General features: G+C 36.2%; 4 protein-coding genes across 7 annotated transcripts; all 4 read right to left on the bottom strand.

Moving 5' to 3' along the window:
- Window positions 1-38,174: 38,174 nt before the first annotated feature.
- On the bottom strand, window positions 38,175-40,492 carry ttc32 (tetratricopeptide repeat domain 32). Its single transcript, XM_041249828.1, has 3 exons — window positions 40,313-40,492; window positions 39,636-39,802; window positions 38,175-38,946 (listed from the first exon to the last, which is right to left on the bottom strand). The coding sequence occupies exons 1-3, from the start codon at window positions 40,426-40,428 to the stop codon at window positions 38,819-38,821; spliced, it is 411 nt and encodes a 136-aa protein (XP_041105762.1). The 5' UTR covers window positions 40,429-40,492; the 3' UTR covers window positions 38,175-38,818.
- Window positions 40,493-42,814: 2,322 nt separating this feature from the next.
- wdr35 (WD repeat domain 35) lies at window positions 42,815-79,754 on the bottom strand. Of its 2 annotated transcripts, XM_041249829.1 has the most exons (28): window positions 79,466-79,754; window positions 77,409-77,526; window positions 76,757-76,828; window positions 76,443-76,535; window positions 75,848-75,976; window positions 75,078-75,211; window positions 74,545-74,710; window positions 70,784-70,929; window positions 66,944-67,069; window positions 65,436-65,621; window positions 65,093-65,125; window positions 63,510-63,570; window positions 62,126-62,270; window positions 61,599-61,668; window positions 61,134-61,187; window positions 60,658-60,767; window positions 60,232-60,442; window positions 60,032-60,112; window positions 59,727-59,863; window positions 56,155-56,358; window positions 53,187-53,333; window positions 52,633-52,765; window positions 52,141-52,251; window positions 48,729-48,893; window positions 47,894-48,034; window positions 46,204-46,360; window positions 44,677-44,917; window positions 42,815-43,998 (listed from the first exon to the last, which is right to left on the bottom strand). In XM_041249829.1, the coding sequence occupies exons 1-28, from the start codon at window positions 79,487-79,489 to the stop codon at window positions 43,848-43,850; spliced, it is 3,546 nt and encodes a 1,181-aa protein (XP_041105763.1). In that variant the 5' UTR covers window positions 79,490-79,754; the 3' UTR covers window positions 42,815-43,847. The 2 variants fall into 2 exon arrangements, with proteins under 2 accessions (XP_041105763.1, XP_041105764.1); XM_041249830.1 differs by lacking the exon at window positions 65,093-65,125.
- Window positions 79,755-82,315: 2,561 nt separating this feature from the next.
- LOC121315602 (matrilin-3-like) lies at window positions 82,316-92,479 on the bottom strand. 2 transcript variants are annotated; one of them, XM_041249832.1, is made up of 6 exons: window positions 92,194-92,478; window positions 90,939-91,079; window positions 88,403-88,972; window positions 87,012-87,134; window positions 83,111-83,212; window positions 82,316-82,730 (listed from the first exon to the last, which is right to left on the bottom strand). In XM_041249832.1, exons 1-6 carry the CDS (start codon window positions 92,399-92,401, stop codon window positions 82,675-82,677), a joined length of 1,200 nt encoding a protein of 399 aa, XP_041105766.1. In that variant the 5' UTR covers window positions 92,402-92,478; the 3' UTR covers window positions 82,316-82,674. The 2 variants fall into 2 exon arrangements, with proteins under 2 accessions (XP_041105766.1, XP_041105767.1); XM_041249833.1 differs by lacking the exon at window positions 90,939-91,079 and having other exon boundaries at window positions 92,194-92,479.
- Window positions 92,480-96,134: 3,655 nt separating this feature from the next.
- On the bottom strand, window positions 96,135-110,164 carry LOC121315603 (lysosomal-associated transmembrane protein 4A-like). 2 transcript variants are annotated; one of them, XM_041249835.1, is made up of 8 exons: window positions 110,092-110,164; window positions 109,892-109,998; window positions 106,458-106,578; window positions 101,683-101,756; window positions 99,039-99,161; window positions 98,489-98,584; window positions 97,990-98,088; window positions 96,135-97,631 (listed from the first exon to the last, which is right to left on the bottom strand). In XM_041249835.1, exons 2-8 carry the CDS (start codon window positions 109,988-109,990, stop codon window positions 97,551-97,553), a joined length of 693 nt encoding a protein of 230 aa, XP_041105769.1. In that variant the 5' UTR covers window positions 109,991-109,998; window positions 110,092-110,164; the 3' UTR covers window positions 96,135-97,550. The 2 variants fall into 2 exon arrangements, with proteins under 2 accessions (XP_041105769.1, XP_041105768.1); XM_041249834.1 differs by having other exon boundaries at window positions 109,892-110,129.
- Between the last annotated feature and the right edge of the window lie 3,580 nt (window positions 110,165-113,744).

Genomic DNA, 113,744 nt, shown 5'->3' on the forward strand with positions numbered 1-113,744 from the left:
GCCATAGGGCAGGTTACTTCATCTCTTTATACGTCATAAAATGAGAAGTTCCATCTTGGCTCAAGTGTAAAAAAAAAAGCAAAACAGAAAAGTCTGTAACTGAGTTTCAGAATACAGTGGCTGGAAAGTGTATTCCACTGATGTATAGTAGAAGTTTAAAAAACAAAAACATAAACACACACAAAAAAAAAGTGCACATCTAAACCTGGCAAGTTTGCACATGATGATTTTTCACATACATCTTCATTATTAAACCAAGCATTGTACTGTATTTACTAAAGAAAAGGGGGAGACACTTTAGGCCAGTCTATTGTGTCTTAACTAATGCACACATGTCTTGTATATTGTAAAGTACTAGTTTTAACCAGTACCATATGCTGTACTTTACCACCAGCAGCAATTATGCAATGTTTTCAGTAGAAATTTATCGATGAAAGGGCATGATTTCAGCTTATCTACCTACTGAAATGACACTGAGAGGATGGTAACTGTTGTTTTTTCTATTGTATTAATATAGCCAACCACGATTTACCATGTTTATCCATTGCAACTGCTTAGCCAAACAATGTTAGGTTTCTATGTCAGATACTGGTTGACACTTGTTCTCGTTATGTGGATTAAGAATCCCTTGAGTTAAAGTGCCATGTTGTTTTATTTTACCACAGAGCAGTCTTTATTGTTATGAACTTCATCTGCCCCTTTGACGAATCATACATTTGCATTTTTGGCTCATAAATGTTTGGGAATGACATTTAGGCCTTGTAAAGTGTCACAACTAAACCCTTTAAATATCATACAGCGAGCATGAGTATACTGTGTGGAATACACAAAGAACTGAACTTACAACCTCTGTTCATTCTTTGCCCAGTTTTACTTGGACAGAACTAATCAAATCCATTTGTGTTTGGCTGAACTCTATCACCTAGCTCCCTAAACGCGTATTACTATTTAAAAAAAAAATCACAAGGAAATCGTGTCAGCATTACTACCAACTTTCAATAATTAATCCCAAGCGGGACAGGGATTCATTGCATTTTGATTCCTTTTATGTTGTTTGAGAAATAGCAAACCTACTGAGGTCAGCCTTACAGCTTGAGAACAAACCCAAATGTTTGAAAGGACCAACTGCATCAGATGTTTGAAGTAAAGTAGTCAATGAGTTATTTGTAATGGAATGAAAAATAAAAAATAAAATAAAAATACATAAACAAGGAAAGTGCCGCAAGGAGGATAAGCTTAACTTACAGTAGCTTCCACAGCTACCCAGAACAAGTCTGCAACAGAAAACACCAGTAAACATTATAGAAAAACCATATATTGTGGACTGTTCTTGCCAGCTAGAAGTGTGAGGTGTATAAAAAATTCGGATTCAAAGAAATCACAGTGAAATTTGAAATCTTATCAATATCAAAGTTGCTTTTTGACCTTTTAGGGTGTGTACGTCTAAAGCTGTCAACCTTATCTTCAAGTTAGCTCTTACCAGTTGTAGCGGTGCTACTGCTTAATTACTATCCTAGACCAAAAGACAAATATAAAAGTTGTACTATGAACCTCTTTAGAAGCACATGAACAGGAATATGTATATGTTGTTATATATATATATATATATATATATATATATATATATATATATATATATATATATATATATATATATATATATATAAAATGCATAATACATGATAGTAGCATAATACATGAAATAGTACATTAAATACAGTGGAAAGTGCATAATACATGACAGTAACATAATATGAGGAATAGTAGCAGCAACACAGGCACCAATAGCAGATAACTCGCTTAAAGAGCATGGAAAGCAAGAGAGAACAGGTCGATCTTGAGAGTTGATTTAAAGCGAGCGACGGTGGGAGCATTGTGCACCAAAGCTGCGAGAGAGTTCCAAAGAGTCGGAGCCATGAAGCTAAACAAGCGTTCTCCAAGTGTGGTGCACTTTTGCTTTGGGATAACAAGCAGGCCAGAGTCGGAGGACCTCAGCTACAGGGACATAGCGAGTCAGCAGGTTGAGGAGGTACTCAGGACCTATGTGATGAAGGGCATTGTAGGTGAGCAATGACCTCGAAGACACTGCTGAGGTGAAGTCACTTAGGAAAATAAGTCACTACCCAAAAGAAAGGCATGCAAATTGACAAGCATGCAACTACATATGCTTTTTAAATTGAAAATACAATGTGATCATTTCAAAACTGTGCATTTGAGATTTGCACTGCCAATGGCAACAAATGTACAATCACGGAATTATTTAATTGGCAATAACCCCTAATTATCTCACTTCACACCTACATTTATATATGTATATATCTGTTGAACCGCTAAGCCAATTGTCATGAAACTGAGTATTAAGATATGCGAGTAGTCCAGATAAGGATACAAAAAAAATAATAATTTAAACACGTCTACTGGTGCCAGAATGTAATGTTGCTGACACTATATGAGGTACCCTGGCACTAAAATATAGCACATAGTGGCACATTTGCATCCCAGTAAGGTAACAAGTGTGTCAGTAACATGCATTTGCATAGCTGTAAATTCCAAATTTCAACTTACACCTCCATACAGTATATCCCAAGAATCTGCTATTCTCAATAATGTATGCTAAATTATCTTAATACTCAGTTTTAAGGTGATTTTAATTAATTAATTTTTCTGATCAGGAAAAAATTGTTTCTACTGTTTTAGGGGGTTAGAAACTTATTATAAGAGAATGTTTAAGAGAATATTTATAAACTCTCTTCAAAAAACATCCCTTATAAACCATCCCTTATAAAACATTCCTTATAAAACATCCCTTATAAAACATTCCTTATTACAGGTTTTGTGCACAGGGATTAAATCCTTGGACATGTTTTTTTTTGTGTTTTTTTTTTTTTTTTTTTTTTTAGGAAAGCTGGATTTTAGAGATAAGGAAGTCCAGTATGCCCTTGGAAGATGTAAAGGTTCACAAGTAGTCATTGTTTTTCTCTGTGCTCTACAAAAACATGTTATCCCACAATTGATCAAACCCCTAACCTGCAATGAATTTGAAATCATTAACAGTACAGTGCATAATTAACATTAATATCCTTGGTCAAATACAAGTATACACATGAAAGAAAATACACCAAAGAGATAAACATACTTTATGAGTAGAGCCTAATTTGTTTTAACTGATTTGAAAGCATGAATGAAGGATCAAGTTCTTAACTCTACTTACGACTTAATTTAAACCTAATACAAAAAGCGCAGTATGTTTGATCATAGCAAAAATAGAAGCCCTTGAGATATGAAAACTATATGCTAAAGTAATTCTAATTACCTTCACATGGTGGTGTATAGAGCAGTTTTATAAAAAAAAAAACATTTTTCTTATTAGGATTTTACTGTTTGGCAGAAGCCTCAAGCAACTGCAGGAATCTAACACTCATTCTCAGCTCTGCTATTAATACCAGCGTGGCAGCTGTGATCTACATAAACTTTAATGCCATGTTCTTTTAATCTCTGCCATAGTTTTTTATGCCTTTGTTTTGATGATATTTTCCAAAACTATAATGGTCTAAAAAAAAATCAAATGCAGACCCCTTCTGAAACTGTGAAATCAATGCCAATTGTTGTGATGCGACACAATAGGTATGGTTTAAGCATATCAGTTCTAAGCATCTTCATTTTAAATTATAAATATTATAAACATTTTAAGTCTCTTGCTGACTAAAATGAAGAATCAGTGGCCAACTGTAACCTGGGAGAAACTGTTTTGCCAAAAATATACATACTGTGGAACAAAATGTAGCCTACATTGATGTAAACGTGACAGGCCTGGTTTAGATATTGAATCTGATAGCTATTCAGGATCCAAGTCAAAATCTCTTATTTACATTGTCATACATGATTTGACAGAAGCATATTAACACATGGTTAGTGAGTATAACACTATTGATTTAAGTACAGAAGCTATAAAAAAAAAAAACAGTTCTGCATAGACTATATAGATATTTACTATAGAATAGCTAATTTAGTAGTGAGCGCTAAGGGGTTACTGTGAGCTAGTAAAGTATAGACACATACTGATACTATCTTTCTCTGAGAACAAGTCATTTCAGGTCATTTGTAGTTCCCTGAGAAACTTGCAAGCTGTGAGGGATCAGCAAAGAATTGATTTAGAAAGAAAACTGTAATTGATATTAAATTAAATTAAATTCTTAAATTAATTATTTCCATTGAAGCTATTTACATTTACAGTTGATTTCATCTTTGACTAAATTACTGTGAATGTTTTTGCTGTATCTCAGTGTTACTGGTCTTGGCTAGATACTTGAACTTGGCTTGTCCTTGTATATTTGGATGTACACTGAGCCTAGACCAAGCTGAGGCTTGGCTTCATTTCTGCGCTTTTAAAGTTTACAGTCTCTTTGAAGTAGAATGTGTACAGTATATATGTATAGAAATGTGGTTGCTAAAGGAGAAATCTCTCCAAAAGACATACATTGCATGTTCCAAAAGTTCACGGTGAGCTTTTTCCAATACCAAATGTGAAAACGCCTTTATTTCATGTTAATAGCTTAAAATACATAATTTTACCATTTTAGATATTACTTGACAAAATAATTTTCAGTGACACAGAAATTATGATACTGACTTCTTTAATGAAGTAGCTATTGAGAGGTCATATTTGGCCAGTGACATTCATTTTTTAGTTATTACACATTTTAAATGGAAGGGAAACATTTAGCCAAAAGCACTCAGCCCTCTGCCAGAGTGCATACACTTTAGAATTAGGAGTTAGAGATGTTAAGAATCTGGCAAGTTTACAGACCTAAACTTCCTTGACTTGGTGGCCATTGTCCTCTTGAATTGGGAGAATAAACTGGGCAAACCAGTACACACTGCACACTGATCCAGGCAGCTGACAGGAGCACAGAACTCAGGTAATTCAAGGTTAAATCACTGATTTTGGAAGAGTTTGATGGCCTGTCTCTGAAGCCTTTTGGATAAAAGCTTATTTATGCCACCACATTTTTTTTTTTTTTCTTTTGCTCTATTTACATTAGAGGTGACACATCCAATTGCAGTGTATATGGTTTGACCAATTCACACTTTGTTCTACCTACCAGTTTCTATAAGAAACTAAAGAATTAATTGTCTCAAGGTTTTTAAGATACCTGTATATGAAAAATCTGTATTCCCTACATCCTTCAACTAAATGTATTTTACACTTTTACACAGTCTACAATGTGTTATATTAAAAATGATGAAACTTTTATAGAAGCTAAAATATTTACATGCCTTCCTGACATAGTACCGCTACAGTAACCAGACATGTCACTTTTGTCAGAGTTGTATGATATTTTACTTTTGGTTGAGAAAAAGGAAGCTGTTAGCACATGTTTCATTCACACAGCGCAGAGGTGGGTAAAATACTTTAATAGGCAATGGACAGTCAACATGTTCTAGTTATTATTCTTAGTATATATATTTGAAACTTGTGCATATTGCATTAATTTCTGATGAAATGTGTTTAATGAGTGTATATCATGGACAATAACTTGAATCGCAGTTGATATACAGTACCACTTACCATACTGTGTTTCCCCCAGTATGCAAATACATGCACAATTAATTCAATCAGCAATAATAATAATAATAATAATAATAATAATAATAATAATAATAATAATAATAATATGCAGCATACAAATCTGTTTCTGTCAAATTTACACATATGTTAGTCAAAGTGACACCTATTATAATGCTATAGCCTTAGGGAAAGAAAGCATGCACTCAGCGATTACATCAAGCATAGCAACATATCAATAAAACAGGCTTAATAAAAACAATAGCCCACAAATTAATACAAATGTTACTTCTTTACAATTACTAAGTAAGAAAGTATGCATGCATGTTGGCAGTTGTTCTGGTAATTTGATCAAATCATTTGAGGCTAAGCAAAAAAATAATATTATCACCCATAATCCTTCTCACCATTGGTACCCTAAGATGTACTGTAGGTTCAGGTGTCAACCCATTGGGTTAATTTACTCTACAGCTAAGCTACTGTTATAGGTGTGTAGGAAAACTGGTTGACTAAAAGCATCTTCAAAAACAAAAGTACTTATGCCTTATTTAGGATATATCAACTATTACCTGATCCATATGAACTGAGTTGCAAACTCACCACAGCCATCGCTAGCAGAAGAGGGAAGCTACATTTGGTTTCTTAAGCGTATAATGTATAAAAAAAGGTATCAGTTGTTTTGAAAAATGAAGGACCTAATTTAGAACTTTTCCCTCCTGAACACATTTTGAATGTATGCCTTTGGAAGATAATTAATGTTTCCCAAGTTACTGACCACATTAACATCAGAAAATGTTTCACAAATCCTGTGTGAAGTGTGGATGAAAGATACTGTGACTTGATACTAATAAATGTGTTACCTTTTTAAGTTGTTGGAGTGGCAACGTGTGAACAGCAGCTGGGCTGAAATGAAAAGCTATGATTTTCTTTTTTTGGCTGTAATAAGTTTGAACATTGTGAAGGGAAAGTTAATGACCATGGTTCCCCTGCTGAGTTAATAGTGAAAATGAAATATTAATGGAGATTGAAAAGCATTCAGTCTGTGACCTTTTGTAACCTCATTGGCTTTCAGTAGTTAAAAAGCACACATCTGCTCCCAATAGCAACATGTTAAAAAAGAATCTCTCAACATGTTCCTATTATTAGAATGATGAATAATTTTACTTATATGGAAAAGGGAGCAGTGTTCTGAGTTCTTTAATACAAACCAATGCTGAATTCTAAATGCAATAATGTGTTTCACAAAAATTTGCAGGCTGACCAAAACCACAAAGCATGTTACGTACATAAGTTGTGTGGTCTACACCAGCGGTTCACAAAACTTTTTTTTTTTTTTTTTTTTTTTGTAGTGTGACCCTAAAAAAAACCTAATTTGCGATCTGTGTCTGCTTACCCTCTATAAGATTTCTCAGCAGTGCCAGCACACAAATACAAGCCATTCGGCACAGGGCTCTCTCAGTGCTGCAAGCCTCTCGGCATTGCCGGTGTCATGTCACCACTGTCTGTTGTGTGTATGTAAAAAGATACAAATGAATCACAATCTGTTCAACTTAGGTTCAGGGTTTGTATTTGTATTTACTGTAGAGGTAATGTATTTAAATCACACACAGATCAGTGTAATGCACTGCCAGCACATACAGTATTCAGTGGCTCTGTACTCTCAGAACATCCTGAAGCACAGTGTCAGCACTCTCAGCACTTCCTGAAGCAGAGTGCCAGCACTCTCATCACTCTCAGCACTTCCTGAAACAGAGTGCCAACACTCTCAGCACTCTCAGCACTTCCTGAAGCAGAGTGCCAACACTCTCAGCACTCTCAGCACTTCCTGAAGCACAGTGCCAACACTCTCAGCACTTCCTGAAGCAGAGTGCTAACACTCTCAGCACTCTCAGCACTTCCTGAAGCACAGTGCCAACACTTTCAGCACTCTCAGCACTTCCTGAAGCAGCGTGCCAGCACTCTCAGCACTCTCAGCACTTCCTGAAGCAGAGTGCCAACATTCTCATCACTCTTAGCACTTCCTGAAGCAGAGTGCCAGCACTCTCAGCACTTCATGTGCTGGCACTCAGCACTCAAAATGTTCTAACTCCTACTGCATTTGTATGCATATACAATGTTCTTATAATACTATAAGAGTTTGGTGATTACTTCTAACCATATTGAGTTAATTTATCGAGAGGCAAGCAAAGAATACCAGAGAAAATTCATGAATTGTGGAATTCACTGAACAATTCTTTATAAACAAATTGTGTATTGGGTTAGGGAGTTCTATCCTAATTTCAAAAGTGTCATAAATATATAATGAAATGTTACATACATGGTGTACATGTATAATATAACTAACAACTAAAACACAAATGGCACTTCTAACCTCTTTATTTATAGCCTACAATCGTACATGTTAAAATCCATACAAAAGTATATGTCAACATAAGAAAATAAATTCCAAGCAGATGTTTTTTTTTTAAACCTACACACCGGATAATCGTAAATCAGCATTAATATGTGAAGTGTTCGAAATAAATGTACATTCTGCATGACAAAATGACCAATTTTAAATGAAGTTTATAAATTATACACAAAATAGATATTCCCATTATTTTTTATTTCCATTTGGGTGCTTGTGGGAGAGCCGTCTTCCTGTATGCTAGTAGTTGCGACAACAGAGAATTACATGTAGCATGTGAGACCTTTTGCTAACTATTTTAATGAAGTAATAATTGAATTAACGCTGCGCTGTTCTCAACAATGTGCCCACTTGTATGGAAAGAAGCTGCAGTGTCGCTTGGTAAATCGCTGTCGTTACTTCGTTTGGGTCTCCCTGCTACGATTTGACGGTAAGATTAAAAAAAAAAATAGAAAATAGATTTGTTGGTTGTGTGCTGATCTCCCCTCCTTTTAAATTGTTTTATTCTTTTTTTTTTTTTTTTTTTTGGTACTTGGTAGGGTGTCCAGTAAAACGAGAGACGATTGATTTGTCCGGTTCACCTGAGGTAATGTATGGTTTGTTTCCTTTATTTTTTTTGTTTTTTGTTTTTTTATTATTTTAGACAGTTTAGCTGGTTTTAATAAATAATAAAATGAACGTAGTTGGTGTTTTGTTTTAAGTAAACTGTCTGAATTGTGTTTTCTTTGGGGTCACAGATTTGTTTGTTTTCTTTTTATAGGAAAGGTGGTGGCCACTGTTTTTTGTTTCTTTTGAACTTTGTTGTTTTAGTATTACATTTTTTTTTTTTTTTTTTTTTTTTGGTTTGTTTTTGCTAATGTGTTTGCTTGTTGTCTTGTTTTCTGTTTGGTTCTAAAAACCAGAAGACAGAATATACCTGACAGTTCTTTAGGTTTAATGAAAGACTGTAAGCTAACAAATCTGAGTGCAACTCTCGGGGTTAAAAAGAAAATTGTAACGACAAATATTTATTGTGTTTGTGGAAATTTGTGGAGTTCTGTTTTCATACTCCCCCAGATCACACTGCCTTCTGGTGTTTGTGAGTTGTGTTTTGAAGTTATTCACTGTTTGGTTTTGAGCACATTGAAGATTTGTTAGCACTTATTTTTGTTAATCACTATTTGGTTGTATTTTGTGCATTTTTATTAAAACACTCATTTTGTCCCTTTTTTTTCTTGCTTTGAACACTTTCTTCTCCAGGTGCCGGTGGCATATGGGAGAGGTTGCCCTGAATTGATTGTGCTTTATCAGCCCACTCTTGCTTTCTTTTAGGTTTGAACCCATCATAGAATGTAATAACTGCTGTTAGTAAAGAAGACACCTGTACTAAAAAGCAAACATTTCTCTTATTCTTTTGTCTGAATTAATTTGTATTTAAATAACACCTTGCCCATGTTGGGTAAGGTTTAAATCATATGCATGCTTTCCTCATTATTCTTTCATTTGGTTGAAAGGGACTCAAGCGAAGGTCACTATATATGGGAGATATGAATTCAGAGCTCCCCTTACTCCTAATTAAGGGGTGGCATAGTTAAAACAGTCCTATAGAGGGGGCAACACATCTGCTTACATTCATTTTTCTTGATCTCGTTAACATGCATTTTGATTAACGAGTTCCCCTTATCTAGTCGTTGAGACAAAGTGAAGTATGTGACCTACGATAATTAAGTGTTTTAATGAGAAATGTGTTCATTATCGACCTTATCAATTCAATTTCAAAGCATTAACGAATTGATTTTATTAACTATTTTAGTTTGAAAGTCACTTGCTACTAAAGCTGTTACTATACCACAAGTCTGATACAATAACACTGTTTTCTTGAAAATCCCCCCCGTCAACAAAATACTCTGCTAAATCAGACTTTTTATCGTTCAAAAATGAATGCACCTCTAAACGGAGCTCATAAAGACAATGCAGCCCTTTACCCCTTGACAGCCAACAAACTGCATTGAGCCATAAAAGGTGCATGTGTTCACTTCCCTCTTCCCTGCGCAGCACTTCAAAACAACAAGCATTGAGGGGGTGTGTTTTTATAAAGTTAATCCATTTTAATTTCATATAATTTCAAATTATGTTTGGCAGTCCTCATTATTTTGCGAGCATGGCCATAACTAGCTATGAAGACACCAAGGTTGTGTCCTGGGTTGTTTTTTTTTTTCCATCATAAATGTTGATGCTCATGTCAATATTCTGGCAAAGTATGAGAGACTTGTAAAGGGTTCTTTCTAAGGGTTGTGGGTATTCACTGGACAAGGACACAGAGACAGTTATTTGACATTACCAGATTTATTTATTAATTACACAATGTAGTACAGTGATACGTGGCCGCCACTAGGGTACCAACAATGGTATCCCTAGTGTGTGAGAAACCACTCAGTGTTGGCACACTGTAAACATGTCCCAAAACAAAACACATTAAAATGCAGCTAATAAAGAAAAGTTGGCCAAGCTTGGGCTGTGTGCTATCTCCACTGTAAGGAGGGTCCCACAGTTAAAAGGCTAAACTGAACCCTTGCTGTACAATGACCTGTTGCTATTTTCCACAGTCTTGGTTAATTTTGCTCTCATGTTTCAGGCTAGGCGACACCGTCACTGATAACACTTCAGCGGAACGTTGATCCTTTCCGCCACACCTGGATACGCTCAGCAGACGTGCTGTAGAGGTGGCAGCACAAAGGAGTATCCACTAGTGTCCTGAGGGCATCAGATGATTTTTAATGGTTAGGTTTATCTCCCTTAAACGCCCCTCCAGCCAATTAGGGGCTCCCGATCAACCAAACCCTGACCGAGCCCCCATAATTAATTGTCTGTGCGTGCATCCCCAATGGGCACCCCATTTACATGGTAGGAAGGGACAATTATTGATACAAAATATAAACAAACCAAAACTTGAATTCCCTGTGCAAAGCTACCGCCCTGCCACAAGACTCCTTAATTTTCTTTCTTGGTTTCCATGCAACATAGATTTGGACGTTGAATAGTAAATACCTAGCAATCTTATAAATACTGCCAGCTATAGCTTGAAACCTAGGTTTGGTAAAATGTCAGCTCTGTTTATGGCCCTATTTGCAAACACGCTATTTTGGTTTACCAGTCATGGGTGTACCAAACATTACAGGGGGCCTGTGAGGCTTTGGTAATATTAGAGTAATTTAGCTTGAATTTTCACAAAAAATAGTTCCCAGTGTACAAAACTTCCAATGTCAGCTGTTTTTTAAAGTTTAATGTTCAAAGCGCCCTGCAAACTAACCTTCACCTAAAAAGAGACCCCTTCATACATTGACAGCTATTTCAAATTTTGATTTATGGAAGGGCTTACTGACAAAACACGGCCCCAGTGTGTAATCTGCGGTGAAATGCTTGCTAACAACAGCATGAAGCCAAGCAAATTAAAAAAAGACACCAGGAAACGAAACACCCTGAAACTAAAACTAAAGACAGCGAGTACTTTTTAAGGAAGAAAAAAATACAATTGAAAATAAACCAATTGGTATACTGGAAGCTTTTTTTCACTGTTCATTTTTTAATAAAAAAAAGCAAACTACTGGTGAGGAGCTGACCAAACCAACTTGTATTGAAATGGTTTAGACACTGTGTGGACCCCAAATTGCTATCCAGCTGGATGAGACAACCACAGTGGCAGATGATGCAGTGCTACTTGTCTGTGTGTATTACATTGATGAAACTGAACTAAAGTGAGATATGTCATTGTCTGCAAACCTTCCCACCGCAACTAGAGCCGACGATATTTTTTTGAGATTTGGACTTTACTTACTTTACAGCACACAGCCTGCCATATGAAAACCTTGTTGCATATTGTTCTGACGGGGCACCTTCTATAATGGGTAAAAATAAAGGCTTCAATAATTGCTTGAAAGAGAAAGGTCCGAAATGCGTAATATTTCATTGGATGATTCAATCGACAAGCCCTGACAGGTAAAAAAAGTGTCTGAAGACCTCAAGAATTTCTCAAGAACCAGGAACCTAAAACATATCTCCAAATAGGTCTGCAAGCATGATGGTCCCAATATTGGAGCAAAAAAACTGAACCAATCAGAATTTTTGCAAAAATCATCAAAAAATATATTATATTAAAATTGATCTATATGTCCTTTAATTATGTGGTGTAGACTACTGTCTAGTGGGTTGAGATTAGACAACAGCCACTTCACTATAGACCAAAGCTCAACTGGAAAAAGCCACTACATAACTCTACTGTGGCACTTTGCCATCCTTAATCAAATGGAGTTAACATTTATTGTTGTCTTTTAGATGTTTTTCCCTGTACAGTGATAAGATGGGGAAAATTGAATGGAAATGAAATGTCAGCATTTTTGCTGGAGCGTCTTGGTAACTGAAAGTTTTTTTTTTGTTTTTTTTTTCCTTTCCTCCTGATTTTTTCTCAAATGGTGATGGGAAATATCCCATAAGAAAAAAAAAAACAGCTTCCGAAATGTAAATGTTTTCAGCTGTTGTTGGATCTGCAGTGACAAGATGGGATGATGGATATATGTCACGGGGGCTACACATGCTAGAGCAATTTCTGATTTAATTATCATTATTTTATTCCCTTTGAAAGAAAGGGGGCACGAACTCCAGTCATGGCTTCCAGCAGTGAATCGAAAGAAATCAGTGAGCAACAGAAGATAAAAGAGCGCTGTTTCCCAGAACCACTGGAACTGTCAGTTCACAGAAATCAGTCTTGCGATTAAAATCTCAAACTGAAGATTATTTGTACAGGTGTCATTTTTAATATAATGTGAGGTGCCTTGATATTACATCAGACGCACCACACAAACAGCTGTAGCTTTGCATGTGTGATGCATATGGGCAACAGTTGTGTAATACTTATATCATGTAGGACAGTGATAAATAATTGGCCTTATCATAACATGATTTGCAAGATATCAAAATCACCAGGCATACTTGTACTCTGGCCAAATGTATGGAGTCTTTGTCTTTTTTTTTTTTTTGCACTGGTAGCAATTCCATTTTTGAAATAAAACTGGCTGTGAGACATTAGAGATGAAACAAGAAGATATATATGGCCAAAAGTTTTTCATCCCCCTGTAAGAATTAAAATATTTTCCTTCATAAAGTCCAATTAAACCTGCTTAACAAAGTTACATTAACATTTTGGATTACAAACCACTTTGTAGTTTCCATATACTTAACAAACAACTGACAAAAATGTGTGATTTTGAAATCTAACATGAAATACTGTAAGATTAGTATGTCATAGTTTTTTTTTTGTTTGTTTGTTTGTTTTTTAATTATTGTCTCAATCTTAAAACTCTAGGTGATGCAAAACTTTTGGCCATAGCTGTAGCTACAAGTTGTACTAGCAGCAGTACTGCCATATCAGGTACTACTCGGGCTAATGGGTTTAAGAATGAACATGCTCCAGGAACTTCCATGCTTCCAGCTAGGAACATTTACACAGAAACCTAATCCAAATCTTAACTCACAATTTAATCCCATACTTTTTACTCAGTCTTTACCCTAAATTCAATACCCTATTGCAGAATTGTTATTAAGTCAAAAATACATTCTCCTATACAGCAGACACTATTCAAAGTATGGGTGTTACCAGACCAATAAATTGATAGCCAGCCCACGATCACCTTCATTGAGGCCAGACAATGCTGTACTGCCCTCTTGTGGCAATTACAGAATATAATTTTTTGTTAATAACTGATTGTTATCTTCACCTCTAGTTGTGGTGTAACATATTGAATACAGGAATATGGTGGGTTTACATGGGCAGCCAAGACAGCACTGATATCATTTCTTAGTATACATTCATTCTTTTCTGGAAGGAAGGAGGCAGAAATCTGCAAGAAGTTCTACAGAATACCTCCTCATTAAAACATTTTGAATTTGTGCAGTCTTGGGTATGGCAGAACCCGTCAACCAAGTGCCCACAATCACTCATCTATCGGATCTTGTCCGTCGTGTCTGGAAAGAAGCTTTTATATATTACATACTGTAATAAATATCAGAAATTCTGTTTACATAATAATTCATCTGTCATCTTGCATATTACAGATGCTTTATTTGGTCATGCTCTGTACATAATACATACATACACACACTTAGTGCCCATTTGATTTTGCTGCCCTACTGTAAGAAAATATTTTACAATAGTCTGCATTCCATTTAATTCAAATAAAAGCAGTTGTTTAATGAAATGTGCAGTGTAGCAGGATAGCATCAGGAATGAGACGCAGAGGCTTGAAAAGCTGCAGCTCAAACACACATGTACACTTTTATTAACAAAAACAACAAAACACTGTAACAAATAAATAAGGCACAGGAACCAAAATAACAGGTTTAAACAAAACAACAATGAATAGTAACACTGAGATCAGGCTGGGCCTTCACAAACAAACACTTCTTTCACCAGACAAGGGCATTCTCCTTCTATATAGATGTGTCCACTCACCAATTAGCATTTAATTACCTAACTGGGGAATAGCCACACCTGTGGCTGTTGGCAGGGGCAGATTTAACCCCATCCCTGCCAACCTTACATTCCCACACACACACACACTATTTACAGCAGCAGGGATTCTGCCCTGCCACATACAGCTTTTTAGACTCAAACAATATTTTTCAAACAGTTAATACCCTGTCCATTTTAATTTACCAAAAATTAAAAGTGGTAACCATTAACAATATCGTGATGTGTCTTGGGTATAAGACTTGTCCTTCATGCTTTTTGGGTGGGGTTCAGCTCCAGCTATCCATCATTGAAATACAAACCTGAACTAATTAGAAAATTAGAAAGTTATAACTGTACAATAGTTATACATTATAATTACTAATTATTAATAATTATTTAGCAGACGCTTTTATACCAAATGACTTACAGAGACTAGGGGTGATGCATCAACAACTGCAGCAGAGTCTCTGACAATAGGACCTTGGTTTTATGTCTCATACGAAGGTAAGATAATGGCTATGGCAGCGCCAAAACTGATTAAATCCTGGTATAAAGATTTTTCACTTTTTCTGTTGTCTTTATGAGTCAGGTCACTTCCTATGGATGAGTCTGTTAGAAATTAAGCAATTAACCAATATCAAGCATATTGTAGACGCTTACAATACCAGTTCAAATCGTCAATCAAATATCTAGTATCTTATTCGTCCTTGAATAAACAATATGTCCAATGATGGGCAAGGAAATTATTTATATCTTACCTCAATCTATTACATCCCCACAGTGCGCCAAATTGCCTCCTCCTCTCCAGCATCCAGCTGCTTTTTGGCTTTGTCTAACAGGAGGGGGGTCAGCTATCCTGCATCCAAAAAGGTTGAAAAGTCCAAAGAGTGTAGTGCAAAATATGTATATGGTAGTAGTGCTGTGTTTTCTGCTTTAATAAATATCTATCACATGAGTTTCTAAACAGTGAACTTTGGTGGTAAGCATAATATCTCTGTAATTAGGTGAAAGGCCCTGAACTCAATTTTACTCATGCATGTTGAACTGAATGAAATCAGTTAATAATAATAATAATAATAATAATAATAATAATAATAATAATAATAATAATAATAATAATAATAATATAATCTTTGTTTAGTGATGGTCAATATTATCTTATGATGTAGTGTTTTTAAATGTTACAAGTTAGGGAAGCCCTGTTGTATATGATTTTGTTACTACAACAAGAGGTTTGATTGGGTGGTCTGCACAAAAGGTTTTTGGACGACTAAAACAATGAAGCAATTGGTTTAAGTGAACAACAAGTGCCAGGGTCAATTTGGCATCACCTTCAGTCCTTCATTGGTAAAGCTACTAAGTTCTTTTAGTTTTCTATTGTTTGCTTTGTAATTGGAATACATAAGTGCTTTTTTTTTTTTTTTAATTCAAAGTGTCATGGGTTGAGCAAATAAAAAAGCATGTAGTTAGAATGAGCTCAGCTCTCAGATGATATCATTTTGTTTAAAAGTTAAAATTGGGTGTGCAGTTGGAGAAAATTGATATTTGCTGCTGTTGCCAAGCAAGATGTAAACAAAAGATGGCATTTTATGTGTCGGACCATGGGGTTCCCTGCGAAAACAGATGTTTTTTTTTTTTTTTTTTTTTAAACTTTATTAGGAGCATTATTCTTCACATTAATTTGAAGTTTGCACCTGTTCGTTAATAGGGATTTATTTAACAAAAATAACTCCTTGGGTTTTAGCACCTTCTGTTAATCTGGAATGTGCCAGGTGCTTTGTTCTTTTTGTTCCCGCCCTGATGAGGTGATGGCTTTTGGCTCCAGATACAACATCTGTAGAACTTACACCAGTGATGAGAGTACATTAGATGCCAGAAGAGTAAGATAAATATTTGTAATTGCCATATTATTTTATGAGTGGTTTTGTTCTAATGCTATTGTTATAAGCCGTGATCTTTATCTTTAAGTAAACTATGCAATATGATGTGGTCAACTTGCAATCAATTATGATCAAGTCCTAATAATAGCCTGTTATTGTGTAAAATGTACTCTCTGTGGTAGTATTTAATGAGCAGCATTTCAATCTTGCAAAGTAAACAGTACATGTTCCATTCCTTTCTACTGGAGTGACTCATTGCTCTACCAGTTCCTCACTCTTAATATCTTAATTATTTAAGCATGTATTGAGCCATCTGCAAAATGTGAAAAAAGAATGTAATTAAGTCCACCATTTTTCAGACAATTCCTAATTGTCTCTAAACGAGCTGCAGCTCTCATAATCTATTTTCCTGGTTAATTTGAGATGAAATTATTAGATACAAACTTAGATAAATCTGGTCAGAGGTAGTTAGCATATCATCATTATCTTTATAAACCATCAGCAAAAAACATTGTAAATTCTTATGTTATAGATACTGCTTAAAATTGAGACCAAAATTCTCCCAACACTTTCTGAAGTGAGATGGGAAAGCATACATGTCTTGCTCTGTGCACTGAAGACTGCACCACAATAATATATTTCCTCACCTCTCTTTTCATTTCAGAATACTTTTGCTGCAATAGTTAGAAAGCATGGCAATAATGATATGAGTGGATCCACAAATCAAGAAGACACTTAAAAATATATTAAACAGGTAAGAAATGTAATATTACAATGGCCCCTGATGATTACTAGATATAATGACAGTGGCATGATTGACTCAGCTCATGTATGGGATTCTGATTCAGTAATCTGGATGCATTGGGTCTCCAAAACTATAGACTGGTGTTTGATCCTGCAGTCACACTATATATATATATATATATATATATATATATATATATATATATATATATATATATATATATATATATATATATATATTTTTTTTTTTTTTTTTTTTTTTTTTTTTTAAATATCTTCAGGAAATGTATATGTCAGGTCACACATCCATACCCAAGGCTAACAAGATGCTCGGATACATTGTGAAAAGTGTTGAATTTAAATCAAGGGAAGTAAAGTTAAAACTGTACAATGCACTAGTAAGACCTTATCTTGAATATTGTGTGCAGTTCTGGTCACCTCGCTATAAAAAAGATATTGCTGCTCTAGAAAGAGTGCAAAGAAGAGCGACCAGAAGTATTCCGGGCTTAAAAGGCATGTCATATGCAGACAGGCTAAAAGAATTGAATCTGTTCAGTCTTGAACAAAGAAGACTACATGGCGACCTAATTCAAACATTCAAAATTCTAAAAGGTATTGACAGTGTCGACCCAAGGGACTTTTTCAGCCTGAAAAAAGAAACAAGGACCAGGGGTCACAAATGGAGATTAGACAAAGGGGCATTCAGAACAGAAAATAGGAGGCACTTTTTTACACAGAGAATTGTGAGGGTCTGGAATCAACTCCCCAGTAATGTTGTTGAAGCTGACACTCTAGGATCCTTCAAGAAGCTGCTTGATGAGATTTTGGGATCAATAAGCTACTAACAACCAAACGAGCAAGATGGGCCGAATGGCCTCCTCTCGTTTGTAAACTTTCTTATGTTCTTATGTTCTTATGTTGACTTTGGTCCTACCCATATACATAAACCATAGCAGAAACCCAAAGCATCTCCTAGCATGCTAATGTTTAATGAATACCAACATGATTGTCTATGCTTGATTAAGTTATTTCATGAAATTGTTAGATTTAAAAGACTTGGACGGTTTACAAATGGTCTCCCCCAACAACAATTATATTGATAGTGCTGTAATACATCCAAGTCTTGCAGTTTTCTTTTTAAGTTATGCTTAAAAATCTATGTGACATGCAAATAGCTTTCCATGGAAATATGAAAAGGCATTCCCATGACAACTGAATGCATCACATTATTAGCACACAAAACAACACACCCAATTTAGGTTTTGCCTCATTGCTTTAAATTAGACCATGAAAAGCACTGGCAGTGCAGAAACCCTGTTTTTGTTGGAAATGTGTGTACAACAGTTATATTGGCAATGAGTACAACACATCGGTCTCTCTTCATTTAATTCCCACAAATAAAGTATGCTCCAATGGCTATAAGTACTGTACTTGGAAGTGTAGCAATAATATTAGTAAATGCAACCTGCCTTATTAATGTGCCATGTATTTTAAATGTCAAGCATTGGTCAATTCAAGGAATATATATATATATATATATATATATATATATATATATACCTTGAATTGACCAATGCCCGCCGCTATCTACAAATGCCCTGTAGATAGAGGTGACTTTCTCAACCGTTCGTGTCTGCAACTAGCATTTGTAATGAAGGACAGTTGACCAGGGCTGCCAACTACTTTTAGAGTAAACCTTAATAAAAGGAAGCATGACCCCAGGACTGAATTTATCTCTGCTGTGCAGCTGGATGTCTTTGAGATCAGTGCAGTTTGTGTCATTCACAATGTCTCAGACAAGCAATCCTCAGTGGAAACGGCAGTGTGATGTGCCACTAGAAATGGTAGTTTCAATTGTTGTATTAACTCTTAACAAGTAACTTTCTAATATGTTAAATATTTCCTTTTTAAGGGTTAGTAAATATTACTTGAATATTATTATTATATTTAGGCTTGCTATTTTTCTGTATTTTTGACCAGTGTTTTCTTCCTCTTTAAGAATTCAATTGATCTCTGCTAGCAATTTAGTAGTAAAATTGGTTTAAGTACATGTTTTGGTGCATGCAGAATGAAGACGCTGCATGCAAACGAGGGTGCAACATTTTAATAAGCGATTAAAATCACGATCGCACCGCTAACCTTGGATTATGCGGTTCTGATGCATCCCTCATGTGCTGCCATTCCTTCTCCCTCGCGCCAGCTCTGGTATACATTTCCCATAAGTAATGTTTTGTTGGTCGTCTTTGAATTGAAGAGGAATGTTAGGTTATTTAACATAATCTGAAAGAGAAGACAACCACCAACTGAAAGGTTGCATCGGTCACCCTCATGGGTTCGATGCAAAAAGAGAAATGGTTTCCATGGAATGACTGTTTCAACCCCTCAATAGGCGGGACCAAAGATGTCATCTAGGAAGGGGCCTATCGGCAGCTCTGGTATAGAGAGATCAATGAATACCTACCAATAGGCAGGCATATCCCATGTATAATGTTTTGGTGGTCGTCTTTCTTTCAGGGAACCAGGGTTATGGTAAGTAACCTAATGTTTTCCAACTTTCATACACTGACGAGCTACCCATTGCTTCAAGGGATGTAGCAGAGGAATCAAGGCGGGATCCAATCCTCTCAAAAGTCTAGGATTCCACCCTCAATGGTTTGGCCCTACCTCATGAGAGACCCAAGAGTTAGACCCGTCTTAGACAAGGAAGACCAGTTGTCCACAGGTCAAGGTTATTTTTTGTGGGACGCCTGCATGGTGATACCTCCAAAATTCTGGTGGCTGGGACTTGATTAAGAATCTTGTCAACCAATGTACGTAGAGTGTTCAACCAACCTGCAACTGCACCTCTGCATCCTTGGTCCTGAGCTACCACACCTTGGGAGCGCATCCATGTTGACCATGCTGAAAACAGCATTTCTTACTAGTGATCGATGTCCACTCCCAATTGATCGAAGTCCTTCCCACAAAAGTAACAACTACAGAAAGGACTGCGAATGTTCTAAGACATCTGTTTTCATCTTATGGACAGCCACGGGAGATCCACAATTTTCTTCACCAGAGTTCAAACTGTTCTTAAGGCGGAATGGGATCTGACGTATCTTGCTTCTGCCATACCATCCAGCATCAAATGGTGCGCAGAGTTGGCTGTGCAGACTCTCAAGAAAGCCTAGATGAAACAAAGTTCTCAGTGAATACCTGTAACCCAAAGGTTGGCTCATTTCTAGCTTGCTTATAGAAACACTCCTCAGACTGTAACAGAGCGAACACCTGCTGAACTGTTCCAAACCGTCGACCCCTTAACTGTTTACCATTGCTCAAGTCGGACTTGTCCAATACTGTAACAAAACATCAACTGCAACAACATGATCTGGCATGACAAGTTGATCAAGCAAGTTTGGAGCTTCCATTCAGGGGAGAGCATGATGGTTCTTGACTTCAGACATCCCAAGCACCATTGGAGTCCTGGGGTGGTGATGAAAAAAAGGGGACCTTAGACTTATGAAATACATGTGGGACATCGACTTGTTCATGTTCACATGGATCACCTGTTACCTTTTATGGTTCCAGTGCATTCAACAGATGACATCTCTCCAGAAGAGAGTAGTAACATGGAGGATTTCGCTTCTGCTCATGAATATTCAGCGGAAACTGTGCCAAATAATCCAGAACTTTATGCCTCACTGGCAGCAGTTTCTACAGCTCGGAGATACCTCACAGAAACTTGACCTTTAAGTCTTGACTTGAATCTGTGTCTCTGTGTGACTGGATTGTTACCTGTTGTGTTGTTTATTTAGTAGAAAGTTCCACCTGTGGGGCAGAATAATCCCTGGGTATCCCCGATAATAATCCCTGGGTATCCCCGATAATAATCTCTGGGTATCCCCGATAATAATTCCTGGGTATCCCCGATAATAATCCCTGGGTATCCCCGATAATAATTCCTGGGTATCAAACAGTCTACTTCGGTCTAGAAGTATATATATGTTTGTATATGAGTATACAATGTGTACATATATATATGTATACAATGTGCATACCCATTCAGCTGCTTTTACAGATCCCAATTTGCACTAATATCAGATTACCTCACCTAAGGTAACATTGGATAGACCAGATTAGTGCTAATCAGGGTCTGTGAAGTCATCTGAATAGGTTTTTATATTAAGGTTCTTTATAGTTTTTAACTACTGTTTTTTTTTTAATTAGTGGGACTGTTCAATTGACGTGAACGGTATTATTAATGCACACCAGATACATAATGAATGGTATCATTAACCCTAACTGACACGGAGCTGTCTACAGTGCACACATTTCCATAAACAGGAGAATGAGAGGGAAAAAAACGTATCATATTTTAAATCTGGATGGGCTACTTCTTGATCACAGGACCCATTTTAAGACAGTCACCATGAACACCTGGTAGGGGTTGCAACTGATTGGGTAATGGAAAAATAGGTATTGAGAAATGGGGACAATTACTCTCTTGGTGAACTGACTGAAAGTAATGTAAACAGCTTTAATTGACAGAGTATGGAACAACACATTTGCTCCAATGTGTCTTTTTTTTCAAAACTACAGAAGTGAGACCTATGAAAGTGCTCAACTATGGAAATATTTAATTACCTTTATAGTCTCTTTCACAAATCTAAAGATTATAAAATATATACTTGTCATAATCTGCAAATCCAGCAGAACAAAAAAAAAAAATGCTAAAGTCTTATACGCACCACAGTCACTGAAAGAATGAATCCAAAATTACATCATTTTAAAAAGCACAGTGTAATTGTCATAATTAGAATTTCACAGGAGCATGCAGAAGGTGCTGGCAAGCATCTTATCTTTAGAGATAGCTGAGATTGCAACTTAATCACTTCTGTTATTTTGCAGTGAGCCAGTCCGAGATTTGTCGTGAAAAATGTTCCTACTACCAAACCTGATTATCTTAGATGATAAGGATTTGAAAATTGCTAGCATTAGCAGTAGCTTGGAATCATTTGCTGGTTAGTTTAGGGAAACAATAACAGTTGATAGCCTTTAGAAATGTCTGGAGCACTCCAGGCATGTTTACTTAACTAGTGCGATTCTGGCACTTACTCAAGAACTTGGCTTTCAATGTTTCTGTTTTTGGAATAAATAAACAGGGACTTGTTCACCCTTCTTTATCAGGCCCTGTGTTTCTGGAGAGCTACCAAAAGCTACAGTGTGAGTATATGGGTTTTGAATTTTACTGGGTAATGCATAAACTGTACACTCTGCATGGAATACGTCAATCTGATTAAATATGTGTCAACTCCTGATGTGAATCAAACTATGCAATTTCATTAATTTAGAATTTAAATTTCTGACTTCCTACTTTAAGTGTGGTACGGTAATTGCATTGTTACACAGCATATCATTCATAAAAATAGCACAGCACATTCATGGTAAAATTATTCAACTAGAACAAGTAGTATAGCCTGGTGTTTCTCAATGTTTTCAGTATTTTCCATTTCAACCTTTTATTTGAATTTGATTTGTCTTAAAGACGGTTCCTTTCTGTCTTTGTTAATGGAGCTTTGTGCAATCTGGCTGTAATCATGCTGTATCTTGGCTGCAGTTGTTTCACAGATCTGAATATTGGCAAAAACCAATTGAAAACTTCACCTCGCAATGGCTGTATTATTATTATTATTATTATTATTATTATTATTATTATTATTATTATTATTATTATTTTTTTTGCATGGCCAAAATAAGCGTAGCTGTTTCAGAGTCTTTTGCATTCCTGAAGACATCACAGATACACTTTACTAGCATACAAATTAAAAAGGTACCAAAAATTAGGAGAAAGGAAAAGAACAGCTTGTAAAACAATGAGATATGTTCAGTCTGCACCAAGGGACTGTAAAGATACTGTATAAAATTGCTTTCAAATAGGAGCTTGTTCTGTAGAGATTTGGCTGACCTTGAGATGTTTCTTATACTCTGGTCCCTGAAAGGCATTATATGCATGTAATTTCCAATGTGGGAACAATTTTACTTGTAATTATGCAAATCTCTGTAGATTCTGTCACTGATTTCATCGTGCTTTTTTTATTATTATTTAACTGCATACATCAACACGTTACATTAGGTTCAAATAAGGGACAATTAAGAATGCCTTAATCCTGTTGCAGAGGGTAAGTAAACACTTGGACTCTTTTTTAAGTATATTATATTTACCACACATGTTGAGAGACATACTATACCGCAAGTAGTATGGGCTAACTGCTGATCTTCAAAGGTTGTTAGCCATTATCAACATCATGATGTTTTATGGCTGAACAGTTGTAATTTGGATAGAAGAGGCCAGTCAAGTCAGGAACCAGTGGATGATTTGCTGAGGTGAAGCAACGTTTCCAGGAAGGCTGTTATTTATGTGGGCTTTCCATAAGGACACTGCTTTTTTTTTTATTGTAGTTAAGTTATATGACATGCTTCATATATTTATAATATCTATTCATCATTTGTGTTATGAAGCTACATACTATCATATTAGGGTCATTGTACAAGATGCATGTTTTGGGCCAAGGACACAGCAATGCTGATGTAATAGTGAAGGGCGGGGGATCAAGTTTGTGATGATGGTTGATGGGGGGGGGGGGGGGGGGGGGAAATTGGTCAAAACTTAAAGATGTAGTACTTCAATACGTGCAAGTCCCCAAATGGTTTTGTTTATTTTATATATAGTAAGCATGCAACAGTTGTACTATTTGGTTGGTTATGTAGTTATAGAGCAAAACATCACAGTATAATATGAGTTAAAGCCCATTGCTGAAGAAATCATTCTGTGCAAATTTCCTAACTATCAGAATGGCCGAGGAGGGTAAATGCTGATTGTGTGTGAGATTTATTTTTGTTATTACGAAACATTGTGACCTGTCTTTACAGAATATTATAAGCTTAAATATCCACATTGCAGAAATATCTTGACCTCAACACTGTGGTTTGTGCAATATCAGCAGGAGTTGCATACCTGCCAAAATATAAAACAACATTAATCAATCTATTGTTACTATCAAATCAAACAAAATGAAAGCTCTGTGGAACTTTTCTTTTGGTGGAAATCAAACCTCGAAGACAAAATCAACAAGCAGAAGAATGAAGCGCAAAGGTAGGTTTTTTAATTAAATTATATATACCCAGATTAAACCCAGTGCTCTTTAGCAATATACTATTTATTTCACTTTAAATGTAATCAGTGTCCTCCGTGGATATGTGATTATCAGATTGCTGGGATTTATTTTGAGGAGCAGAAAAGCCAGCATAGATAATCGTGGGCAAATCAACAGAAATTCTTCACTTCTGGGACAGGCCCCAAAGAAGTTGGAAATCAGAAATCTGTTTTTCACTGTTGACATGGTTAATTAATACTTTCAACGTTGTGAGTCCTATCAATAGCATGTGAACTGGTGAAAAAACATTGAAACAAACTGGTTTTCAAAAAAGGCTCTTTGAAACATCAATAGCATTTTTTTTATGGGAGAACACATTCACCATCACACCAGCAATCATCAGAGATTTGACATCTTGTTTTAATACTAGAAATAATAATTATTGGCACAAATGTAATAATATATTGATCCTTACAGATATAGGCATTTAACCAGACCATTAACTTTCTGACACAGTCAATTAGTTTCTTAAAACATAACTGACGGAAGTTGTTTCTGTTCAGGGGTCTCCATCAGGTGGCAGCACATAACTCTATTACTGTGAATTTGCTGTGGTTCTGCTGTGGAGTCACTGTATGTAAATAATGTGTTCCCTGTATCGAATATCCTCCATTATCATTGGGATTTTATTCTAATAAAGACAGCCATTGGTCAATCAACCTGACCACGGTTTGGAGAATGAGCTTCATTTCATGTCCTGTCTTGTAGGGTGCTACCCCACTTGCACACTCCAGTATTGCCAGCTATCAAGCAACTGCTTCCTGGGATAATGCAACTTAAAAGCTGTCTCTTGTCCTTTCAATATGTATCTGTTGTATTAAAGAGGCTCATGTAATCTTTGTTGTAAAAACACAGTTCCCAGTTACTGGCAATCTAATAAAATGAAGTCTAGTCACGGAAACCTTATAATCTCTTGTCTATTCATATTAGAATAACATTGTTTTTTGCCATTGACACGCTAGTTCACCACAGCTGAATTTGTACACTCAATATCAAAATAATTACTTTTAGGGCATCAGGTCTACTCTCTAGCCTTTAGTAAAACAACAACCAACACTAGAACAATAGAGCCTAGTGTACAGTTTTGGAACAACTCCATCTATCTGTTTTTCAAGACTTCTGCTATGTTAACTACATATCAGGTTTAACCTCAAAGTTTAGTCCAAGAGAAGAAGAATAATAATAATAATAATAATAATAATAATAATAATAATAATAATAATAATAATAATAATCTTTATTTTTATGTAGCGCCTTTCATAGCGGACCACCATCACCAAGCGCTTTACAGAGGTAAGCTATGAACTGTGCACTATATGCAGATTTACTTACAATAGGACATTGATTTAACATCTCATCCTCAGGATGGAGAACAAGGAGGCTAATTGACTTGCTCACGGTCACACATTGAGTCAGTGAGTGGGATTTGAACCGGTGACCTCCTGGTTACAAGCCCCGAACCACACTGCCTCCATGAAGGCTCACAATAATTTATTATCTTAAATATAGACAATTTTTGACATTTTGAAAGATGTATTTCTTGCCAATTTTCTAATATTTATATGTATTTTTTAAACGCATGTTCAGTCAAGCCTGCTTAATATCAAACCTGTTAATGGTACACCACATTGGAATAACTCACATCCGTTATTTTCACACTCCAGTTAATATCACTCACATTTACTTGTCATACACACATGATTTCCAGCCAAACTAATTTCACTTTTGGAAATAAAAGCATCAGATTAAAAACTTAACATGTGCAAATCAGACATATTTTTGTATTCATCTTTCTTTTGTGTTTTCATGCTTGTCATGTCAACTCCTGATAAAGTTTTTGCTCAGTCCCTTTAAAGTGAAAATGTTTGATTATATTTTAAAACAAATGTCACATCATAAAGTTATGTTGCCCATTTACACTTTAATATAAGCTTCTTGAAAAATTCACAGTGGCCTCACAGGGAGGATGCCTCGACTAAAAGAGTACTTTGTTGTATGTGATCGCTAGCTGTTACATTGAAATTGCAATTCAAAGCCCATTAAATTGGATGGAATTGCAAGGGTGGGACACATCTCTAACCTCATGGTTCAAAGACGAACATCTTGCTATTCAAAGGTCAAGTTATGTAGTCGAGAGGCAAGTGCACGCTGATGCCAGTATACTGTGTTATTAACTCATCAGTCTCCCAGAGGAGATGCAATACAAAAGATGTGGGAAAAGATGATCATGACTTGTCCAGACACTGAGGAAAGCAACATGAGCAATAGTGAAACAATGGAAAATGCCCCAGGATTTGACCAGTTCACAGTTACTGTACAGGTTATGTATTTTGTTTTTCAACTCCTTAGCTGCCATCTAAAACATGAGAAATGCAATTGTGTCAAATTGTGAGATGAAGTATTACAGTTAAAAATATGCAGCAGGACTCAAGTTCATACATATGCCTTACATGTACTTGCATAAGGAAGCTCACAATCAGAGCCATTCTGTTTGAGCCAGCCAAAGGTACATTCACACCCCACACTCTAATTCAGTACTTTAGGTCATTTGCATGTAAGAGATCAGGAAGTATCATTGGGTTTTAAAGAAATCTTACACAAGGTAATGTTGTATTCATCAACGATATTTCAGTGTCACATCAGAAATGTCAGGTGTATTGTCAGGTAAATTAGTTCTGTCAAAATCATATCCAAGATTGGTATACAACAGTATCAAACACATGCCGGTTTTGCGTGCTATTGCTGCATTATAGTATGGCTGGAGATCACATTACTTTTAAAACTTTGTAAATATAGGAAAATGATGCTAAGAGGTTTATTAAAGCCCTGTGGTAAAAAAAAAAAAAAAAAAAAAAGATTTATCCCAGCCTCTGTCGAGAACACTGTTGCCCTCCAATAGCTTTCATATGAGAGAATGAACCTGAGCTTTGCTGTCTTCCAGGTCAACGGTAGATGGATAGATTAAAATGCTTGTGAACACCATGAAGTAAAGAAAGAGAACTGAAACTGTGGAGAGGAAAATGTTTAGTTAGGATAAAATCATTTAAACTGTAACAGTAACACTTCCTGCAACAGAATGTTTGCCTGCTAGTTTGATGTCAATACAATTGCTGTATTGCCTTTACGCTTGCTTCAAAATGTACATTACAAGTGTTTATTTGAGGAGGCTAGAGGCCACAGTCACAAATACATATATGTAACTTACAACTGAGGCAGGACCTCACTATTGTGGGGAATAATGGACACCCATTCGATTCTACAGATCAGCTATTTGGGCACCTAAATTACTGTATGCTACTGAATAAAACTGATACATAAGATATTGCAAAAGACAGATGATGTTTGGACCAACCATTGGTGATTAATGTGTGATAGGCACTGCATTTTCAAAAATAATTTTAAGTTCAGCAAGGGCATTGCTGTGTTTTATTTTTGGGCAAGCATTAATTAAAGCAAATATGATGTTTGTTACCAATGGCATTAGCAATTGATAGTGAAAACACTGGCTTGTCAGCTGACGAGGATGGCAACATTACCCAGTCCAGCAAAAGCTAATACAATAGTATGGTTAGAGTTATAGGTTTTATTATGTTACTTCCCCTGCCAGTAATTATTGTTTCATTATTAAACTGAAATTAAATTCCAAAAGACATTGTAAGCAGTCCAATTAATAACAGTAACAACAATGCTATCTTGCAATAGCATCTCAAATCACCTTGTGCAGACATCAGATGTCACTACGAAAACATACCAGAAGAGACTTTTAGGTTAGCTTGAGGCATTCTTAAGTGTAACGTGTGGGTAACGCTCTTCTGCCATCTGAGTATTTAGCACAATTTTAATATAATATAGTTTGTTTCTTATCATTACTGTCTTAATATTTCAGCAATCAAAACATACTCCAATAATCATCCCAAAGCTGGAGAAATTGAGTGAGGGAGAAGACTGAGTTTGATGCTTGCAGTCACGTCACTGCAAACTTGAGGTGGTAAGAAGACAGCCACTGCTCTGTTCATATAATGGTACTAAGAGATGCTGAAGAATCAAAGTTAATACAGACTCACAGGTAGATCTATAAAAATGAAGATTCCGACACGTGAGAATTTACATCTTTTGGAGTTTAATGATTCAAAACAGAATATGCTCTGCTCTATAACACTGTACTGTGTTTGTTCTTCAAACAGTATTATTAATCGAAGATAACTTTCAGGGGTTCAATCAACTAATCTAAATATTGGCAGATGTAAATATCACTGTTCTTTGAGGCTGACAAACTGAAATGCAACTGAAAGATTCACATTTAATATTTTACTAAACTCAGTGATGTTATTTAATCTCCACCATCGTTTGTATCAATTGAATAGACCCCATAATGTTAACAGTAGCCTGACTTTGATGCAAAGTTAGCGTATTGTCTCAGATTTTGTTTTAGTTTCAAAATATTTTCAACCTTTTTGGATGCAGTGGAAAAATGATAAGTTGAGAGAAAATTGAGGTTAGCGTGTTTTTTTTTTTTTTTAGCTCCATGGATCTTTTGATTAACAAGTTTTACATCACTGAACATCATTTATATATGAAGGGAATACATGGAAACATTTATCAAGCTTACATATGGAAACTTGTGCATTTTTGGAAAATGGCCAAGGTTGAAAAAAAAGAAAAAGTGCATATAAGCACATGTTGATTTTTCTGGCTCTATCACAGAAGAATAGTATTAAAAAAATTATTTCTGCAGTTGGATAAGTCGCTGCATTCTGTTTTTTTTTTTCACCAAGCTTAATGTTTTGTGTGTACATTTAGTTAAAGTGGACACCCCATGAATTACAATTAGCCATTTAAAAATGTATTATGAATATTTCTGCAATCACTTTAATGAAAATGGATTGTTATAGCTCAAGTTGCAGGCAGCTCTAACGGAACGTTAAGGGTGAGGTCATAAAGCCCTCTTGTGCGATACTGCCTTTGGTTGGTTTTAACTAACCTACAGTTCCAAGAGCTATGTAGGCACCTCTTTAGCACATAAATATTTCCCCAGGCAGGGCAGGAGATTCCTAATCTTATTGTTGCTTGTGTAAATGTGTGGAGGCTGGCTGTCAACGGCGACCCTGAGCAACGCAAGCGAGCATCTAAACCACAATGCAAAAGAGCCACATTTGCATTTGTGGTTTTAGAGCTTTTAACCTCATATCTAACCGACAGGGGCCTGGGCAGAATCTGTAATGGCAGTGTTTTACACAACACTGCCCATTACACTCATGTGATGGGAAACTATGAAGCTATGTTGGTGTGAAAACTTTGCTTCGAGGGACATGATAGACTTATACAGACAAAGTAATTATATCCTACATACATTTCCTCTTGTGGTTATCGGAGCATGATGTATAATGATGTACAACAATGTATGAGAAATTAGTATTGCCCCATAACATGCCAAGGTAAGAGATTAATTCTGACCTACAACAAGACGGGGATGGGGAAAGGAGACATCCTATTTACATTATAATTAGGGCTTGAAATAAATTACCCACATTTTAGTGTAACATATAATATTTGTTCTGACTCTGATTGGGCACTAACTTCTGTGGTGTGTATTCCCTGGCGATCCTACAGTCATAACATGATCTGGTTCAGTGGACAGCAACATGTGCTAAAGCAATGTAAAAGCATACTGAAATCTGGGTTAAGCAGACGTAAGCATAGTAAATGACAAATAGATGTGTAAACACCCCGGAATTATAAAGCACTAAATGGCATGGTATGGTAAGAGCATTTAAAATATGAAATACAAATCTGACATCCAAACAAGATGAGTGATTATGTTGTAAATAATTTCTAATATTTTGTACATTGCATCCTCCTTATGGCGGATTCCTTTAAACAAATTGAGTTCCTTTAGTAAGTGTAAAAGTTTACGTCAGAATATAGAAATAACATTTCCACGGATCTTGCTAAATTTATGGTTGGTGCATATTGAATTGGATACTATTTTTTTTTTAACACTTAAAATGTGTGTGGGAAGAACCCTTATACAGTAAATCTGAATTAACCGTGATTATTGAATTTTCAAACCGTGAAAGAATGAGGGAGCTGTGTATTTACTTAATGCAGAATGAAATAACAGAGAAGAAACATTTATTGGGGGGAAAAAAAAACATCTGACAACACTTCATAAACTAGGACACCACGGTGCAAAACAAAAAAGTCACATCAGTAATTCACCTAATTTTTAAATAGATACATAAACAGCCCTGTGGCAAAGTGGCTGTAGTGCGCAGGTGTAGACGTGATGCGGTGCACAAGTAATGGTAAACAAGTGATTTCAATGTCCAAACAATGTTTTATTTGGGGTAGAATTTGTAATCCAGGTTGTTTGTGGTCGTAAACAATAATGCCCGGCAATACAAAGCAATGCGTATTGCACTGTTTAAACTACGGGTTACAGTCGCAAAATAATAAACACAGTATTAAACACCCAAAGGACACATACACGATCACAAGTCCACAGTGAGTGCTAACGTGCAAGTGATGTGGTTACAATTTACCCATGAACAATGGTGAAGTGTCGTCCGGGTTTGTGCTGGTCTTAAGCGACAGCTCCGGATTATGTTAGCTGTCTAATAAATAACAAACAGTACAATTAGACTTTCGTCCTTCAGCATTTCTCTTAACCATAAACTAAGGAACAGATCACCTAGCCACGCCCCCTTGGTTAGCGAGTATAACCGTTTCTACTCCAATCCGCACTTTCCCTCTGGAGCGATGGCTTAATATATTGCAACTATGCCCCTTTCTAGATGGCCGACTTTAACCTAACCCTGGTCAGGCCATCCAGTCCAGGGCACTCTGTTCCCTTTATACAGCGTCCTTACAGGTCGGGAGGGAGATTTATCATCAAGAATCATTCTTTCTCTGTCACAAGACCTATTATATTTTCAAGTTGATTTTCTTTGATTTTGATGCAGACAATTTAATAAGCAAGTCATAACATTTTTTTTTTTCCTTTAGGGGGACAGGTTGCTCTTTTTTTTAATTACTTGGAAACCACAAAAAAAGGAAAAAAAACTTAACACATGCAACCCAGCTGTATAGGTTAACTGTCAATTACTTCACTGTTCCAACATTGCTGTCTTTATTGAGCAGTGGAGCTAAACGACTAGGTTAATAGGTGTAAAAATGATTTAGCGTGAAGCATATATAACTTTCCACAAAAGGAGGCATTGTTGTTTTAGCCTAGGATTGTTATAGTAAACAAATGTTGGTTCCCCCAGATATTTGTACCCCCCAGGGGAATTAACATTTGTTCCTACCAGCAAACATTTGCTCCCCTCTACATGCATGTTTGTTATTTGTCCTATTTTTAAGTAAATTATAATGTTAGTAAATGTTTGCAGGCTATTATAATGTATTATTGTAGGTAAGACTGGACCTGTCAGAGGGGACTGAATGGTACAAGTTTAGGGTTAGGGGTAGAGAAAGTGTTCTTAAAATGATGGGTTTAGTTGAAATGCATAGATATAGATTCAAATATCCACAATATTAGTTCCTATGGGGAACAAATATTTGTTACCAGGTGAACAATTATTCTGAAGAAACATATATTCTATGACACTGGCATCTTTATAGGAGTTTTAAAAAGTACCAAAAAACAATGTAAAAAATGTACAAGTAGTTAATTCTAACATTGCATAATATGACAAATAAACTGTTATATTAGCAGTTATTTAGAAATTTAAAATGTAATTGTAGTGTTAACTTCTTCTACACAAGGTGCTCTTCAGATAGTCAACAAGCCAAAAAATGTGCAGGTATTGCAAATATCCACCACTATCCCAGTTATTTAGTATTCATTTTTATAGTAATCACTGTCCATTTTGTGTACATCTTCTTAACCCTTTACCTGTGCTCTGGAACTCACTTAAAAGTTGTCTTAGAGTGAAGTAATTGTGACGTGCAGTTTCAGATGGTCAGAAATGCTGTTGAGAACATGAATTCATTTTTTTTTTTTTTTTTTAAATCCAATAAGTTTTAAAATACAGAGCACAAACAAAGAAGTTTTACATAACAGTATGTTCACAAATAAAGCACAAGACATTATCAACTATCAAATGACTTATTAATATAAAAATGTGTCATCCTATTCAACTTTTTTTTTTTACTGTAATTAGACTGTCAATTTAGTGGTCATTCTAACCCTGTTGTTAGAATAGTCATTGTTTGATAGCTTCCCTAGATACATACAGTATACAGCTTCAGCTCATTTGAGCTTGCAATTTAATGTCAAACTCAAAACCAACACAAACCAGGATTAGCAATTCTGTGTGGAAGAGGATCTGATATAACATGTATTTAAATTGTTCTTTAAAGCATAGCTACTAGCTGGTTTTAACATTTAGAATGGTAACCCAAACCATCTGCAAAGAAAAGCTTCAAACCACCAAGATTGACCCTCCACGCTTTCTTGCTATGCCATCTGAAACCTTGGTACTTGCATCATATTTCCAATAACATAAAACTGCAACTGTTACTGGGCTGGCACCAAATTTTGTTTTTGTAACCTTTGGGTGTTTATGAATCACCTTAAAGCAATAAAATATGTGCTCCATTTACTCCAGCTTTAGCTATTTCACCTGGATCACTGCCTTTAAGAAATATTAATAGCAGTTTTAATCACAAGCACAGCGTTGGCTTTCCTAACTGCATTTGCTTAGATCAAGCCAGCATATGGCATAAAAAGGTAATTGCATATATATATATATATATATATATATATATATATATATATATATATATATTATATACTGAATATATAATAACCCGTAAATATATAGATATTCTAAATAAAACCGATATTCAGACAGATGTTTTTAATTTTCAGCAAACCACAAGTTCTATTGTTAAATAAAAATAATCTCAAATTGGCCACAGATAAAGTTCAGTTAGTTGATTGAGTGATTTCTGTTAAATATGAATCTGTACAGTTCTCTTTATTATGACAAGATCTCGAAACTATTTTCATTGTTTTACACCTGTCTTGGCATTAATAAACAGATTCCACTGCAGAGGTAGTACAGCTGTATCTGTTTCAGAATCTGAAATTGGATTTCAGAATGCTTTTGGATTTAGGAGGCAGGATGAAGTATCAAAATAAAACAGCCACCACAATGTGACCTGAACTCCTCAATCATCAAAACTAGAGGCAGACCAGTAAAACACAGTTTGCTGAATGTTGCAAATGTTACAGAAGGAGACCCTCTCATTGTCATGCATAAAAAAAAATTAAGCACCCTGTGGATGTTTATTGAGTAAGTACAGTGTGGCATGAAGCCAATAGAAACATGAGCCTTGTTCAGGACAAGGCCTTCCTTCTGAAGAACAACAATTGTCTCACAGCAAGATGTCGGGCCTCACAAACAGCATAAGAATCTGATTTTTTGCCTTGCATTGTAAATAGTTTAGGTCTGTACAGGGATATAAGAAGATCTAGCAATAGGAATTATCATGGCAGTTTTATCATGGCAGGTCCTGTGCAGTATATATGCAGACAGTCGGTTCTCTAGTTTGGCTCAAGCATTAAGATACAGGGGGAATGACAGTAAGATGTATTTAATCTTGGTGCAACTTTACTAACTAGTATGCAAAATGTTTTGCGCTTGTGAATTACTGGATTTCCAAGTCCACATTAATCAAAATGATGTATTTCTATACTAACTGTTAAAAGATAAGCTTCTGTACAATGGAACAGGGATAACAGAAAGGGCAATTATTTCTCAGTAATTAGCTCCAAGAAAAATTATGTAAGAAAATGATGGTTGTCACAGAAAACACATAACATATGATTTAACAGTTTTAAACAGTCACCTTTCACCCTTTATTTCCTCAGAAACATAGTTACGGAGGTGTCATGTAAAACCTTTGATATATAACTATAGAACAATTCATACTAGAGAGATGCACAGGGTCTGGCACTAAATATTATTTTTTAACATATATTTGAACCACTTAGCTATGTGGGTCTTGACAGCTACAACTTTATTAACAGTAAAAAAGAATAACCATGGGTGACCATAAGTACAGCAGATATTTTGCTTTTTTATATTTGTTCAGCATGTCTGTATTTCTTATCTGATAGTGCCACCTTAAGGAAGTCAGTGTACTTACAGCACCTGTAACATGTTTTATTTATTATTTGGTAGTAGTTACTGATATATACTGTACTTTCTAAAATGTACTGAACTCACAATACAATTCATTTACAGTACATATTTTAGTATTGCCTCTTCCACTAGACAATTAGCTGGTAAGTGGACATCTGGAAAGTGGTCTTTCACTCCCCTGTCAAGAAGGACACGACTGTTCAGGAAGCTTTCCAGCTCGGCTATGGGCTTTAATACAACTGAATCTCACTTGTTGCTTAGAGCACCCTTTGAAACTGATGAATCTGAGACATCTGTGGTAACTTTTTATATTTACATTCCTCGGCATAGTGTTTGTCCTGCATACTCCCTGATAGTGGTGAGGTTGTTGAATCCTACAAGCAAATTGACCAGTTCTCTTACTGTAAAACACTTCCTGTTTCTGCAACTTGTGGTATAGCCATTTTTTTGGCTTATGGCTGGCATTTACAGTTTTATGCACTCTTAATCTTTTAAAAGGTTGCAGGAATCTCAGCAACTTCTGTCAGATCAAGTACTTTCTACAGACAAAGTTGGATACTCCTTATGGTAGATACTACTGTCCTACTGGTAGGATTTTTGTCTAATTCCCTCAGTGATGTCAATCTTCTGCATCCCCCCTTGGCTTCAATGCACTTAAAAACAATAGCTTAACCTAAGGGTTATGATGGCTTGTTGAGTAAGCACAATGTTTCTTAGAAGGACAAGATAAGCCAACATTTTTCCTTCTTGCAGCATTTCACACGTTAATCTATTTGGTTTACATGCCTTCACCAAGATCACAAGCTAGTTATGTGACCTGTTTAGTTGGTGTTGCATGGTGAAATGTGTTCAGTTTTAGTACAAAAATGTTGTGAACTTTTTCTCTCTGGATCACAGCCATTGCAGTTGCAGGATATAGGGTGCAACTGCTATGTAGGCGTAAATACAATTGGATCTTGCTAAAACTGTCGCTAATTTAAATTCCATTTGGTTTCAGATCAATCCCTTTTTTGAAGTGTTCCGTTGCAGTATCCTGCTCTAGATGCCTATCCGGATTCATTTAAAACTGTATCTGTTAGCATGGAAGTGAATGGAGTGTTGCTGGACCCAGAGACGGTGTCAAGGTGTCCATGCAAATTGATCATTAATGAAACTCCTATTGCAATTGAAGTTCCTGTTGGAGCAGAAGGGGGCTACATGGAGGTTGTTTTTTATAATAAGGGAGAGGAGGGAGGGTCTTTAAGTTTAAGACAAAGAAGGGGTATAAATTAAACCTTGTGGTTGATGGGCTTCACAGACTCTAAATACGAATCTTGTTACATTTAGTAGGCCAAGATTCTGGGCCTGTGAATCCCGCTATGATCATTTAAGTGAATAAACTAGGTGGATTTTTGGCGTTGTATTCAATTTAAGATGAGGAATTTGGAGGGTTCAACCTGAGAACTGAGTTGGTGCATTGGCAATGGAGGATTGGGGTCCTATTTAAGGTGTCCGTTCATCTTTTTAATTTGCTTTTCAGCGGGTCAGTCCCTGATTGTCCCATATTGGATTAAATCGCCACAGGATTACCGTATCTGAGTTTAGAATGTATTGGGTGGTTCTGATGTCCTGTGAAAAGTTTGTCATTTCTCAAAGTGAAACAGAAATGCTTTATTTGTATGGATTACATTTGTCTGGGACAAGGAGGTGACTGTTTATGTGGCGAGTTTTATTCCTGTCCGAGTTGGCTATTGTTGTATTTGGGTCCAACCTACTGACCGTATCTAAATAAGCCTCACATTTTATTAAATTCAAGTACTAAGTATTAAAGACTGATCTCCACTAATCTTTTTCAATTTGAAATATTATGCTTTTAACGTGAAGTTGAAGACAGAGAGTATGGCATGGTTTACACCATTGATCTTATGTTGGAACATTTATGGAAAGATGATGCCTGGGACTTATCCAAGCACACAGTAATCCATCCTGTCTCTACACTGTTATTTCCCTTACCACCTATTGTAAAAAACAGTAAGTGAGGGCACTGTTGCTTTGGGAGTGGGGTTGTTTTATGTGGGGGTTTTTTCACATTATTTTGGGTTTTAGAAACCGACGTGTGACCTTTCAACTTTTTTTTTCCCAATGAATATTTGGTGTTTGTCAGCATTGGTACTGCAGAGTACCCAGGGGAAGATTTAATATAACAAGAAATGCTTGATAAGACTACCCTTCCCAACAGAACAATACATTACACACTGATTGTACCGTTTCAAAACCCTGGTGTCACTAAAGGGGTGAAGATCCACTTTAAGTGGGTAATTTAAGCCTTTCTGTATTTAAATCCAAATAGTAGGCATCCACAAATTCACTTGTATCTCCTTTGGGCTCCTGCTATTAAATGATGGGCCAATTGTGGCAGAAATGGGTGTTTTTTTGTTTTGTTTACTATGCAGTCAAAAGTATCATCTGTAAGTGATGTATTCATATAACAAAATGCAGCCAATAGTCAACTGCCTACTTAAATGAACACATTTTCTACGTACAAAAAAAAACATGTAAGCAAAACCACACAAGGCATGGTTTGTACTCATACAACCTATACCTCTGCTATGTTGAGGCATGAAAGGCATGAAGCATACTACCACCCATGCCTTGTTATGTGTGTTAAAAAATGGCTTGCTTTTTTATTTTTATTGGTATTGTGGCATCTTTTGGCTTTTTTTTCTGTTTTTTGGCATCTATATGTTCTACTCTCTCTCTCTCTCTCTCTCTCTCTCTCTCTCTCTATATATATCTCTATATATATATATATACAGTGCCATGCATGTTGAAGGATCATTGGTAAGGCTGTGAATCTGAAGGAAAATGAAGACCAAAGAGCATTCTACAGAAGTTAGAGATAAAGTAATACAAATGCATAGATTAGGGAAAGGGTACAAAATAACATCCAAGTGTTTGGATATCCCAGTGAGCACAGTTGGATCAATAATCAGGAAGTGGAAGCTGCATCACACCACCCAGGCACTGCCAAGAAAAGACCGTCCCTCAAAACTCAGCGCTCAAACAAGGAGACTTGTGAGAGAAGCCACAGAGAGGCCAACAATCACTTTGAAGGAGCTACAGAGTTCAGTGGCTGGGAGTGGAGTAATGGTGCACCAGTCAACCATATCAAGAGCTCTGCATAACACTGGCCTGTATGGGAAGGTGGCAAGAAAGAAGCCATTACTCAAAAAGTACCATCTGAAAGCATGTGTGGAGTTTGCCAGAAAGCATGAGTGACCCAGCTGCGAATACTGCAAGAGAATCTGCTTCAGTCTGCTAAAAAACTGAAGCTTGGGAGGAAATTCACCTTTCAGCAGGACAATGATCCCAAGCACAAGGCCAAAGTGTGTAGGCACTGTGTGTATATATAAATACTGATGCACAAAAGAAACACAACACTCAGGTCTAATGGATTTAATCAAATATTGTAAACAGAGATATCAAACAAAAATACAGATCAGAGAATCATGATAACTTTTCAGTATAAAACGTTACACACTTATCGTGTTTTTCATGCATTTTGATCCGCTTTTATTGTGTTGAAAAAAAAAACAGCTAGTAGAAAAGTTAGTAGAAACAACTGGAGCAACCTTGGCCCCCCACTGCTTTGACAGTTGTGCCTATTTGCTTTGTGCTGGGCAAGGTTGCCCCAATGGTTTCCTGAAACTTGGCTTGTGTTTTTCATATCTCTACTTTTAAATGGCTGGGCACTTCTGATAACTTGGCTTTTTTTTTTGCTTCACATTTTCAATGTGTTTTTGTTTCAGATTTTATATATGTTTTATTTATATACTGTTATATACAAAGTTAGACTTGAACTTGAAGAAAGTAAACACTTTATGGTGCTTTTTTGTCTTGAGTAAAACTTGTGGTTTTAAAATACCATAGTTAATGCTAAAAGTGCCAAAATACAAGAAGGAATCAATTTATTTGTATTTTTATTTCATTCTTTAGGTACTGACTCCTGTAGCATCTGGATGTGGTTGATAATGGGATCGGCGCCTATACTCTTTGGAATCACTGTTCTTAAAGTATAAATCTGAATAAAATTTATTACATTTATATATGTCTCTGTTTCTTAAATGCTTAAATTAATCTGTAAATCGTTCTACTAGACTATAGGCTTCATGCTTCTAGATAGATGGATTCTACTTGCAATAATCCAAAAGTTTTTTGCTATTGGTCTAAAAACTCTGCTCGTAGTTTAGGTCATAGCCATTGGATCACTTTCCTCCTATCCACTCATTATCATTAATATAAATGGTACAACTCAACCAGCACTGAAGTAAATTATTTACTGTGCAGCAATGATATACAGTACTTTAATCACATTTAACATTAAGTCGGTTTATTTGTCTTTCGACAGCCTTTAATATCCCCGCCTTAACTTGTTTTCTTTATCTGTTGTGGTCTGTGTTAAACTCATTTTCGCATCTTCAAAGCTAGGATTCAGATTCAGTGCCTTCCTGAAGTCTCTTTCTGCATCCTCCAAAAAACCTGCAAAAGTGAAATGCAGATGCTGCCAAAAAATATCTACAATAAATTGTAATTTACACATTTAACTAAGACCTCAGCATGTATTTTAATTGTTTGAGATGTGCTGCCCAGATATGCACTAACAACGATGCATTAGAACATGGATGATTCTGGTGTTTAAAATGCTACCGGGAATATAATAAATATTATATCTAGCATAATGGAAATTAAACATCTGGCACTCAATGCCGATTATTTTTTGTTCCCTATAAATTTCTACTTAAATATACTGTAGGCAACTTCTGTTAACAGGTTATGCTTGTTCTTGTTCTGTGGCACTCTGCATTCTCTGCTGCAAATACTTCACTCCATTACAAATTTGCATTGCGCTGCATAGTGTATTTAGGCATTTACCATACATCACTTGATGAATACAAGTACTGTACTTTTTCCTACTGATTAAGAAAATGTATCCATGTAGGTGCAGAAGCCAAATACATGATTTGCTTCCCTGATTGTACAGGTTTAGCCAATGCATGCATTATTTTCAAAGCCTCTCCATAAATATTTTCCCAAGTGTTTTAAATGTTAGGAGTTCAGCTTCAGTTAGGTTAATGCTATGTATTTCCCCAATGCTTACTAAAGTGAAGATTTGTTATATGCCATACATACCCGTAATCGTTGCCCCCCAGACATAAATAAATAATTACCTAGCCTATACCGTATCAGACCTCTGTTGTAGTAAGGCACCGCAAAATCTTTTTTTGCTCGGATGGCTGAAGTATAATCTTCCATGGCGTCATAGAAGTCTACTCTCAGGTACTTCACCTGTCCTCTGTTGTTGTATGCAACAGCAAGATCTTCTGCACTGCAGTTGCTAAAAATAAAAGTAAATTAAAAAAAAAAATATACGTAAAGTGTCACAACGTTTGAACAGTTAAATATTTTAAAGTGCACCTAGCATGGGGGAAACATTTGATTTTGAAACAAAATGGCTAGACTAAGGGTGTACAGCCAGTATATCTGAGTCTTAACAATACATATTTAACCGATGTGTAATAACAAGTAATGGCAAAACCTAGTTGTCGTAAACAGAATATTCGAAATTAAAGGCCAATACTGTATTTATATGTCAAATTGTTCATTAAATGGAGGCAACACGGTGGGGGAAAACCCGTTAAAACAAACTGCAAAGACACGCGTTTTACGTGCGTATAATAAAATACATTGAGGTGTTGAAACTGGAGTTTTTGGGCAGATAACTTTTGACGCAAGAACTAAATAAATAATAAAGATTGAAACAATGACTCCAGTCCAGTAGAGGGTGTTCGAGAACGTCAAGTTAATATCGTATTCCTCATTCTTTAAATTAAAAATAAAACAGTACCTGCACTCGGCACAGGCCATGATAAACTGCGAGTATAAGCGTTCTGCTTCTTTGAAATGCTGTTTGTTGAATTCGCTACCAGCTTCTTGTAAAATACTCAATATTTCTTGATCCATTTCTCATTTAGCAAACTCCAAACTATCAGCATTGTACTATGTTCATGTTTGCGGAAGTTATGGCTGGGAGGAGGGCTTTTATTGGTCATTTATTTGAATGGGTGGGCACTATAACACAGTTACTTCCCTTGGATAATTAACCTTAAATTACGGGAGATGGCAGTGTAGTAGAATAATTATTCATTGTATTCAAGAAAGCACATACTGTACGGTGCTATCGAGTGAGTGCTTGAAGTTTGCATTGTAGTTACACGGAGGCATTTTAAAAGTCTTCTTTTTTAAAATCTTAAAGCTGAATATCAGTGTTCAAAGTGACTTTAAACTGTTTTAAAATCTCAATAGGTATAATAGGCAGAGCTATTGCAGCTCTCGCACTATTTTCTAACATTTTTTCATTCATGGTCTCATTTATTTATTTTAAAGTTGTTTCCATAAACATATTCAAAACATCAACTTACGGCAAAAAAAAAAAAAAAAAGACAGCGTTGTACATGGCAAAGCTAAACCCACATTTACATGTATTGCTTGTTCCACTCCTATTCATTCACTTCTATCCCATGGTTCTTAAAAAAAAAAAAAAAATAATCTAGCAGAGTATTAAATGTAAGGTATTCAAACTTAGAACACAACTTGCCTTAAACTAACTTTTTAAAACTAGAGCAGGGGTGGACAAATATCCCTTCCAGCACAGGGGAAGACTACTTGTATTGATCTAAAACCTGCAATCCTGTTCAATTGTGTGGACCTCTTTCCACTGTTTGTATTTATTTATAAATGATAATAGGATGTCAATAGATCACACATAATACATCTTACATGTTCTATGTGGAATTAAAGACAAGTGGTAGATAATGTACTCCTTTAATTAGATATATTAAATTCAAGTTCAGGATGTTACAGTGTTATCCTATGTAACAAAATAGAACAAATAGCATGCTTGTCATAGACTGGAATGATTTATCCTTTATTGACACTGTAGCAATCTGTGTCCACAGACTTCCCATGGTTTACCAACAGCGCCACAGAACCCTGTTACTAGTTCGGGACAAGGGAAGTGATCTGTGTGCTGCATTTCCCGCTGTGAATGTTTACATTCCTTCCCCACTGTATTTTGACTCTGCTTTGTTTACCTTTTGTGTGTGTATTCCCTTGTGTAATTTAATCTGCCTGCCTGCTTCTTTCCCTCGTCTTTTACCATCGATCGTTACCTGTTTGTCCCCATTGGCTGTTTTTCTGTGCCCATTGGTCCTAGTGTGCAGGTGAGGGTCATTGGGATGTGCGTGTGTTCCGTACCCTGATCTAAATCAGGGGAAGGGCTAATGTATAAAAAGGGCTGTACCCAGAAATCTGTGTGACGGTTTTATCTTGAGATGCTGACAGAGCGGTGAACTCTGGTGAAATATTCAAAAGAAACAAGTGTCTCTCAAATTTTCTGCTGTAAAATGCTACACTATCATTAGTGGAATTACCCCTTTAGAACCAAAGTTGATAAATCAGGGGCTCGTTTCCCAGTAGTACTTGGAGCTCATGATTATTGTCACGAACGTGCAGCAGCTGCCAGTCTCTCTTGATGTGCATTTCCCAAAACCCCATGTGAAAGTGCAGCTTATTCATGATGTTCATGTGCATCGTTAGGCTCTGAATATCTTCTGTGGGGTGATGCTGGTTGGGTTAAAGTTGCATTTGGGAAACAGGCCCCTGAAATAGTTCACAAGTAGTCATACGCAAACAATTAGGGCTGCACTGATAAAGATTTTCTTGGACGATACCGACAGCAAATGATTATCTGCCCATATCGGCCGATACCAACTGAATACCAATACTAATAAATAGTGCAGGTAAGTGATTGTAAGCTACTAGAAGACATAGGGCCTATATTTAAACAGTTTTATAATTATAAATGTTAAATCTTACAGATATCGTTTACTTCTTGTATTTGACAAAAATGTAAAGGTGTTGTTTACTTGTTGCATTTACTTCAGAAAATGATTAATACAAAGAATAACGTAGTATTAGTTGTGTGCTTGACAGCATTATTTATACATCTGTTTTACAACGTAGTCGCACAAAAATAACATTCTGCATTTGTATTAGTAAAACACTTCTGTAGAAAAAAATATATAACATGACGTTAACTTTTACAGCCACTTGCTGTCAAACATTGCGAATTATAACTTTTACCTATACTGTACAGTAGGGAAAGAAACATAGCCTATGTAATGTCAACTACAAGAAGTTTAGTTAAATTCTTATTTTAAACACACTGAAAATGCAGAACTGAAACTGTTCACGTAACCAAAAAAAAAAAAAAAAAAAAAAAGCCATAAAAATATTACAAAATTCAGTCTAACCTGAATTTGTTACTTAACAAAAGACAGCACAATAATCAATTTCTGCTTCAAAATGCTGAATACACCCGCAACCAATGCAGATTAAGCAAGATCAATACAAATTACAAAAGGTCGTTCTTGCGTCATTAGTAAGAGCACCAAACCAAACATTAAATTCTGTGCTGGAAGAAATTTAAACATGAATATCAGTGTACATTATCTGCTAAAATAACAAAAACTGCTGACAGCTGATTTTGTTTCTGTTCCTTATATCAATGCCATGATGATAGGCTAACCCTACAAACAACAAATAAACAGTACTGATTGATCCAAGAGCAGAAATTCATCTGAGATATATTGTATGTTATCTTATGTCCTTTGTGGTCCTGTGGTATGTAGCAAGCAGATCTACAGGTACCAGTTTGTATATTGGAGCTTCTTTTATAGTGAGCTATGCTTGGTACAAAGTGAGAACAAGACACACTAGGAATTGCTGATGTATTACGTGCCTGTGTGACAGTCTTATCTACACACTACACTGAATTGCTGTGATTTTTTTTTTTTTTGGTAACTGATCAATGACATTTCAGTGTTCCTTCTCCGAGGCATTGTAAAAACACTGCTGGAATGTCATTAAGATGGAGTACACACAGCACATTTGATGTCATTGCAGACATATTTCAATTGTTCTGTTACAATTCAAGCCTTCAAAACATACCCATAAGTTGACAATTCCACCAGTACTACCATTTGCAGTATCAAATTGGACGACAATGCTTGATGTATTAGTTAGGAACTCATTAATATACTCACTTATATATTTTATATATAGTATATTTGATAGAAAAATATGAATGTCAATCCATGTTACAATTAAAAAAAAATAAAAAAAAAATTGAAGTTTCCCTTATATATGTATGTATATTTTGGAATTACATTAACACAAAGAGATGGAGAATACATTATATAAGAAAACATGAATCTACTTAAATACAAAAAATTGGTTTACAGTTAACAAAAATACATTTAGACAAAAGAAAACAAATATCAGTAAGCTTGAAAACTCTCTTTCCTGTTTAGTTATACAGCCTATGCTACAGTGCTGTGGCAAAGTGGGCAGAAATTCCGATTGCTTATCTCTTGTTCCAGGGCACAGTGTTTGCAGACATTGCACATCCAGAAGTGGTATTCTGAAATGATCCGTCCTGTTACAATGCAGGTCGTCTGCTTCCCTTCTTCCCTGAAAAAACAAAATTTCAAATATCAGGTGAATCACTTAAAGTTTACATTACACTAATTTAAAACCCATTTGTAGAAGCTAACAGACAGATTGGTCAAAATAACTAACACATTTTTTTTTCTCCTTTTGCATGAATGGGATTTCATGTCGGACCTAAAAAGCAAACCAAAATAGAAATATTGCTGCTGCCCAGAACGTCATACAGGTAGCATTCCCTGATGTGTGTGCCATAGCTGAGTGAACTAAATAAAAAGCTGGGCAAAAAGTGAATCACCACAAACTTTAAATAGTAGACTGAACTAAAACATCTGTTGTTCTGCTTGAACTACACATAAATGATGTTCCTGCAAACAATGTTTATAATCAATATACATTTAAAATCTCCATCTGTGTACCTTGCTGATCTCTGAGTGAAAACAAAAAAGATGGGCATAAGGAGTGGGATTGTGTGGGTTGTCCAGCTTTTAGGTACAAGTGCCTTCTCCAGTGATATCACTTTAAATTTATTTTATTTTCAAAAACCTAGAAATAAACATTGTGATGCTTAATTAAGGCTGGCTATGATTTCTTTGGGGGGGGGGGGGGGGGGGTCTTGATAAAGTCTTCTTGTTTTGAAATGTTTGTCATGTTAGTATTACTATATATTTAGAAAGTTTAAAGTTATGTTAATAAACATACACTTCTTGAAGGCTGTCCAGTTCAAATTTCCTGCTATCTTTAGGGCTGTGTTTCATAAAGATCTCCAAAGCCAGGTCCTCGTATTGCTGTCTTTGCTCAGCAGACAGGGTGTCCATGGATTCCAATTTGATAAAAGCCTTGGAGCAGGTCCCGAATGCTCGGTTGGCACAGGCACAAACAGCGAGGAGGGAGTATATCTCCACTGCTGGAATGATGTCTTCATAATCACGCAGGTGAAGGGCTACATAACAGACAAAGGAAATCCTAGCATACCATTTTTTTTTTTATTTGAATAGTTGGTAAACATGAAGAATAATGATATATGCAAAAACAACAATAGTGAATCAGACAAAAAATGAATATTAAAAAAGTGTAAATGGTATAAAGTATCCCTTTAAGGAAGCAAGGCACACATGCACTGGGCTGAGCTCCCATTATCATTCAGCTTTAAAACTTTAATACACCATTGCTTCTGATCATTTTATTATCAATTATGCTTATCTTTTATCTTATCTTATCTTTTTCATTTGTTTTGCATTATCCCAGTCATTATCTCATGCTAAAGAAAAACAGAAATATTCTTGTTTAGCAATAACATTGTGTCTGATGATTTGTAGCATGGTATAAATAAACAGAAGCCACATGTCGGTGGGTCAGGAGATTGCACATATGGTAATCTTTGAGGTCACCTTTTATAAATAATCAATGTCAGGGAAACAGTCTTACATGTTACGTCTTCTCTATTTCTCCACACAGCTTAGCATAAAGGTGGAAACTCAAACAAGCATTTGAAAAAATAATTACAAGCAGACAACATAAATGTAAGACACTTCAACCTAATATATTAAGAATGAATCATAAAAAGCGATTTTAAAATACACATTGTTTCTACAAATTGGGGAAAGACTGGAGTGATTTGACACAAAGGATTAAAGTGCAAGCTTCTAATTCAATCTCATATTTTACTCTATTAAGACTATTAATAGCATGTTGCAATAGTTTATTGGTTTATTAGATTTCATAAGAATAAGCGGTCATGTAAGTTATTCAGAAAGATGTCCAATGTTTGTTTGCTTTATATATATATAACAAGGTTAACACACTTTGAATGGTTGCTTAAAAAATACTGTTATTCTAGCAGCTGAAGTGTGAAGCCAAAATTTTAACTTTAACCTAGAAGGCCCATATCTACTCCCATTCAGTTGGATCACAAGACATTACCACGTTGTCTCCAATTTTCCAAGCAGGGTTTAAATGTTCCCTTTGACCCAAGCAAAAGTCTATACTGGTTCATTTAACAGTTTAAAGACATCCACCTGGGCTGTTAAAGCATTTTAATTTCTGCAGTCTGTGTGTAAGATATAATGGGTAATTGTACTAGCGGCTACCTTACAATTATTCAGGGTTAGGAAATGCAGCTTTTCTGAAGCACCACTAGTCACACAGTAATTACTGTACCAGTTGATCCTTTTCATTAGATGCTACTTTGCTATGTGAGACGTTATTAATAACATGAGTAAAATGTACCTGTTCTCATGGCTGCATCAGCATAACCTTCATAAAGCTGCCTTTGAGCAAGTAAGAAAAAGTGATAGGCTTCAGCTCCACGCCAAGCGGTGTCAATAATTCGATTATCTGATGAGGTGGCATCTTCCTCCAGCAAACCTGCTAGCGCTGATGTCGCCTGAGTGAAAATAGGCATGATGCAAGTTTGAAGTATTGAGGATCTCTCATGGTTAATTATGATGGGCTTGATTCTCAAACTATTTCTCTTGAAAAACTTTTCTGTATTTTAAGTTTTAGACAAACTTGAGGAATGTAAATTAGCAAGTCTTTATTCAAATTGTTCTACAATATTTGTTAGTTAATTAAGCATTCATATCTCATTCACAAACTCTTCTGTCCTAACTTTAAATTACATTTGTATACAGTGCACTAACTGAGGTCAACCTTATCGATACGTTTGTAGGTGTGGGTTTGCAGAGATAGATTTAAAATGAGCGAGAAATTAAAAGTATTATTAGAACTACTTATTTATTTTTAAAGATTAAAAAAAGGTTTTGGAAATATATTTTAATTTAAAAAAATATTTTTTTTACTTTTCTTTCACACGCAGAGGTTGAATGTATGACCATCACTATTGTTTGAAACTGATTAGTTATACTGTTTCAGTGAAGTGACTGCAACATTTACTCCTACAATCATAAAATAACATAAGCAACAGTTCCACACAATTTAATAAAACATAAAATCTAATGTTGTACAAACATAATTCAATCTTTTAGAACAATAAGGTAATATACCTCTGATAGCATATCATTACACTGGACTGAATACACACAAAAATAGAAAATAGAAAATAAGTTAAAGAATTCCTTGCAAGCAAAATCTGAAACACTGTTCATATCATTTAGATATAGTTTTGAGAATCAAGCCCAGTTTGCACAGCACTGATTTCCTTGATGTTGTGTTATACATTCTCTCACCTACAATACAAAACCATTACACAGTACACAATTTGCTGTAAAGAAAATTCAAAGTTAATGCAGTAGCTGTATGCAGTATATTGTGTACATTATTCAAGTGCATCACTGCTTCTTAAGAATTTGTGGGTAAATGTCAGACAATTTTTTTAGTCCCTAGAATGGTTCTAGAAGGTTATTTGGCACAATCCTTTCATAAGCACGAAAGGTTAATTCCACAATGTGGAAAATGTTTGCTATATTCTATCATATGGAATTCACTTTATATTACATTATACTTAGGGCTTGAAGTGTTCAGGTTTTATTTTTGATCATATGACGTCCTTTAAACTTATTTTGAGCAGATTCTGTTTCCTAATTCAACTCAGAAAAAGCTGTTAATTACAAAATAATGTCACTTGTTTTTACCTTCTTATCTTGACTGTTTCGCTTAACTTTTATTTCAAACAGACGTGGCGAATTACATTAATTGCTCATCACTGATCCTAAGTGCATTTCATTCTTGCAGGCGCCTAGTTTACTGTTGTACTTTAAACTCATTTCTACTCATTTAACAGAGTTGTCCTCACAGATTTTCTTTTCAGCATAAAATACCCAGTATAGACAGTCACTGACAGCTTTTAAAATAATAATAAATCTTAAAACTGGTCTTAATTGTTTGTTTTCTCTTTATTAGGATGAAGAGACATGAAAAGTTCAAGCCCTAATTGCACTACATTGTGGTTTTACTGTACCTCAGATACTTTCCCTTTACCCCTTTCCTGTTGAGTAGTTTTAATCTGTTTGTGATAATTTTCCACAAGTAATGCTGCCAGCACATACAGTTTTTTAACACGTAGTGGCTTATTTCTCTTTTTTGCTTCTTCACCAGCAATCTGAAAACAAGCAAAAACAAAAATACTAATTGAGAACATGGAACTACAACCGATTTACATGCATGGACAGAAATTAACAGGATTAAAAGTTTTTTGTTTTGTTTTTTTTTAATACAAAGGCCCTTTTTTTAATTATAGTTAGAACCTCTCTTTGAAAAATGTGTTGACTTGGAGTTAAGAATCCTATATAATTTTATATTGTATTTAAACTTGAAATTCATATTACAGTGAAGTTATTGATACTAATAATTGCATTGCTGACTGAGGAAGGGTAACGCATGAAACACATTATTGGTATGTAGTTCAAAAATGTAATTTCAATGTAATTTATAGTAGCAATAGCCGATTGCCACACGTATAACACAGCACCTGAATCATCCAGTTACACCTTTTGTAAACCCAGATGGCCACGATTAGGTATGTAAAATTATATCACTTCGGTAACATCATTCTGAAATCTTACAAAGTTATTGTAAACACACATTTTAATGCAATAAACATTTAATTCATAGTACAGTTCTTATGATAAGCGACATCCAAAATATTAACATGGCCCGTCCTTAATTAGCAAAATTGACACTCACTGTCGTGACACTGATGTTTGTTGTAAACCCATGTCATAATAAAAACGTAGCAGGGTCAAGTGGATTTTCATAACATTGACTACCCAAAACCACAACCAAAACAGAGGTACCTTGAACATCAGTTTGGCTGCATCGAGGAAATAATGGGCTTTTCTGTACAGCTCAATAGCATCCAGGGTTTTATTCTTCTCTAATAGATGGGATGCATATTTTGATAAGAGGGATCCAATCTCTTTCATGTTGTGGTTCTTCGCCAGCTCAACACCTTTATTCCACTACAATAAATACAGCACAGGTTAGGTCCTTTGCATGGTGGATATTGCAATTTTTGATAATTCAGCTCACTGGAACATGAGTTTAAAACTGACCCCAGAAGAAAAAGAAAAAAAGAAAAACACAACATTAGCTCTCTGTATTTCACTTCTTAAATATCACTTACATTTTAGTATTTGCTGAATGGATATTAATACAATATTTATTTTCTACTTTATTATGCAAAATCACTTCTTGAAAACCAGCTAAGAGCTATAAAACACATGTGTTGGCTAACTTGATTTCTGAGTAACAGATTTTACTTCCAACACACCCTTAAAGCACTGGGGTACATAACTAATCTAAATATACAACAATTTTAAATGAGCCTTGCATGGAATCATTGCTGACTGGAACCAGCTAGTTATAAACAGTAGGACCACCCAAAAGTTTATTAGCCTCCCTGAAAAAAAGCATTTTAAACAGAAAGAATGAAATGTTCTGGTGTAAACAGAAATGCCATCCCCCATTGCCACTTTCAATATATTCTGAAGAGGCACAATTCTGAAGTAGTACTTGTCTTTCTGAATATTGACTATTGCTGTCTGCAAATGTCTCATAACTCATCACAACATTAAAGATTGTTTTGATTATTATTTAAAGTCCCTGATAGTCTTTTCCAGACAGTCAAGTTACATTAACGCTCCTATCCCATGTGGGTTCGAATCTACAAACATTTAGCTATCCATGAAAGGCTTGACGGATCAACTCGTCTGCAGCCCGGTAAAGAAAGCAATGGGAATAATGTGAAATTACAGCAACGGACACTGACATACTGTTAAAATATCAGCATTATATTGCATGAACAGTGATACTAGAGAATAGCTCCGGAGGAAAAGTGAAGCACAGGGATGACTGAATGTGTAACAGAGAATGCCACGTTGAAGCAACTTTCTTTTACATGGAAATATGAAAGGGGACTTTTCTAATTGGCTGTCGAACATTCTAAAGGTATATGAGGGACCTTTACACGGTCTGCCTCGATAAATATTAAAATGTTGCTGGTCATATCTGACTAGAGATTTTAAAGCCACCAGACAAACTTGTGACCATTTATTGATATCAAAATGATCTTGGTCAGGCTGGAGAAAACTCCCTGCAGCTATAAAAAGAGTCCTCTATGTATAACCCCTAAGCACTGTATTTTCTGACAGACAGCAATTACTGTTGTCTGTTATTTTAGATAACCATAACAATTAACCTGCCACTGCTGCTTTACAGTATGTACCAGTAGTAATTACTCTTAGTATTTGCATGACCTTAGTTATATGATTTAGCATTTCCAGTTTAATATTTAACAAAAAAAAAAAAAAAAAAAAAAAAAAAAAAAAAGGGCTTTTTTTTTTTTATATCTATCTATCTATATAGTGGCAAGCGTCGCAACCCACGCTGGTTTGCATCCTTCAATTAGTGACCCAAACACAAGTACTGTAAGTTTCAGTGCAGTTGCGCACTTTTACTCATCAAAAATAAACAAAACAAAAGCCTATCTCCAATTGGTGACCTAGACTAAACACAAGTTCCTTAACTACAGCTATTCCCAACAAAACTGTTCTTTTTAATTTGACCAGGCTGGGCAAAGCCTTCATTGGTCAAACACACATACAGTGCCTATAGTAAGTATACACCTCCCTTGGAAGTTTTCACAGTTTTTTGTGTTACAACATAAAATGTTGATGCATTTAAATGGGATTTTTTTTTTCATTTGATTTACACAACCTACTCAACACTTTGAAGAGGCAAGAGAATTTTTATTGTGAAACAACAGTTAAAGAAAAATAAAAAAAACTGAAATGTCTTGGTTAGATAAGTATTCACCCCCCTGAGTTAATACTTGGTAGAACTTTTGGCAGCAATTACAGCTATGAGTCTTTTGGGGTAAGTCTCTACCAAGTTTGCACATCTAGATTGTGCAATATTTGCCCATTCTTCTTAGCAAAATTGTTCAAGCTCTGTCAAGTTGGATGGGAATCATTGGTGGACAGCAATCTTCAAGTCTTGCCACAGATTCTCAATCGGATTCAAGTCTGGGCTTTGACAGGGCCACTCTAGGACATTCACTTTCTTGTTTTTAAGGCACTCCAGTGTCGCTTTGGCTGTGTGCTTGGAAGGTGAATCTCTGTCCCAGTCTTTGGTCTTTTGCAGACTGAAGCAGGCTTTCCTCAAGGATTTGCCTGTATTTAGCTCCATCAATTTTGCCCTCAACCCTGACAAGTTTCCCAGTCCCCACCAATGAAAAGCATCCCCATAGCATGATGCTACCGCCACCATGCTTCACAGTAGGGATGGTGTTACCTGGGTGATGTGCTGTGTTGGGTTTGCGCCAGACATAACACTTTGCATTTAGGCCAAATAGTTCCATTTTTGTTTCATCGGACCACATTATCTTTTGCCACATCTTTTCAGAGTCTCCCACATGCCTTTTTGCAAATTCTATGCAGGATTTTACTGGGCTTTTTTCAGAAATGGCTTCCTTCTTGCCACTCTTCCATACAGGCAAGATTGGTGGCTTCTTTAACCAATGCCCTTCTTACCTGGCTGCTCAGTTTGGGAGGATGACCTGCTCTGAGAAGATTCTGGGTGGTGCCGTATACCTTCCACTTCTTAATGATCGACTTGACTGTGCTCCAAGGGATACTAAATGCCTTTGAAATTCTTTGATACCCCTCCCCTGATCTGTGCCTTTCCACAACTTTATCCTTGAGTTGTTTTGAGCTCTTTGGTCTTCATGGTAGTATCTTTGCTTTGATTGCATTACCCAACTGTGGGACCTTACAGAGAAAAGTGTAATTGGTTGCACCTGAGCTTATTTATGAGTGTTATAGCAAAGGGGGTGAATACTTATCTAATGAAGACTTTTCAGGTTTTCATATATATATATATATATATATATATATATATATATATATATATATACACACACACTCACACACACAATTGTTTAAGCGTACTTTTACAAATTCTAACCTTGTATTTAAGATGGATTATGCATAAATTTTTCAAAAAGTGACTGCATCGTGTAAAGCATTTCGCGTGATAGTGGTCCAGGTGATAGACACTATCGTGATATATTTTATATCTATAATATATAATATATAGCATATATATATATATATATATATATATATATATATATATATATATATATATATATATATACACACACACACACACACACACACACACACACACACACAGGCCAACTTTTACCTGATTTAGATGCACACAGGCATCAACAGCAGCTTTAGGTTTGTTGCATTTCAAATATGCACTCACTGCCTGTTCACACATGCCTACAGTCACAAACATGTGGCCAATATCCTAAAAATATAAAAAAAATTGAAATGCAAGTGTTACTAGAGAAGTACTGTATTAAAAAAAAAGATATGTTAACAAATAAGAGGAAACGCAACACTTGATTTTTGAGACGGGACAATAGGAATAGAAGGGTGGGTTACAAACACTGTGATGACAAGCCACGCATATGTTTGCTGTTCAGCCTCCACTTCAATAACCCAAACCAGCAGTGTGCACTGACCCTCTAAACTCACACACATGTGAACTGATCTCTGGCTTGGGGGCTAGACACCTTTATTATTGTTTTACAAGTGACTGCAAACCACATATATAAGAATCAAAACAGCAAAAATGTCCCTGTGAATATTGTTTTTCATGCAGCAGTGTGTATGTGAAATTACTTACAGGGAGCAATTTGTGATTTTCTGGAAGGGAATTTGCAAGTCTTTCCAATCCGTCATAATCCTCAAGCATATAGTAACATTCAGCCAGACGTTCTTGGTTTCGGCCTTGCAGGTAATACTGAACAGCATTCACCCTAGAAGCACATCACAGTGATAATAGGTACAATCAAATACAAATCAGAAAAACTACTGACAGTAAGAACCTCTGTTTAAAAGGCTAATAACAAACCATATTAAAACTTAAAAACTATTTAATGGAAATCAACTGTTCTAGAACATACTGCTCTAAAATACTGAAAGTACATAACACAATACTTCCTGTAAAACATTTACATTTCCCACAATAAATGGTTAACATGGTACTGTTTTGCCTTAGTTTTTTATGATTGGGTGTTTAAAGGTATGGATGACGGACGGTGCTACAGAAAAGTGTTTTGTGACGTAATACATACAAAAAGAAAAAAAAAAGTTGGTCAGACAGACTGTTGTTAAGGAAAGTTAATGTTTAAAGCACAGACCAATAATGTAAAGCCATCCCTGAATGAACAAACCTACCACTTTTGTCTATCAGCAAAGTAGTCACCAATAGCATTGTACGCTTGTTCAAGAAGGGTATCGTCAGCATCACCAGAGCCTGTTTTCAGTAGCTGGAGTACCCGGAACCAATCCCCCAGCTTTATTCTCAGACTGATTGCAAGGTCTCTGCAAACAGATGAAAACAATTCCTGTTAAATGAGCACCATTCTGATTCACATGGGGGTTTTAAAAGCATAGTCTAGGCTAAGCAATGCTAGTCCACACCAAAACAATAAATACAATAGTGCTGGGACGAACACAGGATTTTCGCTCATAAATTTAAATATTCGTTCAGATATCCGTTCGTTTTCAAAGCGTAATGTCATATTTCTCAGAAGGCAGGCAGAGACAGCATAGCTGCAGGGGCAGGGGGGCATGGCCTTATGTGTGTGCCTTTACAGCAATACATTATAATATGTAATGTAAAAATATCCCAGGAGTAAAGAATACGTTGTGAAGGCCTTATTTTAACCCAGTGAATTAACTATAAAACAAAGGATGCCAGATAGCAGTTCAAGTTAAATGTTTGTTTATTCCTGAAACAAATAGTACATAACGTTGACACAGCATTTTATTTATTTTTTGCTTTTTTAAAAAAATTTTATTCCTTATAATTTCTTCACAGTAAACAGTGGCCATAGACATGCTTTCATAAAGTAATAACTTGTGAAGCAATTACTTGTGCCTTTGTTGCTGAACAAGCAAACAAAAACTGAAAATTAACTTTAAACACAAATAAAACAAACGTGGAAATGGCGCTGTAAAATGAAGGGGAAAAGAATTCACCATTTTAGTTCTCGTTTACTACATTCCACATAACAGAAAGTCACAACAAAACATATATAATATATACACTCTATATAAAAATCACTGCTCGCTGTTTAAGCAAGACATTTCAGAATGACATTCCCATAAGATTCTGACTCACTTTAAAGCACCACAACGTGTTTTTGACCCAGATGGCTTTACACAGAGATCACAAAGAGTGTGCGTGCATAATCTGGTTTGTTTACTTATTTAAAATTTTTAAATAGAGGCTCAAGAGCTGCTGTGTTGAGCCTGTGTTTTTTTTTAAATATATTAATCTCACATATCACACAGAGCTCTTTTTCATTTGACATTTTTGGTGAGGCGGTAAATAAAACAGCAAGGTATGTTTGTCATTTCTAGCAAATACGAACATCTGATTTATGTATCTGAATACATGTCAAAAAATGTTTGTTCGAATAGTCAGATATTTGTCCCAGCACTAAAATAAAAAGTTTATACAGAGTAATAAAAACAAGATGAAGATATTACTATTGTATTGTAGACATTACTATTGTATTGGATTTATTCATAATACAACAGCAACTAGGAGCCAGAGAAGATGCTACAGGCACCTCCAAAATTTTTGGCACCCTTGATATAGATGACCAAAAAAGGCTGTATAAAATAAACAACACAGGTAATGAGCTATATTTTATGCTCAAAAATATGGGAAAACTATATTCTTTTATACTAATACAATTGCTCAGAGAAAACATTTATTATTTTTAACAAGTAATAATTTTTTTGTTCTCAAAAAGATAGGTGTCTTAATTACTGGCACAACTAAAGATTCTTATAAATTAAAATCAAACAAAATTAAATCTGCATTAACATTCTACTTTTAAAAGTACATCAAAGTCTTAAGGAACTGTATTGTGACCTTCCATGGCTTCCTGTTTCACTGGGGTATAAAAGTGAGGTAACATGCATGTAAAATCCATTTGCCATCCATCACCATGGGGAAAGGGAAAGAACTCACAAATGAAGAGAGACAAATGGTTGTTGACCTTCATAAATCAAGCAATAGGTACAAAAAAATAGCTAAAAACCTAAATATACCACTTACCAATATTAGGGCAATAATTAAGAAGTTCAAAACCAGTGGAACAGTGGTAAATCTGCCTGGTAGAGGGCACAAGTGCATCTTGCCCCCACGCACAGTCAGGAAGACGGTTCGGGAGGCAAAGAAGAATTACAGAACTTGGGGTCACCAAGTCCCCTAATCTACAATTAGATGTCACCTCCATGCCAATAGTCTATTTGGAAGGGCTGCCAGAAAAAAAAAGCCTTTATTGAGAGCAACCAACAAATGTAAGCGCCTGGAGTTTGCTAAACGGCACTGGCACTTGGATTGGAACTGGGTGCTATGGTCAGAAGAGACGAAAATGCAGCTCTCTGGCCACGCACACCAGCGGTGGGTGTAAAATATGGTGGTGAATCTTTGATGTTATGGGGCTGTTTTGCTTCCACTGGTCCTGGGGCCCTTGTTAAAGTCAATGGCATCATGAACTCTACCAATTACCAGGACATTTTAGCCAAAAACCTGGTTGCCTCTGCCAAGAGGCTGAAACTTGGCAGCAAGTGGATCTTCCAGCAAGACAGTGGCCCCAAGCACACATCAAAATCTACAAAGAAACGGTTAATTGACCACAAAATCAACGTTTTGCAATGGTCAGTCTCCGGTCTTGAATCCCACTGAAAACCTGTGGTTTGAATTGAAGAGGGCAGTCCATAAGCGCAGACCGAAGGATATCAAGGATCTGGAAAGATTCTGTATGGAGGAATAGTCTAACATCCTTTCCAATGTGTTCTCCAATCTCATAAAAAATTATAGAAAAAGACTAGTTAAAAAGTGCCGTTATCCTTGCAAGGGGAGGGTCCACAAAGTACTGAAAACAAGGGTGCCAATAATTGTGCCAATAACTGTGACGCTTAATTTTTTGGGAAATAAAGTTATAAATTGAGAAATGTGTAATTTTGGTTGATTCCCTTGAATCATTAATAAAGTACAATGCATTCCACATGCTGGAAAATTACAATATAGCTTTTTTGCTCATCTTTATCAAGGGTGCCAATAATTTTGGAGTTGCCTGTATATATTCCATCTATCTTGAAAAACAATAGATAGCACACTTGCCTCCTGTCCATATCCAAATACATTCTTTCAGCTTCCTCAAACCTCCCAAAATAAGCTGCAACCTCAGCTTGCTTCATGGACTCGCTCTGTAGGTTACCGAGACGTTTCACAAACTCAATGCCCTGGTAGGTTTTACAGCGCACAAATGCTTGCTCAGCTGTCTTAAGGTCCAACTTCACAAGGGCCGCTTCAGCCAGTAAGCGCCTAAAGAAAGACAAGATTTTTAATAAATACATAGTTCTGACAGATGCAGAGTAATACAGAACTTCCTATCCAAATTGTAATGTTGCTAATGCAGTGCTTTACTTCGTTTTATCAACAGGTATGCCTACTTGTATTGTAATTCAAGAAGAATAATATCCCAGTTATACTTGTATTGAAATACCTTATTTGCTTGAAATAGCACCCGGGTGGTTGTTTTCGCAATGTTCTCTTTAGGAAACTGCTCTGTTGTACATGTTCATAGCAATATAAGCACATGTCTTCGGCATTCCTAGTTTATTGCAGGTGTTGGCTGATGACAGTAGTGAAGTGAAGACAGAGCACTGCAATGTTAAGCACTGGATTTCAAATGCTTAAAACCCTTTTCATAGGCTACCTCAGCATCAAAAGAGAATAATTTCGTACTCACTAGTGTGGTTGTATTGGCAAATTGTTATTGATATTTATGTCATATACACTCCTGCATAAGTCAAGTAAAAATGCAGGATTACATTTTAAGTAAGTTGCACAACACATGCAATCAGCTTTAAATGTAGATTTTGTTTCTCGCTTAAACCGCTTATAAGACACAATAAAGCAGTGTACTTTATACTTTATTGTATGCAGTGTGGGATTCTAGCTAAACTAGTTGTTTTGTTATTAAAAGCGCTGTATGCCGTATTTATGCAGTACTGTATAACAAACATGTCCCTTTGAAATAAATATTGATTGCATTATTACTTACATGTCATAACACAGCACTGCAAAGTTTCAATGTACTTTCCAGCTTTCTATGCATTTAAAATACATGAGGTATTACATGGCATGGTTGAAATGAAACACTGTCAAAATGGTAAAATTAAGGACACTGCTGGAAGCTTGTCCTTGAGCTGCAAACGAAGTGGAAGGGGGGAATAACCAAATTTAATAGAATACTATATTTTGTAATGCAGTGACACAAAATAACTATACAATTTGCTTAAGTATGTACATATGCTGTCATCACAAAATACATACAGCAGGGTTTACTTCATTCCCCAAACCCTCTTTCCTTTGAGCTTAAACCCTTTAGTACCTGTTGTTTTCATCATCAAAAGGGAAAGTTCTTTACATACCATAGAAAACAAGGTTGCTTGTGGGCTTGATTCACCATGGCAAAATGCTTTTAAATGTTTTATTTTATTAGAAATAAACAGCTAACCAAATATATGTCAGTAATACTTACTGTTTTTTTGTATAAGAAAAAAAGGTTTTGACTTTGATATTGAAAGAAAAATAAAGGGAGGGTGTTTATTTGGCCAGGTTAATATGGACTATAGTACGAATATGGGCAGACAGTCAACACTGGGCACTATATCGAGCATATACACTAATTATTAGTGTCTTGCCCCTTAGGGTATAGCCCATTAAAAAGTATTGGATCCTGATTCCCCAAGTAGTGAAAACGTTCAAAAATCTGATTTAGGACTTAACCAGCTGAAATCACGAGAAGGCAACTAAATTAGATATACCAAGTTTTAATCTCTACCATGGCTTTCCTATCCCCTGGTTTGTACCGTCATGTTGCATACAACTTAAGCCCTGTAGTACAGCAGTCAAAACATGAAAATAGCCATAAAAAGTATAGATAGTATTTGTGATTGCAAGTGGATATGCTGTACACTTCACAGTTCAAAGCTGCACAAATGGAACGGCATTGTTGTTTACCATTGACTGTCTGGTACTATTTATATACAATGTTAGCGAACGTTTCACACAAAGTTAATAGAGAAGCTGAAGTTCATTTACGAGACCACAAGCACTGAACTTTGTGACCTTTGATCCACCTCCAATCTATTATAAGAAATGTTTTGTTTCCAGAAATTCCTTTACTGCCTGATGCTTCCACCCATCTAAGCCATGGGAAGTAGTTCAATGGAACACTTTCTTATAAAGGAATACAACAGTATAAACTGGGAAAAAAAAACAAAACACAAAAAAAAAACCACGAACGTAATATATTACAAAATTAGTTATTAAAATAGGTCTGTGACCTTACCCAATAAGAGGCAGTTTTTAAACAGAACAATCAGATTGATTTAAAAAATACAGACTCATGTAACTGAATATCAAAATGTAAAATACCAGTACATAAATAATTACTAGAGTAATAATTTTAAGTCATTGCTTTTTAGCCACACAATCTTCTACTAATGATTCCCTACCCTCCCCAATTATTACTTTTATTTGCTAATCTTCTGAAAATGGCAGTGTAAATATTTTTTTAAGTTGGTGTCGCTCATTTATTTTTGCCTCTTCAGACAGCATCAGCCTTCTCTCAGTGGATTACACTGCACCAAAGGGTAGTCACAGCCAGAACCTGAGAGTCCCAAATTCCCCCTTCTGCTGTGAGAACTGACACAGGAGTTTAAGTCCAGCAGGGGCATCAATCATTTCAGTAGTTCCAAAACAAGCCAATAAATTTTCTCTACCCCTGCCACAGAGCAATACTAGCACAGGGGGAGCTGAACAGCCTTTAAGCAGTCCTGCTGCATCAGTCTGTCTTTACTTGATTTTGTCAAATATAAAACCACATAGGTTTTAACAACATTCTTTTCTCTTATGAGTTTCCTTATTAGATCACACATGCAGTACATGTTACCGGTACCTTTTATTACTGGAGCAGCAATACAAACGTCCTACAAATTATATGAAAGACAATCTCAAATTTACACTGTTATGTCATGTCTGCCAACTGAACAGTCAGTAAGCTAGCTCTGTGCAAAGTTCACATTCAAATGTGAAAAATGTGAATCTATAACTTTTTCACAAGCAATCTATAGGGTTGTAACAGAAACACATCAGCGGTTAAGAGTGTGCATCTCCTGTGAGTTATAAAAATGGCTTTCTTTGGAAGTGAACTTAAAAAGACTGTAACCAATCAGTTAGTTGTGATTTGTAAGTAAGTGTGTGTTTCAAATGTCAAATCTCACCATGTTCTGTAATCTTCTCCAATAGCAGCTATGCATTTGAAACTGAATATAGTTAACTATAATTAGCCTTTTAATTGCAAGTTAAAAGTAATTCACCCAGAATTTACAAAACCAAGTTCAATGAGTCAGTAAGATAATGGTACTCTTCTGCTGACAACCGACAATTTAATTCATGGTTTTAAATCAAGCTCTTGTCTCCTTGCCCTGAACAGGCATTAATTACAGAGCAGGACCACAAAAATTTATAGTCTATTCAACTGAAAGATGTCAGAGTCATTCAATAGTCAAATTAATAACTGCCTTAGATAACTTGTACTTACACTTGTGGATCTTAAATGCATTTCAAGTAGATTTAATTTTAAATATATCCAACAGAATAGCTTTTAGAATTACAATTACCATAGTCTAGGATGTGGGTTATCTTCAATAAACTGACATGCATCCTCAATTCCAACCTTCTCAATAAGTGCCCGACTATCACGTAGGGACCGGATCTCAAAATTGATGAGATAATCTTTATTGGGTATTTCAGGTTCCTGCAAGAGACATGACAGTAACTATTAGAGACATGCGTGATATACCATTCACTACTATTGCAAAGGCAGAGTATTTATAGAATAGGGGACTTATTTTTTTTAATATATGTGTACTATTTTCATACCCTTATTATTATGCTTTAAAACTTTTGTGATTTTATATGTTACCTTTAGGATTTCATCCAGCAGAACAGACTTTATTTCTAAGTCTTCAAAGTTGCATATGTACCCAGAAGTCTGGATAGGTTCCTAGAAATTCATGAAAAGGGACAGTTTAAAAATCTTAAATATCACGCATATCACCAAATACAAAGCTTGCTTTAAAAAAAAAAAATAATATAACTTGCAAGTTATTTGAAATATCTTACCTCAGGGTCCAAGTTTCTAAAGACATACATTCTGGTCTTCTCCATCATTGCAAAGAGATCTGGATTATCATTGGCCCACTTCATATCCCACACATCTTTGCGCTCAAACTTCAGCAGCTCACCCACTGTTGAATGCACTAAGCCGTCTGTCACACGGGCTTCAATATCAAAAAATGTCAGAACTCCTGTGATATCAATAATGGCAAGACGGCTGTAAATAAAAAACACACAACAAATACTGATAATTCTGTTTTACTATTATTATTTCTGTTTTTAAAACTTTCTATGCAAAGAATATTTGAGTTATTTTGAAAACAATTTAGTTTCTAGATAACATACTATTTGCAGAGCTGTAAGGCATTTCAGGTAAAATGAACAGGCCAGCTAGTTTTCAGGTAGGCAACATAATCAGCGGATGTAACTAACCTGGAATTGCAATTAAGTGAGAGCTGATAGGCTCTGCAATTTAAGGCATATTTCTGGACCAAACCAACATTAGGCAGACTGTATCTTTGAAGAGTGCCAGATTCACGGCCCTGAGAGAAGATGAATCAAACACATTCGTTTTAGCATCATGAAGGTGAAAGGTTGGATCGAGTTATCAGTTATTAAGCACAGAAAACAACTAACAGGGAAGACTGTAGAACCCTGATGTATAAAATGAAATATTTTTGGTAACCATCATATATCTAATTCAGTAAAGGCGCAATACAAGATGAAAGCAGTTTTGAGGTTAAAGATAAACAGCAGTGCCTCATAAATCTGAATTATTCACATCGAATCGAGTCTTTTAGCAGGGTCAGACAACAAATAGCATTTACCAGTTGACACATTGTCAGGTCTACAATGCATTATAGGTATGAAACGACACCACAATTCAATAAACACTGTTTAATACATACCACTATCAGAGTCTTGTCAGTGGCTGTGATGCAGCAGATAGAATCTCTCGTAGCCTAAGATAAAATACATGCATGTTTAATTAACATATTTGATTCACAGCCAAGCTAAAAAGTGGTAAAGACAGAAAAATGTGTACTTTTTTATGCATTTCAGGTTTTGTTAATCTTCTAAACATTGTAAAATCAGAAGAATGACTAAGAATGCATGATTTGTTTGCAGCTGTGCTAAGACATTTTTATTACTAAATCTTGGAATTCCTGATACAACAATTGTCTCCTCTTTAAAAATTAAAATTAGCTTTCCTCCGACGCAAAACAGCAGAAGTTCAAGCAAGGTTACCCAAACAATAACAAAGCAGACCATGCCACTGGATGCGACATGTTATGAAATATGATAATTAGTAGGTGATTTAGACACATCTGTAACATGACAGATAGGGGTAGTACTTGCACGACATCACTCACAGTGAAGGCTTTTGTGAAGTCAGGCATTCCATCAGCAGCTCCAGTAGGGGTATCATCAATATGATAAACCCTGAAGAGAAATTAGGAGATGTCTGTTTATTTTTAAGTTTCAGAACAACAAGTCTTTTAATGGGCAAGGGGACAAAAATATCTTTGGTAGAACAAAGGTTTCTGAGCCAGTTCAGTAGCAGCATGTTGTTCATTTTTGACTGTCTGGATGTTATCAAAACAGTGGACTAAATGTTTCAGTATAACACTTCACACAGATGTGACAGACGGAAAATATAACCTTTCGTGTTCACTAGTTTTAAGAAGAGCGGATGACTCATTAAATAACTTAGGAACTGTTAAACTACAACTTAAACAACAAGGTGAACTAAGCAGGGTCAAGACAGATTCAATAAGCTGAATTTAGTCTTACTTAAATACCTCAACAACTATAGCCAGCCCAATACGGTGAATTGAGTCAGACTAGCAATAAGCAATAGTAGGGCTGTTTCCTTTTTAAAAGCAAATATTGTAATAACCTTTCTCTGCCTTCTTTTCTTGTCCTTGAAACCTGATTGATCTCCATTGCTGTTAGTTTCTTTGCCACCCGGTACTGCCAAGTATAGAAGGCTTCTTTGGAGGCCGCAATCACATGGGTGTTGGTCATTGTCACAAACAGTGGATCTGCAATAAAAACAAGCAGTTCTTATAAAGTCCACAAAAACACACAACAAAATGAATCTTCTTAGCTCTTGTGCAAACATAGTGGACAATATTTTCTGTGCTATTAAAATACTCAGCACAGAACACAGTTTCTTTCTATTATCAAAAGCTTTTCTAATATAATGACGATTAACATGCATTTACAATTACTATTTACCAGTGAAAACAATTTAATCCAAATGACAATGGAAAGTAATTCACCTCTCTAATACAGCAGTTATGATAAGATTAACCCCTTCTGGGAAGTGGTTTAGGAAGGTTATATATACACGCATACAAATACACTTCTGCAAAAGCTTCCGTTGGAAGCCTTGAAATATATAGCATACTTTCACTTCCAGCACTATGTAACGAGACACATTTGTCCTACATCATAGACCCTGGTGTACCATACTGAAAAGGAATTTTGCAGGACGTCTATAACACAGACTGATGTTCCGTCTTGGCTGTGTTTGCTATAGGTTGATGAAAGGTCTGATTGTTGCAATTTAAGCCAGGGAGACTATAGCGCTCATTCGGAGTCAGAGAACGCAAACACTGCTAACCCTGACTGTTTGCATTTCTATGATGGCAAAAGTATTAAGTGTTTAACTTTCCAAAGATAATTGATGATCTGCCTGCATTACAGAAGATCACTTGTGCCTACAGAGAACATAAATTAAAGAATACAGTGAAAAGCTAGGAGAAATAAAGTGCAATGCATTTTGTGTTAAAACTGTATCAATTGTCTGTGGATATCCAGTAACCTCCTCACTGTATCAAACAAATTAAATTATGATTAATAATTTGGGAAACCTATAGTAATGTTGTATACTACTAAAACATGTAACAAAAGTTTACTATGTAGATACTAACAGGCTATCTACCACGAGGAAAAAATTCCAAGTGTTTATATTAAATATTTATCATATTATTGATCAGAAATTTACTGTTGGGTGAAATAATATTTCTAAAACATATTAATCATGACAACTAATTTACATTTCTAAATCACCTCTTAATTATTTTTACAAACTTATTTTAATAAATTGAATGTTCCTGGACATGGACATGGGTAGCACAAACACTAAGAATACTATGGACAAAATCAACAGCAGACATTTTTCAAATCAACTTTAGAAAGTTTTAGAATTACTTTTATAAATAAAAAAAATAAATACATAAATAATAGTAAAATAAACATATACTCATCTTCCTTACCAATATCAATGTATTTCGAGTCCAAAGGAGTCCCAATAGAATTACAAAGGACAAGCATATACTATAAGACATAGATAAAATACTTTTTTTATTAACTTATAAACACAGACATGTAAATGTGAACACTAAAGAAACTACTGACACAGCATAATTCTTTTATTTTATGTTCAGAGAAATTGTCCAGTTGTCATAGAGGTGTTAGGACAATAAACTCACCACAGCCTCCTTTTATCAACCTCTCTAACCATGACTAAACAGGAAAATTTGCATATCTTGATTGCCATAGACTCAAAAGAATATGAAAATTACATTTTTATGAGTATGTCAAATAAGAGTGTTAAGTATCCTAGTGTGTGATTTGCTCTGCTGTTGAAAACAATTAGCACATGACTAACTGTTGATATAAACATGTTTTATTTTATTTTTACTTGCAGTGCGTTGTGTCAATTTGACTCTCGCAATATCAATATGTATACCAATAATTAGAGCCTTATTACAAAATATATATATGGAAAATATCACAATGAAGTCGACCCCAAAAAAGTACTAGGGCTTTCAAAACAGGATTTAAATTGCTCACATAGCTGAATACATTATGCAGAACAGATTTACACTTTCCACCAATTTAAATCCTTGGACTTAATGGATTAACTCGTTAGCCTTGAAGTTTGTTTAAAATGTTTCGGTAGTATAGGTGGTTGGTACATCTAAAGGCTTTCACAGCCTTTAAGTCTTAAAACATTGGGACACTTGAAAGAGGTTGTATGCATGATCCACACCATTTTGAATTCACTGTAACTAAGCAACTCGATAATTAATCCATACGGTATATCACAGTTTTCTTTTTTATGTCCTGAAATTTTTTGTGGTTATGATGTATAAAAAAAAACTGGATAGACTCTGTATTGACTGTATTACTAAAATATAGTTACAGGAATGTATAGATGCCCTTATTAAAAGCTACTGTATTAGGAAGAAAAAAATAGACACATGATGGTTCATGGATGCCCATTCTGAGGCTTGGGCTGACCCGAATTCTAAAGTCTGAATCCAGGCTGGGAGGAAATTTCATCACTAAGTATCGATAAAAAAAAGTTGTAGGGGCAGGAACATAATTATACATCCAGGTCCTTGAATGCCAAAAACTAGTAAAGTGAGAGAAAGCCATTTTCACTGAATAAAAAGATTTGAAAACATTAATACAAGTATAAGGCTTTTCTTTGTCAGATGCACTAATATCACTATACATACGCATACACACACATATATATGTATGTACGATTATGTAGTGATATAGAGCAATGTATGTAAATGTATTGCAAGAAAAATGTGAAAAAATATCTAGATGGATTTAGCTTTTAAATCATTAACAATTTTACTATAATACCGCCTGCAACTAATTTGCATCTTGATGTTTAACTCGCAAGTATTTCTGGGAAAAATCGGTAGTACTTCCTGCCCAACTCGCATGAGAACTCGGGTAACTCGGTTAACTTTAAAATATAACTCTTCACCACCATCACGACCACCACATGCAATTACAGTACAAATACTTCTAATTTTCACTTTAAAAGATACTTTACCGATGCACTCACTGACGCCGCCTCATTGTCTTCCTTTGGTAGCAACATATAAACAAATACAAATGTTAACCATTGATAATGCACATTATAAACAAGACTACCAGAAATAATTCATTTGTGGGCTATGGATTAATTCAGCACTATCTATCAACAGATTATATATATATATATATATATATATATATATATATATATATATATATATATATATATATATATATATATATATTATATATATAATGTAAGTCTACGACGGACTGTTTTAATGGCCTTGTAAATCACCCTTTATGTAATATACATCTTAAAATGACATGTCTGTTATTTACTCTAGTAGTAAGTTTACCTGAGGATGTGAATCATCTGCCTTTGTTGCCAATATACAAAAGTCCCCACAGGTGGTTATGGACATTAGGCTCTTGACATATTTGACATACTTCTCATTGTTCTTGGTATCCCAGAAGACAACACAGTACTCTGTGCGGTCTGGTCTGGTATGTGCATAGACAACAGTGTTGGAGCAATAGCCCCACTGGAATGAAAAAGAGAATTTATTGATAAAAACCATCACAAGTTTTCTAATGAATCAGATTGCTCTGTTGTTGTATAATACTATATACTGTATACTAGACAAAAGACTATATATATCTATATATATATATTATATATATATTATATACTATATATATAATATATATTGATATATATAATAAATTTAATTTAGGAACTAGTTTAATGTGAAACAAAAAAAATATTACTGCAGCTACTATATACAGTGCAAGCAAACACACACATATTATACTTGTCAAATTGCATGAAATTGCAAGAGCCAGCTGCCCTTTTATTAAGGGATAATGGCATTGCTGTTCAATACATTTTATTTATCTATTTATTTATTTATTTAAAAGGAGGGAGTCCCATTATCACACATGACAATGCCAAGGTAATGTAATTATCATTAGAGTCACATTATAGTTATTGCTATTATATGACAAGTGTTTTGGTATTTTCTTTTTTTAGGTCCTAGATTAAAAAATAATTAAATACTGTCAGTTACTGTACCATGGATACAATGTTTGTTTATCCAAACTGTACTGTGTTACATTATATTATAGTAGGATAACAAAATTGGGAATCCAAATGAAGTGAATGCCAGAGATTCCATGGCATTGTCTAACAGTATAGTCAAAGTCAAGGTGATATGGGTTATCACCCTGAAATGGGTTAGTTCCAAAAGGATATGAGGGAAGTGCATTTCTTATTTTTAGGACAGCACAAATTGTCACAGTAGACTTCTAAACTATCTGCCAGAGATGCCTGAGCAATGTAACAAACTGTTTAAGGTGCATTCATTCTCTTTGGCAGCATGTAAAGCTTACTCTAGTACAATTTAAATTGACAGTGCCTTAAATAGGTAATAATAACCAAGGCTGTAAAAGGTACAGCTCTCATTAGTATAGCAGTCACAAATCCCATATAATTTCCACTTTGACTCAAACTCGGATTTATGCTGCCACCACAATTAAACACAGTTCTTGTAGGACACCACTTGTGCAGTGCCTCACACATGAAAACAAGGCATAATACAGGTTCATAATGTTTGTGAAGATCTAGTGTGGTGGCAGGATGAACTGGGGTCACTTGAGTCAAAGTGAAAAATATAAAGCCTGGAAAGCTAAACCTAACTCTATAATACAAGAATAAGGGCTTTGTAGACTGAGGTTTTGCCACATGTTAATTATGATTGTATGATTTTACAGCATACTGCTGAAAATGTTATGCTTATAATCACTGTTTTTGTTCCAGATACTGCTGTGAGACACTACTGTACCAGCTGTCAAACAAGTAAATCACCTTGTAATCTGGTCTGATGTTGGCAAAATATATAAAAGAATCTACAGCTAGTGCAATCCTTAGCCCTCCTCCTTCCCATGACACTGCAGACATCTGTTTACCAGGAACCTTTAATGTACGCAAATGCTGTTTAAAAAAACAAAAACAAAACAAACAACATTAATGCACCCAAACACATGATTACGTGGTTGTGTCATCTAACCTAATATATATATATATATATATATATATATATATATATATATATATATATATATATATATATATATATATATATTAGACACACACACACACACACACACACACACACACACACACACCCCGTATTACTTCATTTTGGCGCTGCAGCATTTATTTTAAATTGATCAAAATGACTGCGGTGCTTAAAAGAGGGCGGCCTTTATTGATAATACCACGATTTTCAAACGCTGCAATATTTGCAAAAGACTAGTTCAAGATCTGCAGTTAGCAAAGACATGGAACTCCAGGTTTGTGTCTGCGGCTGGAGCAAGGCGACAACGGTCAGGGGTTTGAAGATTCATCAAGGGAGAATGAAATGCTTGAGGGAGAAGGGACAAGGGCCTCGCATTGATCAGTACTTCTTACGAAGTCAGTCAAATCAGTCGAATGAAATCCAGCGACAGGAAGCAAACCACAGTTCGCAGGATATCAGCACCCCTGTCATAGACGTGAGGAGGACTTGCATGGACACAGTTAGTGATGAACCTAATGATCCTTGTGAACCCGGTCAGACAAACCAGCATAAGAGAGAAAAGAACCTCAATGGGCACAAGCCTGGAGTTAAATGGCCAAGAGCTTGTGAAAAAACTGCATGGGACACAGTAAATACAGATCTCTGCTTTGCATTGGAAAGGTTAAGTGGAACAGTTGAAAAGAAGCTGGATAAATTTGGGGACATCATCTACGCATATGGAAGTGAGAGGTTTGGAGTTGAAAAAAGGAAGGAAAAAGTACAAACTATTCCTGGAAAGTCTAGACGGCAGCAGGAGATTGAACGCTTAGTTAGAGAAAGGAGACAGCTGAGGAAGCAATGGAGAAGAGCAGAACAAAGTCAGAAGGAGGGACTCAGTCTGTTTAAAAGGGTCATAAAAGATAAGCTTGCAACATTGCGCAGAGCTGAGCGCCTACGGAAACGCTACAAAAAGAAGGAGCGTGCGAGAGCTAACTTTTATAAAGACCCATTCAAATTTGTAAAGAAGTTATTCACCAGTGAGAAGAATGGCACACTAAAAGCATCTAAGGTTGAGCTGGAGAGATATTTGGAGGAAACACATACAGATTCAAAAAGGCAGGAGCCTATGTCAATTCCTTCAGACATCCCACCTATCAATCCACCAGAATACCAAATGGAGGACTGTGCACCTAAGTGGAAAGAAGTAGAGCAAGCTGTGAAAAAAGCAAGGGCATCATCATCTCCAGGGCCTAATGGAGTTCCATACAGAGTGTACAAGAGTGCTTCAGGAGTTCTACGAATTCTGTGGAAATTGATGAAAGTGGCATGGGAAAAACAGGTTGTACCAAGAGCATGGCGCCGAGCAGGTGGAGTCTTTATACCTAAAGAAAAAGATTCTACAAGCATCAGTCAGTTTCGTCCTATTTCCCTATTAAACGTAGAAGGCAAGATTTTCTTCAGCATTATTGCTCAGAGATTGTCAACTTACCTATTAAAGAACTGCTTCATTGACACTTCAATACAAAAAGCGGGCATTCCAGGTTTCCCAGGATGCTTAGAACACATCAATGTGATCTGGCAACAAATTCAATCAGCTAAAAAGGAGAGGAAGGAGCTCCATGTGACATTCCTGGATTTGGCTAATGCATATGGTTCAGTGCCACATGAACTTCTTTGGGCAGCATTTGATTTTTTCAGTGTACCGATGACAATAACAAATTTAGTGAAAGCCTACTTTGGAGATTTGCAATTTAGTTTTTCAACTTCAGAATTCAGCATTACATGGCAATGCCTAGAAGTTGGAATAATGGCAGGATGCACCATTTCTCTACTGGCTTTTACCATGGCAATGGAAGTAATCATTAGGGCATCAAAATGGGTAGTAGGAGGAGAGCGCTTGGCTTCTGGAATGCGACTACCACCAATTCGAGCATACATGGATGACATGACAACCATGACTACAACAGTAGCCAGCACTAATCAGTTATTGGGCAAATTAACCAATAACATTGAAAGGGCATGAATGCAACTCAAGCCCACTAAATCAAGGAGCATCTCTATAATTAAAGGCAAAGTAGTAGATAAAACATTCTTCATTAATGGTGAGGCAATACCAAGAGTCTCTGAGAAGCCAGTGAAAAGTCTTGGGAGATGGTACGACGGGGATCTAAAGGACACAGTTCGTGTGGGAGAAGTTAGACAACAAGCAGTGGAAGGGTTGAAGAGCATAGACAGCTGCGCTCTATGAGGCAAACTAAAACTCTCGTGCTTTCAGTGTGGTCTACTGACGAAGCTGCTGTGGCCACTGACTGTGTACGAGGTTTCTTTGACAACAGTAGAGAAGCTGGAAGCTTTAATCAGTCCATACATCAGGAAATGGCTGGGAGTTCCACGCTGCCTCAGCAGAGTGGGACTTTATGGTAAAGGAATACTGCAGCTACCAGTCTCTGCTCTAACCGAGGAATTTAAGTGTGCCAAGGTCAGACTGGAAATGACATTAGTAGTCACATGACAAATGCGTAAGGGAGGCAGCACCTGTGTTGAAAATTGGAAGAAAGTGGGCGGCAAAGAAAGCTGTGGAAGATGCAAAGGCTGCCCTTCGAACTGGTGATATCATAGGGCAAGTTCAGCATGGAAGAGGGGGTCTTGGTCTCGGTTCAGCTCCTCCTACATGGCACAAGGCAGCCCCAGCTCAAAGGAGGAAGCTGGTAGTCAATGAGGTGAAAAAGCAGGAGGAGAGGATGAGGTGTATAAAGGTCATTTCCCAAGCCAAGCAGGGAGAATGGATGAGATGGGAGAGTGTGGAACAACGCAAGATTGGCTGGCAAGACCTATGGTCAATGGAACAGAGCAGGATCAGTTTCCTCATCAGGTCAACATATGATGTTCTCCCATCACCACAGAACCTAAACCTCTGGGTAGGAGAAGATCCCTCCTGTCCTTTGTGTTCATCACCTGCAACATTAAGGCACATTTTGACAGGATGTAAGGTGGCTCCTAGCCAAGGTTGGTTTACTTGGCGCCATGACCAGGTGCTGCGATGTTTGGCCTTAGCAATGGAAGACAAGCGTAACCTGACCAATAAGTTGCCACCTGTTCGATCAAAACATTACACACAAAAGACAACATTCCTCCGCCCAGGAAAGCAACCACGTGCTAGATGGAGGATCTCGTCTCTTCGGGGGCATTACATGTACATAGTCAGTGTAACGGCGTTTATTCAAAGGCAGCCCATATTATAAAGCTGATATAAAACTGTGGCGTCAATACGAGGGCGGCAAAACTGAAGTGATACGGTATATGTATGTGTGTAAAAAAATAAATACAAATAAATTTTTATATATATATATATTTTTATATATATATATATATATATATATATAATATATATATATATATATATATATATATATAATTACACAAGCAAGCTTATGTTTATATTTCATGCCTTAAAAGTAGACACTGGTGTTTTGATGAACAAAAACAAAGAATCCTCAGTGCTCTAGTAAGGTGAATAGCATTTCAAGAATGGAGCAAATGGATATATCAGAAATAATTTGAAAGTGGAGTAAGTAAACATGAAATCTACAGAATCATAAAGAACAATGGAGAAAAATCAACCAGAACTGAATAGCACAGGTTCTTACCTCTCCAAAAGGTGTGTAAAACTGTACAACGTTGACATCCTTATCCTGGGATGCTACTTTCTGCGAGCCTCCCATGGCTAGAACACTCCCACAGTAATTCCACTGGATGCTTACCACAGTCATTCCAGTATCAATCATTACAGGACCTAAAGAACATTATTTAAACAAGTCACACAAAGAGAAGAGGCAGGCAGTGGATGACAAATCACTAAAACCATTTTTTTTTTTAGTAGAAAATAAACCTCCTATATCGCGATATTATATATATATATATATATATATACACACACACACACACACACACACACACACACACACACATATATTATGTATACTGTGCCTTCCAAAAGTATTCAGAACCCCTCATATTACTGAATTACAAATGGTACATTGAAATTCCGTTCTGTTTGATATTTTATTTTTAAACACTGAAACTCAAAATCAATTATAGTAAGGTGACATTGGTTTTATGTTGGGAAATATTTTTAAGATAAATAAAAACTGAAATATCTTGCTTGAATAAGCACTCAACCCCCACACATTAATATTTGGTAGAGCCACCTTTCGCTGCATTAACAGCTTTAACTCTTTTTGGGTTAAGTATGTACCAGCTTTGTACACAGTGTCAGAGTGATTTTGGCAGATTTACTCCAGGTTGTTCAGGTTGGTTGGACGACGCTTGTGGACCGCAATTTTCAAATAGTGCCACAGATTCTCAATGGGATTGAGATCAGCACTTTGACTGGGCCACTGTAGGACATTCACCTTTTTGTTCTTGAGCCACTCCAATATTGCTTTGGCCTTGTGCTTGGGATCATTGTCCTGCTGAAAGGTGAATTTCCTCCCAAGGTTCAGTTTTTTAGCAGACTGAAGCAGATTCTCTTGCAGTATTTTTCTGTATTTTGCGCCAACCATTCTTCCTTCAATTGTAACACGATGCCCAGTCCGATGAGAAGCATCCCCACAGCATGATTCTGCTACCGCCATACTTCACTGTAGGGATGGTGTGTCTTGAGGCATGGGCAGTGTTAGGTTTGCGCTACACATAGCGCTTTGAGTTTTGGCCAAAAATCTCTATCTTGGTCTCATCTGACCACAAAACCTTTTCCCACATCGCAGCTGGGTCACTCTCATACTTTCTGGCAAACTCCACACGTGCTTTCAGATGGTACTTTTTGAGTAACGGTTTCTTTCTTGGCACCCTCCCATACAGGCCAGTGTTATGCAGAGCTCTTGATATGGTTGACTGGTGCACCATTACTCCACTCCCAGCCACTGAACTCTGTTGCTCCTTCAAAGTGATTGTTGGCCTCTCTGTGGCTTCTCTCACAAGTCTCCTTCTTGTTTGAGCGCTGAGTTTTGAGGGACGGCCTTTTCTTGGCAGTGCCTGGGTGGTGTGATGCAGCTTCCACTTCCTGATTATTGATCCAACTGTGCTCACTGGGATATCCAAACACTTGGATATTATTTTGTACCATTTCCCTAATCTATGCATTTGTATTACTTTATCTCTAACCTCTGTAGAATGCTCTTTGGTCTTCATTTTCCTTCAGATTCACAGCCTTACCAATGATCCTTCAACAGTGGGGTTTTTATCCAGAAAATGTGACAGCAACTTTAATGGTTCACAGGTGGAGACCAATGGTAAGGTAATTGTGTCCTCGTTAGGGCAATTTCTTTCATCGGTGCAAACTGGGAGCTTCCACAGCACAGGGGTTGAATACTTATGCAAGCAAGATATTTCAGTTTTTTATTTTTCTTAAAAATATTTCCCAACATAAAACCAATGTCACCTTACAATAATTGATTCTGAGTTTCAGTGTTTAAAAATAAAATATCAAAGAGAAAGAAATGTCAACATACCATTTATAATTCAGTAATATGAGAGAATTGGTCAGGAGTCTGAATACTTTTGCAAGGCACTGTGTGTGTATGTATGTGTATGTATGTATGTATGTATGTATGTATGTATGTATGTATGTATGTATGTATGTATGTATGTATGTATGTATGTATGTATGTATGTATGTATGTATATACATATATATATATCTATATATAGTATATATATATATATATATATATATATATATATATATATATATATATATATATATATATATGTAACCAAAAGGTTGAAATGATTAAAACATGTTTTAATTCAGGATGTTTTGGACATACACAGTTGCAGACAAAAGTATTTGGGCAGTTTTTAAAAAATGAAAAAAAACACTAAGTGATTCCTATAATTTCTAATTGTTCTATTTAAAAGATAGAAATTAAAGTAGAGATTCAGCTTTAAAATCAAACAACATATTATTACATAAAATGCATAAAATTAAAAATAACATGCAAAAACAAATGTCACACTTTGACAAAGGTATTTGGGCACACTTACATTAGCATTTTGTGTGCCCACCCTTTACTTCCTTTACAGCTTGTAGACTTTTTTTTGTATTTTGAAACCAGTTCCTGGCATCTTTCCAGATATATTTTTGGCCATTCTTCAACACAAACATCTGAGTTCTGCAATCTGCTTTGGTTCCTTTTTGCAATAACAGGCTTCAAGTCAATCCACAACATCTCAATGAGATTCAAGTCTGGGGACTGAGATGGACAATCCATAACTGGAATCTTCCTTTTTTCAAACATTCCTTTGTAGACTTCGCAAAATGCTTAGGGTCATTGCACTGCTAGAATACAAACTTCCGTCCAATAAGCACTGGGTAACAAATGAGAGTGCACAATTTCTTAAAATTTCGCAGCATTATTTGATCCTTCCACAATACAAAGGTTGCCAGTGCCTGAAGAAGAAAAACAAGCCCATACCATCACACAACCTCCACCATGTTAACACTGGGCATGATGAACATTTCTTTAAAATATTCTCCTCTCTTCCTCCAAATACATCGCTGCTTTCTTGGTAAAAAAAAAAAAAAAAAAAAAGTTATATTTTGGATTCATCTGACCACAAAATTTGTTTGAAGAAATCATCAGGCTTCAAGTATTCAATGTAAAACTCCAATCACTTTCTTGTGTGTACTGTTTTTAACAAAGGTTTGCAACTTGTTTTTTTTGTTTTTTTTCCCCCCATGGACGTTCACCTTGTTATGCTATCACTGAATTGTTCACTAGTGAATTTCTTGATCATCTTCTCTCAATTCTTGTGTCAAACCTTTTGCAGTAATCCGAGGATTTTGCTGAGCTCCTAGAACGAGTCTTCTTCCAGATTTTACAGAAATAGTTTTTAGTCTTCCACACCTGGAGCTAGTTGCAGTAGTTCCTGTTCTCCTGCGTTTGTAAATAATAGCTAGCACAGTGCTTTTCAGTAAACTGAGTCTTTCTGCTGTTTTTCTGGTAGTTGCTCCTTTTTTGTTTAGTTGTATCACTGCCATTTTGAGATCACTCTTTAGTTTTAACCATTTTTGTTACTTTTTTGAAACACAAATTTACAGTTTATGTATTTTATAATTATCATCAGGTGCTGTCTTTCAATAATGATAATTGTCAATAATTAGCAACGAACAGGTTTCATAAAAAATATGTTGATAGTTTGTCAAATTAAGAAAATAAGTTTTTCCATGTTATTTTTCATTTTATGCATGTTATGTAACACTTTGTTGTTTTTAAAGCTGAATCTCTAATTTAATGTATATTTTTCAATAGAAACATTTTAAATAATAGAACTGTCCAAATACTTTTGTCTGCAACTGTACATCTATATATAAAATCTATATATAAAATCTGTTTCATATACTTACTTTCATCATTCTCATGGCGCATTATTTGACATCTTCCATTATCAAAGCAGACTGCCAAGCAAGGGCAGTCTGGTTCAACATAGCCTTCTGTTCCAGGATACCAATGTATTCCAGCAATACTGATTGCACCCGTCACATTGGCAAAGCAGTTCATAGCCATCTTTACCTGCATAGGGAACATGAACACCACATATTACATACCATACATTTCAAAGTTTTAAAAATAACACTGTTTTCACAAAATATACTAAGACCTGTCGATCTTATAAAAGAATATCAGCATTGTTAATGTTCAATAGTAATAAATTTTACTAAAATAACAGCAGTAATTTTATTGGCAAGAAACACCATAACAAACCTGTACATTCAGATATTTTAATTAAGCATTAATGCCCGTCGCAGGGTTGAAACTGACAACAAGCGTTAGGTGTCGCAAGCCGGGGAAACTTAATCAAAGACAGGGTCAATTATCTAGCAGGTAATGAATGCTGTGGTGGACATTTATTCTAAACCGAACAAATGACTTGACTTACAATGAAGTTCCCTTGATTGTCATATATATGGATTTCTCCGTTAGCCATGCCAAAAAGAAGAATCTTGCTATCAGGTGACCAAGCAACATGACACAGTTGGATACCTTTTAGTTCTTTTCCCCAAATCCGGTTACCTATAATATAAGCATATATCATGAAAGCATGATTTAATTTTCAGTCTATTAAAAAAAATCACAGGCTATTGTTATCATTTACGAACAAGAATGTCACTGTTATAATGTACCGGTACATCTCCCACCACAACACTGAACACAAGACATAGATGCCTCCACATATTCTGATACTCAGTAACTTAAGAATGTCATGGCCTTGTATTACACATGGACTTATGGAAGGAAATACAGTGCTTACCCCTAGATACTGAAACTCTAGAAATTAGGAACAAAAAACACTGTCCTTTCAAACTTAATCATAATTAGACACACAGTCCTCTAGATATGTTTCAGAGGTAGGCAGACACCATATGCCCCCAGATTATGATACACTCAATAACCTTTTCAGATTTACAATAAATGAAAAACTGTAGTTTGATATATGTAAATATGTTTTATGTACAGATTTAGGCCATTAGTATCATTACCTTCATCCACTGAATGCACATGTAAAAACTTGAGCATAGTTTAAATACCGTTCTATACCACAGTAAATGAGCATCTATGATCAGACACTGCTAGAGAATAAATAAAAATAACACTTGTTTTTTTTTTTTTTAAATAGAAAACACATAATCTGTGTATCATAATATTTACCATCTACTGATCCAACAATAACAGCGCCATCTTCATAGACAATGCAGATCTTCTGCCCGTCCGCATTCCAGCTCATACTTCGAACAACTGATTTGTTCCTATTGTTTATCATCTCCTCATACCAAGAACCTGTCAAAATAAATGTCACTAAACACAATGCTTGTAAAAATGCAATTCAAACTACAGTCCCAAAGTGAACCAGTTGATCAAGGCAGTAATAGTTGGGGCATCATGAAATAACTGTGTACGTTGTTGATGGTGTTGAAAATGCTACTTTAAGGAAATTCATTTTAAATTAATTTAATTTACAAAACAATACGAAAACAGCTTTACAAAGATGATACAAATGTCAAAAGCTTTCATAGAAACAAATATCCCAAATATAAAAGAAACTACAATAAAAACAGTATGCTGTTGCATTGCAAATGGATGCACTTAAATAAATAAAAATAAATTTAGAAAATGTCAATGTATCTGCTTCTCATATAAAAAATTACAGGAAGATCATATTTTTTTTGTTTGCTGTGAAAACAAAAATAACGTTCAGGTGGACTGTCCTGTAATTAGCTGGAACAAAAGCCACACTAGTCAGTACCTTTATAAAGCATCCACACAATAATGAGGCCATTTTGGTCACTTGTCGTCAGTTTCTGGTACTGTTCATTCCAAGTCACCACCTGCACAGCACCTGTATAAACACATATGGGGTGGTTCACTACTCAGACCTAATGTACAATTTACACTCTGTGAACAGATGTGCATAATCCATTTAAAAAGAAAGAGAGACTGTAGTCTAATGTGTAAAAACTTTTAACCAGTCACAGTAAAATGTCATCAACGACAGATCTGTTAACAGTAACCAGGGTAGACAAATATACTGATACACAGTACATTGCATATATAACTCACCACTATGCCCTTCTAGTGTCTGATTCATTGACAGATTGCTGGGAGCTGCCAGTCCCTTCAGCTTGGCATCATCTATAGATTTCAAAACATTAGGAGTCAATATAAAACAATATAATAATAATATCCTTATTTTTATATAGCGCCTTTCTTAGTGGACCACCATCACAAAGCGCCTTACAAAGGTAGGCTGTGAACTGTGCATTAAATGCAGAGTCTACAATAGGACACTGATTTAACATCTCATTTTTTATTTGTATTGTATTCTGTAATGGTGTTTACAATCATTCCAAGTGGTTCTTACCACAGTTACTCAAATACTGTTTGCTTCCTCTAGTTTTTTTAATAAGTCAGCATTAGTGGTCGGCACAGGTAGAAAATCCAGAACCAGGTACCCGTCGTGAAAAATACCTGGATGTCTGGGTGAGTTCAGAAGCTCCTTTTCAGTTATAAGTTCCCAGCCAAAAACATAACAACATAGGACAGGATCAGCCAAACTGACTTTCCTGAAGTAAGCGCCTGCTTCGTCTGCTAACCACCCACTCTGTATTGCCAGAAACAGTTTGATCAACAAAAAAAACAAAAAGAACAAAAAAAAAAACACACACACACACACATGTTGTTTTTTTACTTCATGAGAAAATAAGAGATTTACCAGCTTGTGTTTCAAGTTTAAGAACCTTAAGAAGTCCTTCTTCTCCTCCACATGCAATGAATCCCTGGTCTTTGTTCCATGAAACACATCTCAGATTTATGTTATTGGGAATTGCAATCTGAAAACATGAGAGCAAAATGAAATAATAAAAAATTACAGACAGGATGAAAGGAGATTATGCAAGGGTTCTACTAAAAAAAAAATCTTGGATACACATTTACCCAGGGTTTAGGTGTACAACTAAAGCCAAAGGTTTTGTATCTCCCTATAGAACGAACACATTTTGCTTCCTAAAGTCAAATGAAACCTGCTGAAAAATGTTACGTTAACATGCTGAATTACATACCCCTTTGTAGTTTTCCACTTAACAAAAAACTGACAACTGAAAAATGTGACATTTTGAAATCTAACATCCACTTTTGGTAGTTTCTTTGGTTACATGACATTAATTAAAGGACCTAAATTATGTTCAAACAGGTTCTGTTTTGTTTTTTTAAATCCTAAAATTCTTGGTGACGCAACATTTTTGTTTTACTGCCACAGGTTATAGCTGTCTGAGAATGGAACCTGGTAGATAAAAGTCCTACTCACATATGACAAAGCCAAAAGGTTGTTTGTTTTTTGTTTTTTTTGTTTTTTACAGAAGGGTCCAGGAATAAACAGCACATTTTAAATTTATGCTCATAAAACTTTTGCATTTTGTCAGAATTTAATAAATTATAAATACAGTTGTCCTGTTACTTTTTCAAGTGATATATACAATGTATACGGCCCACGTCAATGTACGTCATCTGAAATTGGTGTGGTTTCCTAGCTTGGATTATAATTTGTAGAATCTCTCAGTTTAATAACCTCTGTGTTGTATTGCTTCAGTATATTCCATTAACACAATGCTGAAAATAGTGTTCTAAACAGCGGTTATATATTTGCAAGGATTTTATTTAAGATGCTTGGACTTCAGAAGACAATAGCAAAAGGTACTATAACCTTCTGTACACATAAATAAACATTCAACAATCATAAACAACTCAAGCTCAATGTATATGACTACAGCCACCCACAAACTGCCCAGTAGCTTGGACGAGAAAGAACCAACTTCCTTGCTTTATCTGATTATGTGTCACTTTCACATGGGCTGTATTATTTGTTTGAATTTTACCCAGCCACAGGAGAAAACAGAGATGGAAAGCAGAAGGTCCCTATGTAAGGTGAATTTGTAAATTTGGGGAACTGATAACTCAATTCATGAAAATAAATAATAAAGAAAACCAGGCCACAGTATGTGCACATCTGCAATAAAGTCTAATTGAAGCATCATGTACTGCATGAACTTTTCAGACTCTTTAAATGAAATAGACAGCAGTACAATCCTGAGGACTGACACATACTGTGAACTGTACTGACCTGTTGACCTCATGTGATGAAAAATATCCCAGTTGTATCTGCAAATCTAACAGTTACGATTAGGTAAGCACCCCCTGCACTACAAAATGTGCGTGGGGTATAAACATTAACTTTATATACTGGATAAAAATTAGACACCTGCCATAACACAGTCATTAGAGTCCAGAAATACCACGAAGACACTGATCTGACTAAGTCTGCAAGGTATTTAGTGTCCTGAAGGGATACATAACCAGTCTTTGTTGGTAATATATAGTGTGCTCTCCAGTATTGTCCGTACAATTGCACATCATTTTGGACCTGCTTCATGACTCCTAAACCGAGCATTAAGTCCAAAGTCATGAATGCCACGCTTTAATTAACCCATCAAAATAGACTTAAGACAAAATTTTGAATTGTAGTACAAACTTTTCTATACCTTCTGTAGTTTCTTGTGAACATGCCTCAAACATACGTGGTGACCACACTGATTTTCTATGTACCTACTTAAATGCATTTTCAGAAATTAGTGAAACTTCATTAAAAAAAAGGCTAATATACCATAGTGTCACCAACACTAGCTACAGTAAATGATAAATTATAAAATGGGTGACGCTAATGTAAACATATTCTAACTGAAATGGTGCAGACAGTTGTAGTTGTGGCAAACTCACCTTTTTACTGAGATAAATAAACATCGTGGAAGTTCAGCGTAAAGGAGGATCATTAAACAGTTCACATTAAATAAAATTACATCAATTATTTAAGACTACAGTCTAACTGAAACAAATGCGTTGTGTAGCAACCCAATCGCTTTGTTTATGTTTGGATGTGTGGATTTCTGTAGGAGAAGCCGAGACCTGGTTTCCTGGTTACCACCAGCCACCAACCGGATTAATCCTGCCCTTCCTTTCACTTCCTGTGTTCACGCAGGCTTCTTGACGACTGAGATCCCATTTAGAGCAGGGAAAAGAACAGCTGTTTTTTTTTATTATTATTATTATTATTGTTGTTTGAATATAGTACGTAAGTAAATTAAGTGACAGCCATCGCTAGACTAAAATGTATATTTTCTTTGCCCGTTACGTCTCACCATTACATTATATGTGGATAAATAAATAAATAGCGTGCTTTCAATTGTCTTGATTTAGTTACCCATAATATTTAATTTAAAAATTAATAATAATGTTGAGCTGGATTCCACACGGTTCCACTTTTTTCGTACATGTCGAAAACAAGTGGGTAGCGAATCAATATCGTTTCGAGCGCCTAGTAGTTTATGATAACTACAATAACACCGTGTAACAATTATTATTATTATTATTTATTTTATTTTTTGTTCCTGGGTAGTAAGTGTTATTTCTTAATTGCTTATGCCTCAAAAGTATAGAAAATGGCTATTATTCCCCACAAACTTTGCTTTTATGACCAGGACAGTGATATTTCAAAATATCACTATTTCCAATGGGAAAACGGGCAAATGTGTGACCATCAAAAATGAGATCAGATTAAGAGCATGGGTGACCTTTCCCAGGTCCATTTTTATGATTTGTGTGAAATTAAAAAAAAAAAAAAATCTGGGAAAATTGTAAAATTTTCTTTTTTTTTTTTTTGGTTGAACTGTAATTTTATTGACACCATAGGCACCTAACTCACAATGCAAAGGGGAGGAAAACTATATTTTGCCCCCCCCCACCCCCCTCCCTACTTTTTGTGCTGCGTGTTTACAAACTATCATTGTATGTTTTGTTACGGTATTGTCTTTAAACGGTTTAAAATGTAAAAAAAAAAAAAAAAAAAAAAAAAAAAGTTATATAAAAGTTATTCTGAAGACACCAGAAGTCCGACAAAATAAAACACACACACAATAAAATGCACCCTACACGAACAGTGATTTGACCTATAGTCTGCACTGCACTAGTATGATGGGCAGTTTGTAGAGACAACAAACAATGATTAATTAAATAATGGCTAGGTAGTTGTTCGTTTAGTTTTTTTTTTTTTTTTAAATCAATTAATTAATTGAAAAAAAAAGGCAAGCGAGAACCAGGAGTTGGTAGGTTTATGTTGTCAAGTGGCCGTGAACGGGTTTAAGTTCAACTCTAAATAAAATGTTTTTACTGTTATTAAACACTAATAATAATCTGACGCAGTGGTAGTTCAAAATAACAGAAGCCTGTTTTTACTTGGGAAGTCGGCTAGAATGTATTTTTTCAAAACTTGTAGTTCTTAATTGAAATTAGGTTTTTATAGAATATACCAACTCCAATTTCTACTGAGAACCTATCAGCAAGACTTCAGTCTTACCTGAATTTAACTGCAAAAAAATTTGGGACATCCAGCTTCCCCCCTCCTACAGACATGCAATTAGGGTAGAGACAGCTGATATATCCCCAGGTTTTACAGAGATCTAAAGTTGTGTGTCATCAGCATAACAGTGAAATGAACATGGTGTTTATGGATAATGGTGCCCAATAGTAGCATGTATACAGATAATAGTATGGGGGCCAAGAATGGAGCTCTGGGGGACACCACAGCAGATAGTAAATAATTGTGATACAGAGTCTGCTATTGAAACAAAATTAGGGGGTGGTCAAGGCAGGCCAGGCTAAAAGATTGGCACTGCAATTAACTGCTCTTTTTAAATTAAAGTAAGCCTGGATGGTAATCTATGATTATTTACAAATGTGGATTAACATCTGGGAAAAAGCTTTTAATTCAGAAACCAAGTGCCACTGTGGTATTAGTTTGAGACTCAGTTCTTGTTATTTTACTATCCAACCAACTCTGAGTCAATAACACTAAAATGATAGGAACCCCCCTTTTTTATTTATATAATATATATATCTAGAATATATATAGATTATATTAATTATATATATATATATATAGCCTGTTTGTGTGCCATTGTGTGTGTGTAACGACAAAACATGTATTTGAACAACCAGCTATCAAAAACTATAAATACGCTATATCCTTGGAAAACACATTATAAAGTTTATATATGGTCTTCAAAAATATCAGCCAAAACATGTTTTTAGGATGTGTTCACATGCTGATATGTTCAGTGTAAATTTATGTGGTAATTTTTTTGAAAAATGTTGAAAATATTAAAATTTAACGTAAGCTTTCACTCCTGACTACAAGGAGTATAGGGGTGAAGAGAGAGCTAATATTGTGGATAATCTTGAAATTTCACTGAAACAGGAAGAAGAAAACAAACTTCAAACAAATGTTTATTGTTACTTTTTTTTTTTACAGGTATCCAAAATATTATTTAAATGTACACGGCACATATATGTTAACACTCTCATTTTACATTTAAATAAAAACTACACTACTCAAAGCTTACAAGAACTTTTACCTTAGTGATAAAAAGTTAAAAAAAAAATTACAAATTCATTACCAGTGTCACATCTGAGAACAATCCCCAGGCAGTGGATAGTCCGTTTTGTTTTTAAAAACAGATGTTTGTACAATATATGTGTACAAAGAATGTTACATAGTGTCAAAGGATTCTGATGTTCAATAGCATTTATTAAGCTTTATTCCAATGTGTTTAAACACCACGTGACTTGTTTGTGTTGTTTTTGATTTCATATATCTTGTGCAATCACGTATGCATTGTAAGCTTTCATATAGCATACTATGACTGTAATGTTTACTGCTACTTGAAAAATAAAATTGCACAGCTGTATTAGGATAGTTATGAAATGGATGCATCACTAGTGACAGTTTAATGGAATATCTGTTATATTACTGCAACAGGCTGACCACTAAAGTAAGAATCAACTAAACTTTGTGTGCAGACAGCAGCAGCTAGTGAGCTCAATGAAACAGAACTTCCCGATGACGCCAGGGAAACCACTTTGCTCTTTATGCTCTAGAAGTGGCGCAGTCTTTGTTCGAGTTGTTGCACCTTTTTTGTCATTTCATCTAGTGAAAGGCTGTTAAGAAAAATGATTGAAAATGGGAAAAAAAAAAACACTAAATGGCATACATACACACTGCATTTAAAGACTACATGCAAACCAAGACTGCTGGGGTAAAAGATTAGCTAAAGCTGAGATCAGAAAAAAAAAACAAAGGAGTGGTTACCATCCTGGTCCAGCATTCACTACACATTGGAAGACAATACAGCAAGGATTACAGCCATCAAACCATTCTGCAGCAAAAGTGGGTTGAAATTACCTTTAATCCAGATAGACCAACTGAAAGGCTTTTCACAGTATTCAACTGTCTGCTTACAGCTTTTCTAAGTGGACTCATATTTATGAACAGTATGGTATTAAAAATACATAAAGACATTGAAAGGATATGTCTGCTGGTCAGGGACTGTATGGCAGACTGAACCGTCGTCTGGAACTGCACAAGAGACTCGCACTTGCATGGGTCAACAGGCACGTCTGTCTTTTTTTCCTCTAAAAAAGCAGAAAAATCAATAAATGCTCTGGCAAGCTAACACAAGACATGATCACAAGGTACTTAAACAGTCTGATACCCAAGCAAAGATGGATCAGTACAGTAAGTCCACTGGAGTCCATGCACACTGGCTTAGCACATTAAATCATGATGGAACAACGCCAAAGTAAATCAATGACAAGTGTTAAGCCCGGAACAGACAGGCTGTACTACTATTGTAGTTTCCAGTAGACTTTTGCGATATAAAGTAACATACAAATGATGTTAAATAAAATATCGAAATTATGTTCATATAATTTTTTACTTTTTCCCTCAATAGCTTAAGAAAAGTCAGTTACGTACGTGTGTACTGCTGATGTGTGCCTGGGTGCAGACTAGCGGTATAGCACTGTGAAAATGCAGAGCGGTGCCTTAACACCCCCCATCTGTTCCAGGCTCTACAACTCATCCATTAACCTACAGCAATACTTTAACAAATGATTCAGAAATAAGTAATTCAATTGTCTCAACCTCATGCAGGAGCAACATTGTGCTTTAAACAGCACATTCAGATGCAATAGTTAATAAAAGCAAGAACACAACAGCAGCAGTCAGCGTTTTCATCGCGTCTTTATTGTCTGGCATGTTGAGGTGTTGCACAACAAAAACATGGAGTGGTACAACACTGCTGGTCTCCTTGCTTACTGCTGCACAACTTTCTCTGTAGTGCTTGAGCTATGGTATTAACAGTGTTGAAATCAGCAGGGTAATGCTCCAGTTCACTTTCAATAGCTTGACTTACTGAATACATATGTATGCCTAGAAAGAAATGGAAAAAAATACCTTTAAAAAATATATACTTTTTTGTACATGCCAAAGTAACAATTGTGTAATTATCAATTCACAAAACCCTGTATTAGTATATTCTATAATAGGCCTACATATAAAAAAAGTCTACTAGGAACAAAAAGTGTAACCTGTTACCTTGATATTTGTCTTTCTTTGCATGTTCTTGAATGATATCTTGTGATTGCCCATCTGTAAACACAATCCCAACTTTTGGCGTTTTTGTACATGGCAGTCTTGCTCCTCTCACTGAAGCTCTTCTCAGCAAGCTGTCTGAGGGCAAGCCCCGTCATGAACCCTTTAGCCATGAACTCCAACCTCTTTACTGCCGTCTTCGTTTTATACTGCCCAAGGTTGAACTCGGTCTTGACTGGAGTACATTGCGGTTACAAACTGCTTCACAAGTTTTAAATTCTCAAGACAAACACTCTTGGGCCCATAAATGACAAAAACTACGTCTACCACTGAGGATGTGCAGATCCCAGCACACAGCTCCATTGGTCTAGCTGATGAAACATCTTGCCCACATCCCACAGGAATTCAAGGGAAGAAACAAAAACAGTTGCAGAAAATGTTGTATGCAAGCATTGTAACTGTAAATAATCTCCCCGCTATACTATACAGTTGTTGGGCATGATACACCCTAAACACACACCTGCAGAAATGCAAAATGACTTTGAGTAGGTCCATAATAAGAACTTTAATAAAATAAAGATTCTATAATGAAGATATAACCACAGAGGTATCTTTGTTTCCTACTCTGCATGCCATGTATGCAGACTCAAATGTAATGTCTTAATGTCTCTGATAGATTTTAGTCCAGCGCATATTTTAATTCATACTGCTGGCTGATGTGAATTTTAAACACTTAAATTAATCTCAGTGGACTATCATTGCTTCTGGGTCTTAAAAGGGTACTGTACCATCTGCATTTTCTGAATAATTAATTTCTTTTCTGTTTAATATCCTATTATGTGTTTGCTATATAACTCTGTTGCTGTTTCTGCTGATTAAATCATGAATTACCAGGCTTACTAACACATTTTTCAAACCACCTCACTTAATTTGCCAGTTGTTTCTGAAGAACCCTCAGTGGATACACAAGCTATTAAACTGGTAAAATACGAAACTGATGATAAAGTAACCCTTTAAGGTAAGGCTGTACATTTTTTAACAGTAAATAAAATTTCTAAATGGCACACTAGTTTACTACTGTATGTACAGCTTTGCCCAAAAGCTTTGAAAGTCCCTACACAATTAACCAATTTTGCTTCATAAAGTTGAATGAAACCTGCTGAATAATGTTACGTTAACAGATTGAATTACATAATTTTGTAGTTTTCCCATGTACTTAATGATAAGAAAAATACTACAGAAATCTAACATGAAATACTGTACTATGATTATGGCTTCTGGTAGACTTGATATCTTTTGTAGTTTATTGATTACATGATGTAAATAAAAGATCTAAATTATGTTCATAGATTTTTTAATTTTTAATTTTTATTTTATGTCTCAAACCTAAAATTCTAGGTAATGCAAAACTTTTGGCTATTGCTGTAGTAATACTAAAAAAAACAAAACAAAAAAACAACTAATAATCTTTTTCATGGTCTTCAATCTTAAGATGAGTTTTGGTTCACTTTCTCATATCTCAGGATTTGGTGTGGTCTTCACCCTCAAATAATAAAAGTGTGAAATGTGCGTGCATGTACTTAAAAACACTGAATTTAAAATAAATACAAAAGTTACATTTTAAGATGACTAAATACTAAATTATTTTCACTTTTTCATTCAAATATATGTACACAAAGTTTAAACATTTAATCTATGAAACATAGCTTTATAGCCTCACTTTAAGGTCATTTGAAACAATTTTTGAAACTGTTGCAGGTGAAATTTTTAAAGTCATGACACAATAGACACAATTCAAGTAACTGTTTTTCTGTCAGCCATTGCCAAAACTACTACTTTGTAATTGTTGTAAAATGTTATTTGACGGTGTTGCTTCTACAGTTTCCAGAAAAGTCATGTTTTGTTTCTTAAATTTAAGGACCTTGGAACAGGTTAAATATAGTCGGATAAGTAAAATTATTCTGCTTGCCACACAAACGCTTAATATACTCAAATTTAACTTCTAAATCCATGCCCGCCTCAGAAATAATATTTGAATACCACACCATGTCTTGGTTGCTATGGTAGCTGTGTCATAATGGCACTGCATTGTGGCAGTACTGTGCCATAGCTGGACTACTTCTAGAACTACCTGCTAGAGAGATGGTAGCAATTAATGGGGGTTAAAACTTGATTTAAGATAAGCATGATTATCGTGATAATTATTGTCGATAGCCTATCATTTAAAATGTCATTATCGCCCACCCCTACTAAAAGGACAATGTTTCGGGGAACTATATTGGCACTGAATACAACAAACAGAGAAAAGCATCCTTAAATGAGTTTAAGTGGAAGGTTACAATTGATGCATAATGTTTACATTTGCCCAAATGACAGCCCTATATATTTCTGCCTAATCCCATAGCGTGACTCTGGGTTTCTTTGGGCGTCTATTGAAAATCCTGGATTACTGTCTTGACCTTTTCATCACTTTGAAAACGATTCTCTAAGATTATCTTTCACAGTATCAAACAAATCAAAACATGTTGGAGTAATGGGTAATCAATAGTGTGACAGATTATATAGTCACATAAGGACAAATGCATTACTGTGAATGTGGAATAATTTAGAAAATATCTATAGTGTTATGCCTAATATCATTCTAAATAAAATGTAATCAATTAATTTCTCGCAAAAAAAAAAAAAAATAATAATATTGCACCCAGGATTACCAGACTATAGATTATTATATATGGCTAGATAAACTAATTTTTAAATTGTGATTTTTTTTTATCCCGCCTCTCCACCTCACTCCCCACACATTGCCATGGCAACCCTGTCAGCTGTGAGGGGTCTTACTTGAGCATGTTTTCTTGTCTTCATTCAAGATATACCCATCCCGACACTTGCAGTAATAGGAATCTGTGGTGCTCACGCAAATATGTTCACATCCATGGGTTCCAAGGGAGCAGATATCCAGACCTGTAACAAGCATGTTTAGAGAATTGCCTTTACAGAATTGTTAAATTAATCAACTGTAAAAGTAGCATATTCGTGAACTCCCCAATACATCAGTTATACATCTTCACAAATAAAGGTTAATCAGATACTTTACTCATCTGTAAGATCAAGATAAATGAATGGATTTGTAGCTGTATTGAAAACACAGTGTTTAACAGAATTCCAATTGTTAGACAACATTTAATAAATGTCCAACTATTTATAGGTTTTTTTAGTTATGATATTCCTAAATACAACATTTTTCCCCTTGAATTGTGATTTAAACGTATTTAAAAAGGCAGTGCTATTGGCTATGCATGGTTAAAAAAAAAAAAAAAACTTTGTATCTATAGCTATACAACGTATTATTCAATACATTCTGACATCTTAATGAAAGCAATGTGATTAAACAAGAGTTTTAATGGTTTCTTGGCTCCCAACATGCCTTGTAAGAGAAAGCCAATGACTAATAAGGGGATTCAATCATAAATCCAGTACTTGCGCTATTTCACTGTTTCAGAGTAAATTTCAAAGAATCCAGACAAACAATTAATCTATATACTAATACTAAAATAAACTACTAAAATTATTTCACAAAGGTTTCAGCTATATGTTTCAAAGGTTTTCAGTTTCTTTTAGTATTACTATACAGTAAATATTATCTTTGAGTGCTTTATATTGCTTTGTAATAACGAATCAAGGAAACAGTTAACTATAGGTAAACCTGAAGTGTCCCCTCATAGGATGCAAATGCATTCCTTCTTTCCAGAAAATGGTAAAAAAATATTAAATGACATGGATTTTAGAAAAGCACAGAAAAAATAGCTCTGCATTTAGTAAGATTTAAAAAAAAATCTATTTAATAGCAAGGTTATCCATAAAAAAATATAATATTCTCTGATCATGTCTACTTGATTTAGGGGTTAACTTGATCAACTTAAACCAAGCAATGATAAGTCACCACTTATTTTTATTAGAGGACATTACAGCCCTGAGGAATTCCCCTAGATTATATATCAACCAGTAATTCCTGTATTATCATACACTGTTGATCGAATCCAGTGTAATTTCACAGAACTGGAAAATGTTCCCAAAATCCAGCTTAGTCTCATCCTGGTGTTGTAGGTTGATCAAATCAACCCATAGTTTTATGGTTTTACCTTTAACAGATTGTTGTTTGAATACTAGTATCAGTCAACTCTACTGGATACCTATAGTATTCCATAGTCATCTTTCAGCATGCATCTTACCGCATAGCGTCTCCCTAAATTTGGAGGTAAACTTCTCTATCACGCCATAGGTCTCCACATAGAAGACGTGCTCATCCAGGGGTGTGCTGGCCATAAGCCTCAAGGACTGCATATCGGCCCGGTCCACACCGATTGCATAGATCTCAATTCTAGAGGCCCTGGCCTGGGCTGCCACCTCCTGGACCTTGTCCTGGGGTCGCCCATCTGTCACAATGATGGCCACCCTGGAGATATTCTGAGGCCGTGGCCGTGCTCCAGCCTTCTCTGTGTAAGCCTCGTTCATGGCAGTCCGAATTGCCAAGCCGCTCATGGTGCCCGTGGAAAGGGGCTCAATCCGGGACACAGCGTGCTTCATGTCTACTTTGTTAAAGTAGGTCTTGAGGTGGAACTCAATTTTGACCGTGCTGGCATAGTTTATGACTGCCACTCTTGTGGCATACTGGCCAATGTCCAAGGTATCGATCATGTCTGAAATGAAGATCTTGACTTTCTCAAACTCTCCTGGACGGACACTACGGGAGCTGTCGATTATGAAGACCAGATCCAAGGGGCGGATCTTGCACTGTCTCACTGATAATGATGCAAAGACAATAAATTAATATTAGCAGTTATGAGGCATTGAATTCTTATTATGCTGCATTGAAAGCTGCTACTTTAAAACTTTTACAGTCCAGGATTTTTTCTTCAACTTACCAAAGGTACATATTTTTAAACAAGCTCCATCTATAATGATTTGTAGTAAGCCCCAATCTTATTTTGTCTTTATTGCACATTATTTTACAAAATGTGACATTTTTACAAATTGAGGCACTATGGAAATGCAAGCACGGTTGTTTCAACATTCAGGGGAAAGATAAATATAAAGATTTGGGGAGTGGTGGTGGGGGGGGGGGGGGGCTGCGTTTAGAGTATGGCAGTGGGTTTCTGTCGGGGTTTCGTAGACGTGTTGGGTTACAGTTGTTAGCGGGGGTTACTTTTTGATAGGGGACCGGGGAAAAATGCTCGAGAAACACACCCACAAACATCGGGGTCCATAAGCACACTAAGATTGGACCAGAGCCCACAAACAGCCCCAGAAGCATCTGCACAATTCTAATCATAATGCCAATTCACAATTGTATTTACCAAACAACTTTTAACTTAATCCTTAAAGTCACAATCAGACTGCTAAATTGCTATCTCCTCCCCTGGCAGGACAAATAAAATATAATTTCTTTATATATTAGAAATTAGATGCAAATTATGGATGTTAGATGTTAACAGAGTATTTAGCACCAGACGAATTTCCAATGTGTGAGTGGTTAATTTTCATATGTGTGTGTGTGTTACATGACTCGTAAATGTGAGTAAACAACTCCCCCCACAGGGGTTCAGTAAGCTTGAGCTTGGGAACTGTCCATTTTGAAGCAGAGGGAGGGGCTGAACATCATTTAAAATTGTTCAAGAAAGACATTACACAGTCAAACACACACACACACACACGTTGATTTACTGAACTGTAAATCTACCTTCCAACCTGGAAGGGTACAAGTTTGGTGGCACGCCTTCACAGGGACGGGTCGACTTGATGACTGGACGGAACCAGAAGTAGGGCATTTTGGTGAAAAGGTGTAGCTGAAAGATTGCTAAACAACTCTATTGTGATCAGCTGTGTTGCACGCGACAATTGGATAGAGCGTGGCACCATACTGGTCACAGGGAGGAGTTTAACGGCCCTTTAACTGACACGCTGACAAGCCAGAGCGCTGTGTGCGTGTTTGTTATTGTTTTGTGGAAGCAGACAGAGATGGGTTTGGGAGCTGAAGCCACGGAGCCAGCACTACCACCCGGAGCACCTGCACTGACAGATCACTTCAACCTGATCCAGCACTGAGCACAGGAACTTGCACACCTCGGACTGTGATTATTGTTCTGAGAAATTTGGTTTGGGACTGCAAGCCCACAGTTTGATCCCCAATACCATTATCGGTAGAGGGAACAGTTCTTTTGAAAATAAAATGGGACAATTATTGTAAATACACTGTCTTTGTGAACATTCTATCCTTACTACACCACTCACATCGTGGCTGTACTGTATTAATCTTGGCCTCCATCTAAAAAAAAGATCAATCTGTACTATTCTGCTTCTGTTGAAAAACATACAGTTATTGTTTAAGTTAAAAGCCAATAACTTTAATTCAGTCAGTGTCCTGTAAACAAACAAGTTATTATTCCCCAATAACATCTGAATGGAACAAAGCAAGGTTTTAAGCTTGGCAATGCAAGTGCAATGGGAAGCAAAAACAAAACACAAAGAGAAAATAAAAAAAAAAACATGCCTCATTCCCACAGTAGTATTTTAGCACCCTAGAACAGAGTTCAGGGCTGTATTTACAAACCTGACCTCAACATCTGTTAGACAAAAGAAAGGGGAACATCTGAAAGAAGTAGAGAACCACAGAACACTGGGAGGATGCGTTCCTGCCAACAATAGCTGTGCTCCTCAACAGAGACGCATAGCTACAGAAACTGGACGTTTGCTTAAGAAGTGTTCTACCTGTGTCTGTATTGATGGCGTTGCTTTGGGTACTGACTGGCTGCTCTGGTCGGATGACAGGTCTGGGGTACCAGACTGGTGGAGAAATCTTCTGGGGCAGTTGATAGTGGTGGCCATAAAACCTATAATTATTGCCATGAACTTGGGCCACCAAGAGGGAGAAGCAGTAGAGCATTTGGTTAATAAGCTGTCCTTGTGAATGATAATTTTAGTCCACTGTCCCTTATTAGTAGAAGCATTGATGAGATCAATTTTAAATGCAATAATGTCTTGTATTACTTTCTTTTTCACTCTAACTTAATGCATGGCTAATCTAAATGTTACAAAAAATGTATACCATGTTCAAACTTTCTTCCTTTTAAGCTATTTATATTTGACTTAGACAAAACAATTTTACTGGATGTGCTTGCTATTCTTACAAAGTTAATCACCCCACCTCTTATTATCTGTAGTTTCACTGAGATTGTGTCATTGTTCCATTTCACTATTCACACCAAAATTGTATGTTGAGCAGAAGGGACTTGCATATTTCAATTTTTATGTGAGATTGTTTATTGCAATTTTACAAAATGAAGTTGCAGGGTATATCGGAATACCATTGCTTTTCGTTCTGTATGTTGGCATCATTAAAAATTCAAGTTTAGCATGTAACAGCCATATTGTTCTTAAAAGTTATTTTCTGCAAATGATCCTAAGCACCTCGTTTTGTTGGTGAAACAGTCATATTTGTTAAATAATCAAACACCTAAAAGGTTACATGTGCAATCAGCCTACCTTTACCTTGTTTCTGTTATGTGAACAAACAATGAAACAACGTTTAATAATTTACTTTAGCTTATATCTTTTGTTCCTATAATGTAAAGGGGGGGGATTATATTAATAACCGTCTATTTGCTAGTATTTCCATAACAGCGTGCAACCTTTGCAGTTATTAGAAATATTGTCTAATATTAGAAATAATTTTAATAAATATAGATTATCATATATATATCTATATATATATCTACAGATATAGATAACTATTCATATATATATATAATGTTCTAGACATATATATACACACACATACATCACAAGCTGTATGGCACTTTGCTTTAAACTACAGACAAGCATTATATACTATCAATTTGGTGTAGTACTGTACACATTTCCAACATCATTCTACACGATAGTATTATCGTTTTAATTGTAAACTAATATAGACGTATTTAGATGCGCTGCGCGTAGACACTGAGTAATAATGAAGTGATTTTACCTGTCGCACTGATAGCATTCGAGGCTGCTTGGGTACCGAGCGGCAGTTCAGGTCTTGCGATGGGTTTGGCGTACCGGATAGCTGGGGAAGTCCTCTGCGGCTCATAGCCATAAAATCTGAAATTAGTTCCATGAACTTGAACCAAGAGGGAGAAGCAGTAGAAGAGACCGCCGAATAAAGACTTCATTGCTGAAATGTTATTTTTCATTCCTTGCTATGTCTGCTTAACACACGTGTCTGAAAGGTTGCAGACTGCGCACCAGCGTTATTAGCACACACGCTTGGACAAATTTAAAGATTCGACTATGAGACACGTGTAAGACACTTACCCAATCCCGAACCAGAAGTAATGTTAATAGTCTATTCTATTCCATTTTTTTTTTACTTTTCTAAAGCCCCTCCCACATGCTATTATTTTTTACAAAGTAGAATTCACCAAATAAGGCATAACTTACAAAAGGGTTGATTGTGGTAACTATCAAATCGGACAAATATGCACCAATAAATATATTCAATCACAGACAAAACATAAAAGTTGTTTTGGGAAATAGTAAAGTTCTGTTCAGTGTGTATATCTTCTTCAAAAATGCTGTCTCTGTCTATGTTTTAAAAGCTACATTGAAGATTAGCATGTGGTCTAATGAGGGCTGTAAAGCAGAAATTAACTAGAAATGGGATTTTTTTTAACAAAAACAAAGCAAAATCCAAGGGTATGTCATATCAGATTGATTGGTTTGTAAATACAAAGTGGTAATGTGAAAAACACGATATTAGCTCTACGCAGAGGCTAAAAACAACGTGGTAGTGAAAAGGTTAGTTTCTACTGAAGTCACCTGTAATGGAACTTTATAGAAATGATATGCATCACCAATACAATCCGAGGCCTTTACTGGAAACCATATGTACTTTCTGGATGAGTCTCAGAATGCTTTTTTTAGACTTTGTACAAAAAACAATATTTATACAGATAGCGTATTGGACTTTACTAGAACCAGCCAGGCATCTCAATTACTGTAATGCTTGAAGGTAGACTGCTTTTATAAAGAAAGCAAAAGATGAGGATAGGGGGTGCTTTGCAACAAATTGTAGTCTGACCTATCCGTCATTGCAGAGGGATCCCAGCTGTCTCCATAGGATTGAGTCTACCATTCCTTTTGACAACTAGCAACCAACTAGCATATATTGATCAAAACAACGGGGACAAAATAATTACCATACTAATTAATGTAAAATAACCCCCTTGTAAGAATGAAGCAATCCGCTTATAAGAATCATTACGGGGCAAACTGACTAAATCTAATACAGTTCTGTATCAAGTGCAATGAGGTGTACAGCTGTTGATTTGAATTTGGTCACATCTCGCATGATTTGGCACGTACACAGCGTGGATAGTGCAATGATGCAGGAAACATTGCATTGTTTGTAATCAGACAGTGAGTGTGCCACTGCATTGTGCAGATGTATTGTGTGTGTGTGTGTGTGTGTGTGTGTGTGTGTGTGTGTGTGTGTGTTTGTGTTTTCTCCAAGTGAACATGCGTTTCAATAAAGCGAATACATATTCATTGAATACACACTGGGTATAGCAGCAGCAAAGGTCATTCAAAATGATCTAGACAAGATACATAACTGGGCAGACACATGGCAAATGACATTTAATAGAGAAAAGCGTAAGATACTGCACGGAGGCAGTAAAAATGTCCATAATAATTACCATATGGGAGATAATGAAATTGAAGGAACCTATGAAAAAGACCTAGGAGATGTTGACTCAGAAATGTCTTCATCTAGACAATGTACAGAAGCTATAAAAAAAGGCCAACATGATGCTTGGATATATTGCGAAAAGTGTTGAATTTAAATCAAGGGAAGTACTGTTAAAACTGTACAATGCATTAGTAAGACCTCATATTGAATATTGTGCTCAGTTCTGGTCACCTCGCTACAAAAAGGATATTGCTGCTCTAGGAAGACTGCAAAGAAGAGCGACCTGAATTATTCTGGGTTTAAAAGGCATGTCATATACAAACAGGCTAAAAGAATTGAATCTGTTCAGTGTTGAACAAAGAAGACTACCTACGCGGCGACCTGATTCAAGCATTCAAAATTCTAAAAGATATTGACAATGTCGACCCAAGGGGCTTTTTCCACCTGAAAAAAGAAAGAAGGACAAGGGGTCACAAATGGAGATTAGACAAAGGGGCGCTCAGAACAGAAAATAGGAGGCACTTTTTTACACAGAGAATTGTGAGGGTCTGGAACCAACTCAGTAATGTTGTTGAAGCTGACACCCTGGGACCCTTCAGAAAGCTGCTTGATGAGATTCTGGGATCAATAAGCTACTAACAACCAAACAAGCAAGGTTATCCAAATGGCTTCCTCTCGTTTGTAAACTTTCTTACTAACTAAACGCGTGGTTCCTGTGCATACATACGGGAACTCATGACATCTAGTGGCCAGCCCGTTACATTGCAGGGAACGAAGTTTCATTCTTAAACTAACATGCTGATTCTGCACCACAGTAATCATATCGGTCCGCTTTTAAGAATCAAATCATCCGAGAAGTCAACCATTCGAAAAAAAAGCATAATACCACAGTTGTGATGTCAAAAAATGATAATTCATATACTTGAACTTTGACTCACTCGACTCTTCGGGACCACCACTTTCAAAGTCAAACACATGTCTCGTTTTCAATCATACCCACAATACAGAAATGTTCGTTAATGATCAACAAAATGAGAATATTATATATATATATATATATATATATATATATATATATATATATATATATATATAAAAATGGTAAAAAAAAATATATAAAATGAAAAAAAAAAAAAAAAGGTGTAAAGCTGGTACATTCGTATGTCAGCGAAACTGGAGAGAAACGGGAAATTAAAACAAGGTAAAGGCAATCATCCAAATAAAGCTAAAAAAGGGATAACGACACGAACGTCTGTACAACACTGAAAAACTACGTCAAGAAAAACCAAAAAACTAGGCTACTGCTGAACATCGTCGCTTTAATATTATCATCACAAGAGATATCCATGTATTATACAAATAATAATAAATTAGCTTCTTCGGTGAACTTCAGTGAGTTACAGGAAAACAATTCCATCTTGGGTTTCTGTGACAGTTTATAAATTACGCGATCTTCAGTCTCGTAATTTATGACACCACAGAAACTCAAGATGGAATTATTTTCCTGTAACTCATTAAAGTTTACCTATCTATCTATGGATGAAAGATTTTTTTATTTTTTTTTTTTAAAACGGCTTTTATTTTCAGGGCTTTTTGGCCAAAAGCACATCGTCGGCTGTTTGAAAACTAAACACAGTGCAGTAAACTTATTAAATATTTGCAATTATATAACAATTTTGTGGATGGAGTGTGGATATAAAGCAGGAGAAAAGGTAGTTTGGTTAAACCAGAAAGAGCCAACTATACGCACTTACCTCCGTTGTACCCAGCTGTGACACTAAGATACACTGATGCTACAAGACCTTCAGTTTACAGTTCATTCTGTTTACTAGCAGATACACACACTTCCTACTTGTGTGCCTCCCTCTGTATACGTATTGTTATATATGCTGACTAAGTCATTGTACTGAACTGGTTACCTGTATGTGAAACACTCTTTGTCAGCAAAATTGAAATCGCAAATACCTGCATAACAATATGTATAGAGGTTTAAGTACATTTAAAATTCTGAGATGCATCTCAATGATATTGCTAATACTAGGCTGATGGATAAACAGTGCCATCTAGTGGCTATCTTTCTTTAATGTAGGTATGTGTTGATTACCACAGCATTTCACATGGTCTTAATTTAAAGTTTATTCATTTATTTTAATAGATGTCACTACAAACGGGACCCAAGAAAATGGACACCAGTTTAGTTAACTTCTCTCTGGATCTCAAAGTTAAAAGATGCTAAACAATTTTCAACATTTATTGAAGCAAGTTGGTTTCACAGGAAACAAAGAACAAAAGAAGAAAGCATGCATCCAGCGTTTTCCAATCCTGGTTCATTTCTCCATGCACTTGTTTTGTAAATGACCCATTTAATTTGAGTTTTCACTTTTTGCATCATTTATTTCAAATTCCATTCCCCAAAAAAGGCTTCAAAACTTGAAACAAAAGAACAGACATGTCACTCACATACATATACAAAAAAGGCTGAATACTTATGATGAAAGTGCAAAAGTAAGATCACTCACAGTATCAATCTAAAAACATTAATATGTAATTTAAAAACCACAAAATTCAGACAAAAAACCAAATTCAGTAAAATGTTAAAACAGACTGTTGTAAGAATATTTTCAATGCCTATCAAGATAAAACTTCACTAGGAGAGCATGTTTTCTAAAAAAAAAAAAAAAAAAAAAAAAAAAAAAAAAAAGACACTTCATGATCCGCATTCAGGCAATGTTATTATATTATAATTTACAGAGACATCAAAAATACATAGAAAGAGGAACAAGGATCTTAGAAATATCTGTGCTTCCATTCTGTCTTCTATTCACACACTATATATATATGCACATGCATATTTAAGCATTACAAAAGCCAATCAAATAGTGTGAAAGTCGCCTAAAAGCTTCTACATTCAGTGTTTTAAGAATCAAAGCACAGTATCTGCAGACATTTTCTGCCCCGTTTGGGACTCATCAGCGACTTCCGAAAAGCTCATAAGGCCACGCACACTAGACAGAGCCGATACAGATGTATTTTGCTCATCGGCAGGTTTTCAAGTTGTATCACACAAAACCGACACGATGAAATCATGTCAGTGTCTTCTTGGGTCTGTCTAGTGTGCAGTAGCCTTAAGAAAAAAAACCAAGAAGCTTTCGAGTTAAGGAGAATGAAAGCAATGCAATTTTCAGCATTACAAGAGCCAATCAAATCTCCTATAATGCTGAAATTTGCATATTTTCCTGATTACGCCATTGTTCTCTATTCAATTCCTTCATTCCCCTTAACTCAAAAGCTACTTGTTTTTACGTACTCTGAGCTTTTCGGAAGTCAAAGTATAGTTGAACTGCACCGATGAGCCCCAAACAGGTTCGAAACATATAGTCAGACACTGTGCTTCGACTTTAAAACGCTGTTAATATAGAAGCCTTTAGCAGACTCGCACAATTTGATTGGCTCTTGTAATGCTGAAATTCACATATTTCCGTATTTTACCAATTGTTCTCTATTCATTGCTTTCATAAAAAAAACTTCTCTAATGCTGGACTTTAAAGATTAGAGGATATCACTCTGTATCCCTAGTCTCTAAAAAAGGTATTGCAAGGTTAAAAACAGGAAGCTGGTTCAGAGGGAGTGTAGTCTACAATGAGGCAGACTCTTCAAGCAGGCATGTAGGGGGGAGGGGGCTCCTTCTGTGGAAATGGCATCTTAACAGCCATCTCGTAGGTGGGCAGAACATACTGTAAATCATAAAACAGGACATGAATTGAACAATGTATTAAGATACCAAGACATGCAGTTTAATTTTAGAATCAGAATTCTAGTATTCTACACTTTAAGCCTGAAGGTAAAATATTTCAGGTTGACTGAACTAGTATCAGACTTAAGGTGCTAGTTACTTGATCTACAGATCTGGTAAGATCTTTGGGTAGTGTGAGGATTTAAAAAACGGTAAGGATGTTTAACCAAGACACTGTCACATTACATTTACATTCATTGCAAACTAGTCGATTTTCTAAAGCCATTCATGGTAAACATCTATAGTAGGTAATTATATTTTTGGACTGGCAACAAAACATTATTTTACTATCAGTATACCTGAGGGGGAGCTTCAACTGCAGGGTAAACAGCAATCTCTGGCAAGTTCCTGTTGTTGATGTACTTGTAGCAGTTCCAAACACAGTTAATCAGGTAGGCCTGCAAGACATGACCAGTTTCTAATGACTAACCAAACTGGTTCCTCAATTTATATATTGATATTATATTTACAATATGGAACAATAACTTCACATGAATGAGATTTAAAGCACATGCTGCTATTTGTAATGGATTTTAACAATTACTAATCATTGTTGTAAGATTTGTATATTTTTTATAAAATCAGAAGAGGGGAAGCTTTGGACTCAATGGGGATCTTATTTGATAAAACATTACTGGGAAAAGCTTGCAAGAAAATATGCTAGGTGCATCCTAAATCCAAAAACATGAAGGCAAAACAGCAAACATACCAATTGTTCTTGTCTTTTAAAAAGCCCTTCACAAAAGAAAAAAACAGCACAACTGTAGCACCTTGACACATTTCTTCTTAAAACACTACCTTTAGGATGATGAAAAAAGCAAAGAACATCAAGACGAAAAGCAGCAGGCAGCTGGAGTCCAAAGAAAGCAGGTTATCCTTATAAGGGAAGTCAGGCTATATATGAAAAAACAAAAAAACACACTTAAAAAAAAAAGTGTCCATTGCAATGGCCCAAAAGCCATTTGGGGGATGGGGAGTGAATTAGGGTCAAATTAACTTTCCATCTTATGTACATTCCTCAAGTAGGTGCAATGAAAAATAGTCTTAGGCAACAATTTCAAGTCAAATGAACACAATGGCAGACATATTAGGTCAGAGGTCAAGGTCATCAGAAAACAACATTTAGGTCTATTTTAATGACCTACATAGCACTGGATATGAACACCGTTACCCTAAAATGTATAAACTTTGTTTTAATAGGTCGGTCAATAAAATTACACCTAGGTAACAAGATAAAAATAGACACCAAGATCTTTATATAACCCTGCATATATGAAGTATGCAACTTAAATGGTTTCAGACTTCTACCAACTACTGTTTCACTGAAAAGATCAATAGGTTCACATACCAGCTGGTCTAGGTAGTCCTTGATCCTAGGAAGGTAAGTTAGGGAGCTAACAGCCACAAGACAACTGAGGGCAAAATCAAACAACTGGTAGCAGAAGAAAGGAATCAACCATCTGTCACGATGCTGAGGGAAAACAAATGAATTTTAATAGCTGACGTGAGTGTATAACAAATGAATAATACAACTGATCCCTGAAAGTAGTTTGATTGGCTACACTTCATTCCAATTGGCTTATACTAATGGCTAGAGCCCTGTCTGTTTCACAAATACAAAATTCAGATCTAAATGAAAGTTATAAAGCAAACAAAATGTACAATTTTAAAAGATCTGAAGGTTTATACAAAATTTAAATCAATACTTGCAATCATAGTTGTCAAGGCTCAGCCATTACCATAGACAGTCTGAAGGGAAACTGAAGTTCTGACTAGCACTCGCGCAGATGTACAATTTGGAGAGAGTCGTTTGGGAATTGAAATTGTGATGCTAGAGGATACGCAATATTTTCTACAATGCTTTAACTACGCATAACAAACACTGCAAAGAATTTGAGCAATAGTGGATGTATTCAGCTGGCATTGACAAAAAATGATGTGCAGAATTTGCAACTGTCAGCTGGTATGGGAGTCAAAAGATCATTGGCGGTTTATTTAATTTCTTTTGGGGAAAATATGGCTTGTTTGCTTGTACAGATGAAGTTTCACGTTTGCTAATGACGGCACATTGAGTACAAGAAAAAAAAAGAAAGAATGGTGAATTAAAGACCAGTGTTTTAAATCTGTACATTTAGTTTTTTTTTTTTACATTTAAACAAATGCATATAGTTTACTACAGGACAAATTAACTAGACTAACTAGAACAAAACAGTTTGTGTCATTATCTAAAAAAGGCATGAATTGTCAACTGATAAGATCTGGCAATACTTGGCTTTTTGTGTGTGCGCGCGCATTTGTATACGAGTGACTGGTGACGTTAGTGTTTTATAACTGAACTGTATCCCATTAAGACCGCCCAGTCAGAATTTGACAGGCTTCACAAAATGTCAGTTTAGCAGCCAAGATGATTACTGGTTGTTAGTGGAGTTAGAAATTAACTAGATGCTGTGGTTACCAAGCAAAGCCCATCCATGCACCATTTGGCAGGCTGCACAAAACCTGAGAATAAGCAGGTTTGTGCTTCAGTGCAGTGAGATTGCAATACAAATCCTATTTGATTTATTTTTTTTAAAATGGGTAGATTGTTGTATGTGCAGTTGTTATGACAGCCCCACAATAGTAAAGCACCAAATAAAAAATATAAATAAAATATATATTAGAGGTCACTTTAAAGTTAGAGTGGGGGGACGACTTCATGTTACTGCCACCAGTGAGAAATTATGGTGGCTAAATTTCCTATGCAAGGTGTTTGTCAAGGTTTAATGACATTTAATAAATATGCAAGTACTTAAAACATCTATACTATACAACGAGAGTTGTAGTGGCTCTACTAATGAACCCCTCTAACTATATTCAACTCAACATGTAAAAACGATGCAATAAAAAGAGAAAATGTGAAGTTGGGACCCCAGTCAGACTGTCTGCTGGTCACAGAAAAACATGAACTGATATTTACCATCATGGAGAGACCAGATCCCTATCATAAATCACAGTAGATGATTAATTTAGTGTTGCTATTTCCACAAAAAAAAGCTAACACTGCATTTTAAATGCAAACACAGACACCAAGTGATTGATGATGCTTCAAGCTTGTAATCCTGTACTTCTATGCAGTACTGTCCATTAGGCAAATGATATTTTCTTAACAAGCATTTTCTCATTTCCAATACGGATACATTTGTTGACATGGTTGCTTGGAAAACTTCCAAAGTGGTGTCTTTCAACAGATGTCTTCACTTACAGTTCCACTTTTTCAAAGCACGTGGAAGTACAAATCTTGTACAAAAAAAAAGTCAAAATAAATCTGCTTCTGCGTTTAAGAACAGTGGGGCCATGCAAACAATCGTTGCAGGTATTTACACTTTGTTCAGCCCCTTTGACAATTTAAAAAAAAAAAAAAACACCCCACACAAACACACTCCATTATATATAGCTTTTTATTTCTTTGTACTTCGTATTTGCAAAACAAAACACAGGGATTTATTGCCTTAAATACGTGGTCCTAATAAGACACGGAAATTATGGTATGGTTCAAGATTGACAAGTATTCAAATATTCATTAATTTGCAAAACCTTAACGTCATTTCCTAAAACAGCAAGAAGTCAATAGGGCATCAAGAGCAGCTCTGTTGATCTTCTGTTTGTTTTTTGTTTTTCTTAATACAGAAATCCCCCAGACAGAGCAATCTTTCTACTTGCTAATTTAGAAACTGTCACACGCTCTGGTAAGGTAGTAAATCGTCTAATTTTGAGGATAAATTTGTTTACTATATTAATATTGATATTTGTCGCAGCACTACGAAAAAACATGTGAAAAAAACCCAAAACCCCATCATATTTAACATGTGTGCATCCTTTATATCAACCTCAACCAGAAAGAGGTTTTGACACAGAACAGATGCCTTGGACGAGACAGTACAACGCACCATTCGTTCAGATCACTTCACACTGAACATGGATATAGAAAATGTATAAACAAAGATATCTCTTACAGTAATAGCTCCATACACCATCATGGCACTGATGGTAATCAGCAAAGAAACTGCAAATCCAACACAGGCATTTTCTATTAAAAAAAAAAAAAAAGTGTTATACATTTGAAAATTCGTCAAGTTATTAAAAGACGAAAGTGATTTATAAATTGAATGAAGTAAAACCCAGAACAAATGAATATATAATATATACACATACACTTTAACCTCGAGTGAATATTGGGTTATTATGAAGGATGAATAATACAATACAAAAAACAAAAAAATCATAGGGCTCAGATATTACATTGTTACATTATAATCCAGCGCTGGCAACGGGATGTAAAATAAAGCCGGGCTTACACTGCACGATTTTTGCAATTGTGAGAAGCAGTGCCACTCACACTTACCGATGGAGCTACGATTTCTCACTGTAGATCGGGGACTGCAAGCTACACACACACACACACACACACACACACTACAGAGATATCTCGTCACAGACTGCGCCTATTTCCATTGCAGAATCATAGACATCATTCGGAAGAATCACAGACTCGAGCGAGGAGGCGATCGCTGTTGTCTGTGCATTGTTTTACACAGAAAAAAAAAAAGCGGAGAAGATCTATTGGATCCATTTGGAAATATTTATTTCCTTGACGTTTGTGCTCTGAACCAACACGAGTCGAGGTGCATCCAAAATAACAAAATCTAATCTGTTAAAAAAACACAACACTCACTCGTAGGACAAAATATTTATTAGATTAAAAGAATGGAGTACAATATTTTGTACTACAAGCGAGTGTTGTGCTTTTGAAGAGACTACAATACAACTTTAATAGTAGGCTACTACAAGTTTGTCATAGGTTGAAATAAGCAACAATGTAATCTACACTCACACAGCTGCACACCCCTTGTCCTCGTATTTTGAGGAAATTAGCAACACAAGCATACAGTAGGGGTTTGAAAGGGATATCGAATACGAGTGACTGTAGAAATTGATTGCCATGACAGCACACCCTACCACACACAGTACCTGGTTCGGTGTTAACAAGTTATAACAATTTACTTACCAGGTACCTGAAGTTCCAAAGCAATTACCCTCCGTCTTTGTTCCTTCAATGAGCGATCATAATAGGAAATGACACTTCTCAAAGAGACACGGGTGTTCCTGCCACATCCCTTTCCTCAATTTTGAGACTTCACACCTTGAGGGGCACCACCTTTCTCTTCATCACCATTGTTGCTAGCTTGTCCTATTGGCTGCTGACAGCATTTGTCAAGAAATCAGCCTGTAGCCCCTTACACATTTCACAAATTGCTTTGTCAGGGACTAAAGTTTTCTGACATGTTAGAAATTTGTTGGGATGTCGCAAGAGCGTCGGGAGATCGCAGAAGCCATTAACGGGGCATCGTAGACCCTCTCACACTTAAAGACCATTTTGTCCCCAACAACCTCATTTTGTCCAAGATTAAGAAATTAGTCATAAGAAAGTTTACAAACGAGAGGAGGCCATTCAGCCCATCTTGTTTGGTTGTTAGTAGCTTATTGATCCCAGAATCTCATCAAGCAGCTTGAAGGATCCCAGGGTGTCAGCTTCAACAACATTACTGGGAAGTTGATTCCAGACCCTCACAATTCTCTGTGTAAAAAAGTGCCTCCTATTTTCTGTTCTGAATGCCCGTTTGTCTAATCTCCATTTGTGACCCCTGGTCCTTGTTTCTTTTTTCAGGCTGAAAAAGTCCTGAGTCACCGACTCCTCAGCGATCAGCAAAGATCGTGCAGTGTAAGCCAGGCATAACCAATATGATTGGTTAAGCGACGTGTAGCTGTCTAGATGAATGTATACAGACAGTTGGAGCCTTGTCACATATTCAAAAAATCACTGCACTGTCTCAAAGAATTTAAAAGTACCGGTAGCCATCTTGTTTACAGTTACTATAAAACTCAGTGACCAATTACGAGCAAAGAAATCCCCAAAGTAGTAATTAGACATGCTGTTTTGGATGAACAACTAAATGAACTGGAAGATTAGTCAAAAACCACACACCCGTCTTTATACTCACCCTGACTTTGGCCCTGTCCACACTGCATAACCCATCTCTAACCGTACTCAAACGCTTTAAAATTAATCTAGCTCAAATTGTCCACACTGAAGTACAGTTTCATGTTTAGTTGGTCTTAATGTGTACACAAGCTATTAGAATAGTTCAGTTACAGTTCCTAGCAGCACAATGAATAGGGGAAATTAACACTGATGCATTGGGCTGGTTTTTGTAAAAATAGTTCTAATGTAATTTCAGTGTACCTTTAGCAATTATTGTTAATGAATTAAAAACAGCCAGAAATAAGCACATATGCATATATTTAAGAAAAAAGTGGAAGCTGTGTTAAGTTAATGTCATGTTGTTAAAATCGTATGCAAGGAACCAACACTAATTTAATAAAATAAAATCTACTTGCATGTCTAGTTAATCTCCATAATAATGACCTTAATGAAACCATATGTTGGAAAGATTATGGTATGAAAGGGCTCTTTAAAATAAAATATATTGTACAACAGTGATTTCAGTGCTTGTTAAACTGGACATGTTCTTGCAGAGCTCCGCACATCATTCTGGTCTCGCAGAACACAGGTAACTCAGGGGACCCCTTTTTGGTAAACCAAGAAATTAGAGGAAAAAAAAAAAAAAAAAAGAAATGCAGTTTACTGCAAATTTTGTTATGCTTAAAGAAGACTGCAGTGTTTGCAAGAGAGATACAACAATTAATATTCAAATGACAACAAGAAACTAAAATTCAGAACATCTGAGAAACATGCATGAAACAAAGTAAGCAAAACAAACAAACATTCATACCATCAACATCCACTTTAGCATGTGATTTACCTGACAAGCGTACACTTGTCAGTATCGTATTCTACTCACTGTTGTAGATATGTGTTATAAAATGTTCAATTTTAAACAGTTTTATGGTGGTTGAGCCATAACTTATCAGCTATTTTGTGCTTTCTACCAACAGCGATAAGTCAAAAATGCTTAGTAATCAACTTTGACTTTGTCTAATCTCTCTTTGCTGTTGTAATCTAGTGTAGTGCTCTGCCCCTTTACTGGACAAATAAAGAAACACATACAACACCTTAGATCAACAGTAGGCATGGCAACTAATGACACTGACAGCAAAAGTTCCCTGTAAGCCCACCCATCATTGCCAGTGTCCATCAGTACCAGCACATCTGATCTACAACCCATTCACAAACTTGCTCAGCGTCAGCTGGCCCGTTCTCTGTCTAATCTCGTCCTGCAAGAAAATAACGCATCATCATAAGGCATTATTGTTGCCATTCATCTTACTGTGTGCCTCCCAGCACTAAGCCACAAGAGAGACGTACTGAACCATTAGTTAATGAAGGGCAAACTGAAGGAGGGACTTTGTTAGACAGAGCTCAATATAACCACACTCAGAGGTCAAAGTAAGGCAGTACGGCGCGGTACAGAGTACCGGTAAAACAGTTTGTCAAGGTAATTTTACAGTTCGACTTATGAAAATGATTGTTAATGGCTACATCATTTTTTCTTTGTGTTCGGCTTTACCGAATGTTCAGGTAAGAAATGGGTGCATAACAATTCATCCGATATTATTATTATTAATAAACTTGGTTATAAAGTACAAGGTAAATTTAATTGTGAGAGAACATGCTTAATTGCAATACTTAAAATGCAACACATTGACTCCATGTCTTCAGTGTATATAAATTGCTAGTTTACACAGACAACAACTGCTGCCGTTTTGTAATTGTGTTAGAATTGTATCTATATATTCTCAAATGTAAACATCCAACATTATGTAAATGCATTAACCGACAGTTTCTATTTCAAAGTCCAGCCATGTGTAGATATGCAACCAGTTTGCCTGAAAATATATCTTTAAAAACTTTCCCTTCACTGACATTGCTTATTTGTGCTGTTGTATCACCAAGGCTGTATCTAAGCCTCTAATCTATTGTATTTGTTGGGGGGGGGGGGGGGGGGGGGGGGGGGGGGGGGGTTTAGGGGGGGGGGGGGGGGGGGGGGTGGGGGGGGGGGGGGTGGGGGGGGGGGGGGGGGGGGGGGGGGGGGGTGGGGGGTTGGGGGGGGGGGGGGGGGGGGGGGGGGGGGGGGGGGGGGGGGGGGGGGGGGGGGGGGGGGGGTGGGGGGGGGGGGGGGGGGGGGGGGCGGGTGGGGGGGGGGGGGGGGGGGTGGGGGGGGGGGGGGGGGGGTGACCATGGATATGTATTTTTTGCCAAATCGCCCTTTGTATTTATTCATTATAAAAGTGTTGTTTTTAAAATTGGATTTTTTTTATACCATTTTATTTTTACAATGGGAAAGCAACCTATATTTTATTTTTGTAACAATGTTTAAATCAAACATTGATTTGTGTTTATTTGAATTAATTTCATTAACATAATAGGCTCCATTTATTTTTTGTTGTTTTATGAATGAGTCCATGAAATTGCTTTGGTGCCCCTTGGACTGGATTTATGTTTTGCCTTTTTGCCTCCTAGAACTGCCTTGGTGCCCCTGAATCTTCACTCCCAACGAAGGCAACATTGCCTTGCCCTTCACGACCTTAATGTCATGCCCTGAACTCTCCCCAGCTACATAGGCTGATGTAGGATAAGTTAAATTATGAATAAAAATATGCCTAGCAAACTGGTACCCCATTAAAACATTTTCAGGCCTTTCACTACATTTTAAAAATGGCCACTGGCCAAACACTGTTGTAATACATTAATTCACACAATTTCACCTACCTGCCATCCTATCAGAGGCAAAGTAATGATCAATGACTTCATACTGCAGGTCAGCAGCAGGTACATTATCTGGATGAGTCACTGCTACGGTTAGCATAATGCCCATCAACAGGTTTACCACCTGTTGAGAAACAATATCTTTTAAGACAATAAAAGCACATACTGTAACCATGTTAAATTAGTGGACAGAGCCTGCAACAGCATAGATTGGCAAGCCACCAGTATGCTACTGTAGCTCTCTCAAACTCTGGTTCACAGCTTCGGAAAGCTTCTCCATTTGCCCCACAACACAGTCTGTGATATCGGAATGCCTGCTACGGCAGCCTCTGTCCCTCTTCCTGGGCAGAGGAGAGGGAGAACTCTCCAAGCCAGTGGACGGAAAGGATGATCTCAGAGGAGTGCGGAATACTACCCCTGCTCCTACTCCTAGAGGGTCACTTCCTAGCTCCCAGTGTACAGGGAGGGGACTCTTGACTGCACTATAAGGGACAAATGGGGCATGCCTGGAAGCTGCGCCAGTCCCTAGAAGAGCGAACCGTCTGCTCTCTAATGTCCTCTTAGAAAAATCAGCACAAGACACGCAACAGCTGCAGCCTTGAATTGCTCCCTCTGCATGCTTCCTTCCCAGGCAGCGGATGCACCCGCCGTCCTTATCCTCTGTCAGAATGTCATTTCAAATTAATTGTAATGGAAGAGAAGAGACATTTGTTTCTAAAATGCCTAAACCACACAACACAATTAAACAGCCCTGCAAATATTTTGTACATACAGGCATGTATGCAGCCGACGATGACAACTGCCGGCTGGAATGGGAGTCAAACGATACCGTCGTTAAGTATTAGACGTTTATTCCTTTTGGGGAAAATATGGCTTGTTCTTCGTTATGCAAACTTTGCACTGGAGCAAACACTGTTTTGGCTTTGAATGAGTTAATCAGCTTGCTTAGTGTTTAAATAATGAGAAACTCAAACTTGTTGTATACTGGAGCCCTGTACACAATTAAAACGCGATGTACACTTTGCTTGTATTTATATACATCTATTTGGAGTTCTTTTATTAATGTGTACCTGTAAATTTTTAGCAGATGAAACGAAATTTGAAAAAGCAGAATTTCACAGGGCTCCAATAACTGCAAATAAGTACCTAAACTTCAGCCCGGTGGATATTATGTTCCACCAGACAGGGCAGACACTATATTCACAGTGTTCTTAAAGCTACTGGTTGCACAGTAGTCTCTGCTTACAGGAACACCTCCTAAGAGAACATGTTGCCTAAGGGAACACCGTTGTGGTGAAACTGATTTTTCCCACACCGTAAATGCTCCGGCTACAGAAGTGGGAACTTCACTTTAAAGAGCATCTTCGCACCGATAGCGATTCGCTCACAACATATACAGTCAGTGACGGAGCAATAGCAGGTGCAACCGCACTCGGGCCCAAGCACTCATAAGGCCCCAGAGGGGTTCGAAGTTCGTATTTATTTAACAATGATTCGTATTTATATTTACAGATGTTACACATTTGTATATCTGTAGCTGCCGGTATGCGGTGCCAGTAATTCAGATTGTATCCTCCCTCATTTCAACAGGTATCGCTATTGTCTTAATTATCCTAACTCCCCCTATCCCTGTAGTTTAGACGGAAGTTGTTTGGTGGTGCTAGGGGCAACAAAATAAACATGCCTGCATTTCTGGTTTATTATTAATAATAATAATAATAATAATAAGTTTCCTATGCGAGACAGTTTCTGCAGATGTCTGCAGAATTGGGAATTCTGTAAATTTCTGTGATCGCAGGAACTGGGAAATCCGATTAGGATTGGTGATTAAACCTGTCCGTTTGATTAAAAACTAGTGTAGTTAAATATTGAACACTTCATTTGGTATGTTTGTTTATAAATATGGGTTAAATAAATGTTTGGGGAGGGGGGCCCGACGATAAGGTCCAGTCCTCTGCCACTGTATTCAGTACTGTTTTGTCCAAAGAAAAAAAGAAAAAGCGTCATCATCGCGAAAGACTCCTGAGGAACACTGACTGGTTTATTAATTTACCAGAACCGATATCATAATTTAATTGTTTAGTATTACAATGTGTACAAGTGTGCCTCATCGCTACAAAATGGCATTTAAACAAACTCGAAAATGCGCTGCCGTTTCAGTGTTTCTACCACATAGCTGGAAATTGTTCGAGCTCAAAAAAAAAAAAAAAAAAAAAACTCAACTGACAATTCGCAGAAAAACGTGGCGTTTCCTGTTCTGGCGAGTTGCTTCACCATTATGTTAAATAATGTGATGTTTTATACTGAGCTGTCTCAGAGACGCCTCAAACGTATTTTAAATAACCACACACACAACGGAATTGCGCAATCTATGCAGGTATAATATACCGTTATAACCCTTTCATACAGCCAAAGGGATCATGCGAGTACAATTTTGAAGCCTCAGTCAACAGATCGTTTTCATAGCAATGGCAACGGAAACAAAACAAATAAGCAGAATCTGGGCAAGCTACTTAAACATACAGACAGCAAAATTCGACCTATTGCATATACTGTTAACAGCTACAAAAACTGTAGATGCGTTTGTTTGTTTAATATTATATTTTAACAGCATGTTATTCGCTTTAAGTTTCATCTGCATTCTCGAGAAATCCACCGATCACATTAACTCTGGATCTGCGCAGATTCTACTGCACAGTTCAAAGTGCCGCATTTCCAGCTACTACTAGAATTGTAAAATTAACTAACGTGGTGGTTCAGAGACTGCATAAAATTAAGGGCTTGTGACTGTACTGTACGCAAGTCACACACAGCAAAATGCCGCATCAACGGTTGCGAGCGGTCACACGGTCATAAAAAAAAAAGGATATAGTAGAATTCGAGTTTACAAAAATCTCTTCATGTGAGAAGTGTAAACTGAAGGCAAAGACAGCCCCTCTCGCAGACTTTAAAACAAACTCTAGATCAAACGTTATTTTAATTGCAAGCAAATTTCAAGTCATTATCAGGAATCGCAAACCAATAACCGGGACCTCGGGTATTAAATACTCGGGCCTTTATTAAAGTGAAATAATCCAGTTATATTAATGCACGTGTTTGTACATGTGTACACACACACACACACACACACACACACACAGGGTTTTTATTTATTTATTTATTTTAAAGACTACATGACTGAAAGACCACAGAGCTGCTAGTGTGGTAAACCAGTGGCGCAAACACAAAACTAAGCCAGCAATAACGCAATACTAACAAACATGATCTATAAACAATACATACTGGCAATAGAAAGAATTACTCATAATATAATTTCCTATGGGATAGACAACACGGTAGGCATTTTTTTTTTAAATCTTTTACAATCAACGCCATCAGAATACATCGTATATAATACAGACAGAGGAAAACAACAACACTCCCTCCCTATCACTCACCATGTACCATGTCCCCAGGATAATGGTTCCAGTCCTGACATGACAACAACCACAACACCGTGTACTGTAGAACTTATCCCGACTCGGCTTGAAAGTCATGTCGTCCTCTGTTTTGGGTAAATACATTAAGGGAGGAAAAAAACAGTTAAAAAAAAAAACAAACAAACAAAAAACTTATCCTTCCCTATCTGTCCGTTTACCTCCTACTAGCGCTTTCGCTACAACGCCCACGCAACTGCAACGAGACTACAAGTGTAATTTGATTGCTTACAAGATAAGCCAATGCCTATCGGCTTTTAAAGAGGCGGTGCTTCTAAATGATAATTGTCAGACAATGATACGAATGAGAGACGGGACGCAATCTGATGTGCTTCTCACCTCTGATTGGATAGCGTTAGAGACGAATGGGTGAATGCAACTGACAGGACGAATTGACAACAGGAGCCGGAAATTGAATTCCTACAGTATAGCCCACGCTCTGTCATTTGCTGTAGCACAGGGGGGTTTAGCTGGGTGAAATTGGCCTCATTATTTTAGCTAACAACAATTATTTCTCCACGTAAGCAAAAATAGGAGTTGGTTTGAAATGGCTGAGCACAAATTGACCTAAGGCCCCAGAGGTTCCCAGTGTTATTTACTGCAGTGATAATATAATTTGCCTCTGTAATTATACTGTACTATATGTTTGTTTTGTTGTTTGTTTGTTTTTTTATGTAAGAGAAGTTTCTAGAATTTATTTGAGAAGAAGTGGATAGATGAAATGGTAGCCATATTAGTCCAGAGATGATAGACAAAGAGAAGGAGATGTGATACCTTGTATAGGACTAACTAAATAATAATTATTCACAAGCTTTCAAGACCTCAAAGGCCTCTTCTTTAGGTGAAAGTAGGAAAGAAACATCAATCTCTCTTTCCTACTTTCCTACTATGATATTGCCACAACTGTTGAAATGGAATTCTTTTTTTTTTTTTTTTTTTTTTTCATGGACACTGCAATTACATTCACACTGTTCTTCCTATCTTGTGGTAGGTACTAGGGTTGGGGTCATTTCCTTTTTTAAAAAAAATCAATTTAAATCCCCATTTCCATTTAATGAATTTCTAGTCCTTCAGACTTGCAATTGGAATGCATTAAAAGGGAAATGGGAATTTAAATTGATTTAAAAAAAAAAAAAAAGGAATTGGGAATTGATTTGGTAGGTACAGTAATACAGTTACTTCACTAGTTAGGCTACTGGTGTTTGTAAGAAAGTATGAGAGAGAGAGAGAGAGAGAGAGAGAGAGAGAGAGAGAGAGAGAGAGAGAGAGAGAGAGAGAGAGAGAGAGAGAGAGAGAGAGAGAGAGAGAGAGAGAGAGAGAGAGAGATGAGAGAGAGAGAGAGAGAGAGAGAGAGAGAGAGAGAGAGAGAAGACACCCATAGCAGCACCTCTGACACAGCTACACCAGGGCTGTCAGTGGGACAGGAAACACAATGCTGGCTCAGAGCTGAGCGACATTCGCCACTTGCTTAATGAAATCTGCACCAGACGCATGATAGTGTGAGTAGCACAGCAAAAAAAATAAATAAATAATAATATTAAATAAATAAATAATAATAATAATTATTATTATAATTATAGTTCATAACACATATATAGAAAAAGTGTCATTAACAATGAAAGTTTATGAATGTGTTTGTGTGTGCAGAAGAGTGCTTTTATATTGTTTTAGGGTGTGAAAGTAGGTTTGATGCAATTCTATGTTGTTTGGTTGGGTATGTTTATGGTTTGATAGGTTTCTTAGCTTTTTCCTCATATATATATATATATATATATATATATATATATATATATATATATATATATATATATACTATTATATATATATATAATATTGATAGTATAAACGATATAAAATATTTTGAATATTAATGACTTTAAATATTTGCAATTTACTTTTATTTTGCAACTTAATTTTTTGTTAGAGACACGGTTAAATACAGACAGGGCTATTTATTGTCCAACTGCAAATAGAGAACCTTTAATCCGCTCAATTAAAAAGAACAAAATCAAATGTGGCAGTAGTTCAGGTGGAATAATAGTATGGTATAGAGGAGAGTACACAAGCTCCATCTCTTCCAGGTTAATTCTGACATCTATCTATCCCATCTGACTTCCCCTATTATAATAAAAAATATCCCCAGAATATAGAAGCAGAGGTTGCCCACTTCCAAACAAAAGGAAAAATATTACTATGTGGGGACTTTAATGCAAGAACAGAGAAAGAGAAAGATTTTGTTACCACAGATGGGAATAATCACTTATTTGGAAAAACCTCTTTATATCATGACCCTATCACTAACCAGAGAAACAGCTTTGATAGTATAGTGAATAAGAAATCACCCGTGTAAAAGCCTGGGTCTCTGCATAGTTAATGGGAGGACCAGGGGGGACTGGCTAGGTAAATATACATACAGCTACACATTAGGGTGCAGTGTAGTTGCCATCACAGATTTAGACCCAAACAACATAAATGCTTTTATAATAAAACCTGAAACTGTATTGTCAGATCACTGCCAAACAGTGCTCTAGCTACACACAGCAAATCTCCACAACACTAACCAGAACACCCCATCACACCTGCACAAGCTCCAGCCCACCTACAAAATGGGCACAAAACTGCAAAGAGCAATATAAAATAACTATTGATGATATAGTCATCAAAATATTATTAATCAATCTTCAATCAAGAAATTATACCCATAACATAAATCATGTAAACCAGGCCCTAGAATATTTAAAACACATTTTTTCAACACTGGCTGAAAAATCAAACCTAAAACTCAACAGAAAAATCTGTAACACCCAAAAACACAACATGACAGAAAAATGGTTTGACAATGAATGTAATGAGGAAAAAGCTAAGAAACCTATCAAACCATAAACATACCCAACCAAACAACACAGAATTCCATCAAACCTACTGTCACACCCTAAAACAATATAAAAGCACTCTTCTGCAGAAAAAACAAAAATGCAAGAGCATTAAACTATCAGAAATAGAAGATTCAATTGACAAAAAATACCTTTTGGACAACTTGGCAAAAATTAAACTCCGAAAAAAACAGATAGAGAATTAGGAATCCAAAATGGAAACACAATACAAATCAATTCCAAATAAAGAATTAAATCCAGACCAACTACGCATTCTAAATAAACAAAACAAACAAACAAAAAAAAAATAGAAAAAGTAATTAAAGACAACCAGTCCCCTCTAGACACCCCAATCACACTGCGAGAAGTCAAAGAGAAACATGGAAATCTAAAAATACTTGTGGTCAGGACAGCATCCTCAATGAAATGCTCAAATACTGTAACCCAGCAATACAGAGCACCCTGGTAAAACTCTTCAACTTAGTATTAAATACCGGATATTTCCCAGAAACATGGAATACAGGATTAATAACCTCAACATATAATAATATATATATTTTTATATAGCACCTTTCATAGTGGACCACCATCACAAAGCGCTTTACAGAGGTTGGCTGTGAACTGTGCATTATATGCAGAGATTTGAACCGGTGACAGTGAATTAGTGTCTTGGTGGTATGAGGCATCTTCCACTTCTTAATGATGGACTTCACTCTGCTGAGAGGGATAATCAGCACCTTTGAAATTTTCTTGCTCCTGCTCTGTGCCTCTCTACCACTTTATCCCTGACTTGTTTCGAAAGCTCCTTGGTCTTCATGGTTGCTTTGTTGGATCACTATGTGAGCTGCAGCTTGAAAGTCTTTATATACCTGAGGGAAATTATCTACAAGTTATCTACAATAAAATAAATCTCCATTATATATATGTAACAAATTAATGTA

This window comes from Polyodon spathula, chromosome 5, assembly GCF_017654505.1.
Source record: "Polyodon spathula isolate WHYD16114869_AA chromosome 5, ASM1765450v1, whole genome shotgun sequence".
Classification (NCBI taxonomy): domain Eukaryota; kingdom Metazoa; phylum Chordata; class Actinopteri; order Acipenseriformes; family Polyodontidae; genus Polyodon; species Polyodon spathula.

Excerpts from the sequence above, each read along its gene's own strand:
- ttc32 (XM_041249828.1), bottom strand. The coding sequence starts at position 40,428 with ATGGATCAAGAAATATTGAGTATTTTACAAGAAGCTGGTAGCGAATTC. Across the intron at positions 39,803-40,312 it reads ATGGCCTGTGCCGAGTGCAG|CAACTGCAGTGCAGAAGATC; the intron begins GTACTGTTTTAT and ends TTTTATTTTTAG. Across the intron at positions 38,947-39,635 it reads TCTGATACGGTATAGGCTAG|GTTTTTTGGAGGATGCAGAA; the intron begins GTAATTATTTAT and ends TCACTTTTGCAG.
- wdr35 (XM_041249829.1), bottom strand. The coding sequence starts at position 79,489 with ATGTTTATTTATCTCAGTAAAAAG. Across the intron at positions 67,070-70,783 it reads TTTACACACCTTTTGGAGAG|CATTTGCGTACATTAAAGGT; the intron begins GTAAGAACCTGT and ends TTTTTTAAACAG. Across the intron at positions 63,571-65,092 it reads CGGCGTCAGTGAGTGCATCG|TATATGCTTGTCCTTTGTAA; the intron begins GTAAAGTATCTT and ends TATGTCTTATAG.
- LOC121315602 (XM_041249832.1), bottom strand. The coding sequence starts at position 92,401 with ATGAAAAATAACATTTCAGCAATGAAGTCTTTATTCGGCGGTCTCTTC. Across the intron at positions 88,973-90,938 it reads CGCCATCAATACAGACACAG|TGAGACAGTGCAAGATCCGC; the intron begins GTAGAACACTTC and ends CATCATTATCAG. Across the intron at positions 82,731-83,110 it reads ACAGTCCCTGACCAGCAGAC|TAGATGAAATGACAAAAAAG; the intron begins ATATCCTTTCAA and ends ACAGCCTTTCAC.
- LOC121315603 (XM_041249834.1), bottom strand. The coding sequence starts at position 110,017 with ATGTATTTACCCAAAACAGAGGACGACATGACTTTCAAGCCGAGTCGG. Across the intron at positions 106,579-109,891 it reads TCCTGGGGACATGGTACATG|GTGGTAAACCTGTTGATGGG; the intron begins GTGAGTGATAGG and ends GTTTCTCAACAG. Across the intron at positions 101,757-106,457 it reads TGCCTCTGATAGGATGGCAG|AAAATGCCTGTGTTGGATTT; the intron begins GTAGGTGAAATT and ends TTTTTTTAATAG.